The 144,179-nt window shown below is 35.7% G+C and overlaps 6 protein-coding genes across 6 annotated transcripts; 1 reads left to right on the top strand and 5 right to left on the bottom strand.

Moving 5' to 3' along the window:
- Nucleotides 1-42,053: 42,053 nt before the first annotated feature.
- Nucleotides 42,054-42,608, bottom strand: LOC127103202 (uncharacterized). The gene has a single exon (XM_051040474.1). It carries the CDS (start codon nucleotides 42,606-42,608, stop codon nucleotides 42,054-42,056), a length of 555 nt encoding a protein of 184 aa, XP_050896431.1.
- An 8,414-nt stretch (nucleotides 42,609-51,022) lies between these two features.
- LOC127103201 (uncharacterized) lies at nucleotides 51,023-51,538 on the bottom strand. Its single transcript, XM_051040473.1, has one exon. The coding sequence runs from the start codon at nucleotides 51,536-51,538 to the stop codon at nucleotides 51,023-51,025; it is 516 nt and encodes a 171-aa protein (XP_050896430.1).
- Nucleotides 51,539-72,523: 20,985 nt separating this feature from the next.
- LOC127105330 (electron transfer flavoprotein subunit alpha, mitochondrial) lies at nucleotides 72,524-76,279 on the bottom strand. The gene is made up of 8 exons (XM_051042505.1): nucleotides 76,033-76,279; nucleotides 75,746-75,931; nucleotides 75,373-75,584; nucleotides 73,888-74,051; nucleotides 73,477-73,632; nucleotides 73,206-73,258; nucleotides 72,856-72,996; nucleotides 72,524-72,740 (listed from the first exon to the last, which is right to left on the bottom strand). The coding sequence occupies exons 1-8, from the start codon at nucleotides 76,123-76,125 to the stop codon at nucleotides 72,663-72,665; spliced, it is 1,083 nt and encodes a 360-aa protein (XP_050898462.1). The 5' UTR covers nucleotides 76,126-76,279; the 3' UTR covers nucleotides 72,524-72,662.
- Nucleotides 76,280-101,487: 25,208 nt separating this feature from the next.
- LOC127103200 (uncharacterized) lies at nucleotides 101,488-102,360 on the bottom strand. Its single transcript, XM_051040472.1, has one exon. The coding sequence runs from the start codon at nucleotides 102,358-102,360 to the stop codon at nucleotides 101,488-101,490; it is 873 nt and encodes a 290-aa protein (XP_050896429.1).
- Nucleotides 102,361-113,184: 10,824 nt separating this feature from the next.
- On the top strand, nucleotides 113,185-123,415 carry LOC127101205 (protein disulfide-isomerase 5-4). Its single transcript, XM_051038555.1, has 15 exons — nucleotides 113,185-113,365; nucleotides 113,777-113,867; nucleotides 114,071-114,165; nucleotides 114,873-114,930; nucleotides 115,052-115,236; nucleotides 115,351-115,408; nucleotides 115,841-115,881; nucleotides 115,995-116,069; nucleotides 117,791-117,847; nucleotides 120,498-120,564; nucleotides 120,833-120,976; nucleotides 121,276-121,497; nucleotides 122,727-122,879; nucleotides 122,969-123,046; nucleotides 123,140-123,415. The coding sequence occupies exons 1-15, from the start codon at nucleotides 113,325-113,327 to the stop codon at nucleotides 123,215-123,217; spliced, it is 1,443 nt and encodes a 480-aa protein (XP_050894512.1). The 5' UTR covers nucleotides 113,185-113,324; the 3' UTR covers nucleotides 123,218-123,415.
- Nucleotides 123,416-128,709: 5,294 nt separating this feature from the next.
- LOC127102177 (early nodulin-like protein 1) lies at nucleotides 128,710-129,744 on the bottom strand. Its single transcript, XM_051039581.1, has 2 exons — nucleotides 129,480-129,744; nucleotides 128,710-129,386 (listed from the first exon to the last, which is right to left on the bottom strand). Exons 1-2 carry the CDS (start codon nucleotides 129,676-129,678, stop codon nucleotides 128,944-128,946), a joined length of 642 nt encoding a protein of 213 aa, XP_050895538.1. The 5' UTR covers nucleotides 129,679-129,744; the 3' UTR covers nucleotides 128,710-128,943.
- Between the last annotated feature and the right edge of the window lie 14,435 nt (nucleotides 129,745-144,179).

The following is a 144,179-nucleotide window of genomic DNA, read 5'->3' as shown; positions in this document are numbered from 1 at the left end:
AAGGATTGTATGTGTATTCATATCAATTCTATTGATAGAAATGTATGGAACACCATCAAAGATGGTCCATTTGAAATTACGATGACCAATGTGAATAGTATTCTTGTACCTAAATCGGAAGCACAATGGAATTTCAATGATGAGAAAAAGTATTCTTGTGATTGGAAAGTAAGGAATATTCTAATCTCCGCTTTAGGAGTTAATGAATATTACCGTGTTTCTCATTGTGAAACTGCTAAAGCTATGTGGGACTCATTACAAGTTGCCCATGAGGGTACAAATGAGGTCAAAAAAAGCTAGAACCAATACTTTAAATCAAGAGTTTGAACTGTTTCATATGAATCATGGTGAAACCATTATTGATATGCAAAAGAGGTTCACTCATCTTATAAATCGTTTGAATACACTTGGTAAGTCTGTTTCTAATGAAATTGCTACTAAAAAAATTTTAAGATGTCTTGATAGGGAATGGAAACCTAAGGTCACCGCCATCAAGGAAGCTAACAACCTATTGACATTCGAAATTACTATTTTGTTTGGTAAGCTTGAAGAACATGAGAAAGAGCTCATTTGTTTAGAGAAGCATGAGAAGAAGAATAAGAAAGAAAAGAACAAAGATCAGGAGGTTGAAAAGAAGTCAATTTCTCTTGTGGCTTCTATTTCTAAGTCCTCAACAAAAGAGCATGATGAAAGTGGAACTAGTGATAAGGAGAAGTCAGATGGTGAAGAAATGGGGTTGTTTGTTAAACGGTACCATAAATACATTAAGAGAAATGGAGTAAAGCACTCCGACAAAAATCTCATTAACTTTAGAAGACAAGTTAACTCCTCAACGAAAGATGAGAAAAAGAATGGAAATTCCAAAGGTTTATGTTTTATTTGTGGTAAAGTTGGACATTACAAGCTGTATTTTTCACAACTTAAGAAGGATAAAAGTAAGGGCCAATATAAGAAGTCTAGCAAGCCTAGAAGAGATTACAAAGCTTGGGAAAGTGATAATGAATCCTCAAGTGAAGGCATCTCTAGTGAAAGTGATAAAGTGGAAAACTTTTATCTCATGGCCCATCATCATAAGAAGAAAAATGTAAGTCATTCAAAATATTAACCTATTGATGATATGTATTCTGAATTGCAAACCACTTTTGAAAATCTATATGGTGAAGTCGTAGATGCTTTTAAAAGATTGGCTTCAAATAAAAGGATTTTTTCATACCTTGAAGAAAAAGTTTTAGAAACGGTAAAAAAAATGGAAAATATTAAGCAAACCATGTTAGATGCTTCAAAAGTTGATGTTGAGGAAGATAAATCTTCTTGTTTTGGTTGTGAGACTTGCATGTTTGGAAAAAAGAGGTTATAACTCTAAAAGCCAAATTAAATAAGGCCTTAGAAACAAAGATCACCTTCGCTATTAACCCTTCAAAATATAAGAGATATTTAAATGTGTCGTACAAGAAGTACAATTTTTTGGTAAGAGAATCTAATAGCGAAAGTCATTTGCATCATCATTTGACTTGTCATTATTGTTGCAAGAAGGGTCATACCATTGCAAAATGAAAGTTTAGGAGGTTTTTGGTCCCTAAAGGTGTTTTTCAATGGTTTCCTAAATGAAATGATTTTTCCACTCGCCCTCAAGGACCCAATGGAAATTGGGTACCTAGTATTATTGATTAACTTTGTAGGGAAAATGTCTTGACTCCTTGAAGATAGTATGGGATCTTAACAAGGGAAAGCTCAAGGCATATAAAATGTAACATCTCCTTATTCATTGATTTTGTGGCAAAGAAGAAGGATGTTGTTACCTATGAATTTAACAACTATAAGTGTTAAATCGTGAAATGGGTAGTGTAGGTAAATCCCTCTTTCACTACTATCTTTGATATTATAATTGCTTGAGAATACTTACTATTATTAAGGTTGAATACATGACTTGTGATGTATTGCATTTGAGAGACGTCAAGAAATGTTTTTCTTTTTCATGACGCAGATGAATCTTTAGAAGACATACTCAAAGTCACCAAAGATGGATTGATCACCCGAAAACGATAGAACTCGAGGAGGAGAAAACATGACCATCAAGTCTAGAGAAGACAGGTCTTCTACAATATCTTGGAAACTTGACCAAAAGCGTGACTATGCATTTTTAGATAAGTATTTTCAGTTATCTCTTAAATTGTGTTTCAATTCTTATCTTAAATCACTAAGTTGTCCTCTTTGATGAGCATTGGCCTAAGAGCGTGTTATTTGAGTTAAAATGATTGTATGGGACTTTGTCCTACATTTGCGAGATCATAAATATATAAGTACGAAGTGTATTTGTGAAAATGAATTGGACAAAATCAAATTGATAACAAAGGGATTTCATCATTAGCTATATTAGTAAAAGAAGTGTATGTGATTACTTCCTCCGTCTTTCGTTCGTGAGGTAATATTGTTTCACTTATTTCTTTGTGCGTAAGTTTATTTTAAACTACATGTACTACTTGTATGCCATGTCTTATGTTATTGCTTGTCGTGCTCTAAATTGTTACATATATTTTGATGTATGATGCATTTCATGGTTGTTCACTTCTAAAAAAAAATATTGATTACCCTTGAGTGTTTTCAACTTATATGTTTATAGTGACATCATGTTTGATTTCTTCATCATATGCATTTCATGTCATTAATTCCTTACATTTGAAGTATGTTAATGATATTTGTGATTGAGCATGTTGTTTACTTATTTTTACATGATAGATGTCATTTATGCATAAATTCTACCAAGTCCACAATTAATGCCTTGACTAAGTTCATCTTAGGTCTAGAAATTTTCTTCATTTTTTAAAGATTTTTGCTTTTGTCCATTATGTATCGATACTAAGGAGTTTAGAGTCAATACATTTATGGTTTGTATCGACTCCAAGATAGATGAGTTGATACATTGCTTAAATTTCAAAAGTTTTTGTTTTCTATGTTCAATATGTATCGACTTCAATTTTTTATGAGTCAATATATTCACGTTTTATTCATTTTTCGCTTCAGTATGTATCGACTCCAATATTGGATGAGTCGATAAATTTGTTGCTTTGTATTTCTTTTGGGCTGCTGAAGTCGACTCCAAGGCCCACGGGTCTACCCATTAACATCCAAAAGTCATTTTTCCTCTCTCTTTCCACGCGTTAGACTTCATTACTCTTCTTAATCACTCATTTTCTTATTTTCCAACTCCTCTTCTTTTCCCAAGCCAACCTAGGTCAAAATTTCCCTTTCCTAGAAAATCTTCATAAAATCTCTTCTATCATATTTTCAAAAATTAATCATCTTTATCTGTTATTTTCTGCTTTGTGTGATTAGGAATTAATTTTCTTAAGTTGGGTAGTTTGGGTTATTTAAATCTCATTTCAAATCAAGCAATTTTCATTCAAACTTTTTCTTAAACACCTTTTGTTCATCCTTCAAATCCAAAAATCATGGCTCCCAAAATGAAGAAAGGCAAAAATGTTGCATGAATTTCATCCTTGGCACCTGTCAGTGTTTTATCTCCTCTACCTCCCTCTTGTCTTGAAGACTTTGAGAAATATTTCTGGAATAGACTTGTTGTGAAGCAACATGTTTATGATCCTACTGTTTCCAATATGTTACACATTCATGAGATCATTGAGCCTATGGAACATCAAGAGATTAACAATCTCTTGGAGGTTTCCAATGACTATAATGAAGACTTAATACAAATCTTTTATGATGGGCTACAATCACAGAAAGGATGTACATTTCTTTTTAAGATGGAAAAAGATACCTATTATGTCACGAATGACACGTGGAGGGAATTTTTTGGTTATTTTTGTACTCTCTTGGCGTTCCATTTTATCTGATCATTGTTATCATCGTGAATTTGATCTGAAGAGTTACCTCAATTTGTGTCTAAAAGCTCCACGGCCAGATCACTCCATAGATATCTTGTCAGTGGGCTCCTTGAAGAGAATTCCTCGTATCCTTCACTGGTTTGTAAGTCATATGTTGTGTCCAAGGAAAGGAGGTCATTCTTGTCTTGACCAAACTGAGTTACATATTATGTATCTTCTTCAAAATAAATTGTTTATAAGTTGGACAAACTACTTTGTGGCATGAATGTTTGTTGTTAGGGAATGTAACTGGGGATCATCCTTATGTTATGCTTCAATGATTGCAAAGTTTCTTCGACACTTTGGTGTTGGTGTGCCAAACCTTCAGAATATATCTCCTGGTCAAGCTCAAGAATTCAACATGAGCACAATGAAACACATGGGATATCATTGGGATGATGATCTCAAGGTTTACTTTTATAAGATGAGGGATCTGGTAAGATCATCTATAACTATGATGATTCGACTGAGTTTGGTATTGATGAACGAAGGTAGAAGAAGAAGTTTCTAATATGGATGCAGACATGGGTGACACTCATCTTGATAATGATAATGCTTGGCAAGGTGGTGCAGCTGAATATGAAGAGCCGCGGGGATGGGTCCAGTGGCAGTAAAACTCATGGAATCAACATGGCACTACATATGGAAACTACTCGGGTGGCTCAACTAGTGATGAATCATTTATTCTTACCTTGCTCGAGAACATGCGTGTTGAGAAGATGTTATGAATTTCATCTGGTTTTTTTCTGTTTGGTTGTATATTTATGTATATGCTTTGGTTTACTTAGACGTAATTCTATATGAGTGCACGTTTTTGTTGGATCTTTTACTCTTTACAATACCTCGAAGTGATTTATATGTTGATGTGTATTTCCACTGATGCTCACGTTTTTTTGTCTTTGTTTCTTTTTAATGTTGTCAAATGGGGAGAAGTACAAGGTTTTATGATGCACATATTCAGGGGGAGCTTTGATAAAGACACCAAGTGCTTCGTAAGTTTTGTCACCATCAAAAAGGGGGGTATGTGAGTGCACTATTCTCTTATACATGTTTTAAATGATATCAAAACTAGGTCACTTGGTACTTTGTGTGTATTGGATCTTATCGTCTATGTCTAGATGTGCATCATCATAATAAGACATTTAAAATCAGATTAAATAGGCCATTATAAGTTAAAATATTTATTTTTCATGAAAAATTGAGTCAATAGGTCGATACAAAAAGGCTATATATCAATACATATTAAATTTGTTTTAAAACAAATGATTCTGATGTGAATGTGTCGATACAAAGCATGAATGGGTCGATACAAAATACGAAGGAGTCGACTCATTTGTATTTGGAGTCAACTCCATCTTAAGGGTTTTTTCAAACAAACATCCCTGCCTTTAGTGTATCGGTACATTGATGGTATGGGTTGATACATCACAAGAATGATTTGAATCCTCTGTGCTCGGAGTCAACTCCTACTAAAGCTTTATTTTACACAATATTCTCTACCCTTGATGTATCGACTCCTTATGGATATGTATCGACTCCTTAGATTTATGTATTGACTCATTCGAATTTAAAGTCAATACATTCAGTTCATTGTACAAAACTTGTAATTTTCACTAAAAATTTATTTTATTTGTTATTCTTTCTACACACACACATATGAATATGAATTCATGCATCATTTCTCAAAATGGAAAACAATAATACACTTAGAATTTTCTCTTCATCTTTAATGTTTTTCTTCATACATTCAATAATTACAAATAATCATTTTTGTTGATTGTTCATCTAGATTAGATTAATAAGGTCCAATTTAGGATTGTTGTAATCATAATTGGGTTGAGTATTCTTTGCGGGTTTCGTTGATAAACCCGTTTAGGTTTTTTCCTCCAAGATCAACGTTTATTTGGGGGGTTTTGCATAAGTCTTTGCATTTGGATTCAGTTGAGTGAAAGCTTTGAAGAACGTGGGTTTTGTCAAAGGAGTAACGGTAATCAGAGGATCATTTTAAAGGCTAGGGACAATATTTTTCAACGAGGATTCAACCGAGTGAAAACTTTGAAGAAAAGATTTTATGTCAAAGGAGTAGCGGTAACCATAGGGTCGAATTTGAAGTCTTGTGTGACTTGATCTTGCTTAAGATCAAGGGAAGAGAAAAAGTTAGGATCAACATCAAACATAGAGTTTGGGGTTTGGATTTCTACTTTTTCTCTTGTAAACTACACTTGCAAAGGTTAATTTTAACATTTCAATTCTATTAAGAATTAAGGGCAGACGTACCTATTGTGAGGACAATTGGGGAACTGCCTAAACACATCTTGGTGTTTGTTAGAACAAGATTTGGTTCTACATCTATACCTTAAGTTTTGATGATAATAATGTTGTATTTGTGTGAGAACAATTTTGGTACCCTAATGGTTTGTTATTGTGTAGCCTTAACAACTAGTTCTGATTCTGAGTATATGACGTGCAACATCGTCAAGTTTTGAATAATTGTGTTCTAAATTACGCTTCTGCACTAATCAAGAGAAGTTCTAAAAGATGTTCAAAGTTATTGCTGCAATGATCTTTATGCTTCTATGCAGATTCACTCCTGAGAAGCTTCTGAGGAGACGTTATGTTGTTGCTGCAACATTCTCTCAACTTATGCTTCTGGACGTGATTCTGATCGATAAGCTTCTGAAGAATGGCAAGCTTCTGAAGTTGTGTTACTTAGCTTAAGATTCTGAAGATCTCAAGCCAGACGTTGAGGTTATCAAGGTTCTGACTATAGACTCTGAAGGCTCTGAAGATTCTGAAGATCTCAAGCCAAACTACGGAAGTTGTCAAGGTTCAGACCGAAGATTCTCAAGTTTCTGAATCCAGCTTTATATTTATTCATTTTATGCTTCATCAACTTTCATCAAAAGCCAATGAACTTGAAGATAAGATCAAATAGGTACGTGATCAAATAGTACATAGTACAAATCAAATATTCTTTCCACTACTTGATTTCGTGGGCAAGGACAGTACTATACATCACACTTGTCACTAAATTTTTGGGCAAAGGACAATATACAATATCACTCCTTTCACCATCCAATTGTGAACAACCTCTCTATTTGGTTTCCCCATTTTCCCTACAATGGTCTTCTCCTTATGCTATATAAGTGGGACTTAGAGACTTGAAGAAAAACAAGAATATTAAAATGTTGCAAAACTTGACAAAGTTTCTTTGTGAAAAGCTATCATTTTTATACATAGTTTTTCTTTAAATATTTGTTTATCATTTGTGTAAAATCTGCTTGTGTAGAAGTAATATGTAACACACAAAATATTATTCAAACTATTTGTTTGATTTCTTAAGGAGACTATGGTATAGTCAGATTCTTAAGAAGTAAAAGAGAGTTGTTCTTTGTGAGTCCTTAAGGAGACTAGGGTATAGTCGGATACTTGAGAAGACAAAGAAGCTTATTCTTTGTGATTATTGTAATCAGTTGATTATAGTGGATTAATTCCTTATGTATAAGGCAAAATCACCTTGGCGGGTGGACTGGAGTAGCTTTAAGTTTCAAGCGAATCAGGACGAAAAATACTTGTGCTTTTATCTCTTTATTATTAACATATAAGTGGTGTTCTTGAGTTGGTAAAAAGCTTTTATTTTTAAAACCCAATTCAAACCCCCTCCCTTTTCTTGTGTTTTTCACACCTTCAATTGGAAGCAAAGCTCCAGTTCTTATTATGATAAAAGATTTATCAACAATTCACCGTGTTCAGTACCAATCCAGTTTTATGTGAGAAATAATGGAAGGTGCTAAAGACGCGGAAGCAGCTCATCCGGAAGTTGTCGTTGGTCCAACTCATCAGAAGAAGAGTAGACCAAGAACTTCTCATTCTGAAGAATTGATTCTGGAAGATAAAGACATACCAGTTAGAACTAGATCATCATTCACACCTTCTGAAGAGACTCTTCTAGGTTTGATATCTCTGATAGAACGGAAATCTATTGATGAAACTCTTCTAGATAATGAATGGATTATGGATATGCAAGAGGAATTAAATCAATTCACCAGAAATGATGTATGGGATTTTGTTCAGAAACCAAAGGTTTCCATGTTATTGGAACCAGATGGGTGTTCAGAAACAAGCTCAATAAGAAGGGTGAAGTTATCAAAAACAAGGATCGACTGGTAGCACAAGGTTATAGTCAACAAGAAGGTATAAACTATACATAAACCTTTGCTCCAATTTCTAGGTTAAAGTTTATTCGTCTTTTAATTTCTTTTGCATCAATCATAACATCATCCTTTATTAGATGGATGTTAAAAGTGCATTCTTAAATAGATACATTTCTGAAGAGGTATATGTGCACCAACCTCCTGGTTTTGAAATTTCTCAAAATCCTGACTTTGTTTTTAAACTAAAAAAGTCGTTATATGGTCTGAAACAAGCTCCCAGAGCTTGGTATGATAGACTAAGTAACTTCCTTTTAGGAAATGATTTTACTAGAGGGAAAGTGGACACAACTCTCTTTTGCAAAACCTTTAAGAATGATATTATGGTTGTGAAAATTTATGTTGTTGATATTATTTTTGGTTTTGCTAATGCTTCCTTATGCAAAAAATTTGCTAAGTTAATGCAAGTAGAGTTTGAAATGAGTCTGATGGGAGAACTTAAGTTCTTTCTAGGAATCCAGATTGATAAATGTTCAAAAGGAATGTACATTCATCATAGCAAATATAAAAGGGAACTTTCTAAGAAGTTTAACTTGTCAGAATGCAAGAAAGAAAAGACCAAAATGCATCCTACATGCATTCTGGAGAAAGAAGAGGTAAGTAGTAAGGTAAATCAGAAGCTTTTAAGAGGTATGATAAACTCTCTCCTTTATCTAAAATTTTTTAGGCCTAATATTTTATTCGGTGTCTACTTATATGCTCGCTTCCAATCAGATCCTAGGGAGACTCACTTAACTGTTGTTAAGAGAATCTTTAGGTATCTGAAAGGTACTACTAACCTTGGTTTGTTTTATAGAAAATCAAGTGAATATAACTTAGTAGGCTATTGTGATACTTATTATGTTGGAGACAAAATAGAAAGGAAAAGTGCTTCTAGAAGTTGTTAATTTCTGGGAGACAATTTGATCTCATGGTCCAGCAAGAGACAATCAACAATTGTGCTTTCAACAGCCAAAGCTGAGTATATCACAGCTTCTGGATGCAAGACTCAGACACTCTGGATGAAGAGTCAGCTGGAAGTTTATCATATATTTGAGAGTAAAATTCCTATTCTATGTGATAATACTTCTGCTATTTGTTTGTCTAAGAATCATATCTTGCATTCTAGGGCTAAGCATATTGAAATTAAACATCACTTTTCATGTGACTATGTTCAAAAGGGTATTTTTCACCTAAAATTTGTTGATACGGACCACCAGTAGGCTAGGCTGATATCTTTATAAAACCCCTTGCTGAAGATAAATTCATTTTCATTCTAAAAAAATTGTATATGGATTTAGGTCTAGAATGAAAAGATGAATTTTAGAATGTTTAAGTCTTCAGAACTCTAGATTAGATCCTAAAAATTTACTTGTTGATTATGAGACTTGAGATTTCTGAAGTGAGAAAGTTTCATGAATCAGAAAGGTTATGATCGGAAGCAATCTTATCAATTTGTCTTCCTGATTCTGAACAGTTATTGCATTAAATATGTGTCATGTCGTTTGGTATCATGTGGTTCTAAGTGGTGACATTTGTCCCACTTTCTGAGCATGTGTGATGATAGCGTGACACATTGGAGTTCATATTTCTTGGAATTATGTTAAAATATTTTACGCTTCCCCCCATGTCTGCATAATTTTAACTTGTCATCATTGTAATTGTTTTCTATATAAAACCATTTCACTCACAATTTCACACTACACGCACTATACTCCCACGCTTTCGTCTTTCAAACCTTCAAACACCCTTTCTTTTTCTACAACTATTCGTCCTCTTCTTCAAACTTTAACAATAGATGCTCCTCAAGAACAGATTCAATAACAACAACAATCTCTCAGTCGCTCCATGTTTGAGGAAAATCATCCTATTATGGAAGGGATTCCTTAACTAACTCTCAACATCCCTGTTAATGAACTTGTGGTTCTTTGTGAGACCATCGTGGATTTCAAAAATCTGAAGGACAATGGCTTCGATTTCTATGAGACCTTGGAATTCCAAGAATGAAAGGTATTTATTGAAATATTAACTAGTCATGTTTATCTAGTGCTTGTGAAGCAGTTCTGGATACACATTGTTGCTATCAAAGACACGGTATCTTCCTTCATTATGAACAGGAAGATTGTTTTCACTGAAAAATTGATCGTTGACCTAATTTCTCATAACGGCTGTGGAAAAAGGGTTTACAACTTAAAAACTGATTCAAAAAGAGAAGTGATGGTAGCATATGTTGTTTTCAAGGAAGGAACAAAGTTGGATGAAGGCAAAAGTCCAACGGCTAATGACTTATCTTATAAGTTAAGGGTGTGCTTCAAGATAAATCTGGGATGTATTCATCATCGACCCAGTACAAAATGGCACTTCCAGCAATATTGTTCAAGTTTCTCAGGGACTCTATTAAAGAAACTAGAACCGGAAGCACATCCAAGAAGGGAAGGTACATTCCAAATGGAAGGCTAATTTCTGACATTCTGGTTGAAAATGGTCTTGTGGATGACCTTTTGATCAGCGGTCTAACTGAGGAACTAGTGAAAGATGCTGGAAATATCTTTGGGGGAAGAATCTTAAGAGCATGGGTCTCATATCCAAGGTAGTCAGGCCATATATCATTCCTACAAAGGATGATATCTGTGGAATGAGAACTCCAGTGGAAAACTTCTCAATCTTCACCAAGATTGATCCTCCGGAAGTTCTACAATATTACCTTGAGAGATGTGTTAAGGATGGAATTGACCCAATGGTTGACCCATTTAACTTACCATACACTTACCTAGATAAAACATATGGGAAAAGGAAGAAAGAGTCTCGTGAAGAAGGATCTTCAAGACCTCATAAGAAGAAGAAGAAGAAGAAGAAGAAGGTTGCTACCTTTCTGGATGAAGATGAGGTGCCTCTCAGTGAGCTCCAGAAAGCGATATTTCTGATAGCACGAATGGTGTTGTCTAACAATCTTCCAGAGCTTTTGACACTCCTACTTATGGTAAGCTTCATGAGGCCATAAATCTTTTTGTTTATGATTCTGCTAATTCTAAAAGGATCTTATGAATTCAACCACCTCTCATTTCACAACCAATTTCATCTCCTTCTCAAACCATTCCCATTTCACAACCACTTCCCACATAAACACCTGTTTTAGAACCTGTTACATAAACTCCTACTATTTCTAAAACTCAATTACAACAACAACATCAGATGCCACCAACACCACCTTCTTCATAGTTACCTTCATCACCCATTCCACCTCCATCTCCGATTGTTTCTGCTCCCCACATTGAAAATCCAAATATAACAACACCCAGAAAATTTCCCTTGAAAGATTCTGGTAACCAAGTGTCTGAGGGTACTCCTGAAGGTATGTTTAGTTTTGAACCTAAACCTGAAGTATCTGATTTAGAAATACCTAAGGTCATTCCCCCTTATCTTACAACTATTTATGGTCTAAATCCTCATCCAACCATAACATATCTTTCTATCAGAATCCCCAGCTAACCTAAACCTAGTCCCAATATTGGTAAGATTCTGAATAAGTTTGAGTCAGACAAACAAGACACACCTCGGCCAGAATTTGCAATTTGATCCACCAAGCCCCCAAACAATTTTTTATGACCCTATTTAACCCCCAAACATATTGCAAAACACCTCAGAACAAGAATGGAAGTCAACTTTGGGTTGGGAACCTCTCACATTTGAAAACTCAATGCCATGTGATTTTTCAGAATTTTCCCAAAATGGTCAAAGTTCAAATGCATAACATGTCACTTCATTGCCTTTGTTTGTTCCTAATTGATGCTAAGAACCAAAACCAAGTCGTTGGTGAAGGAAACTAGCTTAGAATATACCGTTACATGTCTCCTCAAAGCCGGTTTCGAGCATGCTCCAAGTCACATGGGATTTCTGACTAAATCACTTCATTCTCCTCCCAAAACCATTCCATCACCTTCCCTATAAATAGGGGAAGGTGTCTCACTTAAGAACCAAGCTTCAAAATCCAAATACACCCTGCTGAAAACCCAAGCTGAACCATTGAAAATAGAGTTACCATTTTTTAGATTCAAAGCATTTCAGTTCCAAATAACCACCTGGAATCCATCCGTGAACATCACTCAAACTTTCCCAAGTCCTAAATCACCTTCCCAACACCTCACCTAAGTTTCACCAAGTCATTTGATCACCACTCTGAAACTGATTTCAATCAGGTAGTTCCATTCACCCCCTTCACTCAAATGAGTTACCATTCAACTCAAAATCAATCATTGATCATTAACCCCTTGCTTTTAGTTTTTATTAACCAATATCTATCATTTAATTTTTAATTTAGGTCAACTTGTTTCTTCTGGTTCTGGACAAAATACTCCACACTCAGACGACTCCATGTTTAAATATGGTGAAAACCACATTTTTATAGGTTTTGATTCTCGAAGGTTGGAGGTTGAAGATGACTATGAGTTTATTGCCTCACGTTTGTTTTCAAATTCAAATGTTAATGATGTCGTGTCCTGATTGGTCCTTTAGCGTGCCCCCTCTATTTTAACTCTTATTTTATTATTTTATTTATTAAGTGCGCTTCTTGGTCACAAGTGGGTGCTTGGTCTAGTGGGAAAGAAGGTTGATCCCCATGACCCCAAGGTCAGGGGTTCAACCCCCAGCGCATGCATTCTATTTTATTTTTATCTCTTTCACTTCTATTTTATTTATTTTTCCCCATATTTATTTCCAATTTCATTTTATTTTTTACCTCACTTATTTTTATTATTCTGAAAATATTTCCAACATGGACCCTTGTTATTTTTGTCTCTATTATTTATTTATGCTTTATTTCATGTCATTTGAACAATTTTCGATGGACTTATGAGGTCTTGAACCTAGTGGCTAATGAAGTCTATGTTTGTCATGATATTGGATTGTTTAGGATTGCTTGAACCTACCATATTTCAAACCTACTAATGAAAGATCAATAGTTCATTCATGGTACTTTGAAGCATGGATAGGTTGACCCTACCTCAACCAACTTGGATCATTTGACATGTAGATGAAGCCTTATTTATGCGCATACTAACTTGTTGGTTTCATCTGATTCATGTTATTTCTTTTGCTTATACTAACCCACTAACTTTTATGTTAACTTGTCCATATTATACACTAACCATTACTATCTTGTTCATATTGTACATTGATCTTTATACCTTGTCTAACTTAATTACTTAATCAAAATATTAACTTTCAACCCTTGAGTTGGTATAGTCTTCCTTTTGTCAAGCTATTGATATATGGACTTTGGATTTGCATAACATTCATTGTTACAAATCTATTGTGAGTTGATCATTTAATCATTTTCAATACTTTTCATCAGTGATAAGTTATCCCTTGATGTTCCATTGTCATACCCCAAAAATTACCCATCATTTTTCCTAAAAAAAAAAAAAAAAAAAAAAAAAAAAAAAAAAAAAAAAGAGAAAAAATTTTTTTTAATTAATTAATTAATTAATTAATTAATTAAATAATTAAAATAAATAAATAAATAAAATATAACAAATTATTTTGGACTTGGGTCTCCCTCATTCCAAGCCCATTACCCACGAAATTAGTCTATAAATACTGAAGTTTCAGTAGGGGGAGTTAGACTTGGAGTTTACACTGGGAGATTCACTGGAGAAAGAAGGAAGAGAAGCAAAACACTCTGAGGTTTCCTTGGAACAAAACCTTGAGGAAAAAGAAAGAAAGAGAACAGAGAAGGACGGATAGAAACTTTGGCATAGGAACCCTGCCTACCCGGAGAATTCAGAGTAAAGAAACCCTGAAGGCAGCCCATCTGCACCGAAGCCATCGCCGTCCAATTCCCGCTGCCTAACTTATTCCGATACTACAAGTGGTCAATCCCTTCAACCTTGAATTGGCAAACAGGTTTGCGTATCTCTATTGTTTATACTTTCAATTGGCCATATCTACATATATAATGCATCATGATTAAATGTTGATATATAATTTGCTTTCGTATGGGAATTTAAATATGCCTGAATACCCTGAATGTTTGACCATGTTATTCCTGTGATAAAATGCCATAAAATTCAAAGTTCCTAACATGGGGCTGTTTTCAAATTCAAAATCCGTGGCCTTCGCTAGGCGAGGCAGAGGCGAACGAGACAGTAGCTGACTTTTCTATTCTTTTTTTTTATGTTTTATCATAGCCATGCATTATTCATCCTATCCTATTTATTGTTGTGATATTTCTCCGGTGTAATCTTCGATTGCACCCTGATTTGGTGTTCTGACATGTTTCTTTTTTTTGAGTTTCGTAAAGGTTCACATATCCCAGGAAAAGGTTATTGGCTAGGTATTCCACTTTATTTGTGGGATACCCTTGTGGAGTTTCACCCTAAATTAATTTTTAATGTATTAATTTCTAATGTATTAATTTTTTAATATATTATTTTTAATAATTTTAATGTGGAGTTTCATCCTAATTATATAATTAATTGTAAAACTTTGCCTTTGAATAAGTGATCTTGGACCTCTCTTTGTTGCCTTACGATTACGATATTACGGTCATGTCCCGCGAACGTGGGGATACCCTTAGCAAAGACCCTTCGGTTAAATCATCATAAAATAAATTATAGTCCCTCGGATGTTGCCTTCGAATATACAACTTTGTCCCTCGATGACCCTCCGATGTTGCCTACGGTTAAAAGATGATAGTCCCTTCGAATGCTAAGATATCCTCGTAACTGTTGCCTTCAATGACCTATCGATGACCCTACGATGACCCTTTTACATCCAAAGGATAAAACTACTTATTTCTCAATAATAAGGACAGTTTTACCCTCATAAGGATAGGAAATGCCCGTAAAGACCTTGGGTCGGTATAACTCTTAATTGCTGGCTCACAACTTAAAACATTTTTTTGCACCTCACACCTTTCAAAATGCCTTTAGAAAATCACCACTTGGTATACATTCATACTAGAATCATTACCGAGTTATATTTTTCTAAACAATTTTCAAAACTAAAACGGGATAACCACTTTGTATACATTCATACAAGAATCATTACAAAGTTAAATTCTCTTTTCAAAACAATTTTCCAAACAATTCACAAACACTTTTTTAGACAAAAATAATATAAGTGATCGAGCAATTAAGAGCCCATGGATAACCATGGATACAAAGGGTGCTAACACCTTCCCTTTGTATAATGTACCTCCCGAACCCAAAATCTAAATTAAGGTCTTTCCTGTTCTTTTCCACCTTTCCTTATTGGATAAAAGAAAAGTCGGTGGCGACTCTTGCTAACCGCGACATTGCGATAAAAAACACAAAAAGTCCAGTTCACCGTATGACAGAACTGGCGACTCTGCTGGGGACCCTAAATATTTAAAAAGAGAGGTTACCTTAAAAACAAGATCACTTATTCAATTTGTCTGATTTATTTTTAAGGGATTGCTTGGGTATGTTATGCTTGAGTGAAAGATCCTACACCCGGATCTAGTGTACCTTAGGTAAGTAGCAAGAGATCATCGCGACTGTCCGGCGTATACTGGAATGGTCAAAATGATGGCTACGGTTAATGTGGCACTTTGGATGTCCTGATGTTCCTCATGTTAGTTGAGGAAATATTTGGCATTCGCGTGGTGTCATAAAAGCATTAACCAGACCTTTAGAACCCTAATTGACTCATCCTGGCCATTAGAAAGTAGTGAGATAACTGGCTTCGGTTCCGACTGGAGTTGGTTGAGACTCGATACTACACTCTTTGAGATTGGACTTTAGGGAAGCTTCGGTCAACCACTTGGTGTTGCACTGAAGTGGACTTAAGGAAAGGTCAATGATTTGAGATCCTTCTAGAACCCGGTTACTATTCTAAGACAGGTTGAACCAACCAAACTTCAGTGGGGAGGGTATTTACCTATGGAACTCACGCAAGCCTTAAAACCTAGGAATGATTGTTGTGTGACTTGCTTGTGCTTGTTATTTATCTAACAACATGACATCATAACAACATAACATCATAACATCATGGCATTGTACTAACCATTTCAAGGATTTAGGGATTTAACTCTGCTAAAAAAAAAACAGAAAAAACAAAAACAAAGCAAAAACAAAAGAAAAAGAAAAAAAAAAGCTCTTTTTGTTAGTTTATGCAAAGTTAAATCCCGAAAGTCCTTGAAAACATTTCATACATTGCATTGCATCGCATAACAGGTATTCTAAAGGATCAGTGTTCTCACGATTTTCCCTATCAAACAGATTCCAGCAGATTCAAACAGATTGAACAATGGCTCTCGAACAAACTGTCAAAGATCTCCAGGCCCAGAATGCTCAATTCCAGGAAATGATGCTGAGCTTATCTAAGGGGCAGGAAGAACTGAAAGCTCTTTTGATGGAGAAGAAGAAGGACCAGAAACCTGTGGGTTACATCAACCCGGGAGAAGGCTTAAGGGACAGGTTACAGGAGTCAAGATTAGAATTCCGAAGGATTCAGAAGAAGAGACTGAGAATGATTCGGAAGATGAGAATCCTAATCTCGTCAATTCTGAGGACGACGATGAAGATTATGAACATGAACAGTACTCTCCGAAGGATGATAAGTACAAGTTGCTGGAAGAACGTATGCTAGCTATGGAGGGGCAGAAAGTGCCCGGTCTGGATTTCGAAAACTTGGGTCTGGTCTCTGATGTGGTCATTCCCCGCAAATTCAAGGTTCCCATTTTCACTAAGTATGATGGTGCCTCTTGTCCTCAGATGCATCTAAGGGCTTATGTGAGAAAGATTCAGCCGCACACTACTGATAAGAAACTGTGGATCCATTTCTTCCAAGAGAGTCTGTCTGGCACACAGTTAGAGTGGTATTATCAGCTTGAGAGCTCTAACATCCGCACATGGACTGATTTAGCAACAGCTTTCTACAAGCACTACCAGTATAATTCTGAGTTAGCGCCTACTCGGCTACAGCTACAAAATATGACTATGGGCTCTAAAGAAAGTTTCAAAGAATATGCTCAAAAGTGGAGAGATTTGGCTGGCAGAGTCAAACCCCCTATGACTGATCGAGAGTTAGTGGACATGTTCATGGGTACACTGACTGGCCCATTCTACAGCCATCTACTGGGAAGTTCATCGTCAGGTTTCACTGAACTTATCTTGACAGGTGAACGGGTTGAAAGCGGCATTCGAAGTGGAAAGATACAAGCAGCTACTTCTGCAAGCACCAAAAAGTCCTATCAGGGAAAGAATGAATCAAATGCTGTGTACAGTGAGAGGAAGCATAACAAGAAGAATCGTGACCATACTGTTGGGGCAGTTACAATTGCCGCACCGCCATCTCAGAACTTCCAACACAGACAAGACAGGTCGAGAAGACAGTTTACCAAGATCAATATGACTTTAACCCAAGCACTGCAGAGTATGTTAAAGGCCAATTTGATTATCCTCAGAGGCCCTCCTGCAAATCCCAACACTACTTCTCCTCGTTATAATCCCAACGCCAGGTGTGCCTATCACTCCGATAGCCCCGGGCATGATACGAATGATTGCTGGTTGTTGAAGAACAAGATTCAGGATATGATCGACGCTGGAGAAATTGAATTTGATCCTCCGGCGACCCCCAATGTCATCACAGCACCTATGCCTAATCATGACCAGAATGTTAATGTTGTGGACGACAATTCTCACGTTACTGACGTTGCTGATTTAGCATCTCCTCTCCTGATCGTTAAGAAGAATTTATTGCAAGCTGGTTTATTTCTAGGTTGTGCTGAAGATTGCGATCTCTGTGTACTCCGACCCAATGATTGTTTGAAGTTGAAGAACGGCATTCAACGGCTGATGGATGATCGTACAATTCTATTTGAAAGGGTTCCTAAGGTGGACAACTCTATTGAAGAGGTATCTGTGATTGCTAGGTCCAAAGCTCCAGTGAAGATTACCGCTACTAGAGTGCCTGTGAAGATTACCGCTGAGCCCAAAGTGGCTCCCCTGATTATTACCGCACCTGGCCCCGTGCCATATTCCTCCAGCAAAGCTATTCCGTGGAACTATGGAGGCGACGTTTACATCCATGGCATAAAGCAAGTTGGTAGTTCTGCTAATCCTAATGATATTGTGGGGACTAGTAAAGTTACTCGAAGTGGAAGGATCTACTCCCCAGAAATCTCACCTCCCGCTCCCGAAATTCGAGGAAAAAGACCAGTCAATCCTCCTCAGTCAGAGACATCGGTCGAAGTTACTTCTGAAGATGTTGCCAAACAGGAAATGGAAGAGATGCTGAAAATCATCCGTAAGAGCGATTTTGATGTAGTGGAACAATTGGGGCATACTCCGTCTAAAATCTCAATGTTGTCCTTGTTATTATCCTCTAAATCCCATGCCAATGCATTGATGAAATTCTTGAAGACCGCTCATGTGACTCAAGAAACATCCGTCGATCAATTCGAACATTATGTTGCTAATTTGACTGTTGACAATGGCCTAGGCTTTTCCGATGCTGACCTGACGCCAGCAGGAAAGAATCACAATAAAGCTCTGCATATCTCCATCGAGTGTGAGGGGATCACCTTGGCTCACGTGTTGATCGACAATGGCTCCTCCTTGAACGTACTCCCGAAAGCTGTGCTCGATAAATTTGACTATAAAAGCATTGAACTGAAACCTAGTGATGTTGTGGTGCGTGCTTACGATGGTGCGAAGAGTGTTGTCTATGGTGAAGTGATTCTCCCTATCAAGATAGGACCTCAAGTCTTCAACACTACCTTTCACGTGTTGGACATTCGTCCCGCCTACTCCTGCTTGTTGGGGCGCCCTTGGATCCATGGGGCAGGTGCGGTAGCTTCGTCGCTTCATCAAAAGCTGAAGTATCCAATAGCAGGCATGGTTGTCACTATATGTGGAGAAGAAGAGTATATTGTCAGTAGTGTGCAAGCCCTCAAATACGTCGAGATGGATGGTGAATTCTTTGAGACTCCTTCTCAGTCATTTGAAGTGGTTCCTCCACCCAGTCCTGTCCTTAAGCCAACTCCCCTTGTGCCCAAGGTTGTTCGTGCTCCCCCTGTCATGATCTCTCTGAAAGATGCTCAAGCCGCGATTGAAAATGGTGATCGTGCTGGTTGGGGTCAACTGATCAATGTACCGTACAAGTCTGATAAAGCTGGCCTGGGGTTTAACTCTGGAAAGATAGTCAAAAATCAGATTAATGCTATGGAAGATGTTGATAGTGATTGCGACTTGGATAGCTGGATTTTCCCAACAATTGGTGACGGACTCAACAATTGGAAGACTGAAGACATTATCCCGATTTCCTTTAGTCAGGAGTAATTGTTATTGTTTATTCTAGAATTGCAAATTTTAATTTTCTTTTACAATCAAACTTCTTAAAGCATTGTGTCTATGCCCGAGGCACAATGGCTAATTTGTTAGGGGTTTGTCATTTTCATAAGCATATTCATATTCAATAGATCAATGGACTTTTTGCATTCAAATATTGCGCTCTTTATCTTTCCTGTCATTTTTCAAACAAGCTATGTTTCTTGCACACACTCACGTAACAATTTGCCGATCCATATCCACTCTGGATCCTGTTGGTAATGACTCTGCTACTGTTCATTATGACTTTGAAAATCCGATCTACCAAGCCGAGGATGGAAGCGAGGAAGATTGTGAAGTCCCTGGAGAACTTGCCCGACTACTGCAAGAAGAAAAGACTATACAGCCGCATGAGGAATCAATTGAAATTGTAAATCTGGGTACTGAAATAAACAAAAAAGAAGTCAGAGGTTTCTTGGGGCACTCGAATTACATTGCCCGATTCATTCCACACTTGACTGCTACCTGCAAACCCATCTTCAAATTACTGAGACAAAATCAAGAGATGGTATGGAATGATGAATGCCAAGAAGCTTATGACAAAATCAGGAAATATCGCCAAGAACCTCCAGTTCCGATGCCACCAGTTGAAGGAAGACCTTTAATTACGTATTTGACCGTGTTAGAAAATTCAATGAGGTGTGTTGGGGCAACATGACGAGTCTGGTCGAAAAGAGCATGCCATATACTGCCTTAGCAAAAGGTACCGACTGTGAAACAAGATACTCACAGCCCGAGAAAGCTTGTTGTGCTTTGGCCTGGGCTGCTCGCCGACTAAGACAGTATATGTTGAATCATACCACCTTATTGACTTCTAAGATGGATTCTATCAAATACCTATTTGAGAAACCTGCTGTCTCCTGAAAGAGTTATCACTGACAATGGTACTAATTTGAACAACAAGATGATTACTGAACTCTGCACGCAGTTCAAAATAAAACACCATAACTCTTCTCCGTACCGGCCAAAGATGAACGGCGCCGTGGGGACTGCTAACAATATCAAGAAGGTCATGCAAGAAATGACAGTAACATACAAAGACTGGCATGAGATGTTACCCTTTACTCTTTACGGTTATCGCACTTCAGTGCGCACTACGACAGGGGCAACTCCGTTCTCTTTAGTCTATGGAATGGAAGCCATCTTACTAGTGGAAGTTCAGATTCCCTCTCTAAGAATCATGAAAGAGGCGGGCTTAGATGAAGATGAATGGATTCAGACTCGACTCGATCAGATAAATCTGATGGATGAGAAGAGACTTGCGGCTGTATGTCACGGGCAGATATATCAGAAGCGCATGACCAGGGCATTCAACAAAAAGGTCAAGAGACAAGTGTATCAAATTGGCGACTTGGTAATCAAACGCATCATCCTACCACAAACTGACCCCAGAGGCAAATGGACTCCCACATACGAAGGGCCATTTGTAGTTAAGAAGGTATTCTCAGGTGGAGCCATGATACTCGCTACAATGGATGGTGAAGACTTCCCACATCCCGTGAACGCGGACATAGTTAAAAAATACTACGCATAAAAGAGACCCGCTAGATCGACGTATCTAGGCAAAAGTAAGGGCATCCCGGCGAACCAAAAGGGTTCGGGCAAAAATTAGGGATATATAAAAAAAAATGTACACCCGGCAAGTCGAAAACCTGAAAAGGCGGCTTGGGCAAAAAAGGGTATCCTGGTGGACTGAAAACCTGAAAAGGCGGTCCAGGCAAAAATTAGGGATTAAAGCGTATGACTATGTCCCGTTCTCAGTCAACTTTCATCCAAGTTCGAGGGACTGACCAAGCCAATCACTTCTATCCGACAGCAAGGGATGAGATGCTCGAAGACATAATGACAGTAGTAGGCTTAAAATCAATAGGACTTCTTCCACATAGCTTTCTCTTTGTTTTCGACAATTTCCTCTTACTAGGATTTCTGTCTCCTTGTACACAAATTGCCTGTTTATAGGCCTCCTTTCAAAATCAATACAACCCTCTTTCAAAAAAAAGATGCTTTTGTTTTTACTTTTCTGTTTTGGTTGCGTAAACGTCCATTGATTTAATTTGAATTAATATGTGCATTTGAATATGATAAATGTTTACCAAAATATATGCGTAGAATAGCAATAGCAATTACTACCCGACTTCAGGATCGAGGAGAAGGTCTAACCATGCTTCCAATGAATCCGCTACCAATTCTATTCCCCCAGCAAGTCTGTTATTCCTCAGAAGAAATTAGCAGTATTCCTCGGCACAGCCAGTTACTCCCCAACAGAGGTCGGCATCATCAGACAGATTGATCATCTCATCCATCCTCAGCCAAGATCTGTGGAATATTTCTACCATCAGACAGAATCAAGAACCCCCTGCCGAGAAAGGGTCATCGTTACAAATATCTCCAATCAGTAGATGGGGATTTATTTTCCCCAGTAGAGTCCCCAAGCAGAACTTCTCATACGCATAACTCATTCATTACATCATTTCACAGCATACGCATGCATACAACATTCGCATTTATTTTAGCATAACACGAAACATCTCATACATCATGACATAGCATGAAGCTAACTTTTCTTTGCAGGTTATTTATCCTCCTGATATAGTCAAAATAAAAGGTTCATTCAGACAGACACCTTTATCAATCACATTCAAGATTCAGATACATATTTCAAATACAGTTCATGGGAACATTCATTCTGACAACACTTCGATATCCTCCTAACGATGGCATCTTTAAGCCCATCCCAGACATTTATTGCAAGTACAACATATACAGGTTATCAGATACAGCCTAACGTACGGTTCATTCTGATTCAGCCCAACATATGACTTCTTCAGCAACTCCAATGCGGTCTAACGTACGACCCATTTGGACCTTCAAATCCTCAGATGCTGCCTAGCGTACGGTACATTCAGGGGTGTAGTCTAGCGTACGACTACTTTCTTTTTCAGATGCAGCCTAACGGACGGCTCATTCTACAACTCGGATACGATCTAACGTACGATCCATTCTGAACTTCAACAACCCCAACGCGGTCTAACGTACGACCCGTTTGGATCTTACAACCCTCAGATGCTACCTAACGTACGGTACATTTCTGAAGTGTAGTCTGGCGTACGACTACCGCTTTCATCATCAGATGCGGCCTAACAGACGACTCATTCTGCGACGGTCTAACGTACGACCCGTTCGGATGTCCATCCCCTCAGATGCTACCTAACATACGGTACATTTCTGAAGTGTAGTCTAACGTACGACTACCCCTTTCGTCATCAGATTCAGCCTAACGTACGGCTCATTCTGCAACTCAGATACGATCTAGCGTATGGTCCATTCTGATCCTTTATCCCCAACAGCATATGACACACTCCGACTCCCCAGCGAAGTCGGCAGCCTAATGGATGACTCATTATACGGTCTAACGTACGACCCAGTGTGGCACCCATGTCTTCAAATTGGCCTAATATACGGCGCGATCTGAAGCTTTCGTCATCAAACCTCCCGGATGGCATCTTTAAGCCCATCTCCATCAAGACCAACTGTCGATTCTCAAGTGCAAATTTTTGGGGCATTCTAGTGTTCAATAATCTTCCACCTCCAGACCACGAATGGCATACACGCCATCCTAACTCTCTCGGTTCAAGAATATTGAACAGGGGCAGCTGTCATACCCCAAAAATTACCCATCATTTTTCCTAAAAAAAAAAAAAAAAAAAAAAAAAAAAAAAAAAAAGAGAAATTTTTTTTTTAATTAATTAATTAATTAATTAATTAATTAATTAAATAATTAAAATAAATAAAATATAACAAATTATTTTGGACTTGGGTCTCCCTCATTCCAAGCCCATTACCCACGAAATTAGTCTATAAATACTGAAGTTTCAGTAGGGGGAGTTAGACTTGGAGTTTACACTGGGAGATTCACTGGAGAAAGAAGGAAGAGAAGCAAAACACTCTGAGGTTTCCTTGGAACAAAACCTTGAGGAAAAAGAAAGAAAGAGAACAGAGAAGGACGGATAGAAACTTTGGCATAGGAACCCTGCCTACCCGGAGAATTCAGAGTAAAGAAACCCTGAAGGCAGCCCATCTGCACCGAAGCCATCGCCGTCCAATTCCCGCTGCCTAACTTATTCCGATACTACAAGTGGTCAATCCCTTCAACCTTGAATTGGCAAACAGGTTTGCGTATCTCTATTGTTTATACTTTCAATTGGCCATATCTACATATATAATGCATCATGATTAAATGTTGATATATAATTTGCTTTCGTATGGGAATTTAAATATGCCTGAATACCCTGAATGTTTGACCATGTTATTCCTGTGATAAAATGCCATAAAATTCAAAGTTCCTAACATGGGGCTGTTTTCAAATTCAAAATCCGTGGCCTTCGCTAGGCGAGGCAGAGGCGAACGAGACAGTAGCTGACTTTTCTATTCTTTTTTTTTATGTTTTATCATAGCCATGCATTATTCATCCTATCCTATTTATTGTTGTGATATTTCTCCGGTGTAATCTTCGATTGCACCCTGATTTGGTGTTCTGACATGTTTCTTTTTTTTGAGTTTCGTAAAGGTTCACATATCCCAGGAAAAGGTTATTGGCTAGGTATTCCACTTTATTTGTGGGATACCCTTGTGGAGTTTCACCCTAAATTAATTTTTAATGTATTAATTTCTAATGTATTAATTTTTTAATATATTATTTTTAATAATTTTAATGTGGAGTTTCATCCTAATTATATAATTAATTGTAAAACTTTGCCTTTGAATAAGTGATCTTGGACCTCTCTTTGTTGCCTTACGATTACGATATTACGGTCATGTCCCGCGAACGTGGGGATACCCTTAGCAAAGACCCTTCGGTTAAATCATCATAAAATAAATTATAGTCCCTCGGATGTTGCCTTCGAATATACAACTTTGTCCCTCGATGACCCTCCGATGTTGCCTACGATTAAAAGATGATAGTCCCTTCGAATGCTAAGATATCCTCGTAACTGTTGCCTTCAATGACCTATCGATGACCCTACGATGACCCTTTTACATCCAAAGGATAAAACTACTTATTTCTCAATAATAAGGACAGTTTTACCCTCATAAGGATAGGAAATGCCCGTAAAGACCTTGGGTCGGTATAACTCTTAATTGCTGGCTCACAACTTAAAACATTTTTTTTGCACCTCACACCTTTCAAAATGCCTTTAGAAAATCACCACTTGGTATACATTCATACTAGAATCATTACCGAGTTATATTTTTCTAAACAATTTTCAAAACTAAAACGGGATAACCACTTTGTATACATTCATACAAGAATCATTACAAAGTTAAATTCTCTTTTCAAAACAATTTTCCAAACAATTCACAAACACTTTTTTAGACAAAAATAATATAAGTGATCGAGCAATTAAGAGCCCATGGATAACCATGGATACAAAGGGTGCTAACACCTTCCCTTTGTATAATGTACCTCCCGAACCCAAAATCTAAAATTAAGGTCTTTCCTGTTCTTTTCCACCTTTCCTTATTGGATAAAAGAAAAGTCGGTGGCGACTCTTGCTAACCGCGACATTGCGATAAAAAACACAAAAAGTCCAGTTCACCGTATGACATCCATATTTTGAATCTTTTGACCTAAGGATAGATAATCCTCAAGTGTTAGAGTTGTACATAATACTAACTTAACTTAACTTCACTATCTTTGATTACCACTAACCATTGTTATTATCATTGTTACTTTGTTATCTACTTTTATGTTGTTACTTTCTATTTATATTCAAGTACTCATCATTATCATATTCACTGTATAAACTCATCATGCATGTTTATTAATGTCATTTATCTTTATTGTCATCATATGATTAAAAACAACAAAAATATGATAAGATGATAAGACCAAAAATATTTCATTCCACTTAATCAACTTGGACTTAGAGGATCTCATGTAGGACCTTTCCTTGGAGGATCTTTTACTTATCTTTGTGATACTTGGTTTCAACTTTGGATTTCATCTGTAACTTACATATTGGTTGTAAGAATGGCATCATTGCACCACCCTAGGGGGACATGTTTGTAAGACCATTATCCTTTGTTTAGCTTAGGTCACTTTTGCGTACACAAGGTTTTCTCTTGGGCTACCTTACAATGAGACCCTTTATTTTCTTGTTGGTCGCTTTGTATATCTATCATATTAGCCAATTTAATAATCAATAAATAAACCCTTGATTCAATGTTAAGCGGCATTTTCATTATGCACCACGAGCCTTAAGTGGTGGAGAATGAGTAAGAATGGAGCATTCCTACCCTTAATTTGATTATTTTGGATGCAAGACACTTGACTTGTTATCTAGAATTTTCACCTCCGCCCATAGACTTTAGTGCAATCTAATCATAAATATTCTTTTCATAAACCCTTATTCAAGGTAAAAACAACACAACCCATCAAACCTTATATTTATGCCTTTTGGCATCACTCCGAAAACCCTTTTCTTAAAGGTAAAATCAACCAATACACAAATATTTTCTACATCGAACTACGAGCTCTGATTCCTCATCACCCGATGAGTGATACGTAGGCACAGGGGCCACAATCCTTGGCGAGCACAATAACAAAAAAACTAGAGTCCTTTCATTTTTTACACTCTTTTGAAAATAAAACAATAAACAAGATAAATACCTATATACACAGACAACCCAAATGGTTCCCATGGAGTACCATGGACGTGAAGGTTGTTAATACCTTCCCCTTGTGTAACCGACTTCCGAACCCAAATATCGGTCGTGAGATCAATTCTTTATCCTTGAACTTCCTGTGTGCACCTTTTCATTCTTTCGAGGGTTTTATCGACTATTTCTCCTCTCCTCTCCCATAGAGGTGATTTAAATAAAATTAGGTGGCGACTCTTCCGATTTTGCCTCCTTTTGGAAATTCTTTAGTTCAGTCCCAGACTCCTCGTTATCGTGAAATCCTGGTGGAGACAGTTGGCGACTCTGCTGGGGAAGGTTTTCCCTAATCAAGTCTATCATAGTTTGGGTTATTTTTCTTTTTTACGTATATAGGGGTTTATCCGCTTACTTATTTTTTTTGTCTATATATTTCCTTTTGTTGCTAACCTGTGTACATATTTCTTTGTTGGTCTGAAACCTTGGCTCTGTGGCGAAGGAAAAAGGTTGCAATGATGATTGCAATTAAAACCTTGTGTGAAAAACTCTCCACCCGAGTCTGAGAGCTTACTTGAGATAGAAGAGGTTGAGTAGTATGGGTCCCCAGGGAGCTTTCCTCGTGTATGGTCGTACGAGAACCTCACATAGTGGTAGACTCTCATAGAGGTATTGATGAATATCGTGCTTTCGGCATAAGCATCCTTATCTTCATTAGAATCTGTGACCCTAAGACCCTCTTTTTAGATCATTTAACCTTGGTCGGCCTAGACCGATGATCGCGTAGCATGGGTCCCCGAGGAGCTTTCCTCGTGAGGGTCGATACAGAGATCTCACTTAGAGTATATTCCCTTGATGGACCAGTCGCCTGGCAAGTAAATTGACATAAGTGGCGGACATTCAAGGGAGTCCATGACTCTAAGGGAAGTGTCTTACACCCAATTGTTTGAAAGCCCTCGATCATACAAAGTGAGAACAATGGTTTGGAAAGGATTTATTATTAAACGTCACACTTTTCATGATGGTCCCAGACTTTGAACCCTGTGCCTAAAAGTTCCGTGGAAACTAATGAAATAAAAACCATTCATACATCATAAATTAATAAGAAAAGCTCTTAAGCACTTATTTTGTTTAAATGCAAAATTACATGACTTTTTACTTACATAATCATGGATCCCTCGACAAGGAAAAGCACTTCCATATTCAGATACAATAGTCCAGACTTAACACTTTGAAGGTAATAAGAAAAGCTTTTAAGAACTTATTTTGTTTAAATGCAAAATTATATGACTTTTTACTAACATAATCACGGATCCCTCGACAAGGAAAAACACTTCCATATTCAGATACAAGAGTCCAGACTTCAACACTTTGAAGGTCCTTTACTCAAGAGTAACATCCCTAAAAGACAAAAAAGTTCAGAGCTACCTTTGGTAACATCATAGATCTCATAACCGAAAAGGTTAACTATGGTGCAATCACTACATTGGCTCAATATTGTGACGTCCATATGAGATGCCTCACCTTCCCAGACTTCCAAATTTCCCCAACTCTGGAAGACATTGAGAGACTTCTCAACCGACCAATAAAGGAATTTAATGCATTCCACAAGTTGGAAGAAGGATTTTTCTTGACCGAACTTTCTATTGTCTTGGGTATCAACACCAATGAACTAGTGGCTAATTGGGGATCTACAGGTACCGTCAAGGGTTTAACTCATAAATTACTCTAAGTCTGTGCTTGGGAGATGATTAAGGAAGAAAGACCAGATTTCTGTAGCGCAACATTAGCACTTTTGATTCATGGAATTGTTTTATTCCCTAACATAGACAAATTCATGGATCATTTGGCAGTGGGAGTCTTCCTCGCCAAGAACCCGGTGCCATTTCTACTCACCGAATTCTATCATACCTTACATACAAGACACGTAAAGAAAGGATGGACCTTTCTCTATTGTGCTCCCCCGTTGCACTTATGGATGAGGGCTCGTATGCTTCAACGTGGACTATTTTCTAATAGAAACCTGTCATGGCCCCAAAAGTTCGCATCTCTCTCTACCAGTTCAATTCTTTGGTATAAGAGAGAATGGGAAACAAAGGACGACATTGCAAGATATGGAGGGTTCCTGAATGTCCCCTTAATAGGACACATGGTTGTATCAACTACAACCCTGTTTTACTCAAGAGACAGTTGGGATACACCATATCGAGTCCTCTCGGGAGAGAGATCTCATACCTTTCATCGTCAATACCGTGGATCCAGTCAATTCAAACGTAAAGAGAGTGCGAAGAGCTTGGACAAGCATAATCTGGATTAACCAAGAGTGGGGTAAGAAGAATATCCTAGCCAAGGAACCCTACTTTGTGTGGGTAAAAGAGAGGGCTAGGGTTGTCAAGATGCCTTTCCTTTTTGACCTTTCATCATTTCAGTTGGTGCCTGAACCCGAGCCCATATTACAAGAATACATGGACAAGCTTACCGATAAAATACAAGAGATTGAGTTGGAAAACACTCAATTACAAGTCTAACTCAACCGTGCTAAGGAACGTAACCACTCCATAGAAGATAAGGGTAAGCAAGTATATGAGAAGTTCATAGTCAACAAGAAGAGACTCAGGGAAGTCAAAGGCCAAAGAGTTTGGGTTGGTGGTGCTCTACTAGGAACCAATTCTGAGCTAGATGCTCGTAATGTCAAGTTGGATCAAGTGTACCAAACTATTAGGGACCTTGAGAATACCGTTGAGAGGTCTAATTCTATGAAGAAAGAGGCTAGGGAGGATTACGAAGGCCAACCCCTCGAGCTTAGGACTACTCTAAAAGAGTGCAAGTATCTCTTGGCTAAGGAACAGATAGAGAGGGAGAAAGTTCACCAAAGCTTTTTGTGCAAGTAGTTTAATATTGGAAGAGCTTACGAGCAAATCAAGAATCTGAAGATGGGAATCTATGATCAAGCGTATGTAGAATTGCAAAATGAGTGCAGATATTGGGAGGAGAGATGCCATGGAGTCAAAGCTTCAATTGCTCAAAGGGATGAAATCATCCATAACCTCCAAACCCTCTATAACGAGTGGAGGGACAAATATGCTAACATGGCAGTGCTGACTAATTATGCCCTCCAAGAATTTCCCGATAAGTTGAAGGAGGCTTATTTAATCATGTACCCTGAAAACACCCCCGAAGAGGTCTACCATTTCGTCAAGTTCTGGAAGAAGACAATGGTCGAACTCATCACCGACATTGAGGCTCTCCACAAGTATCTAGGGGTCACTTTTAGGGTTGACATTTAGTTTTCTTATTTGTCTCAACCACTTGTACTCTGCAATTCCTATGTATTTGTAATTTATATGATTCCCTTCAAAGGATGAATGAAGCTTTTGTGATTCACTTTGTGTGATTTCCTTTATCCTTGATTGCAAACATAAATTGTTAACTATTTCTTACAATAAAATAACATGAATAACAAAAGAGCTTTTCATTAAAAAAAACATTCATGCATCATTTGCATTTTCAAAAAAAAACTCATCATTCACCCTTTCTTGCTCAGAAAATGATGCTACAAACTGACTTCCCAACACCATTACAACACACGCCGATATCAACAGACAGTAATGGACTAGATAGAATAGAATCAAGTCGTGCTCCGCTAAGAGGTGTCCTAAGTAAGGTCTCAAATGGGGAAGTTGATGGAAACAATCCAAGCAGTCGCTCGAGGTTAGGAAATAATGGCCAAAATGCAAGAGTAGATGAATTAGCATGCTCACGTTTCCAATCCCATTCTTGCTGCTCATCGTCCTGTCGTAGAGAATTCAATGCCTCCTCCTCAAAGCAACCCTCCAGTTCATATTCCAGTATGTTCACCCGACGGTGTCCCTTCGGCTATTCTTAATCTCCTGTTATTGAAATAGATGACCAACAAGATGCTTTCTTCATCCCAAGGGTTGCCTCCATATATGAAGCTTTTGGCCCTCCTACCAATAAGGTGGAGAAGAAAGTTAAAGCCATCGAAGAGAAGCTCAGAGCGATGGAAAGTACTGACACTTAAGGCCTCAATGCGGCTGAGATGTGTTTAGTTCCCAGTGTGGTTATCCCTGCTAAATTTAAGGTCCCTAACTTTGAAAAATACAAAGGAGTCAGTGATCCAAGAACTCGCATTCGAGCCTACTATCGTAAATGGCCGCCTATTCTGATGACGACCGACTCCTCATGCATTTCTTTCAAGATTCATTGAGTGGAGCATCGTTGGAATGGTACATACAACTAGAAGGTACCCACATTCGTACATGGAGGGAGATGGTTGAAGCATCCCTGAATCATTATTAGTATAATATAGATATGGCACCCAATCGCATGCAGTTGCAAAACTTGATGCAAAAGTTCAAAGAGACTTTCACGGAATACGCTTAAAGGTGGAGAGAGCTAGCAACTAGAGTACGACATCATTTGCTAGAATACGAGTTGGTGGATATGTTCATGGGAAATCTGCAAGGCCCATACTTAAATAGGATGGTAGGGAGTACATCCTCAGTCTTTTTTGACTTGGTGTTGGCCGACGAAAGAATTGAAAGTATGATAAAGATGGGAAAGATCCATAATTCTGCAAGCACCTTCAATGTTGTGAAGAAACTCTTGTCACATATGGAAATAAAAGGGAAGGAGAAATGAATGCAACTACAGTAGTCAGAGCAAGAGCTCTAATATACTGTGTCTCGTATCAGCAAGTGGCTGTCGTAGCGCCAGTCCAACAATAATAATAACCTTTCACAATTCCAATTCAACAACAACAACAATGTTACCAACCTCAACCACAACAACAACAACAAGCTATCAACCTCAACAACAACAACAACCATGTTATTAGTAGCAACAACAACAAAGACAAAGATGTCCAGAGAGAAGTTTCGATCTGATTCTAAAGCCATACAATCATATCCTACCATACTTGTTACGAGGATCACTAGTACATTTAAGGGAGTTAGGGCCACTCCCAACGGTTCTTCCTCCCGGTTACGATGTTAATGCCTGATACGAGCTCCACTCAGGTGCTCCCGGCCATTCCATAGAGAATTGTAAGCCACTAAAGTATAAGGTGCAAGATTTAATCGATTATAAGGCAATTACATTTGCGCCTAACAACTAGGCATGGCAACGGGGCAGGTCGGGGACGGTTTTTTCCACCCCCAAACCCAAACCCGAATCCCAAAATAATCCTTGTTCCCCGCCCCAAACCCGTCCCAAACGGGTTCGGGTATCCCCTCCCCGCCACCATTCATTTAGTGAAATCAATTTTTTTAATAGAAATATTTATTTGTTCCAAAATAAAATTACATTACAAATAATAAAATAAAACAATCTACAAAAATTTCATACATACATTTTAAATAATAAATTCAAATTAAAATATCAAAACATTTACCACATATTTAATATTCTAAATTATCAAATAAACAGGGCGAGTTCGGGGGCAGGTACTAGTGTCCCCATTACCTGACCCATCCATATATTTTATAATCGGGGAAAACTCAAACCCACTCAAAGCGGGTTTTCCCCGTCAACTTCGGGGTGGGTTCGGGTGGGTACCCGCGGGTATGGGTTATGTTGTAATGATTACTAACAACCCAAATGTAAACAATAACCCAATGCCTCCTCATAACAAGTTGAACGTGAACATGGTAGAGATGGACAATGGAAGGATATTGTTGACCTATTTGGATGAGCTGAAAACTCCACTCATGGGTATAAAGAACGTGTTGATGAAAAATAATGCATTTCCTGTTTGTAGTACAACTTGTGAACAATGTTTGATTAACCCATAATGTTTAAGGTTTACCATACAAAAACTAATGGACCAAGGGATCTTGTTGATAGATCTTCCATCCATAATTGAAGAAGTGGCCACTCTTGAGGTCTTGTATAATGAAGTTCTACCATCATAGATATCATATTATCTCTCTCAGATGACCCTCCTTATAACCCCTATTACTCCTATGGTGATAACAGTCCCAATGACGTTTCCCTTTAAGAACACGAAGGCAGTTCTGTGGGTGTACGACTCCGCAATCTATATCCATGGAAAAGGAATACAAGAGAAGCATATGACGTCTGACGAACCAATAGTGAGTATATCCGGTAATGGTGGGGTCACCCTAAGCGAAATAATCTTTTCACCCACATCTCCCCCAGTTGACAACAGTGTCCTTTTAACTCAGGAAAAAGGCAAACATATCAAAACTCCCAGCAAAGGCAAGATTCTCTACCTGCCAATGAGGTAGACGAATTCTTGTGCATCATTAGAAGAAGTGACTATAGGTTGGTTGACCAAGTCAACCAAAATCTGTCCAAAATATCTATGTTGTCTTTGCTCATGTGCTCTGAAGCACATCGTGACGCCTTGGTCAAATTCTTGGAAGCTACCCACGTGCTGTAAGAGCTTTTCGTGTGCCAATTTGAGGGAGTCGTTAATAACATAGCTACCAGCATGAGCATGGGTTTTAGTAATGAAGAGCTCCCCGTCGAGGGAAGGAACCATAATAAGTCCTAGCACATCTTCATTGAATGTGTAGACATTATACGGTCAAGGGTCTTAGTGGACATCGACTCATCTCTCAACGTGTTGCCTAAGAGTTCTCTTTCAAAGCTGACTATTGAGGGACTTGTGATGAATCCAAGTGAGATAGTGGTATGGGTGTTTGTGGGTCAAGGCGAACAATAATTAGTGAAGTGGATCTTTCCAATGATTGTCCCCCATACTTTCTTCATCACTTTCTTTGTGATGGACATATACCCAGCCTACAGTTGTTTGCTTAGACGACGGTGGATACATTCGGCCGGATCTTTTAGTTCAACACTCTATCAAAGGCTAAAAATGTTGGTTAGCAACAAGCTAGTAGTTGTGGAAGGCGAAGAAGATATCATGGTTATCCACTTGGCTTCATTCCGATATGTGGAAGGAGGGTGGGTGGTGAAGGAAAACCCATTTCAATCCTTTGAGATTGTAAATGTTGAAATAGTTGGTCATTTAGGGGAAGTAAAAAATATTGAATTTCTAATGGCCTCCCTAAAGGATGCTTAGACTATCATCAAGAGTGGACACCCTTAAGGATGGGGAAGGATGCTAGAACTGTCGGTCAACAAGGATCGCTCTGGATTGGGATACAACTCCCAAGACTTGAAGAAGCAAATGTCGGTGGTTGCAGAGGGGAAAGTGTTCCCCTTATCATATTTCTTCTCAAGTGTCGAGCACCTTGTAAATGGTCATATTTATGCTCTAGAAAAGGATGGTGAAGTTGAAGAGGAAGGATTGATCTATAAGAAGATTGAAGGAAGAGGAGCAACCAACTGGATTATGTTGGAATTACCCGAAGTAACAATGTTGGAGAAGTAATTTCCCTGTTTTGTGTTTTTCCCTTAAAAAATCAAAGAACCCATGCCATGTCCAAGGCATGGGGAATCATTTGTAGGGCCTCCGTCAAATTTCCCTTTTTTATCAATTAATGAAAATCACCGTGTTTCGCATTCAAATTTGTGATCCTTGTCTTTCATTTATTTTATATTTTCACTTAATCAAAAAATGGCAATGCTTTTCTTTTTCTTTAAGTTTTTCAAATCATTTTTTATTCATAACATACAAATAAAGGCATGAACCCTAAATCGTGCAGATTACCCTTGGTTACCACCAATAACGACTCTACTATGGTACCATATGACTTCGATAATTAGATTAATCACATTGACGAGGACTGTGATGAAGATTATGAGCTCCATGAAGAGTTAGCACGACTACTCAAGCAAGAATCGAAGGTCATACAACCGCACGGGGAATCATTAAAAGAGGTCAACCTTGGAATGGAAGAGGAAGCTAAAGAGTTTAGAGTAGGCTCAGCTCTATAAGAAGAAGTAAAGGAAAAGTTGGTCAAACTCTTACAAAACTACATGGATGTGTTTGTATGGTCTTACCAAGACATGCCAGGCCTTGATACTGATCTCGTGGTCCATCGTCTACCCCTTAAAGAATATTTCCCTCATTCCGCTATTGGATGTTTCATTCAGATAACGAGGAACCGAGACTTGAACTAAAGGATGCCTCCTAAATCGAAGAGACAAGGTAAAATAGAAGAGTCACCACCGAATTTATTGGATTACCTTAATGGGAGAAGAGAGGGGAAATAGTTGAGAAAACCCTCGAAGAAGAAAAGGTGCACACGGGTAGTACGAGGATAAATAATCGGTATCACAACCGAGACTTGGGTTCGGAAGTCAGTTACGCAAGGGGAATATATTATCACCCCTCACGTCCATCGTACTCCATGGAAACCATTTGGGTTGTTTACGTATGCGGGTATTTATCTATTTTACTATTTTATTTTTCAAAAGAGTGTAAGAAGAGTGATGGGACTCTGGGTTTTTTGTTATTGTGCTCGCCAAGGATTATGGCCCTTGTGCTCCATAGTTTGGAGTAGAAAATGTTTGTGTGTTGGTTGATTTTATCTTTGAGAAAAGGGTTTTCAGAGTGATGCCCTAAGGCACAAAAATGAGTTTGATGGGCTGTGTTGTTTTTACCTTGAATAAGGGTTTATGAAAAGAATGTTTGTGATTAGATTGCACTAAAGTCTTTGGGTGGAGGTGAAAATTCTAGACAATAACCCAAGCGTCTTGCATCCAAAATAATCAGAGTAAGGGTAGGAATTCTCCATTCTTAATCACTCTCCACCACTTAAGGCTTGTGACGCACAATACTAGTCGTAGTTTTATTGTGTTTTAAATTTGATTAGGAAAAAAGTCGTTTGACATTGAATCAAGGGTTTATTTATTTGATTATGAAATTGGGTAAATGACAATAAGAAACTTGCATGATGAGTTTATACAATGAATATGATGATGATGAGTACTTAAATATAAATTACAAAGTAACAACATAAAAGTAAATAACAAAATAAGAATAATAATAACAATGGTTAGTGGTAATCAAAGTTAGTAAAGTTAAGTGAGATTAATATTATGAACAAGACCAACACTTAAGGATTATCTATCCTTAGGTCAAAAGATTCAAAATACGGCGCATAATGGGATAACTTACCATTGATGCAAAGTATTGAAGATGATCAAATGATCAACTTATAATAGATTTGTAACAATGAAAGTTATAAGACACCAAGTACATCTATCAATAGCTTGACAAGACGAAGACTATACCAACTCAATGTTGAAAGTTAATGTTTTGATTAGGAGATTAGGTTAAGCAAGTTATAAAGGTCAAGGTACAATATGAATAAAATAGTAAAGGTTGGTGTACAATATAGACATGTTATCAATAAGGGTTAGTGGGTTAGTATAAGCACGAGAAATAACATGAATCAGATGAAACCAACAAGTTAGTATATGCATATACAAGGCTCCATCTACATGTCAAATGAGCCAAGTTGGTTGATGTAAGGGTAATCTATCCATGCTTCAAAGTACCATGAATTAACTCTTGATCATTCATTAGTAGATTTGAAACAAGGAAGGTTCAAGCAACCCTAAACAATCCAATATCTTGACAAAAATAGACTTCATTAGCCATTAGGTTCAAGACCTCATAAGTCAATGGAAAATTGTTTAAATGACATGAAACAAAGCATAATTAAATAGTAGAGAAAAAAATAACAATGGTCCATGTTGGAAATATTTTCAGAATAATAAAAATAAGTGGTGTAAAAAATAAAAGGAAATTGGAAATAAATGGGATGAAAAATAAAATAAAATATAAGTGAAATAAATAAAAATGGGACAGAATGCACATGTTAGGGGTCGAACCCCTGACCTTGAGGTTATGGCGGGATCAGCCCCCTCTCCCACTGGGCCAAGCGCACGCTTGTGTCAAAGAAGCTCACTGAACAAATAAAATAGTAAAACAATAATAAAAAATGAAAGCACGCGCTGAAGCACCAATCAGAACGTGACAACATAAATATTTGAATTCGAAAATGAGCGCCAACATTCATCTTTAACATTGGAACCTCAGAATCCAAACTCAAAAACAAATGTTTTTCATGGGATTTAAATATGGAATCATTGGCCAATCATGAAAATGAACACCCTCCACACTCATGAGCCATTGATTGGATCTGAGTGTGGAATATTTTGTCAAGAACCAAAAGAACAACTTTGGCCTAGATTAAAAAATAAATGTTGGATAAAGGTTAATCAAATCTCCAAGTATGGGGTTAATGATCAGTGAAGACTTTCGAGTTGAATGGTAACTCGTTTGAGTGAATGAGGGTGAGTGGAATTACCTGATTGGAATCAGTTTCAGAGTGGTACTTCGGTGACTTGGCACAACTCAGGTGAGGTGCAGGGAAGGTGAGTTAGGACTCGGGAAAGTTTAAATGAAGTTCAAGGATGGTTTCTGGATGGTTATTTGGATCTGAAGTACTTTGAAACTTAAAACTCGAAACTCTGTTTTGGATGGTTCAACTCGGGTTTGCAGTAGGGTATATTTGGATTTTGAAGCTTTATTTTTTGATGGAACACCTTCCCTTATTTATAGGGAAGGTGATGGAAGTGTTTGGAGGAAAGAATATGATGGTTTGATCAGAAAAGGGGTGAAGCCCGAAACATGTTCAAGGTTGAAACTTGTTGGACAAGTGTGGTTTTGTTATAACCTTGCTTGTACTACATACCATTTGTTTTTGGTTCTTAGCATCAATTAGGAACAACAAAGGGCTTTGACCTGACCTGCTAGGGATTTGTCTTTTTGCCATTTTGAGAAAAACTTCACTTTTTGACTTTGGCTCGAAATGCTCCGATGTGCTCTTGTTGCCACCAATTTTACTTGTAATATTGGCTTGGAATGTTATGTAATGTATCTTGGGCCAAAAGGGATCAGAACACATGATTTTGGTGGCTTGGTGCATGATTATGCAAATTCTGGCTGAGGCATGCCTGATTTGTGCATCATGGTAAGTCAGCAACTTTGAACCAAGGCCAAATGAAATTGGCTCGTTCATTTTGCCTAAAACTTGTGCCAAATGTTCCTTGCCATGCCCTAGATTAGATGCAAAAATAACCAGGTCAAAAGGAGTTGTGGTTTGGAAATGGCAATGTGGTAAAGTAATGGTCTTGGTCATGTTTTAGGGCATGGTAGGTATGTTGGATCAGTTTGGCCAATGCAAAAATTGAGGTCCTTGCTCAATGAATGAGGTATTAGACCTTGAGTCAAAGTTGGAGAGGGACCCAATTAGGACATTTTTCTTGAAGTGGAACTTATAAATCTTGTTAAATGAGAGAGTTATGGTCTTTGGAACTTGCCATAGGCTATTCTTGCCAAAATGTGACCAACCAACATGACCTAAAAATGTGATTTTATGATTTCTTGATTTTCAAGACACAATGGTGGATGTTTTAAGTTCATATGACCATATCATGATGGGAAATGAGACTTGAAGCTTTTTGGGATGATTTTAGGTCATGTCCATGGGTGAATCAAGTGCCTTGAAAGTTCAAAAACCATGATCAAACCAAGTACTTGTAACATGAATTGAATGAGTGTTTGAATGGTGGATTATGGTTGTAAATGTCATGAATTGATGTTGAATAAGTGGTGGTATGATAAGGTAATAAAAATGAAGCAAGTTCAATGATCAAAGGATGCCCAAATTAGGGTTTCTTGAACCACAAGTTTCATCAAGAGCCATGGTCAGAGAAATTAGGGTTTAGTGACGCAAGGGACATATTGAGATGTTTAAAAGGTTTGGGGCATGAACAAACTTTGGACTTTAGGGGTCCTCAATGACATGGTCAAGATCCATGGTGAGCCATGACTTTTATAAGCCAATGAAGGTCAAGAGCTAGGGTTATGGCCCGTGTGTGACCAAATGAATCTTGATGTGTTTTCAATGGGGTATCAGCATCCAAATTGGGTTTGGAAAGTGAGTGAGGTAACTTGAATGATCCTCCAAGATTTGTTGGATGCTTGAGCATAGAGATTGGGGTTAAGGTGGCTTGGGTATACCTCAGCATGGCCATAGGATCTTAAGGCTTCACAAATGAATCACATGCCTTGAGTTTGTGGATTATTATGGATCATTAAGTATATATGCATATGAGATGACATGCATGGGATGTATACTCATGAATTAGGTTTCAAGAAGGTGATGCGGGGGTAAGGTAAATTTGAGGGCATGACAGCTGCCCCTATTTAATCTTCTCAGACCCGAATGTATGGATAACAACTGCTTCCCATGCGTTCAAGGTAGGAGAGGATTAAATACTAAAAGGAGTAACTAGAAATTTTCCGCATTGGGGGATGAGAGTGTTATGAGTTACTATGGATTATATATGAGAAAGTATTTATGGGATGGAAAATGATCTTAATACGAGACCAAATGCTAGGGAATATCAATATGGTTATGATGATTATGCATGCAATGCGATGTATGCAACATAAGTATCTTCTCAAAGAGGGAAGTTCAACGTCAAGACCCCAAGAGAAAGGGTAGGGAAGAAACTTCATTGGGGATTGAGAAAATTGGCAAAAGAAAGGGGTGACTTCCCTTAGCAACGGCTGGGGAGAAAAATCATGGTAATTCCTAGCAATGGCTGGAACACCTAACTCTGATGAGAAAATATAGATTAAACGACGATTCTCAACAACGGCTGGAATACCTGACATCTACTGGAGATCAACCAAGTGAATCCAGCGACAACTCTTAGCAACGGCTACAATACCTGACTCAATGGGGATAATCTATGGGTTTAGTGATGATTCCTACCAACAGATGGAATACCTGACTCAGTTGGAGAGAATGACAAGGTACAGGGACGATTCTTAGCGACAACTAGAATACCCGACTCTATGAGTAAATGAAGTCGTTCAGCAATGATTCCTTGCAAAGGCTGGAATACCTGACTCGAATGGGGATATAAACCCAAATAGTTCAGCGATGATTCCTAACAACGGCTAGAAATTCCTAACTCTGTTTGGAGATAAAATTCTCTATAAGGTACAGTGACGATTCTTAGTAACGAAAAGAATACCTAACTCTGCTGAGGAAATATAGAAGTTCAGTGATGATTCCTAGTAAAAGGCTGGAATACCTGACATTTGTTGGGGGGATCAAACAGTTTAGTGATGATTCCTCATAAAGGTCGGAATACCTAACTCTGTTTGAGGCGGATTAAAAGTTCATTGACGATTCCTAGCAGCGGATGGAATACCTGACTCTAGCTGGGGAAGTAAGAAAATCAGTGATGATTCCTTATAAATATTGGAATACCTGACTTATGCTGGGAAAAGAAGTTTAAAGATGATTCTTTCGCAGCGACTGTGAATATCTGACTCGGCTGGGGAACAAGCTTAAAGACGCCTCTTGTCCGGAAAAAAAGAAAGTTCAGTGACGATTCTTAACAAAGGCTAAGAATACCTTACTCTGGTAGGGGATAAACGAAAATGTAGTGATGATTCTCAGCAAAGGTTGGAATATCTGACTTTGCAGGGGAGAGAAGAAGTTCAACGACGATTCTTTAGTAACGGCTAGAATACCTAACTCTTATGGGAAAAGTTGAGGGGAAGCAAAGCAGTTCAGTGACGATTCCTAGCAACGGATGGAATACCTGACTCTACTTGGGGAGAAATCTTGGGAATGAAAGTCGACTTTACTAGGGAAAATGCCTAACAATGGTTGGGAGGTTCCGATATCTGATGAATCAATCTTGAGTACAAATTGAGGAGTGAATAGAAGATAATTATGATGTAATGTTATGTACGCAATATGTCGATGCATGTTCGGCCTTTTGCAGGGGAATGTGCGAATGCAAGGTATGCAAGTTATGTCAAGTGTGATTGGGCTTAGAATTTGTTTGGGGAAGAGTGAACTGACTTCCCAACATTTAGAAAACTGAATTTTCTGATGTCTAAGCAAGCAATATGTGCAATATCTGAGGGTTTCTGCTGAGGAGAAACTCTTATTAGGCCAAATCTTAAGGACTTGGTGGAATTGAGGTATATCGAACGGGTTTTGGTAACTTTTAGATACTTTTGAAAGAGAAGTAATTCATGTTTCCCTATAAAAAATTTAGCAAAAGTTGTTTACCAAAAAATTTCCAATGTGATGTCAATTTAAGAAAAGCCACATTTCACACACAAAGCAGAAAAAAGTAAAAAGCATTGAGCACATATGAGGGAATTAATTTTATTAATAAAATAGTCCCAAATGTGGGTGATTTGTACAAAGGAGCAACTCCTAAAAGAGATGATTGCGAAAAGAAATTGAAAAAACTATAATGGCAATGGAATAGCTCGGATTCCCACCAAGTTTTAATTTTGCTATAGTCCTTATGTCCATGATTGTCCTTAGATCTTGCTTCAAAAGGAGAGTGACTGGATTGACTCGCTGGGGAGTGAAGGAAGATTCTTTGCGGGATGCAGCCTCTCGCTTTTATGAATCCCTAATTTTTTCCTAGACCGCCCTTTCAAGTTTTCAGTCTACCAGGATACCCATGTTTTCATAAGTCGTCCGTTTGGGTTTTCAAATTATCGGACTCTTTTTTTTTCTAAGCGTAGTATTTTTGTACTGCATCTGCGTTTATGGGGGATGAAAGATCTTCACCATCCATAGTTGTTAGGATTAAGGCTCCTTTAAAGAAGACCTTTCTTACAACATATGAGACTTTATAGTTTGGCGTCCATTTTCCCCTTGGGTCAGTATCAATTGGCAGAATCTTCTTCAACACCGGGTCTTCGGCCTTGAGGTTATGAGGAAAGACCTTATTGTCGTGTGCCTTCTTGATGCTCTTGTTTCTTCTTGATGCTCTTTTGGTAAATATATCATTACAGATGGTTGCCAAGCACTTCTCATCGATGAGGTTTAGCTGATCATATCGGGCTTACACCCACTCGGCTTCGTCAAGCTTGACATCAGTCAAAATCCTTAAGGAAGGAATCTCTACTTCAACAGGCAGAACTGCATCCATGTCATACACTAGAGAGAATGGAGTTGCCCCAGTGGAGGAACGTATTGAGGTACGGTAGCCATAGAATGCGAATGGGAGCATTTTGTACCAATATTTTGAGGTTTCCACCATTTTCTACACGATCTTCTTAATATTATTGTTAGCTGCCTCGACAGCGCCATTCATCTTGGGCCTATAAGGCGATGAGTTATGGTGTTCGATTTTGAAGCTTTGGCATAGCCCTTTCATCATTTTATTATTGAGGTTAGATCCATTATCAGTAATGATCTTGTTGGGGACCCCATAGCGACAAATGATTTATTTTCTTATAAATCGAGCCACTACTTGTCTTGTGACGTTGGCCTATGAGACTACTTCCACCCATTTGGTGAAATAGTCTATGGCTACTAGAATAAAGCGATGTTCATTCGAGGAGTTGGCTTAATGCGTCTGATCACATCAATGTCCCACATGGCAAAAGACCAAGGTGATGTTAGGACATTGAGTGGCATTGGTGGCACATGGATCTTGTTGGCGTAGATTTGGCATTTATGGCATGTTTGGACATGGCAGTAACAGTCAACCTCCATGGTTATCCAATAATAATCGACCCTCAATGATTTCTTCACCATGGTGTATCCACTGGCATGTGTCCCAAAGGATATCTCATGGATTTCCATTATGATTTGGTTTTCTTCTTGCTTATTCATACATCTAAGCAAAACCGAATCATAATTTCTTTTATATAATACCCCTCCGCTTAAGAAGCACTTGGATGACAGTTTCTGAAGATACTTCTTGTCGGTGATGGATGCGTTCTCGGGGTACTCTTGTCTTTCCAAGAACTTCATGATGTCATAGAACCAAGGATAACTGTCAGCATCATCTTCTGTTGCCAAACAATGGGAAGGCTCATCCGAGTAGTCGAGGTGGAAAGTTGGTGCTTCATTTTTCCATTTGACTTTAAACATGGATGACAAAGTTTCCAGGGCATCAGACATCTAATTTTCCTCTCTAGGGATGTGGTTGAATGTAATCTCGTCAAAGTATTAGATCAGTTTCAGGACATGCTCCTTGTAAGGGATGAGCTTGTGATCTCGAGCTTCCCAATCTCCTTTGACTTGGCTGATGACCAAGATTGAATCTCCGTAGAATTCAAGAATTTTGATCCTAAGATCAATCGCAGCTTCAATGTCGAAGATACATGCCTCGTATTCTACCATATTATTAGTACATTTGAAACACAACCTTGCAGTGAAGGGTAAGTAAGAACATGTTAGGGAGGTGATGATTTCCCCAATGCCATTGCCATGAGTGTTAGAAGCTCCATCAAATACCAGAGTCCACCGGGCTCCAGGTTCTAGTCCTTCCTCAGGTTCAGGTATGTTGTAGTCTCTTATCAGCATGATGTCCTCGTCGGGGAACTCGAAGCGCGTAGACCAGTAGTCCTCCAAAGGTTGATGTGCCAGATAGTCGGACGATACAGTCTTTTTGATAGATTTTTCAGTGACATGTTGGATGTCATACTCAATTAAAGCCATTTTCCAACGGGCTACTCTACTGGTTAGAGCAGGCTTCTCGAAGATGTACTTGATTGGGTCCATCTTGGAGATTAATAGAGTTATATGGGTGAGCATATATTGTCTTAGGAGTTTTGCAACCCAAGCGAGTGCACAACAGGTTTTCTCAAGCATTGGATATCTACTCTCCTAATCGGTAAACTTCTTGCTTAAGTAGTATATGGCATGTTCTTTCCTACCATTCTCGTCTCGTTGGCCGAGGACACATCCCATGGATCCTTCAAGGACAATAAGGTACATGATAAAAGGTCTTCCAGGCACATGAGGCATCGGGATAAGATGTTCTTGTAAATACTCCTTTATCTTCTCAAAAGCGTTTTGGCAGTCGTCGTTCCAAATGACAGCTTGATCCTTGTGAAGAAGTTTGAATATTGGATCACAAGTGGCCGTAAGGTGAGATATGAATCTAGCTATATAGTTAAATCTACCTAGAAATCCTCGGACTTCCTTCTCAGTTTTCGGTGCAGGCATAGCTTGTATGGCCTTTACCTTTTCAGGATCCACCTCAATACCATGTTGGCTGACGATAAAACCTATTAGTTTCCCAGATCATACCCCAAACGTGCACTTGTTGGGATTAAGCCTCAACTTGAATTTCCTTAGCCGTTCAACTTGATTTTCCAGATTGATAAGATGCTCCTCTTTGGTTTGGGATTTGGCGATCATATCATCAATGTAGACCTCGATCTCTCTATGAATCATATCATGAAAGAGTGTGACTATGGCTCGTTGGTAAGTTGCGCCAACACTCTTTAGTCCTAAAGGCATAACCTTATAACAGAAGGTAACCCATGGGGTTATGAAAGTAGTCTTCTCCATATCCTCCGGAGCCATTCTGATTTGGTTGTAACCGGAGAAGCCATCCATGAAAGAGAAAACAAATAATTGAGGAGTGTTATCCACTAGCACATCAATGTGGGGTAGTGGAAAGTCATTATTCGGACTTTCTCTATTCAAATATTTTTAGTCTATGCACATTTGTACTTTTCCGTCCTTTTTGGGCACGAGCACAATATTGGCAATCCACTGAGGGTAATTAGAAATTACTATGAAACCTGCACTGAGTTGTTTTTGCACTTCCTCCTTGATCTTCATAGCCATGTCAGGAAAATTCCTTATTATCTTTTGCTTCACATGAGGGGAATCCTCTTTGAGGGTTAGGTGGTGGACCACGATATCAGTATCGAGGCCTGACATGTCTTGGTAAGACCATGCAAATACATCCATCTAGTCTTGTAAGAGTTTGACCAACTTTTCCTTTATATCTTCTTGTAGAGCCGAGCCTACTCTGACCTCTTTAACTTCCTCATTTGTTCCAAGGTTGACCACTTCCACTGATTCCTCATGCGGTTGTATGACCTTTAACTCTTGCTTGAGTAGTCATGCTAGCTCGCAATCTTCATCACAGTCTTTGTCAGATTGTCGAAGTCATATGGGACCATAGCAGAGTCATTATTGGTGATAATCGAAGGTAATCTACACAATTTAGGTTCATGTCTTTATTTGTATGAACGGAAGAAAAAATTATTTGAAAAACTTAAAGAAAAATCATTACCATTTTTTTATTAAGTGAAAAGATAAATGATAGACAAGGATGACAAATTTGAAAGAAAAACATGGTGATTTTCATTAATTGATACAAAGGGAAATTTAATGGAGTCCCTACAAATGATTCCCCCATGCCTTGTGCACAACATGAGTTCTTTGATTTTTTTTTAAGGGAAAAACAAAAAACAGGGAAATTACTTCTCCAACATTGTTAATTCAAGTAGTTCCAACACGGTCCAGTTGTTTGATCCTCTTCCTTTAATATTATTCTAGATCAATACTTCCTCTTCAACTTCATCCTCCTCCTCTAGGGAACAAATATGGCCATCTACAAGGTGCCCAGTGCGTGAGAAGAAATCTGATAAGGGGGGCACTTGCCCATTTACAGCCATCGGTGTTGTCTTCTTCAAGTCTTGGGAATTGTATCCTAATCCATAGTTATCCTTGTTGATTGGAAGTTCCAGCATCCTTTCCCATCCTAAAGGGTGCCCACTCTTGATGATAGTCTGAGCATCTCTTAGGGAGGCCATTGGAAATTCAGCATTTTTCACCTCCCCTATAGGGTCAGCCATTTCAACATTGACGATCTCAAAAGATTGAAACGATATTTCCTTCACCTCCCCTTCTCCTTCCACATATCAGAATAATGTCAAGTAGCTCACCATGATATCTTCTTCACCCTCCACAACTACCAACTTGTTGCTGACCAAATATTTTAGCCTTTGATAGAGTGTTGAAGTAACAACTCCGGCTGAATGTATCCACGGTCTTCCTAGCAGACAACTGTAAGTTGGGTTTATGTCCATAACGGAGAAAGTGATAAAGAAAGTATGGGGGGCGATTTTAATGGGAAGATCTACTTTACAAATTACTATTCGTCTTGACCCATCAAACTCCCTTACCATTAGCTCGCTTGGCTTCATCATAAGTCCCTCAATAGTTAACTTTGAAAGAGAACTCTTAGGCATTACATTGAGAGATGAACCAGTATCCACTAAGACCCTTGACAACACAGTGTCCACACATTCAATGGAGATGTACAAGGCCTTATTATGGTTCCTTCCCTCGGCGAGGAGCTCTTCATCACTGAAACCTAGGCTCAGGCTGGTAGTTATGTTATTGACCACTCCCTCAAATTAGCATATAGATATCTCTTGCAGAACATGGGCAGCTTTCAAAATTTTGACCAATGCATCACGATGTGCTTCGGAGCGCATAAGCAAAGACAACATGGAGATTTTGGATGGAATTTGGTTGAGTTGATCAACCAATTTATAGTCACTACTTCTTATGATGCGCAAGAATTCGTCTACCTCATTGGAAGGTAGAGAATCTTGCCTTTGTTGGGCGTTCTTGATCTGTTTGCCTTTATCTTAGGTTGAAGGTCCGTTATTGTCAATTGGGGGATATGTGGGAGCAAAGATTCTTCCGCTTTGGGTGACCCCACCTGTACCGACTATACTCACTATTGGTTCTCCAGACGTCATGGGATTTTCTTGCATTTTTTGGCCATGGATATAGACTTCTGAGTCATACACCCACAAAACTTCCTTCGTGTTGTCAAAGGGAAACAACGTTGGGACTATTATCACCATAGGAGTAATGGGAGTTACAGAGAAGGTCATATGAGAGAGATCGTATAGTATCTACAAAGGTAAAACTTCATTATACGGTATCTCAAGAGTGGACACTTCCTCAATTATGGATGGACGATCTATCAACAATATCCCTTGGTCCATTAGTTTCTATATGATGGATTTCAAAATTCCACATTGTTGTGGGTTAATCAAACATTGTTCACAAGTTGTACTATAAACAGAAAATGCATTACTTTTCATCAACACGTTCTTTATCTCGATGAATGGAGTTTTCAGCTCATCCACAGAAGTCAGTAGTCTCCTTCTATTGTTCATCTCTACCTTGTTCACATTTGGTTTGTTGTGAGCAAGCATTGGGTTATTGTTTACCTTTGGACCATTAGGCACAAATGTAATTTCCTTAGAATCGATTAAATCTTGCACCTTGTACTTTAGGGCCTTATAGTTTTCTATGGAATGGTCGAGAGCGCCTGAGTGGAACTTGCATCGGGCGTTAACATCGTAGCCAGGAGGAAGAACCATTGCGGGTGGCCCCAACTCACTTAATTATACTAGTGATCCTCACAACAAATATGGTAGGATGTGACTGTATGACATCGGAACCGGATCGAACCTTCTCTCGGGTCGTCTTTGTCTTTGTTGTTGTTGTTGTTGATAACGTGGTTATTGTTGTTGTTGTTGTTGGTAAAGTTGTTGATATTGTGGAGGTTGTTGTTGGTAACATTGTTGTTTTTGTTATTGTTGAATTGGAATTGTGAAAGGTTGTTGTTGTTGTTGGACTGGGGCTACGGTGGCCACTTGCTGATACGAGACACATTATGTCAAGGCTCTAACTTTGATTACTGAAGTTGCATTTGTAACGCCCCAGACTGCTTTCAGGATTATCGACTGACCCCATAAACCAACACGGGTCTTTTTAGCATGATTTGTTCTCACTTACATGCTTTCCTAGAAACTTCCTAGAAGGTCACCCATCCAAATACTACTCCAAGTCAAGCATGCTTAGCTATGGATTTCTTATCTGTTAGGATACCAAAAAAAGATGCATCATGTAGGTATAAGTAGTACCAATTAATCCTTATAAGTCTTTCTTATACCATGTAGTCTCATACCTGCACAGACTCAAGATCCCTCTCATTCTGATGTCTCAGGATCCCTCTCATTCTGATTAGAATTCGGTTTTTCCCCTAGAGGCTTCTAAGAGTGTCTCATTTCCATGCCTCATGCACCGACAACTACTCCCTCGCCCTCGGGTGTTACATGTAACCACTTTCCATCCTCTTCGGCCTCCAGTGTTACATGTCCACCAGTCTTCGCTTGGTTTGTCCCCGAACCTCATCGTACTAGGAGAGGTATGAATCTGATACCATTTTTAACGCCTCATACTGCTTTCGGAATTATCGACTGACCACACAAACCAACACGAGTCTTTTCAACATGTTTTGTCCTCACTCATACACTTTTCGGGAAACTTCCCAGAAGGTCACACATCCAAATACTACTCCAAGTCAAGCACACTTAACTATGGAGTTCTTATTTGTTAGGCTCCTGAAAAGAATATGCATCTTGTTGGTATAGGTAGTACCAATTAATCCTTATAAGTCTTCCTTCAATCATGCAATCCCATGCATGTACAACCTTAGGATCCCTATCATTCCAATGCGAATTCGGTTTTTTCCTAGAAGTTGCTAGGAGTGTCTCATTATCATGCCTCGTGAACCGACAACCACTCCCCCGCCCTCAGGTGTTACATGTAACTATTATCCGCCCTTTCCGACCTCGAGTGTTACATGTCCACCAGCTTCCGCTTTGTTTGTCCCCGAACCACATCATACTGGGAGAGGTCTGCTCTGATACCATCTGTAATGCCCCAGGCTGCTTTCAGGATTACCGACTGACCCCACAGACCAACACGGGTCTTTTCAGTATGATTTATCCTCACTCACATGCTTTTCGGGATACTTCTCAAAAGGTCACTCATCCAAATGCTACTCCAAGTCAAGCACGTTTAACTATGGAATTCTTATCTGTTAGGATACCGAAAAGAAGATGTGTCTTATTACTATAGGTAGTACCATTTAATCCTTATAAGCCTTCCTTCAACCATGTAGTCTCATACCTGCACAGCCTCAGGATCCCTCCCATTTCGATGTGAATTCCGTTTTTCCCTAGAAGTTGGTAGGAGTGTCTCATTGTCATGCCTCGTGCATCAACAACCACCCCCTAGCCCTCGGGTGTTACATGTAACCACTCTTCACCCTATTTGACCTCGAGTGTTACAGTTTCCATCAATGTAACATTAGCATGTTCCTCATCAGAATCTTCTTCTTCTGATTCTGAGTCGTCCCATGCAGCCATAAGCCCCTTCTTGCCTTTAGAAAACTTTTTCTTAGGCCTTTTGTCCTTCTTTAGCTTATGACACTCATTCTTGTAGTGGACTGGCTCCTTGCACTCATAATAGACAACTTCTTTACCAGAACCTTGCTTCTTTGGTCCAGAAGAAAAATCAGAGCGACCAGTAGTCCTTCTAGCTCCTCTGAACTTTCCTTGTCCATTCTGGATGTGCCTCCAGAGTCTGTTGACCCTCTTAGAAATCAAAGATAGCTCATCATCATCTTCTGAGTCTTCATCAGAATCTTTTGATTCTTCCTCAGCTTGATAAGCCATTGTCTTCTCAGGCTTGGACTTCAAGGCAATATATTTACCGCGCTTCTAAGGTTCATCTTCCTCGAGTTCTATATCATGGCTTCTAAAGAACTAACAAGTTCTTCATGACTTATATTGTTCAGTTCATTTGCCAACTTCAAGGCAATTACCATAGGTATCCAATTTTTGGGGAGACTTCTGATGATTTTCTTGACATGGTCAGTCGTAGAATACCTATTGTCTAGAACCTTGAGTCCTACGACAAGCATCTGAAACTTTGAGAACATAGTCTCAATAGTTTCATCGTCTTCCATTCTGAATGCCTCATATTTCTAGATTAAGGTCAAAGCCTTTGTTTCCTTAACTTGAGTATTCCCTTCATAAGTCATCCTCAGATAATCAAAGATAGACTTAGAAGAATATCTATTTATTATCTTCTCATACTCAGTATAAGAGATATCATTAAGCAATATCGTCCTAGTCGTATGATGATTCTTGAAATCCTTCTTTTGTTGATTTGTCATAACACTTCTTGCTATATTCTTTCCTTTAGCATTTAGTGGGTGAACATAGCCATCGGCTACAAGATCCCATAGATCAACATCATATCCTAGAAAGAAACTTTTGATTTTGTCTTTCCAGTAATCAAACTTTTCACCATCAAAGACTGGTGATTTAGCTTTGTAGTGATCTTTCTCGTTGTTGTTAGCAGCGGCCATTGTTTCTCACACAAACTGGATTAGTACTGAACACGGTGAAGTGTTGATAAAACTTTATCACAATCAGAACTAGAGCTCTGATGCCAATTAAAGGTGTGAAAAACACAAGAAATGGGGGGTTTGAATTAGGTTTTAAAAACAAAAGCTTTTTACCAACTCAAAAACTCCATACGCGCTTTTTACCAAAAGACCAGATCTCCACTAACGGATTAGTGACAGGTATGATGAATAGTATTGTCCTTCGCCCATCTTTTCAGGAGTGGAAGGAATATTTTTCATTTGAACTATGTACTATTTGATCATGTATCCACTTTGATCTTATCTTTAAATTCATTGGCTTCTGGTGAAAAGTTTATGAAGCATGAAGAGAAGAAACACAAAGCTGAAATCAAAATATTCAGTCAGAATCTTGACCATGTCAGCATCTGGCTTGAGATCTTCAGAGTCTTCAGCTAGGTGACAAAACTTCAGAATCTTCAGAATCTTCAGTCAGAACCTTGACAATGTCAGTGTCTGGCTTGAGATCTTCAAAGTCTTCAACTAAGTAATAAAACTTCAGAAGCTTGTCATTCTTTAGAAGCTTATAATTAGAGTGACATTCAGAAGCATAAGCGGAGAGATCATTGCAGCAACAATATATCGTCTTTCCAGAACTCCTCAGGAGTGAATCAGCGCATAAGCATAAAAAAGATTGTAGCAGCAACATAACATCTTTCAGAACTTCTTAAGAGTGCTTCAGAACAGAAGCGAAAAGAACATTACAACAACAACATAGTGTCTTTCAAAACTTCTCGAGAGTGATTCAAAGCAGAAGCAAATTTAAGAACAAATATCATAAACTAATGACATTACACTTCACAAACTCAGAATCAGAACTGGCTGTTAAAGCTACACAATAACAAACCATACGAGTACCAAAATTATTCTCACACAAGTACTACATTGTTATCATCAAAACTCAAATGTATAGATGCAGAACCAAATATTGTTCTAACATGATTTTCTCCGTAAGGTAGGAGATGGTGGATTTCATATTTAATATCTTTGAGGGAGGTGAACTCGGTGAGCTTAAACATTCGCCTGGGTGTAGAGCTGGAGAAGGGGACATTTGCGACATACCAGTTAATGTTTATTTGTGACATTTGAGACATTTTTAGTTTGTGTGAAATATAATATAAGAGAACCTTAATTTATAGAATTTATGGATCAATATGGACCACCCAATAACTAGCATGCTGATTCTGGAGATATATCTTTGGTTTTGTGCCCTATTATCTTGTTCCAGAGATACATCTCTGGAACCTCTCTTGAACCATTTCCAAAACATAACTTTTTTTTACAAAAGAATAAATATTGTTACAAGGAAGATCAAAAATGCATTAAGACATAATATGAACAAATGTTGAATATATTACACTTTATTTATATTGAGACAGAATTACATACACTTATTTGTTCGGCTAAATAAGAAATTAAAACAAATTGAAACATATGTCGTCGGTTATATCTATGGGTAGTACCTCCTTGGAATTTTGTGCATTTGATTCTCTTTCAATGTTTCTCAATTTCTCGAACTCTTGCATCCTTTCCATAAAATGATCCGGCCAAGTCTCGACTTTTGTTGTTGAATGAGTCGTCCATTCCAGTGATGTAAGTTGTATAGGGCATCCCAGTTTCAAGTAAACTTGAACAAGATGACTTGATTTTGAAAGTCATTCAATACACATAAGACAATCATTTGGATTTTGAGGTGGGCGGTGCACAGTGGAAAAAAGATTTCTGAAAAATCGTATTGTATCATATCGACATACACTCTATCATACGCACATGATGTTAGGTGACCCATGTTAGGGAAGCACGTTCATTTTGCCTCCGGTGCCAGATCTATAAAGCAAGAAACAAGAGACTCATAAACTTCGTCAACTTTTTATTTCTTTTTGTACAACCATGTGTATGATTCTTTATGTGTCCTTAATTCTTGGATAAGTTGATGGAGGATACGTGTATAATTATCTTCTCCTTTACTGAGTAAAGTTGAAACTACTCGATAACCGCAATTTCCATCCCCCACAACATTGACGATCCGCTCGATGTATTTATGCATAAAAACGGGAATCTCGTCGATGAATGGAATTTTGGGTGGAGGCGGCGTATGAGGTGGTTTGCTAATGCGAGCTTCTTTGACAACATTTTTTTGAGATTTTGGAGTTTGTGAGTCGGGAAACACTTTGTCCACGTGTTCAAAATCTGAAGGAGGCAGTGTAGTCGAATTTTCATTCGATGTAGGCTTCATTTTCTTTGGAGCACCTTTTGTTTTTACCGGTTGAGATTGTGGTTTCATGTCGGTGGTTTCCGGATAGGAAATCTTCCTCAATTGTTCTTTGATGTGGAGTTTTATGTTGTCATCAGCTTTCAAAAAAATATCTCTTGTATCAGTTCTCATTCGGTTAAAATAGAGATATTTGATTTACTGTCATTCATGACACCATCATCATCAAACCTAAGTCTCTTCCAATGAGTGCAAACCTCATCCATTCTTATTGGGATACCAAGTTTTACCATTTTTGCAATAACAAAAGTACATGGGAGGCCATATATTTTCACAATTGTGCATCCATATTTTATGCTATTTGAGCCTACATTATCAGCTCGTTTAGCCTCGTGAAAAATATAATTCAAACCCGCCATAGAAATGTTACCTACCAACTGAGAATAAAGAGTGTTGTCTTTAAATCTGTGTTCCAAAATTGTGATGCTCCGGCCAAATAATGTTTGTATCTCATTATGCTGGTTTTGAATCATGTGGTTCATGAAGTCCCAATCTCTATACAAATCTCCCTTACTAATTCCCTACCAATATTTCAAAGTACCATGGGCAGAGTCAACTTTGTTTGTTGTTGTATTTCCAAGGTGTCTAACATTATCAGTCCATGCACAAACAATTTTCTCCTTCACTTGGTCAAGAATTGTACTTTCGACATATTACAACAAATTTGGATACTTTTCACACACTTTCCTAAAATGCATAACAGAATCAACATATAGTTCTTTTATGAAAGAAATTATTATACGATTTCATGCATCCATTATTTTTTCCATAACCATACCCGCGTTCACCATTTTTTCATCTTCGGACTCTATATGTTTCGTCCCTACTGCGGGTTTAACTCGACTTCTCACATTCTTTTTTATATGATACATACAAAGTAATGCATTAGAAGAAGGAAATACTTTAGGCATCTCAGCTTGGTCCTTCAATATTGTCCAGCACGCGTCTAAGGCCCAAGTAAAATTGTCATATTTTTCACACTCAAGAAATGCAAACCCAACAGAATATGTCTTCTCAGTTGAGGTAACACCAACCATCTTCAATAATGGAAGCCTATACTTGTTGGTCTTGTAGGTTGAGTCAAGTATGAGCACAGTAGGAAACGTGTTAAGCAACTTTATGGAATTAGGATGTGTCCAAAATATATCTCTAACAGTGACTCCATCCTCGCACATTCGATACCTAGTCACGTAATTGTTATCATCGAACAGTTTTAAGAGTTGTTGCATTTTAGTTATATCCCCCTTAAGGGCCTTGAGTTTGGTACTGAATATTTACACTTGCTTGATATTTGATATATTTTATGGTCTTTTCCGTTTCAATGTTGCAAGTATATTTTTCGGTTGAACCAAATTCAATTTCATGTCAGCAACGCATTCCTTCTCTTCCAACATGAGCCGACACACACTAGGATAGCCAACTAATTTTTCACACAAATCATGGTTATGCAAACCACATATGACATTAAATCTATTTTTTTTTGCCAACATGTAAGTATGCACCTTAAATGGACACTTTCTTGAACTTGTGTCGTCTCTTTTAAAATTCCGGAGAGAAGTTCTATATTTGTCTCTTCTTTTACATGTCATTGTCACAAAAGTGCATCTTCTATCTGAACCATTATCACATCTTCCAATAACCGCACCAAATCCAAGTTTAGAGGCCTCCATATGAATCCATTGAAGCATTTAATCACGAGATTTAAACTCTTGCTCATTTTTAAAATGGTTGCCAATATCTACCACCTTCACAACAACACCTTGAAAATTCGGAGAAGCAACTCGTTTTGGGAAAACATTGGGGTGTGTCATATCTAATGAAAACAATTACAACATAACAGTATAGTCACTGCTGAAAATAGAGTTGGAAAATGAACACAAACTAGTTCTGGAGATGCATCTCCAGAAAAATTCATACTCGTTTTAGAGATACAATTTCGGACACAACACTCTTTTTTTTAGACAAAGTGCATGATTAATGTGAGCAATGCAGTGTGAAATAAAGGATTTTTACCTGAAAATCTATCTTCTTTTGCTCCCCTCGATGTGATGAACCACGAGACTGGAGATTTGGAGTGAAAAAATGGATTGAGAATGGTGGGGAGTTTTGGTGAGGGTTTTGTGTTGGAAAACAACAATGACAATAACAGTTGTGTGATCATGCAGCTTTGTCTTTTATCATATTATTCTTGAGATGCATCTCCGAAAATATATGACATGCAAAAGTGACAGAACATTTCGAAATCCCGCCCAAACTTCCGAAGATACATCTCCAGAATTTTCACTAAGTTAATCAATTATGAATATTTTCTTGAAATATCCTGGAGATGCATCTCCAGAATAAGATAAACCCAACTTATATGACATCACTCATAATGACATACGTTCGGAGATGTATCTCCAAAAACTTAAGAGTATTTTAGTATTTTCACGTGGTGCCTAAGAAATATATAGAATGCATTAAGAAATCCTCTAAACATATGCCTTAGTCAATGGTAGGCCCAACTCTGACTTTAAAGTTTGAAGAGGTCTCCGCCAAGAGGAATCCCTATCTTTTTTCTTGTTACACGATTAACTTTTTATTAATTTCTTCCATTGCATTGTTTAATCCTTTAAATTTTAATTTAAATTCTTATAATATTCTAATTTAATTAATTTTTGTAGCTAAACATATTATTTTTAGTGGTGTTGTTATCCTTAAATGAATATTGTTGATATGTTGTCATTCTTAAAGTTATATTAATTTATTGATTATGCCAGCCATAATTTTCATTAACGAATAGAGATAAATAATTTTCAAGTGTTCGTCGGTTTCAAAATAGGGCCAAGAAACAATATTAACGAAAACTATGAAGATAACAATTTGACATTAAAGATGGAAAAAAATGGATCAATCCATCTCATTTCTACTTGATCTTTCATTAATCCATCTAGAAAATTATTAAGTCACCTCCCACTTTGACCTGACATCTCCATGAAGATTGTAATTACACTTATGTCTTTATTTTAAAAGTTGGATCTTTCAAAAGTATATACAATTATAGGATTTTTTTTTGTTAAAGTACTGGATTTTTTTCCATTTTTTTCGTTCGAATGAAGAAATGTCGTATTTTAAAAAAAAAACAAATATTTTGCAAAATTACAAAGAATTACTGGACAATTCTGAAATTATCGGTAAAAAATTATGGGATTCTGCAAAATTGTTGAAGAAATACCATATATTTAAAAAATTTGGTGCATATATGCTTGATATTTTGAAAAATCTTGAGCATTTATACCGGACATTTTGAAAAATCCGGTACAAACCAAATTTTTCAGAAATTTTGAAAAACTAGATAGGCAGAAGTGAATTTAAAAAACATAATTGTTTGACATTTTTAACAAACTATACCTAATAAAATATATACATATAATGCAAAAAATGCTACAATATCAATACAAAACAAATTATGTTAACTTCTTAGTTTCTTCTTCCTAGTGCCTAACACGTCCCACATAAGCAGATTCTCATGCTCTTGCACGTTCACTACAATTTTGTATTCATCGGTATGTGATAGGAGGTAAAGGACAATTGGGTTTCAACTTCACTTAAACCAAATGATTGTTCTTATACAAAACCACTACAATAATTTTGTGTCTACTTGAAGTCATGCATGGAGTTATCACTAATGGGAATAATGTGATGTTAAGGTTCCTGGACAATGATTATAATATGACATTGTATCTAGAAGCAATAGGGTAATCCATATCAGAAATCATCATCCACTTTACGCGACTTTGCACACCCAAGCTACCTACCCGCAACGCACTCCTAACTTATGGTAATGTGTCATAGAACAACTTGAAATACAATTGATGGTGTTGATAAACTTCACCATCTAATTGCATTCGAACCAAAGGCTAAGCACGGAAACCAGAATTGCAATCTTTACCCACATCAAAAATGTCATCAATGTACTGATGTAAAAAAACGAAAACAAAGACAAGTAAATAAGTCTTGAAGTATGGCTAACTGGTTGACTTTCAATTGGTTATGTAAATGATCTCTTTGTAGTCTGACTTCCATGTGAGCCCTCAACATACTCCCATTGTGAAGGATCATGATGTACTTCACTCTCTTCACCCTTTTTACTCTTCTTATTTCCCCTTTTTGGCTTGAATTTCATTGGTGGTAGACACATGAAAGATGTGGATGCATGTGTTAGTTCCCAAACTTTTTTCTTCATCACCCACCCTCAAACCTACAATATACAGTGTACTAAAATACCTCTTCAATTATTCACACTCTTCTTCCAAATTCAATTGTGACCCATTATCTTCATGAGTGATCTCATGCTCTTCAATGTATAATTTCTTCCAAAACACATGAATCGATTCTATGAGTGACCTCATGCTCTTCAATGTATAATTTCTTCCAAAACACATGAGTCAATTCTCGTGGAATTGGCTCAACCTTATATTTTAAGACTTGCAAGTTCACACATGCAGCTTTGTCTGAACCAACGAACTTTACCCTTTTCCAGTTCCTTTCCAATATGTTGTATACACTGTCTTGAAATGAATCCGTGCAATCTGGAGTAAAGTAGAGTGTTATACCGATGCTCAATGCTGGAAATACTTTTCTGAAATGATACTCTAATTGAACTTAATTGCAACTTCAACATGGTCTTCACAGCTTCCTAACTTCTACATAAATCTCCCCTGCTAGTTGTCAATGTGTTTTTTAGTCTCCAGTGAGCAGACTCAACCCTAAAAACATAAATAGAAAAAGGATGGCATTATTTGATAATTAGTAATGCACGCATATTCAAAGTTACACCAACGTACATGTTTGTTGTCGTGTTCCCTAAATGAGTGACTCTATTAGTCCAAGCAACAACAAATCTATCTTTATAGGGTGTCAACCAAGTTTCGTGCACGTATTGGAAAAGTTTAGGAGTATCAGCGCATACAACCTCAAAATGCTTCTGGGGTACCAAAAACTCAAACTTTGTATTCGAATATATGATATTGTTCCATGGATCCATAACATGATCATGCCTATTTGATTCGACATACTCCTTACACCTCATACTAACATTTTTTGAAATATGGAATAGACACAACAAATGAGTTGAGTTTGGAAACACAACTTCTAGAGCATTCATCAACGTTGGTTCACAGTCCGTAACCAAAATCTTCGGTAGCAACTTTTCAGAAGTGAACAACTCTTTTAGCTTCTCTAGTTCCCATGTGATGTTTTTCTCCCTTTCATGTTTCATATAGGAAAATCCAACATAAAATGTCAATTTCGTGGAGATAACACCAACAATCTCAAGTAGTGGTAGCTGATACCTGTTTGTTTTGTATGTACAATAAAAAATCAGCAGCTTTCAACCCAGAATCAAATAAATGAAACTAGAAGAAATTGGAGTATGTAATATCTATTTATTTTTTATGTACAATCAAAAATCAACACCAAATAAAACATGTTCAACAACTTCATTGAATCAGGACACGTCCAAAAGATATCAGGAACAACATTTGAAGCGTCCCTGTTTATGGTTTAATACATGTATTTCTCTTCATAAATAAGACTCATTAAATGTTACATTTCAGTCAACGAACCTATCTTGCTCGTCTCGTATGTATATGTTGCCTTATACACTTGTGTAACACTCGTCAGGTGTTCTGGATCTCTATCTTTCAAAGCAGCAATTATGTATCTGGGAGCCACATTGTATCTGATCATATCATTCACAAACTTTCTTTGATTATCTTTTAAACGAACTAATACATCATGTCAAGTCCTTAGCTAGTATACGATTGTGAAAATCACACCTAACTGTAACCTTCCAACCGCTTCCACTTGACACAGATTCAGCATAAATTGATATTTCACTTTCATACTATAACTACCTTCATACACATTCTTTCTTTTGTTGTTTCCTTCCTTCTCACAACTCATGATTAATTTATCTTTTCTCCCTCTAATTTCATTTGCGGTATCATAACAAATAGAAACAACAATAATACCATGTTATTTACCGACGGGTTATGCCCATGCCAAAACGTCAGCTCGGGAGGGAATAACTATCATTTACAACATATACAAAATAAATTATCCATGTCTGAGATATTATAAGCCTATTATATTTTGAACAAGTTAAAAATTAAACATGTAAGTCAAACATACAACGTCATTGGTGAAAAATTGTGTAAAATCTGCAAGGGATGCATCAGGATCTATACTGCACAAATGAAGCATACTGAACTACCAGATTTTTTAGTTTAATACCGAATTTTTCAAAAAACCTGATATTTTTCAATGATTTTCGGATATTTTGAAATATCTGGTAGAAATGTACCGAACATTTTAAAACCTGCGGCACAAACACAGACCCTTACTCATAAAATACCGAATTTTTACCAAAAAAAAAAACAACCAGTAAATCTGCAACAAATTTCTGGATTTTTCAAAAAAAAATCTGGTAAAAATGCAAGAAATTATCGAATTTTTTAAAATATACGATAAATACTCATATCAGATTTTTAAAATTCCGGCAAAAATGCATAAAATTTTCCTCTTGCGAAAATTTTCGTATTGAATATTTCGATATAACTACTGAATTTTTTGTTTTTATCAGTTTTTAGAGAGTGAAAACTTTTTACATAATGTGGATTTTTGAAAGGTAAATAACGTGAATGATATTTTTGTCATTATGAAAAATGGAGGGATGTCAGGTAAAGATGGGGTGCTAAGATAAAATCTCAAAAGCGGTTAGTGGATAAGGCAATTAAAGATGTTTGGTTGAAAATTTCATTTCATCAAATTTGTGACAGATAATCGGGTTGACAGTGGACCTCATTAATGTTTTTTTTTTACAAACATAATGTAAAAATTATAAAAATAAACAAATAAACATAAACACATTTTAAAGAGACTAAAATATGACTAAAATATGTGAGTAATAAATCTTTTAAAAATATGAAAGTTATCATTCATATATCTAAAAATCTATTATGAATCAACAACTAATATAAAAAATTCATAAAAATCTATTATGAGTCAACAATTAATATAAAAAATTCATGAGTTCATAAATTAACAAATTATGAGAAACTTGAAGCTAAAGAAACTAAAGGTATTACATTAGTTGACTTTTCAATCTACTAATTAGAAGAGAGAAAAAAAAGTTTAAAAAGGTTTTTTTTCTTTAATTTTATTGTAACCCAACAAGTCAACCTATTCCACCCTATCATAACTCTATTTATTTATCGGATTATGTGGGACGACCTAACTAGCAGTAGAAGGTTGAAAATCTCGATTCTCCTTGTAAATAACACATGTATCCACAAAAATATTTTATTATGTTTAGTGAAAAAATTCAAAATTATCCTTTTACTACTTCTTTCTAAATCCCAATTTTCATCCCTAGTTAATAAGAGTGTAAGCCTATTAGAAAAATTTGATTATTGACTTAACTGGAAAAAAAATGATTATTTTTAGTTTGATTTAAAAATCAAATCAAATTAATGAAAATTGAGATGGTTTAGTTCAATTTTTAATTTTTATTTTTAGAAATCGTCAAACCGATGAACCAAATAGATTACTATATTTATCCACTTAATCTTTTATTCAACTTATTATTAACCTCAAATTTTGTATCGGTTCAATCCTTCTCCATTTTGCTCACGTTTTCTTCCTTTTACCGAACAAAACTTCAAACATAAAAAAAATAGAAATCATATATCACAAAAAATTACTCTCATCGAACAGTTGCTCTCGCTAGTCGCCATTACCGTTAATCTTTCCACAATCGTTCTGATATATTCTTATCACCTTCTTCGCGTTCAAGTTCTCTTCGTTATTTTTCATCTATTTTTTTTTATCTTTTTTGTTTCTTCTTTTTTAACGAAACTCTTTCTAGTCTTGTTACAAAATAGTTTTGATATATGTTTGAGTTGTGAAACATGTTAATTTATGTGAACCGAAACATTTTGTTGTTATTATTGTGTTTTATTTATTAGCTTTCAAATCTTTTTTCAATCTTGTGATATCAAGTATCAACTTTTGTATTTGATATAAAATTTATTTCATAATGCAACGAAAAATAGAGCATAAAATAAATTATATTAAATATATTATTTAAAAATAATAATAGCATAAAATACACACATAAAATAAGATAATGAAAAATATACAAATAAATATAATATTTAAAAATAAAATAAGGTAAATTGATTAACCATATAAATCAAATCAAACTAATTAATTTGGTTCAATTCCATATTTAAAAGAAAAAACGATTAAGTCATTTTTTTTTAATCAAAAATCAGTTAAAATCAAATTGATTACTATCCTTCCCATTAGTCTAGCTAATAGTCAGCATGTATCCACACTCTGTAATTGAATCACAAATCACCCTCATGCATAAGACATTTCCCAACTACTCCATTTGAATTCAATTATAAACAAACATACATACTTTCACTTATTAAAAATGATAGTGAAAACAACAAATTTTCAACATTAGATAAAAAAGTTAAACATAACATTTTCCAATACACCATTGCTATACTTGTTTCCTTGACCAATATTTTAAGGTCGTTCATTTCCATTACCCGCTAAGCAGGTAAGTAGGTGAGATCACAGCTTATGGAGGCACTTCAAACCAAGCATGCGTGAGGTAGGAAAATTGGAATGTGACATATTAAAGGAAATTGTCCAAACTACTCTAGTTATGCATATGTAACTAACTTTTTTAAGGTGTATAATTAGCTATTTTCAAAATGATTAGAAACTTTTGATGGGGAGGGTTTGGCATTATATGCCTTTAGATTCCCTATTGCTAATTAATTAAGTCGATAGAGAGACCAAACAAAGCATGATATGCCCCTATTAAAATAAAATACCGAACCCTAATGATTGTTTTTTAGGAATGACTTTTTCTAAGAATATTGATGACTTTGTGATTGAAATTTCATTGTTTTTCTTAAACAACATAATTGTACTATAATTAATTAAGAAGAATATAAAAGCATCCACAATATAAGAAAATACTATACAAATACTAAATGGCTAAGCTAATGTCTCCCAGCTAGCTAGAGAGACAATTTAATGGCCTGACGCATAAATATGAGTTTGTAGAAATCCTATAAAAAATAAAGGTGATTGTTTTTTTTTATAAATATATAATACCACATGCAATGCAATGTAAGCGAGATTCGCTTTAGCTCAGGTAAAAGTTTTTTTTTATTCTCCCATCGTAATACAAAGATTCTTTCTGTAAGATTCCGTGGGCACTATTTCAGTCCAGATTCTCTTATTTTTTCAACGTGGCATAAAAGCTTATTTCAGGTGGATTAAATTTGCATTGTATTGGCATGACGTGGAATTTCATCTTTGTCTTTAAATGGCACATTGCATTTCTGCAAGGGTTTCGAAGGATCTGAAATTCCCCTCTTTCTTCATCCCTACCGTTTGCATTTCTGCTAGGGTTCCATATGTTCATCTTCTATTCTATTCTGCCGCGCTAGATTCCATAGCTTCATCTTGCATACAAGTTCCCAGTTCATCGATAATCATCTTCCACAATTTTGAAAACATGGGTGGAAGCAAAACATCATCTATTGGTAACTCAAGTAGGCTTAGTCTCTTGCATGACAAAGCATTATGCCCAAACTTGTCACATTTGGTGCACTTATAAGCTACAGCAAGTCTTCTCCTCATAGCATCATCCTCACCAAATTCCCTTATCCTAATCTTCCTTGGTCTTTCAGGTCCATTTTTATCTACAGGAGGTAGTAATTCATCAGTTTTGACCTCTGGCCACATCTTTTACCCGTTAATAGGACTCACAGAAAATCCATAACAAAATGCATACTTCTCTCTTGTATTATAGTTATTAACAAAATCATCAGGGGTTAACCCTTCTTAACTCAGCAGCATACCTCCATAGATTTGCATATTGCTTATCAGCATCCCCTTCAATAATTTTCTTTGTTATCAACTTTGGCCTCCATGCTCTAGCAACACTAATACCTACAGAGAAATTTTGTCTGCTATCTTGCATAATATCACGAATTCTCATTGTTTCATATGTTTGCATTCTCTTGACTACAACCTTGGCCGCCCACTTTTAGCTTGCAGATCTATTATTCAAAACCCTAGCACATGTGTGTGTATCCATCAATGTTTTAATAGCATATGTATGCTTGTGGTCCACTTTAGAGCATAAGACTAAAAAACCACATTTAACCTTGCATTCTACCCTTACCCTATAACTCTCATTTTTTACAAATGTAATTTCCCTACCATTTAAAACCGACCACTCACGAATTGCATCTCTAAAGTCAACAAGAGAATTAAATTTCATACCTCACTTAAATTTATAGTCCTTATTGAGCTCCTCTTTCCTAAACCTTTCAAACTTTGGTCCTTCTTCATCACCAGATTCATCTGGATCCGAATTGTCCAATTCATCACTATAATATTCATCCTCGTCATTTTTCTTGTTGGGCCTACATAGTAATCATGCAACTATCTCCCCTTGATTTATAGGTACAGTTACATCAACTTCAACAAATCCATCTACAAGAGCAATGGCTCTATCATCCTCACTATTATATAACCCCTCAACCACCTCATCATCTAATCCTTCCACATCTTTCACCCCATTAACACACTTAGGAACCCTTACTCTCAGTTCCACGTTATCGACATCATGTTCCACAAATATATCTCCATCAACTTGAGATGCACAAGCATATGCAGCAAAATCATATGCATCATCATCCTTCGATATCTGAAATAAATTCTCACTTATTTCCAGAATTTCCGTCCACAGCCTATAAGTTCCTTCTTTATAACCCCACCTATTCACCAACTTACAAATGCTTCTTATTGTATATTTGTCTATGTGTTATCCAGAAACATGCGTATCAACACCCCCTCTGTAAATGATGTCATTCTGCATGACAAATATAAACTCACTGCCATGGTGAAAACTCACATTAAAATGTTATATATCCTGTGAAATGGATTCGAAACAACATTTAAAGCTTAGTGTCGTCTTCAACCAACAGAATATCAGACATTGGAAGAGAAGAAAAATCGAAAAACTTACCTCATACATGATAAGCTTCAATGTCGTCTTCAATAGTCCACAAACAATGTTCTTCTTTGTCTTCAACCGTCCAACTTCGTCTTCGTCTTCGCCTTGAACCAACCTTCGTATTCGTCGTCGTCTTCAACCAACACGAGTTTCCTGATTTGGGATTGTTTGAAACCTTAACGTTTACAGGGGGATTAAATAACACACTTTCAAAATCTGAAGAAAAAAAAATTTAATCCACCTGGCTAATGCGATTCCACGTGCGCAAATAAAATGAAAATTTAATCTACCTGGAATTAACATATATGCCACGCTAGAAAGATAAGGGAATCTGGGCTGAAATAGTGTGTACGGAGGCCTTATAGGGAGCATCTTTGTATTACGAGGGGGGATAAAAAAAATCTTTTACATGGGCTAAAGCGAATCTTGCTTACATTGTAGGAGGTGTTGTATATTTAACCCCTGTTTTTTCAATCTTATATGTTTTTTATCCACCACAGTGAAAATTTAATAGTGCTTTTAAATTTCGAATTTTAATATTCGTATGCAACAAAAATATTTAAAAAAACACACTAAATAGAAGATGTAAATGTTGAAGAAAGTTGGAGATTGGAATTCGGATCCCCTCACACCACACCACAGCCATATCTCAAAGTCAGACCAAAACAACACTAAAATAACCTAGATTACAAACTCTAGAATTTTTACCAAGATTAATCTCTAGACATGTTTGATTTATATACTCACATTAGACCTTTTTTTCCTTCTTCATTTTAGAAAGTTATTCAGAACCCAAAACATAGCTCGTGAGCAAACTTCATTTCTATCTTTTTTAAAGCTTTCTCACTACTTTTATTGCATTGCATTCTATTGTAGGACATCACTTAACCTCTACTCCACTCCATTCAATAGAGGTTTCTCATTTTTTAAGGTTTCTCACAATTTAGTAAGTTTCTTATTACCTTACTTTTTTATTTGTGATAATGCATTACCTAAATAGGTTGTTTATGGTACATTAGATTGTAGTTAAAAGCATAATAGATTAATTTGTGATGCATGAATGATTTGTTTCTCATTTACATATTTTCAAGTTTATAGTTTAGGGTAATGCTTTGTTTTTGTCTATTCGTTTATGCTTCTCTAGTTTCGTCCGGAGATTGGAATCCAGATCCTGAGTCTGGATAATAAAATCTAGATTTTCCTGTTAATCATCATTTGTTTGATGTTTCCTATTTTGTCCTATGGGTTTGTCTTCTTTGATCATGATATGATTTTTTTGGTGTAATTATAGGTAAAATGTCTAACAACCAAGAAATATTAAGGCTTGATACAGTGTCCTAATATGCTTCCGTTCAGAGGGGAAAAGCTAGACCCTCGCGTCCAGGCGTTGGTATCACTTCATTTGACACATAAGCATCATCTTTATGAGTTCACGTGGCTCCGACATGGTCTTCTCGAAGACATGAGTCCCTTAATGCTACCCCATAAACCCCAGAAGTCCATGTTGTTGAACCTCTTGTTCTCATTCCTGATGTTTTCCGAAGATGCCCCTCAGACTCTTCACTAGTTTATATGTATTTAGAACATGCTGATAGGCACGTGTGGGATGGAGAAGTGACATAAATTTGTAATTACAATTTAAAACATATATATTTTAAGATTTGAACTTTTTCATAATGATGTTTTTATTTTATTCAATATTGTGATACTGTAAGACCCTAATTTTGACCCTAAGATCCCTTATGGCATCATAGCATTGCATTCACATTGCCTCAAGGATCATAAGCATCTTAGCTCCTTACCTTTGGGTTGGGATCTCTTGTGAGTTGGTTTGAGATCACCAAGCATGCTTGAATTGTATATCATAACTTTTCTCATTTTTACTCACTAACCAAAAGCACAAAAATATGTCACTAACATTTCTTGTTTGTAGCTTGAGCAGTCACAAAGTATAAAGCTTCTAGGAGATCCTATGTGCATTGATATGGCCAAGAGAAGATGAAGGCAAGCATGGTTATGGTTCCCAAATCTCTCATCCATCAAATATGCCTCCCAAGTATCTCAATTCATCATTTTTATCAAAGAAAATCAAAGGGTTTGAGGCTTGTTTCCCAAGGAAACCCTAATTCATTTGTTCATCAACTGTGCCTTGCTCATGAAGCAACCTCAGCCCATGGTCAAATACAATCAAGGGAAGTTATTTAATTCATCATTTCATGTATATTTGAACTTATTTGAGTGTCCTCAATCATCAATTAATCAAGATATGAGGTTTGGACTTGAGAAGTTGATCAGTCAATTCATCTGACTATTTTGAAATACACTGAGACCTAACTTTTTATGTGTTTGTCAAATGGAGATGACCCCAAGAGAAACAATGTTCTTAAGGACAATATGAACAAATTTAATGTTCATAAAAAATTGATTTGAAGCTTGGAAGGTCATCACCCATTCTAAGACATTATAGGTCATTTTGACTGAAACCCTAATTTTAGGTCAACTTTCCAAGGACATAACTCTTTCATTTTTCATGATTTTGAGGTGATATCAAATGCATTATAAAGCTTAAGATGTCTAATTCAAACGTTATGTTGAGTAAAATTTCAAAATATCAAAAGAAATACATGTGATAATGCAAAACATTATAGGTCACTTTGGACCAAATGCATTGAAATGTGAAAAAGTCCAACTTCAAGTGCCCATAACTTCTTCATAAAAACTCCAAATGATTCAAAACTTAAGTACAAATTGATTATCTTGAAAATATATACAACTTTTATGCTGAAGATTTTGTCATTTGGAGCTTGTATCATTGAGACAAAAGGGCTTGAACTTTGGCCAATTTTGAAAAACTCACATATGCATGTTTTGCACCCTACACTTCAAGTCCAATTTTCATTAATTTCCAAGGCCCAAATGGAGTTTTTATCAACATAACATTTGTTCCTTATGCAATAATCTTTCCAACCATTACTCATGAGGTGGTGTTCCTATTTTTAACATGGCACTTTCGAAGACTTGAATGTTATAGTGCATTTTTGGAAAATCATTTCAATTGCCATGCATGAGCTAATACAGACCAATTTGCACGTCCATTCTCATTCCCTTTGGCATAAGCTTGCAATTCCAAGTGGAATTGGGCCCTCCATGCGCCTGTACAGGCCCATGCATGGAGGCCCTTTCCATCCATGCACATGATTTGTTCATGCAACTCAGCCTTGCTCAGCTATAAATACAATGCCATGGCCTCTCATTTTAGCAACCTTAAGGCGCCCCAATTGCTGCTGAACTGAAATCCTAGCCATCACTAAAGGAACTAATCCATTTTTCTTCAAATTTTTCAGATCTGAATTTTGATTTCATTGATCAATCTTCAGATCTCAAAGTTCCTAAACCTTCTCTCCTTGATCCATAGTGTCTACTGTAAGCAAAAGCATCCAAAGATTGTGACTCATAGCCTTGCAATTCAAAGGTTTATTTCAACTGTTAATTGCTTCGAATCAGCTTGTATAGTGCTCTATTTTCATTGTTGTTGTGTGATCTGAAGTCCTCTGCATAGAGGCAACATTGCTATGCTTTTAATTTTTGAGAATCATGAAGTTCATATGAACACCACAGAATTTCCACTTCTGATTTCTCTCAATATAGAGATCTAGAATGGAATTGAGTGGTACAGGGGTGATGTACATCACCCCAGCTCTCGATTGATGTTTGGATCGTGCATTTTGGTTGCCATTTTAATTTCTGCAATTTTTGATGTGGCCGGAGAAGACGGTGGCACTGGCCACCGTCTGGTCTCCAGATTCAATCAGGAGCGTCCATTGTGTTTTCCAGATGCAATCACACACGTCCATTGTTATGACTCTTTTAAAGGCTTGGTGTGTTTCAATTGACCAAGGTGTATGGTGAACGCGCGCTTCTAGGCCGTGTGATGATCCACGTCAATTAATGAGAGATCATCCAATGGCTCACGCTTTCTCTCTTTTTCTATTTTCTGATTTTATTTTCCATTTTATTATTTTAATTCCATTTCACTTTAAAAATTCATATCTCTCTCATTATTGGTCCAAAAATTATGGGACCAATTTCATTCTTCTCCTTTTAATTTCTATTTTCTAAAAATGATTTTTAATATTTTTTATTTTGTCATTTAATATTTTTTAGTAATTTTCTATTTTTTGGTTATTTTTAATTCATTTAAAATAGTTTTTGATATCCAAAAAATACAAAAATATTTTTCTAACCTCTTTGAATGATGATAGATCTATGAAAAATATTCTCATCAATTTATTAATTGATTTGAGATTTATTTGAGATTTTAGTTCAATTAGGTCATTTTTATACATTTTTAATTGATTTAAAATAGTTTCTGACTTCAAAAAATGCTGAATTTTTTTGTCAAACTTTGTTTGACCTTGTTGAACTTGTGATAATTTACTTGGACTTTTCAAAGTTGATTTGAAGTAAGTTTGAAGTTTGACCTTTCTTTATTATTTTAATTCAAGTTTTATTTTAATATTAAAAAATGTCAAAAATATTTTATTTGTTTCTTGACTTCTAATCTTCATTTTGCTTCTGTTTTCTATTGTTTGACCTTGATCTCCTCTATCTTTGGTCAATGCTTGTTGATTATCTCATTCCATTTCTATTAATGCACTTTAATTCTTCATGTTCTTCTTCTTCTTCTTCTTCTTTTCTTTTCTTTTTTATCAATGAGTTAAAGATTGGTGGTTAGCATTGATACATGGAGGTTTAATCTTCCTTGGTTCAAATCTAATTCATCTTGATCATGGATCAAGTGAATGGCTTTGCATTAAGGATAGGTTGCTTCCTAAATCATGCAAAGAACCTAAGTTAATACAAGATCATTTCTCATCTTCTTTTTGGCATGGCAAGTTGTTGGAGTTTGATTCACTAATCAAGACCTCTAACTTGTGTTGTTGCCTACATTATTATTGACCGGCCTCAGATAGTTGTGACTTCTACATAAGTCCAATTACGATTGCTTAACATAGCGCTAAATTTGCCTTATGGCACACTAACTTTAACACTAACCATTAACCATTAACATTTACTTCTTGCACTTTACATTTATGCAATTTACTATTCTTGTACATATTATTCATTTGCTTTTTCCTTTGCTCATTTGAGCACATGTTTATGATAATGCAATTTGCCTTTTACTCACTTGAGCACATAATTGTGTATATATTATTGTGCTTGTGTTTTGTTTTGATTGATGTGGACCAAATGCAAAGATACGCTGCAGATACGCTGCAGATACGCTGAAATGTATCAACCAGGGTAGGAAGATTGCAAAGTTGTTACAGCCTGATGAACAATGATTTCAGGATGTCATGCATGCATCTGGAATGCAAGATTTATGTAGGTTTGGGTATGGTTGTATTAACCATGGTTTGTTGTCTGCTTTCATGGAGAGATGACATGTAGAGATGCCATCCTGCATCTTTCGGCCACAGAAAGATTACTAAACTACTCTAGATGTAGTAGACATAAGGCAAACGACATGATGATGGACTATTTGGGTACTGATCCAGGTGATGCCTAAAAGGAGATAGACGACACCAGACCAGAGGATGTCATGACAGATTTTCATTCCTGGAAATGATGTATAGAGACCACCTAGTTGTGGTAGTGGAGGTCGATAGTGATTATGCATAGGTTGTGTATCATAGAGGGTGTGCATTGAAGGCATGCCTCATTTTTTGTTTTGCACGTTCACATTTATAGACAAAAGTGCAACCTATGTCATCTTAACTATCTTAAATACTTCTTTAACTTTGAGAGTATTCATGGGTACAACTGAGATCCTCTTGGTTTACCTATACTATAAGTTAGGTGAAGCTTGTTTATGAAAGATTAGATAAATGACTAAAAATAACTATTTATTTACGATAATATTTTTCACCTTTATTTTTACTAATATTCCATAATAATTGTGTTAACCTGTTACTAATATTTTATTTGAACCATTTTTGGATCAGCCAACATTTTCCACATCTCTCAAGCTGAGCATGTGCACAAGACTACTCTAAGGATTTGCCAAGTCCTTGCTCCATTATTCCACTTAACGTGAATCAGGTCATCAAGTCATTATGAGTTTATTTTGACCGCATCGTGGCAAATGATATATGCTTCATGCATGTGTCAATCACTGTTAAACACGCTCATTGGATGTGATAGCCTTTCTACTCCGATTGGATGGATTATGGGTCACGACTTATAAATTCACATTTACCTAAGTGAATCATATGTTGGGTATATGCAGGGTATTCCTAGAGCCTCAAATGTGTCTACTCCTCCCATTATCCTCCATAGAGATGATGATCAGATATTTGAGGCATTTTATAATCATCTAGTCCTCACGCATGTATGCAGTGTGATAGCTCCTCAGCAATGGAGTGAGATATACAGTTACATCCAATGATTTTATAGAGTGTCACATTCTTGCATGACACCAGATGCAGAAGGAGAACAATCTAAGTCAGCTCATCAAGAGGTATTAGAAGAAGAGCGGGCTAGGGAGGACCATGTTGTTAATGTGTTGTCAATTTTCTGCATATTATGGTCATTGGGAAAGCGAGCATAAAGAGAGGAGAGTTTGAGGAAGGAACTTCTGGGATAAACATTATACAGGTCATGATAGCTGAGGCACGACATTTCTTGAAGTACATGAGACGGAGAAGGAACCGGGGGATCCAATATACCCTATAGTTGAATTTTTCTTTGTATTTTGATCATAACATTTTGATAATTTTTATTATAGTTTGTACTTTGTGAACAATGATATTTATTTATTTGATAACACATGATGTATGGTGGTAACATCATTACCGCCATTTTGACTTAATGTATTGTATTTTAAATGAATGGAAAAAATTTGTATCCTTTCTGTATAGTTTGACTTAGTTATTATTTAAACATTCATTTTTTTTATTTAGTGATGTTAACGGAAAAACAACAGATATAATCAATAAGCAACACAGAGTAAATAAATAAATACGCAAAAATATTAAGATATACCAAACATATTAAAACCTTATTCTTTCACAGTAAAAAGCAAGGCAATGGTATTTATCCATCGAAGAAGATTTTTCTCATCCAAAGAAACTATGTAACCTTTGATTCTCCTAAACTATTCTATGTCAACATCTTTTAAATTCTTAAGCATGAGACAGGGGTTTCCTATGCATCATCCCTTAAAATAGTCACATGATCCACAATGGTACTTAAAGCACATTTTACACAAGGCACTAATGATTCACATTGTCTCATGGGAAGCTTTGGTAACATAGGAGATCACTACAAACCGCCAACAAAAACCAGAAAGAGGATGCGCTAAAGACTAATAATATGGTCCTTCCAAGAAACATTATTATGACATAGAAGAAAAGAAATTGTCTTAATACAACTATTATCAAACATATGACATGAATCCATATAGTTTATCAAGGATTCAAGACATAAATGCAACATTTGATAAAATGTTTCTTAAAAAATAAGTATGTGAATACATATTGATTGTTGGTTCACTAATTATAAAAGATGTTTTTTAAACTCATTTGAATTTTATTAAATTATTTAACATTTTTCGACTGTTTTGGTGATGATTTCACTTATAAAACCAGCAAATAATTTATATTGTTGCATGAGTTTGTTGGTGTCACTTCTACTTCTACTGAGATTAGATGTTTATTTTCATTTTCTTATATGATGTTTGAGAAAAAAATGTTATTTGAGCTTTAGAGAGGTATTAAGATTTGTTGAATTCTCCATAAACATATCCCAAAATAATCAGGAATGACCATAAAATACTTTGATGAATGTTGTTGACAAAGTTCTCCCTAGTCTATTACTCTAATTTGGCAATATCACAGTTCTAAAAATGTGAGAGTAAGATGTCACTTGGATGTTAAAGTGAAACATTTAAAATTTAAGGATGAAAAAAAAATCAACCCAACCGAAATAAGAAAAAATATAATGGATGCATAGAATGTTGGGAAATAAGTGTGAGTTGTGTTCAGAAACAAATGTAAGTTTTAAGTCTCACATTATTTAGAAAAATGGAGGTTGAGCATTTTATAAGTGAGATGACTCATACATCTAACACCTAAAGGTTTTGGGTGAATATATGATGTGTCTCTCACTTATTTTGGAGAGTCTTTGACTTTTAGATGAATGTTTGATCTAGTGTGTATACTTCTCCCTCATGATGATTCATCATTGGTATCAGAGTCGTGGTTCGAGTAAGGAACCGACTCCTTGTATCGAAAGTCTTCATCTCATAATGGTTAGGTGGCGTGTCTCGTTGTAGTGCCCATGACGAGTAAGGGTGTCTGTCAACGGCGGTACAAGCATGTGGATGAAAGAGTTTCCGTTTGAGGGGGAGTATAGTGGATGGACTCACACTTGAGAGTGAGATTGTTAGGAAATAAGTGTGAGTTGTGTTGAGAAACAAATGTGAGTTCTAAGTCTCAAATTGTTTAGAAAAGTGGAGATTGAGTACTTTATAAGTGAGATGATTCATACACATATTATCTTAAAGTTTTTGGTAAATATGTGGTGTGTCTCTCACTTGTTTGAATGAGTCTTTGATTTTTAGGTGAATATTTGACTCGGTGTATATACTTCCCCTCATGATGACCCATCATAAAAAAACTATAGTGGACTCGTAGAAAACATATTCGATCAATTCATTTGTTTAAAATTATATGTGTAAAATTTTCTTAATTTTGTAGAATACGTGGAAGGTATAGTATTGAGATGGGCTCGGACTGATCGTGTCAAGAATATTGAAAATAAAACAACAAATGTGATGGAATTTGCTCACTGTAGATTAAAGAAATCGAACAAATAGTCTGAGTGATATAGGTAAAATTTGGGAATCAATTAAGAGGATGATACACCTACATCATACTGAGATACAAGTTTCATTTCAAAAAATATCATTTAATAAAAATGGTGTTATGGTCTCAATTGCTTGGAGACATTTCTAGAAACGCTATGCGTTTAATGGTGAACAAGAAATGTCGAATAGAAGGATGTGGTACGGATAAATTCAAACGTGATTGCTTAATAAGGCCAACATACAGAATGTCGTGTGCATGTTTAGTTGCGAAGAAGTTTGTTGTACAAAAAACTCATTCATTTTGATGAAATTCACTTATTAGAAGAGATTATGATTTGATAATGGCGATTAAGACTTAGAGAAAAGTCATCCAAATATATCTGTTTTTCTAAAATGTAAAGTTATTCGGATGGGTGTTGGGTTTGAGGTATATAAAATAGTTTTTTCTGTTCTATTCTGTTCAGAATTACACCAATAACATATTTAATATTTGATCCTCTCAATTTTCCTTGCTTTTCAATCATCAATGAAATGATATCCTGATTAAATGTTGTATATTTCAAAATAAGTCTTCAAAACTAAAAGGTGATATAGGAATTTGTAGGATTTGATCAACTTCAAATGATAGAAAAATGTTCTAATGAGTCTTTCAACGTTTTCCAATGTTGAATTAGGAGGTTTTATGGACAACTTTCAAGCCATTCTGCTTTGGCAGCCAGTTATCATGCCAAATGTTAATATTGGTACCATTTCCAACAGCCAAACAATCTATAATACATGGTAAATACTAAATACCTCTCCATATGAAATTAGGTCTTTTTCCCAATTGAGCTTTTAGAAAGTGATAATTGGAAAAATATTTGGCTTTTGAGACATGGAATCACCAAAGCATCTGGATTAGTTATAAGCCTCCAACCTTAGCCAATTGAAAATTTTTGATGAGTGCTCTTTATTTGTTAAAGAAAATTGCAATCACCTCTCCTCAAAGCTATTTAAATGACTTACACAACAAAATAGAGAGGAGGTAAGGTATTTGAAGTGAGGTCTATGTCACTTAGATATATCTCAAAAATTAGGTAAATGCAATTTACTAATGTTTTTTACTCACTGTACTAATGCAAAATGAGCCTTATGGTATTATAATGTTCTATTTATTAACTTAATTTTCTTCTACTTTTTCAGGTAAACAAATGCTATTGTGAATTTTTAATTCCAAGGAAGATACATTCAACAACTGAGGATGATACACTATAAACATATGCACACCATGCATTTTACTTTTTCTCGGGAAGCTTCTTCAACAACTCTGGTATCACCTCAAATAAATCTCCTACCAGTCCATAATCGGCAACCTGCAATTCAGCATATCACATAAGGCAAAACTGTTTAAGAATTGCTTGTGGCAAATAAAGTAGAAGCTACACTTGAATAAATAGCTTTATTTTGCTTAACCAAAGAAGCCATAACCTGAAATATAGGAGCATCAGCATCATTGTTCACAGCAACAATGACTTTAGAATCCCTCATCCCAGCCAAATGTTGAATAGCTCCAGATACACCAAAAGCCAGATAGAGTTCAGGAGCAACAATCTTTCCCGTTTGTCCAATCTTCATATCCAATTTGAAAATAGGAAACACGGACATGAGAGTAAAACTAGGCCATGAACTAAATGGAATAAGTGGCCATTGAGACTCAATGCAAACCCAATTAAAAATGCATATTCAAATCCCTCAAATGATACTGCCATTGCATGACCTTCCAGTATCAAGTCAGGAAAGCCAGAAAATATATTTTGTTTTGAAAGGAAGTAAAGTACCTGGAGATCATTAGCAACAAATCCTGCATCAACAGCAGCACGAGTGGCACCAACTGGACAAAGGAGAGAATGAAGTTAGCAGATTTTACTCGATTCACAAAACAAACAATATGATATGGAAGAAATGAAGCGCACTATCATGCAAATATATATTAAAGAAATGACCTGGAATTTAAATCGGGGAGCCTATTTTGAATCCAACAAAAAAAAGAAATAACATATCTCTGGCTATATAAATAAGCATCATAATGGGATAAATTAACAGTTTTACCAGCAGCACCAAGTTTCTTGGCTAGATCTTCTATCAACTTAAATTTCTCAGCACTCTTTAGTGCACGACCACCAGTAACTACAACTCGTGCACTCCCAAGATCTGGTCCTTCGTCATCCCGAGAAGTTTGAGATACAAACCTAGACTTGTCCAGATCTGCCAAAACAGTGAAGACTTTAATTTTGTTTTGCCTTTTGCAACTGTTCAATTATCCAAGCCTAAAAGGAAAGTAATTGATCAAATCAATGTAAATTACTAAGTATAATTCCCCGATACAGATGATCCATTGATCTTTGTAGCATCTAACCAGGATCTATAGTTAATAGATAAATAAGGACAAGCAGTTCCTACTTACCTTTTCAATTTTCCCAACAGTAAAATTTTAAATGCATAAGAAAAAGATAAACAGACCTTCGTTAAAGGTTGAAAGATCAACCTGAGATATGGAAGCCTTATCAGATTTTGAGTCAACAGACTTCTGTGAAACGGGAAAAGATGTGGATCTAATTGTTAATATACAAGGACTGGCACCAGTATATCGCACCGTACTAAGTGCATTTCCAGCATATATTGGCCTGTATGAAATTAAAATATTATTCAGAGCCCAACATTTATATTTCATAATCAGGTTCATAATGTATAACTCAAATACAAGAAGCAGAGTATGCTGCACCAGTCAGCTGTAAAAGCCATAAAATCTAAAAACCAAACATGCATCCCTACTTTGTAAGCCATCCTTGCAACTCTATAAATCTGTCTACGTGCAAACTTATTCCTTTTAGTACTATGCCATTATCTATGTAGGTGAATTTTAGCGGCAGCACAGATAAACTCATTTCAAGAATACCTGCTCTTTAAAGCTTAAGCGGTTATCAGTACATTATATTTTGAAATTTTCACTCTTTCTAAACTTTATTTATTGTGTCTTAAGTGTGGACTGCAGAGATCGTCTGCTATATACATGAACCAAAATTTACGGTGTATCATTTTTAGTCCTCGTCTAAGAATCACGACACAACATTAGTTAAAAACCTGTCCTGATGTCTTGTATCGATAATAACTAGAAGCTAGCTATGCTAAATACACCCCAATAGAAACACCTACCCAGTGTTTGAAGGATAGGTCCTCAAATAGTCCAGGTTTACAGATTTTTCATTTGTCTACACATCAGAATCCAGCTTACCCCTGGAGCTAAGTGTCACACTTCATTTAAAATAGCTATTGTATATGTTTAAAAAAGTTACTAACATTATTGACTATTGAGCTAAACAAAAGCTTGTCATACTAAAACTGGGGGCGAGTGGAACATGCCTGGGTTTATAGCTGCGCTGCTGTATTTTTATTATTTTTATGCAAATAATCTTGTCAGGTCTTCATATTACATGACAGCAATGAAGATTAAGAAAACAATGCATCGCTACATTTTTAGCACCAAGACTCTCAAAATGATAAAGTCAGAATTTTGATTACATAGATTAACTAGAGTTCTAAATAATAAAATGGTTTCTTTTCTTGCCAAACATGATCCACAGGGAGTGAGATCTCCCACGAATCTATAACATGAACATGACAGTTACAAAGCAGGAGAAGGATGGAATAGTAGTACCATGTCTCTTTCATAACAATAGCTTAATCGCTAAAAAGTTACTATTTCGGAGTACAACAATACCAAACAGAGGATCTTGTCAAATATGCTAACAAATCAGAGCACAGAACTTACACAGTAACGATAACAATTACATGTCCGAAGAAGGTCAACATTAGTTAGCTGTAAGCATCAATCATGACTATCTAATAAGTGACCTGTGCGGAATAATGCAATACACAGCATGATTCTTTTCTACTAAAACAAAAAGATAACATGGAAATAAGAGTGAGTCAGAAAAGTTAATGCACCTTACAAAAGTATGAGAATCAGAAATTCCTGTCACATCAGTAACTGGAGAAACATCTAAAAGGGCAGCAAGACGCGGCATGACGTTTTTACCAAAGGAACTCGAAGCTGCAATTATATGAGAGTAATCACCTCTTTGTTGAACCAAATGGACTAGTTTAGCCCAAGGTTCTGCCAGTGGATTTTTGAAGGCTTCTGAATCTGCCACCAGCACCTATACCACAAGCAGCGTACCCACACACCAACTATCAAAACTCACAAGTCAAGTTCGTAGTCAATTATTGGTTAATAAATGGAGTAACTAAAGCTAATTGCATGGATTACCCTAAATAACATATTAATTTCAAGCCAAATTTGATAAGAGGGATAAATTACCTGAGAGATGGAAGGGTGGGAGGAAGCAGCATGTGAAGCGGCTTCATGAAGAGAAGGACCAGAGCCAGCCAAGAGAAGAGAAACGGAAGAGTCTTTGTCAGGAAGAGACGCGGCGGCGAGGAGTGCGGAGAGAGAAGCGGATTTGATGGTGCCGTTTTCGTGCTCCGCTACAACCAGAGTACTACCCTACACCACATCGATCGAATTCAACCCAAAAAAAAAAAGAACTGCGCAGTGGATGTAAAGAAATGAATAGAAAAGGTTTGAGAGAGGGAGGGAATTGTTACATTTCGAGAAGATGAAATGGAGGAACGGAGGAATGGAGGGAACAAAACGGTGCGTTTGGTGATTGCTCCTCTGAGGAAGATGCGAGTGGCCATTGTGTGTTGTGTTGAGCGGGGTGGTGGTGACGAGGGGGGTTCAGTGTTGGGAAGGATTATGAGAGTTATTAAATGATGATGAGTTGATTGTTATTTTTATGACAATGATGATAGGGACAGTGACGTGACGTGTAATTGATTATAATTAGGTAGCTGCCATGCGCCCATGCGATGTGACCCCGTGTGCACAAGTGAATCGTGTCTATCATCTTGTTCCGCCTCCCTCTTTTACAACTTACTAATATCGAAATCTCAATCTTGATGAATATATAATTTTTGGTGTTAAGATGTGCATAATTCCATTCGATCTCAATAGATTTGAATCTACATGTATGTCGAAGGTAAGTAATTTCATTATAAATATAAAGAGTTTTTGTAATCGTAAAACAACTCAATTCAATTCAATGTAGTTTTTTTCTCCTCTTCCAAAACATAAGTTTTCTCTCTTTTCTCTAAAATTATCTCATTTCTTCAAATCTTTGTGCGAGGAAATCGTTTTACAATTAATGTATGATTGAATCACTTGAGTGAAGATTGAAGAACGAGGATCTGGGATCAATCAAGAAAGTGATAGAGTCTTGTTCCATCAAGATCGATTTCAATATCTGGTATCTAGAGCATTAGTTGCGATTCTTGGGAAGCATAGAGCAATGACTTATCATCCAAACAGACATTTTTCAGGAACTCTTATCATCTTGAATAACAAGAATTATGATAATTAGTGTAAGCAAATGAAGGTTTCCAATTACTATCAAGACGTTTGCGATTTTGTTAAAAATGAGTGACACCAATTGGCGACAATACCACAGATGAACAAAATGGTGCACATAAAGATTTGAAGAAGAAAGATTATAAAACTCTCTTTCTTATTCAGCAATGCATTAATTTAGACAACTTTGAGAAAGTTGGTGATGTAGACTCGTCGAAGGAAGCATCGAACATCCTGGAGATATCTTTTGGAGGTACTGAGATGGTGAAAGAAGTAAGGTTACAAACTTATAAAAGAACGTATGAGTTGCTCCATATGGAAGAAAGTGAAAGTGTGGTTGATTTCTTCACTATGGTAACAAGATGTGTGGAAAAGTGTTGATATCAAGATAGATAGTTTCAAAGATCTTGAGATCATTGCTTCCAAAATTTGATCATGTGGTTGTAGCCATTGAAGAATCGAAGGACCTGTCAAGCATGACAAAATAAGATCTTCAAGGGGCGCTTGAATCTCATAAACAAAGAATTGGTGAAAGATCTGCAAGCAAGACGAAAGGTGATGTAGCTCTGTAGGCACAATCAACAACAAAAAAGAAAGGCAAAGAAGATAAAACGACAAAAAAAAGGTAAAGAAGGTTACAGCAATTCAAATGGTAGGAGTCACCAACAAAAAGGAAACTCGTCAAATCAGAGACAACCCACAAACCAAAGCAATCACATGGGTGGTGGTGCATGTAGAGGAATAGATAGTGAAAGGAAACCTAATAAAAGACATATTTGGTGTTTTAATTGTCAGAAACATGGTCATTATGCTAACTATTATCCTAAAAACAAAAGAAATAATCGAGAATGTGATGCAAGATTTGCAAAACATGAAGAAGCAGAAGTGTCGTTGATGGTTACAACAAAAGATGAAGAAAGATTCAAGTATCAATGATACTTGGACTCGATCTGCTCATGACTGGAAGGATAAATTGGTTCGTCAACATCAGTCCCTCTATGAAGAACAAGGTGAAATTTGCAAATGACAATACCCAAGTTGTTGAAGGTATTGGTGATGTTTCGATCATGAGGAAAGATGGCCAAAGGTTAGTGATTTCCAAAGTATATGGCAACTGATTGAGAAGAATTACAAAGTGTTGATAGAAGATAAAATGATGAGAGTACTCAACTCAAGTGGCAAGTTAATCTTAAAGGCGCCTATGTCTCAAAACAGAACCTTCAAGATTGAATTCGATGTGATGGAACGCAAGTGTATGACAATTGCAACTAGTATGAATGAATGGTTATGGCACTACATACTTAGCCATCTCAACTTCAAAGACATCAGCAATATGAAGAGAAGAAACATAGTTTTAGGTCTACCAGAAATCCAAATTCCAAAATAAGTGTGTGAAAAATGTGTCCATAAAAATAACACAAAAACAGCTTCAGCAAAGATGCAAGAAGTAATTTGAAATCCACTATTTAGATCATATACTCAGATGTGTGTGGTCATCTTCAAGTAGATTCGATTGGAGGTAAAAATTACTTAGTTACATTCATATATGATTTCATTCAAAAATTATGGGCATGCCTAATCAAGAATAAAAGTGATATGCTTAAGGTGTTCACAAAGTTCAAAGTTATGGTGGAGAGACAAAGTGGCCACAAGATCAAGACTTTGAGGACTGATAGTGGTGGAGAATATGTGTCGAGAGATTTCAATACATTATGTGAAAGAGAATAGAACATGCATGAGGTGGTGCCACCATGCACTCCTAAAAAATGGTATTAGTGAAAGGAAGAACAAGGCCCTCATGAATATAGTAAGAAGTGTGTTAAAGGGAAAGCATCTACCAAACTATTTATGGGGGGAGTTGTGTCAATTGCAACATGCATCTTGAATAGATGTCCAACCAAGAAGCTAAAATGAATCACACCAGAAGAATGGTGGTCTAGTGTCAAGTGTAAATTAAGTCATATGACTATGTTTGAATCCATAACGCATACACATGTGTTTGACCAATTGAGAAGTGAACTTGATGACAAGTTCAGCCAGATGATCTTGATTAGATATCACTCGATTGGTGGAGATAAATTATTTGATCCCTTGTACAAGTAAGTTGTGACCAGCAGAAATATGAGATAAATGAGTGGGATTAGAATTGCAATGTCAAAAAGGATTCAGTGGGAGTCATATGTGATGAACCAGCTAGTGAAGCTAACAGTGGAATTCGACCAAAATGAGACATAATTCAAGCAGGCACAAGCAGTCCTCAAAGGACATGAAACATGCATGCAAGGCTGCAGGAATGTGTGATCAAATCAGATGATGTGGTAAATGATGAAGGTGGGATGGTACATTATGTTTTCTATGTAGATATTGAGCAAAACAATGTAACTGAGGCATTGAAGGACTCGAGTTGGATGCAAGCCATGATAGAGGAACTAAAGTCCATATAAGTCAACAAAACCTGGTCACTAGTCTAATTGACACATGGTAAGAAGGCAATTGATGTGAATTGGGTGTATGATCGGTAAATTAGCAAGTGTACTAATCTTACAAAATGGGGAAATCCCAAGTATCGATCTCAAGGATTGTTTGACGATACAGAGTTCGGGTTTTAATTTAGTCAAACAAAAGACTTTGGGGTTTTGAATTGGTGTTTGAATAATTGAGAATAAAATGCAATAGAAGGTAAAGAAAGTTGTTGAATAGTTTAAAATATATTATGAGAGAACATATTGTGGAAGTTATATGATTAGATTCATCAACAATAGTAAATTAACCTTGTAACAACTTAATTCAATAACATTGACTACCGATTCTTAAGGTGTTTACTCCTAAATCCTTAGTGAGAAAATCTTTAATCATTCAAATTAATCCTTATGTCCATAGTGAATTGCAGATGAAATTAAGCATTATTTTAATCAAGAACATTTCAGTTTCCACATGGTATCTCTAGGCCTAGGTGATATCTACTATGAATTACTCACAATTAAGTGTTAACAATGGTGGTTCAGTCTAAATATTAACCAGAGATCAGTCTCAATTTGTATGAGAGAGAAGGCATAAAGCACAAATTATAAATAAGTCAAATATCATAAAACTAAAGTTATTACAAAGTAGAAATTTAGAATTGTATCATAAATCTGAATCAAGGACACCATCTAACATTAGGGGGTTTAGCTACTCATAACAATGAAGAAAACATGAAAGAAAGTATATACATTACAAATTAATGGAAGAAAATAGGTCTTCAATCACAAAATTTCATGAAATCCTTGATCCACCATGAAATATTCACTACTACAGTCTTCAAAACGCGTTCTCTGTACTCAAATATCGTCCAACCCTTGGAAGTTTGCGTTTTCGGCTAAATAGACAAATTATGGGATTTTCATACCTAGGTCATGCCATACGTGTATGGACTTCACCTATATGCATATGGATACTTTTTTCACTGTGTCATATGCGTCTGGACCAATTGGATCCATATGCATAAGGCTTATGGCTGCGCATATAGAGCGCGGTTGGCTGGCCTCATATGCGTATGGGCTTTCCCATACTTGTATGGGCAGAAACTTGAATTTGCCATCCCTCATGGTGTTACGTGTATGTTGGGATGAGCTGTTGAGTGGCCATACACATATGAAAGCCCTCATACGCGTATGGGCAGGAAAAGTACATTTTTCTCTTCTTTTTTTCTCCTGCTCATGCAGTGTTATCCGGTTCCTTCTCTGATTCAGCTCCTCTTTACTCTTCAGCCATGTAAATACATGAAACACTACCTCAAACGCGTAAAATAGATTTGAATCAATAAAACCTTAACATATCAACTTATTGTAAAAATCTACCAAAATAAACTTACACTACTGCCCAAACTCACAACAATTCACATGTTTTGGCATTCAAATGACCTTAAAACTACATAAATGGTGATTGATCACAACCCCAAACTTATTTTTTGCTTGCCCTCAAGCAACTTTTAGCACAAAAAACATCATGTCACCAATCATCAATAAAATACAGTTGTAAACACATACCTCTGTGATCTTTCATGGTTCTTTTTCATTCCTACCTTCAGTTTAGCCTGATCATCCGGATCGAATAATTTGTCACACCGATACTTGATCATATTATTTATCCTCTTAGCCATATTCACACTCTCACCATTTCTCTCGGGTTTTAATGCAAATACTCTTAAAATTCACAGTATGCATTATCATACCATGGGCTTGCATAAGCTCTCTTTCAATTACCATATGCACACTACACACACTTTTTGAGATCTTTTAAGGATGTAATTGGGCTAAGGCTATGGTGGCACAATACATAGATGGTAGGCTAATGGTTCAGAGTATTGAAATCATTCTTTTCATAATATTCATTCCAAAGTATCACTGCTAGAATCTCTTAAACATTGTTGTTATTTGGTTAGCTGGTTTGGACACCTCAGTTTTTCAACCGAGTTCTCCTTTTGGTGAGTGCTCCTGTGTATTTTTTTTTTCATTTAAGCTCTTTTTCACTTTTCTCTCTATTTTTTCAGGTGAACTCGCCTTTAGTACTGTTGCACAACTATCTCAAAGTTAAAGGTTGTTATTCCAACAACAACCCCAAACCTAGAATGAAACACATATTCAAAAACAAAAGACAACACTCGGAACATGGTAGGGAAGTATTTGGGACATGGGCTCATGATGTGGTGAAATAATAACAAACAATGGAGATATAGGCTCAAAGTGGGTTAATAAAGGATACATTAATATATGGGATGGCTAGAAAGGCTCAGGGCTTAAACAAACAACGTGTCTCCGTGTGTGTAAGCATACAAAGGATATCATAAAATAGAAAATGTAAGTTCTAGACGATAAAAACATATCTTAATTCTCTTTCATAGGATGAAAATTGTGTTTGGCTTTTTCTATTCTCACCATGTTGGTAAGAGCTAACAATGTCCACAGTGCCTCTCGTATGATGCAATTCACAAGCTTTCCAAAATGACCATGCACCCCTTTTAGTAAAAATTTCAAAAAAATTACATCAAATCATTTCAGAGATATTATGATTGATTGGTATAGTAATGAATAAGGCATACAAACTTTATTTGGGTGCTCAGAGTCAGCCTCTCATGCTAGTCATCGTCACTTAAATAACATAAACGTAAAAATGAATTAACTGAAAATAATTGCAATATTATTAAACTTAAGGTTTTGGGCAGTACATAAAAATAACCAAAAACGGGAGTACATCAAAATCAACAAACACAAAAATAAAGCTAAAAATATAAAGAAAAATAAAATTAGTCATCCTTTGTGCCTCTGTCTATGTCTAGCATCTGAGTGTCATAGTTGATCATGGTATTCGGGTCACCATAATACACAAAGTCTGAGATAGGGGACATATGTCCTTGTTGGTCTCTCTGTTGCGGACTCCTAAAGGGACTCTAGTGTTGCTGAGGAGTGGGCCGAGAGAATGGAGACTGATGGTGATGGTGTTACTGGACTGGCCCTCCGAGCTGGATCGTCGGCGTATCCATCCTAATATACCGATAACATCCATAGAATGGTGATGGAGGGTCACCTGAAAATCGGTATCTGAAGTGTTGAGCAGTTGCCCATGTATCCACTTAATGGGTGAGATAACGACTTGGAAGTCCAGTGTGTGCATAGAAATCCTGCATGAAACAAAACATGGACATCCGATCTCTATGTCTCTGAGAGTCCTTATCAGCAAGAGGTACTCCCTCAGGAACATGTTAGGGTTGGGGTTTGCTAGGTTTAGTAGGATCTTCTTGAGGCTCCTTTGTATTTCTTGCCTCCTTAGCATGTGTTGTCCTCCTAGGGTGCTCCGCAATACACCCAACATCCAATGCTCGTGTCGAATTCATAATGCATCCATTTGTTGGCATGTGAGTACATCTTTTTGTTTAGATATGTTTTGAATGATGTCAAAACTAGGAAATATCGTTTATGTACATTAAACGGTGTCATTCGAGTCTAGATGTGTATTTCATCGTTCTTTCATTAGGAAGCATATCAATGTTATTGGAAATGGTAAAATATTTGTGAATCGAAATATTGTGTTGAGCATGAAAATTTTAGTTTTAAGTGAAAAATCCTCATTATAGATCGACACATACGACTATAGGTCGACCTACAAATGACTTTTTTAAACTCCAGGTCGACACATAAATGGTACAGATCTACATATTACGTTGATGATTCACCACTGGTGTTTGAGCATCTGAGGGGCCAGGAACATCACAACCAACTACAGGAGACGGCATGTTGAGATAGTCAGACAAATAGACATAGTCTTCAGTATGCATCGAAGGTGTACCGCCATAGCTGAGTTCATGACCCATGCCAGAGTAGTTGGATTGTGTTTGACTCATTGGTGGGCGACCGGGACGGTTGAAGGGAGACATGGGTGTGAATGATGCGTCGAGGAAAGGTTGGAAAGATTGTTGGGGTGTTTGGTAGAGATATGGTTGTTGGAGGTTTTGGTTTTGTGAGGTTTGGGCTTCTTGGCTATGGCAGGAGGAGGGACGGTTGGTGTTGAATGATCGTTGAGTGTTCTGGCTAAGACGACTTTGGTAGGGTGATGTGTTGGGTGCAAAGTGATGTTGGGTCTCTGGTTGATGATTAACTTGTTGGTGGTGGGTATTCTCTTGGTATTGGGGTTGAGTGTATGGCATGTTTGGGTTGTATGTTTGTGTGTTTGTGGAACAGAAAGTTTGACATACAGGGGGTTGTATGTATCTGGTCTGACAATGTTGTTGGGGATTAGATGTTGAGGTGTTTGGTGTGTAAGTTTGTTGGCGTGGGTCGTACAGGTACATATCATCGGCGATGAATTGAAAACCAACCGATCTGTACCAAGCCATATAAGTACGACTTAGTTTTTCTTCATTTGGCATCACTGCGTCAGTTAAGACATGGTCATGACGGTGCTTTCATTTGCGACACTCAGATCTTGCAAAGCTTTGCCATGGATTGAAGTTCCATTGGTCGTTAACTTTGTGCAAATGTCATTCTCCTAGGCTTGTTGGGGGATCTAGGATGTTTTGAAGTATGCCGAACTGCAACTTCACACGATCACTATTTTTTATCTCCACAATTTTGAATCTTATTATCGGTGTGCATGCAGTCCATACGGCTGCATCTTCTGTGTTGACTTCATGGTCATGATCCAAATTTAGGCATGGACGCCAAATGAATTGATATGTGAAAGTAACTTGGATTATAAACCTGGTAGAAGAAGTTAACAAATTATAACGAAATAATGAGGTTATTATCCTTACCTCTGTCGGTCGAAGGTGATCCAACAAATTGCGATACTGGGTAATACAGTGTCTAGGACATATATTATAACTCATACCACGTGCCGACCATCTACACCAAAAAAGTAAAAATATTAGTTAGAGATGATAATCATTAAAGAAGTAAGTAAATATATAGCAATTTAAACAACTTACTTTTGTGCATACGAGAATGTGAAAGGATTGTTGTTGACGGGTGCTAGGGACGGTAGTCTTGACCAACCCCATGCTTGGAGCAAAATAGCACATTTAGAAAAGGTAGATGTGTCTTTGTGTGAGTTTTTACACAAAGAGCTATAAAGATAGGCCAGACAAGCGGATCCCCAACTGTAACTTCATATTCTATCTACATGTCTTAGTAAAGGTAAATACATAATATGCATATTAGAACCACTACCTTCGGGAAATAAAAAAGAACCAATTAAAAGCATAATGTAACACCTAGTTTTTATTATTCGAGCATCTTCGGTAGAATGCTCATCTAAATGTAAATTATTATAATATGACTTAAGGCGTGAAAGGAGTATACCTTGACCTCTTGAGTTATCATCTAACAAATCAGTATCCAAGAGGTCCATACAAATTGAATTCGCATAGTTGGTTTTACCATTTACAGCTTTACCTTTAATAGGCAGTCCCAAAAGCATGTAGATATCTTATAACGTCACGGTACACTCACCGGTTGGGAACCAGAATTTGTGTGTCTCGGGACGCCATCTTTCGCATAAAGCAAGAATGAATTTATTATCCACCGACCTAGACATAATTTTGCTTATATGTCCAAAATCGGCGAGTTCAACATAAAGTTGAATCATCGGGTCCATGTGGACATATTCGTGGACCCGAGTACGGAACCTTGAAACATCCTATAAAAGAAAAAATAAAATACTTTACTAAGTTTATATGTTATTAAAAGGTACTTTATTAAAACAAATAACAAAACAATAAAACGCTTATATAAGTTGCTATGTTTGCAACTGTTCCTCTGAGCGATTCGCCCATTGTGAGGACATACATCTTGTCGGAGGTGAAAGCGGTTGGTACAGATGAAAGAGGTTGTTGCAGATGAAAGATTTAATGTTGTAGAAGAAGTAATGAGTGATGGTGTGGAAGAAGTGTTGACAGTGTGGATGAATTTATAGGCAAAAGTTTGGAGCATAGAAAAATGTGTTTGCATGTGGTAGCCAAATGAATTGGCGCCCATGTGTATTTTGTACATGGTGCAAATCCAATTGACGCCTCCTTTGTAAAAATACACATGGGCGCCAATTAGATTGGTTGCACCATGTGCCCTAGCCAATCCAATTGGTGCCTCCACTCTATTTTTAAGAGGAATCGCCAATTGGATTGACGTCTCCTCCTAAAAGTGGGGTACTTTTGGATTTTTTTTGAAAATAGGGTTATTTTGGGAATTTTCTTGAAAAATTGGGTTATTTTGGTAAAAAATTCAGTGAACGGAGTTGAACAGAACAAATATTTTGTTTTGTTTATTTTTTAAAGTTTTAAATTACACAATATCATCTTGTTATATATATTATTTGCAAATTATACAATATCATGTCAATTTAAATGGAGATTTGAATTAAAAGCAAATCATATTTTTTATTGGAGACTTTTGTGGAGCAAATCAAATCCAATTGCATCAGCTATAATTTTGGACGGAATCAAATCAAATATCCAAAAGAGAAAAAACCCATAATTGCTTTGTTATTTAAGGAGATCTCACGCCATCATTGTGTGTGTGCGCGTTAGAATTCAATATCTTTGTGCTAGGGTTTATTTGAGTCTTTTGTTTGTGTTTTTTGTACACCACGTTATTGCTTCATTCATATCATAAGGCATAGTAGTTGGTTTGTAATTTAATAATGATCATCCTGATTATTGTTGTTGATCACTAGGGTTAGTGGTTGAGAAAAGTGAGAGTGTGTTCTCATATTTAAGGGGAGTCCTAAATAGAAATATATTGTGGGTATAATTAAGAAGATGGACATTGGACAAGGGGCTTGTTCATCTTAGAAACTTTATACTAATTTGATTAAAGTGTAGATTTCCTTTCTTAGGTAAATTTCCCCCAAACGTAGGTATTGTTTGCACTAAATTGGGTTAATAATCCTTTTGTGTTCTCTACTATTTTTTCTTTGATTCATTATTGTTGTCCTAGTGTGTTAATTTTGGTTTAATAAGTTGGACAAGTTTTCCTAGACATTTGGTCCAACATTTGTCCCCCGAGGAATAAAATTTCAATTAGCATTAGAGTAAACACCCTATTATGCTTTGGGTAAGCTCTTTTCAATAGACCACATATTTTGGATGACACCAATTATGATTATTGGGAGGCCAAGATGATGACTTTTCTTAAATCCATGGATAATAAAACATGAAAGGTTATGGTAAAAGGTTGGAAACACCCTATTACTATTTCTCATAATGGTAAATCAAGCTTAAAGCCAGAAGTAGAGTGGATCGCTACTGAAGATAATGAAGCTATTGGAAACTCCAGGGATTTGAATATCACTTCTAACGATGTTGACATAAACATGTTTAAATTGATCAATACATGTATTGAAGCCAAAGATACTTGGGAGATTCTGAAAACTGCTCATAAAGGAACATCCAAGGTTAGGATGTCAAAGCTGCAACTCCTCACCATTAAGTTTGAGAATCTGAGAATGAGTGAAGATGAATCTATTTCTGACTTCAACACCAAACTTCGTGACATTTCCAATACTTTGTTTGCATTAGGTGAGAAGATGTCTAAAGAAAAGTTGGCCAGAAAAATCCTAAGATATCTTCCAAAGAAGTTTGAAATAAAGGTCATAACTATTAAATTAGCTCAAGACCTAAGAAACATCAAAGTTTATGAACTCATTAGTTCCCTATAAACCTCTGAGATGACTTTGAATGACAAATCTGAAAAGAAGAGCACAAGTATAAATGTTGTGTCTAACACTGAAGAGGATGAAGATCAAGGTGGAAAAAGCTAATCAGCGGCTATAGCCCTTATTAGGAGAAAGCTTAAAAACTCCTTAAAGAAACTGGATAAAAAGTGGAGGACTAATGTTCCAGACAAAGTGTCAAACATCAATCCCCTAAACAAGAGCAACGATGTTTTCAAACCTAACAAAGGAAGATGAGTTTAATGTTATGAATGTGAAAGGTTTGGTCACACTAAATCTGAATGCCCTACTTTTCTAAAGAAATAGAAAGGGATTGTCAGCCACTTAGTCTGATTATGATGATGAAAGTGAAGGAGAAATATCTAATAAGGTGGTGACTTTTACTGGGAAATATGACTCTTGTAGTGAGTCTAATGATAAAAATATCTCAGCAGAAGAGTTAGCTGAAACTTATAGGGAGTTGCTCATCGAGTGGAAGGAATCTAGTATGAGAAAAGAGAAACAAAAGAAGACCATAAGTGCTATACTCATGGAAAAGGAGAAGCTTGGCTCAACCATTGCATATTTGGAAGAGGAAGTCACATTGTTAAAGTCTAAACTTGACAACATAATAAAATATGTCCGTATGTTGAACAATGGTTTTGATATGTTATATGAGATATTGGAGATTGGATGAGCAAAAGGCTATAGGATTTGACTACAACTCCATGAACAAAAAGGTCAAATCTCCTACTAAGAAATTTGTTGCTGGAAAGAAAATTGAGTTTCTGATGAAAGACAACATGTCACACCATCCTACTCAACATGTGTAACCTCACAACACAGGAAACAAGAAATCATCTTGGAAGTGTTACCACTGTGGTATATATGGTCATATAAGACTTTGCTCCTATAAACTGTATGGTTATCCTCAGTCTCATAGTTAACCAAGACTCGACAGAAGGAAAGGGAATAAAGCTCAAGCTATGAAAGTGTGGAAACCCAATGACACTGTCTCTTATCTCATTACTCGTACTTCTCTTAGAGTTTCATCTAGAAAAGATTGGTAGTTCGATAGTGGATGCTCAAAGCACATGACTGGTGAAAAGAATTATCTTAAAGAGTTGAAGACCTACTCTAACAATTATGTCACATTTAATGATGGAGATAGAGGAATAATCAAGGGCATATGAAAGCTAGTTAGTCCATGTTTTTCTTGTCTTGATGATGTGCTGTTGGTAAAAGGATTAACTGCTGATTTGATTAACATAAGTCAACCATGTGATCAAGGTATGCATGTTAGATACAACAAGTCTGAATGCATTATCTCTAGAAAAGATCAAGAGGTGTTAATGAAAGGTTCAAGATCCAAAGACAATGGTTATATGTGGATCTCTCAACCTTCACCCAAGGTTAATAACATGGAGGAGATTACATATGAAGATGCTATCAAATGAGTGCCAAAACTCATGATTGAAGAAGGAAACATCTATTGAGTGTGCCAAATAGGCAAGATGTCCCATAAGATGCTCCAACTTCCTACCTCCATTAAAAGTCTGGAGTTACTTCCTACGAGTCTAATGGAATGAACTTAAGTGAAAGGCTTGGGTGGAAGAAATGACACTCATTGTGTTAAGAATAGAGGAAAATTCCTTTATGACTTTGGGTTTTGTATATCATATAATATATTGGAATAGCATGTTCAACATTTGCAGTTTAAAAATATGATGAGTCTTAAATGGAGTTTCACCTACTTTCTTTACCTACAAGTAAAACTTCTAATAGATATTTATACCAAGGCCTTAGAAAATATTCAGTGTGAATTACTAAGGGGTGTAATTAGTATTTGCATATGTGAAATATAGTGGAAATTAATTCAAGGGAGGCATGCAAGTCTAAAAGGGAAGTTTCTCTCTCATGTGATTATTACAGCGCGTAAAATAAGAAAAATCTCTTCAAATTCAAATTTATCTCACAATCATTCCTTTCTCACATAAAAGAGTATCCTAACTCCCATTCTCTATTATGCTAGCACATTTATTCCCCTCATCTCTCTCACACCAGTTTCAAAATGAGCCAAAAGACAACTGATGCTAAATTTGCTAAACCCAGGTCTGTTACTAATTCTTATGGTGTCAAAATGCTAGGAGTAAAAATGGATGATAAAGGAACTTCAAAGAAAACTAGGGTTTTCGAACTCATCGACATTGATGTTCAACCTATTATGTTTTTAGACCTAAAACCTCTGAAGATGGTTGTTCCAGTTAACATTTCAACAAATAAACCAAAGAGTGTTAACATCAAGAAGAAGAAGAAAGCATCTAAAAAGGTTATTACCTTGGAAAAGGAAACCTTTATGCATGAATATAGGAATATTGCTAAGGAACTTGATTCTAATCCCATTGGGATCAACATTTTTCGTGCTGAAACCAATGTTAAGGAACCTCGTATGGAACCATATATTGAATCACATGAGGGTTCACATGTTGAATCAAATGTTGAAACATATACCCCAACATCTAGTGAACCACTGGTTGAACCCCCTATTGGTCCAACTATGAATATTCCTGAGAATGAGATATTGGTAGAAATTAATGATCCTTCTAAGGATTTGAGGAATGAGAATCCTCAAAACGAAGAGACTGACATTCATAATAAAAGGAATGAAGAAAACAATGATGATGATGATGATCCCATTTCCAATATCATGAAAAAGATTATTGAAGAAAATGATGCTCAAGAACCAACTTTAACAGCTTTAAAAAGCTTAACTACGTCTATGACCGACAAAGCTAAAGATAAAGAGCAGAACATTGATTCTTCAAGATCTGGTATGAAGAATGTGAAGCAGAAAACTCCTAAAACAAGTTCTTTGAAAAAGAAAAAGAGAGTGGAAGAAAAGGCTATTGAGAGGAACTATCTTAAGAGGAAACTTGTCCCACCAAGTGGCTCATAAACAAATGATGAAGCTGATGTCCTAGACATAGTTCCTTCTTTTAGAAGAAAGATTGGAGGAAAAAGAGTTCCAATCTATATTCCAACTGTCTCCCTCGATAATGTGTCATTCCACTATGAAGAAAGTGTGCAAAAGTGGAAGTATGTTTGTCAAATAAGAGTTGGTCCTGAAAGAGAGTTGAGCAAAGATGTCCTTGAATAGAAAAAGATCATTCATCTACTGAAGGATGCTAGATTGATGAAGACTGTTTAAGATATTGGACCTTGCTATGAAAATATGATTAAATGGTTTATTGTGAACCCATATCCTGATTACAATGTTGAAGGAAGTCAAAAGTATATGAAGGTATATGTTAGAGGGAAATGTGTAAAGTTTTCACCCTCCACTATTGATGCATAATATGGGAAGAAACAAATCAGTTGAGTTTGAAAAAGTTCTCTCCATGGATAATATTGCCAAGGAAATCACTGTCGGACAAGTGAAACAATGGGCCAACAAAGGGTTGCTTTCTTATGGAAAATTGAGTGTGAAGTTGTTTACCAGTGATTTCTAATAAACAACCGCTAGTCTTCCAATATTATAGATTTTTGGTAACTTACAGGATCGACTAGATTGATCCTAGGACATGTGTCTCAAGAACTATTATTATGGTGATTTAACTCATGGTTAAGTTTGTTTCTGGTTTATGAACAACGAAAAGTGTTTTGACAATAATTCTAAACGAAATTTATGACTTTATGAATAAAGAGTAAATGACGATAACTTTGTAGGAAAGGGTTCTTAAAGATAACGAAAGTACTTGGAAAAGGTGAAGATAAGTGACTTGAAGTAAATGTTTTAAATTTTGAGAAAGTACTGGAAATGGAAACTTGGCGAAATGTAAATGCAAAGGTAAAAATGATGATAAAATACTGAAAACAAGGGCAATTCGACAGAAGAAAAGACAGTGAATAATTTTAATTTAAATAACTTGCATGAAATAGATAACATGAACGAAATTATGGTGTTCTTCATACATACATTTTCAGCATAAAACTCTTTTCTCTCACTCTGGTACTTTGAGTAATTTTGTGAATTTCTGTATATCTGTTTGAACACTTCTGAAATCTAAAACTAAGACCCCTATTTATAACAATTCGACCCTAACGGCCTCTACACAAATGACTGCCACGTTCGACATTTTCAAGCGTTGCATGTCTCAGATGTTTCCACGTGTTGGCCTGACGAAACTGCTTCGTTTAAATTTCAAATCTTTCCCGCTTGAAGCTTCGACTCTGTCAAAATGCCTACGTCGAAGAGAGCTTTGTGGAGATCTAAAAATCTTCTAAGTCTCAGGCTTCGACAATAAAGATTTGTTCACCCAAGAAAAGAATTCAACAAATAGCTTCGACACAGCCATTTTTATTTATTCTCCAAAACGTAACACTTCCAAAGAACTTCAACTATTTGTCGAAATCTCCAGTTAACAAATTGCCCCCAATAAATGTCTATTTTGAATCAATGTAGAAATGGGCATTTTTTTTGTAATCACCAGATTTCGACCAGAGACCTTTCATAGACCTAAAAGTCCATATTTGTCAGTTAATCATGATTTACTTTTTCAAAACGTCTCATCAAGACGTGTGCGCAGTTATTTGTCATCATGAATTTCAACTTCCAAGAATAATGAACAGTAATCCCTGTACCCTTTTCTCAGAAAAACCACCACGTGGCCCACTACCCTGGCAAGGTGTAACCAATCAGCTTCGTAGGTTAATACTATAAAAGCTCGCTTGTCACTTCTTTCTTCCTTTTTACGAAAATCTTCATTTTCAACCTAAGTTCAACTTCTAAAACTTCTCTGAAAACGTTTCTTCTTCCCTAAAACCCTAATCCTTCAAAATCTCCAAAAAACCCATAACAATGTCTTCTGATAAACAGCAAAAGCAATCAAAGAACATCAAAGGTGCTGGATCCTCAAAAAGTTCTGCTTCTCAGAACATTCCAACTAGCACAACCATAACTGTTGGGGATCGGGAGTACATCACTGTTCCAAAACTTATGAAAGAACGTAAAGCAATTTTTGCTTCTCAGGTAATGGTTCCTTCCTTACTTTCTGGAAATGTTTTAGGGTTTTTAGGCCCATTAGTCTCTGAAGATCATTTAGAGAAATGTGTGAAGTTTTTTCCCTGTTATCATACTACCAAACCCATAGCCAGCAAAATCGTTTCCTCTAGAAATAATGAGGATTCAGTCCAAAGAGAGGCTTTTCAACTGGATTTTATCATTGATAGTTTCAGACCCTTTCGGTCTTGTCCAACTCTAGACAAATCCTATCTAGCTTGGTTAACGAAAGTTGAGAAGAAGAAAGCTTCATTTTGGAAAGAATTGGGTATTTTTGACCTGATTCAGATGTCGAAGTTGGGGTTTAGTTACTGCCAGCCTTTATTATTATCCAACCTATATTTCTGGGATAACACATATAACACCTTTCATCTCCCTTGTGGAATGATGACTCCTACGCTTTTCGACGTAACTTCCATTTCTGGACTTCCTCCGACAGGAGAAACCTTCGACCCATACCAAGACTGCGAAAACTTGATTGACTTCAACGTCAAGAATGCTTCGTTCAGTACTTATATCAATCTGTATCACGCTGATGGGGAAGAAGTTTCTGACATAGAACATATAGCATTCTTAGGTCTATGGTTGTCCAAGTTCTTCTTTTGCTGTAAATCTATGCAAGTTGCAAAGATATTTTTAACACTCGCTGACCAATTGCATGATGGTTGAAGAGTGTGTTTAAGTGAACTCTTATCGGCTAGTTTGTATGAAAGTCTAGGATCGGCTAGTGCTAAGTTAAAGGAGTATGAAGCTGGTACCAACTTATTACTATCTGGGCCTTATTGGCTTCTTCAATTGTGGCTCAATGCCACTTTCGAATCCTTTTTGCCAACACAAGGAAACGTTTATGAAAGTGCCCCAGAGATAATAAATCGAAGCATTGAGGGCACTAGACTCCTTCAACTGACTCCAACGGATGATATTGACAACTTACAAACTTCCCTCACCAAATATACCTTGATGTTCTCGAAGCGTCACCATTTCTTTCCTTTGATGGCTCCTTTTTCCAGTCGAACCCATGGTCCTTCCTGGTTTACTGCTTCGCTCGAAGATGCTGTGAAGAACGCCAACACAGAGATCGAAGATATATGGCGTGCCTTTCTCTTCCCAAGGCTGCTTGTTTCTAGGATCCTGCCAGTAAAGAGCCATGTGTGTCTGTTGGCTTATCAACCTAATTTTGTCTCTCGACAATTTAGGTTGTGTCAACTTATTCCTGTTTCTTTATTCAATCGAAAGCGCGATATCTGTTGTGCAGGGACTGAATGGAGCGCTCGAGACATTGCAATCCACGAAGAATTCCATGCAAACTTTGCTGAATTCCAATTAATAGCCTACCAACCGTCGTTCTACTCCACCAATGGTTTTGCCACATGGTGGACAAATTTCTATTCCAAGAATATGTTTTCTACTGCTGAAATCAAAGAACATCTAACGAAGGCCTTTTCATCTTTGCAGGAAAATGTCCACAAGGGTAAGCTTACTCACTCTGAAGAAATCCAAGCATTCCAAAAGTACTTCAAAACTGTCCATGACCCAACGGACCTTGTTCGAACCGTTTGTGACGCAGCGCCAATTTTAAAAGAGAAATTTGAAAAGCAAATTGCCAAAAGAAAATCTCTCAAAGCTGTAAAACCTGAATTTAAATATGATTTGGCCTTTGAGTGCAAACCACCTAAATTTCCAAATTTACCCAGTGCAGATTTTGCTTTGTCATTTTTCCCCCTTCCCAAACTGGTTCATATGTGGGGACATTTTTAACATACTAAAAAATGACCAACAAAAACATGCTAAAAGAGTAGTTCCAACCAAACATACTTTAGACAGTTTCAAAGGCTTTCTTCACTTTGACTTAGCTGCAGTGAGAATTACTTCTCCGACATGTGAAGGTGTGGAATGTTTGGATTTCTTGGTTTTACAACTCCCTTTCGTCTTTTTGCCAATCTTTTAAACATTTGCATGTTTCGACTAACTCACATTCTTCTTTAGCCGTCGAAAGGAAGGTGGCGAAGAAAGAGAAGCATGTGGCGAAAGCTAGTTCGAATACTGCTTCTAAGCCATCTACCTCTTCAAGCCAAGGAGTGTCTTCTGGTGCTGCTCTAGAAAAAACAAAGAAGAGTTCAAAGGTATTACATCAAATAACTTCTTTATCTCTTTCGTATTTTTCTAACTATTTATAATTTTCTTTTTCAGGGTAGTGACAAGCCTCCTTTGACGCCCAAGAAAAGAAAAGTCTTCACTGCTAATGTAATTCTTGTCAAAGATGATGAAGAAGATACTCCTCCAACTCCATTTAAGAAAAAGCAGAAAAAGAATAAGGCACCAGTTGCCCCTTACCAAACAAATAAATAACAAGGTGTCGAAACCAACATTCTCCCTCCTCCTCCAAAGGAAACTCCATCCCAGCCCTCTGGTGGCGCGCGCTGGAGCACATTGGGAGCAATGCTTCCGACCCTGAGGCTCAACAGGTAGACTTCGACCTTGAGTGTTTTATCTTTCGACAAACTCATACTTTATTCTAACTTTTTGTTTTCAGGACAAACCTACCACTCCCCTCATTTTTACCGCCAATCAGAGTGATCCTTCGAGCGGCATGAATCCATCTCCTCCTCCGACAATCAGCGGTGCTGTCCAAAACAAAGGATCTTCGATTGGGGCCCAAAATCTCGAAGCAGATAACGCCCAGAACGAACAAGAAACCTCTTCTCCTGGTGAAGATGGTAAAAGAGATTCGAAGCACGTTGACGAGAAGGACTTAGCAGAGAAAGAAGATTCTGAGGATACTCCCAGTAATTCTCTTGCAAGAGTTGTGTTCCCTTCAAATGATGCTGATGAGGATGATCAGGATTCTGATGAGATTGAGGGGTACTTTCAGGAAGATGAAGACATGAATGTGGGAGAAGCTGATCCTGAAGGAAATCAAACTGAAACTAGTGAGCCAACGTCGACACGGTCCCAAATCCAATTAAAGTTCGACCATCCATCATCCAGACTTCGCCTATATCACTTACTGAGGAGAAGAAAAAAGCTTTAAAACAAAATGATCCCCTTAAGTATGTAAGGTTAATGATGGCTCAAAGAGAATCTTCTTCAGAGCAAAGCATTTCTGGAGCTTCGACCCATTCTGGTGCTAGTGCAAACGAAGTATCACATGACGAACTCCTTCAGCAGGTGAAGAATGCAGTTTTTGATGTAGATCTCTTTGAAGAATTAAGGAATGATGTGGGAGCGAGCTTTGGCATAAAGAAGCTGATAAGCAAGATTAACATCACTGTTTGCCCCACTGATATAGGTGAAACCCTTATCGACATTCAGAACCTCATTGACCAAGTCTGTGATGAATACCGTAGGGAGGTGGATGCCAAAGCAAAGCTTCTATCAACTGAAAAAGCTCAAGCCACTGAGTTTGATAATGCCCTTCGAACTTCACAAGCTTCTGAAGAGTTAGCCGCTTCCAGAAAGTCAGCCCAAGCAGAATTCGACACTTATGCTACTTCAATACGACTCTAGGAATCTCACATTGCAGAATTGCAGAAGAAGATTTCTGATGCTAAGGCGAAGAAGGCTGCTATCCAAGGCTTGGATAATAGTGAAGCTGATGATTTGGTGAAGCAAAGCGTAGATCATGTCGAAAAGGCTACTGCTATGAATGAAGATATTGCACGCCTCATAGGGGTTCAAGCTGCTGTTCAGTACAAGATTGGTTTGGCGAAGAAAAAGTATGATCGGATGAGGGCCACTAATCCTTTTTGATTTCCACCTGTATTTGTTCTATTCGACTCTTGTTCATTTGTAATTTGATTAAGACGAAAGCCATTTTGGCAAAGTTTGGAGTTTAAATATCTTCACCATTTTGGCCATGATAGTTCTTTTCTTATTATGTTGTTATGATTTTAACTTCATGCACAAATGGTTTATACTTTTTTAAGTATTTCCCATTTACTTTTAGGATTCTTCAATCCTCTGTTAATTCTTCTATTTCGTATGCATTATTTGAAAAGGCTTTTAAAATTCAAAAAGGTCCTTCCCAATGTGGAGACCATTTTTCTAATGCTTTATTCTTTCGATCCATAGGTAATATAACTTTCCAAACTAAATCATTCGTAATGAAGGTTTTACCTTTGACCCTCTTATTGTATGCCCTTGCTACCCTCTCCTTCTGTCTTCTTAATACTTCTAACGCATGCAACCTTTCTTCGTCCAAATCCACCAGCTCATTTATCATCATTTCCCAGTATAAGTCAGATGGAATTTCTCCTTGTCTTTGGATTCTCACTGATTGCAAGTAGATTTCGACAGGTAATACTGCATCATGTCCAAATGTAAGCTGGAAAGGTGTAGTGTTAGTAGCTTCTTTAGGGGAGGTTCGACAAGCCCAAAGCGCTTGTTCTAAAGTTTTGTGCCAATTTTTTGGCTTCTTCCCTACATGTTTTTTGATTAAACCAATTATTACTTTATTGGCTGCTTCGACTTGCCCATTGGCTTGAGCATAATAGGGTGTAGATGTTAATAATTTGAAACCCATCTCCTTTGCAAACTCTTGCATCTTTCGACTAGTAAAAACTGATCCTTGATCTGTTGTTATACTTTCTGGGACTCCAAATCTATATAATATTTGCCTTTGAATGAATTCGATAACAGTTTCTTGATCCACATTTACTAAAGGTACTGCTTCGACCCATTTAGTGAAATAGTCAATTCCTACAAGTATGTACCTTTGACCTTTGGATGAATTGGGTTGAATTTCCCCAATTAGATCTAATGCCCACCCTCTAAAAGGCCAAGGCTTAATAATTGTATGAAGCTCACTTGCAGGAGCATGTTGAATTCCTGTATGTATTTGACATTCTTGGCAACCCTTAGCAAACTCTATACAATCTTTTAACATGGTGGGCCGATACATTCCATATCTGTAAAGCAACCATTTCATCTTATGGCCTGCCTGGTGTGCTCCACAGGCTCCACTATGTACACTAGATAATGCCAAGTAAGCTTCGTTTTCTCCTAAACATTTCAACAGGATCCTTTCAGGGGTTTTCTTGAATAATTCATTCCCCATCAAAACATAAGATAAAGCCCTGTACTTGGTTTTTCTTTCTGTATCTGCCGAAGGGTCCTTAAGATAATTAATAATTGGATTCCTCCAATCTGTATCTATTAAGGTATCAATGGCCAGTACTTCAAACTCCTCTTTGTTAGCATATCCTAACCGAGTGCTTTCCAAATCTGTCGGAGACAATCTGGCATCCATTGCCTTTCCTCTTACTTCGACAAGTTCTTCTAGCTTCCCTTTTGAAACTCTATACCCTGACGCTATTTGTGCTAAGTCATTAGCTTCTTGGTTTTTTATTCTAGGGACCTGTTTTATGTCGATATATTCGAATTTTTTGAGTAACCTATTTGCAATGATGAAGTACATAATCAAATTTTCTTTTATACATTTGTACTCCTTCGTCAGTTGCTTGATTACTAATTTTGAGTCTCCTTTAATTTCGACCCTAGTTGCCCTCAATTCCAACAAAGCCTCAAGTCCCGCAATAAGGGCTTCATATTCTGCTTCGTTGTTAGAACAAAGGGGACCTTCAATTCTATATTTGAGTTTTGTTGGAATTCCGTCAGGAGAAATTAACATGATCCCAACCCCACTTCCATCCTTATGAGTGGAACCGTCGAAGAATAATCTCCAAGGTTTCAACTCAACTTGAAGTTGAGGATTTTCGACCACTGCATGGTCTACAATAAAATCTGATACTATTTGTTCCTTCATTGCCCTTAAGGGCATAAAGGTTAAAGAGTATTCAGTGAGTGCTAAAGCCCATTTGCCAATTCGACTGTGCATTATTGGCTTAGATAACATATACTTGATGACATCAAAATGTGAAGACACGTATAAATCAATAGGTTTTATATAATACTTGAGTTTAGTACAAGAGAAATGCAAACAAAGACACAACTTTTCTATTGAAGTGTATCTAGTTTCTGCATCATTTAAAACCCTACTAAGATAATAAATGGCTCTTTCGACGCCATCTTCATTCTCTTGTGCCAACATGCTACCTATGGTAGCGTCGGAAGCTGATATATACAGTCTCATAGGCTTCTTTCCACATGGTGGTGCCAAGATAGGAGGATTCGTCGATAATATTTGATCTTGTCGAATGCCTTTTGATGTTCGTCATTCCATTCGAACTTCCTTTGTTTCAGGCGTAGGAGGGGAGAGAAGGCTTGAATTCAGCCACTTAAGTTTGAGATGAATCTTCTTAGGAAGTTTACCTTTCCTAATAATGATTGCAATTCTTTCTTGGTTGATGGTGCTTTGGTCTTCATAATAGCCTTCGTCTTATTCTGATTGATTTCTATCCCCTTTTTATGGACCACAAAGCTCAAAAAATCTCCAGCCTACACAAAGAATGCACACTTAATAGGATTCATTTTTAAGCCATGTTTTCTCATTCTTTCGAATGATTGGCTTAGATGGGTTAAATGATCTTCGTCTGACGTAGATTTTATCACAATATCATCTATGTACACTTGCATAAATGTCTTTATATAATCATGGAATATAGAATTCATTGCTCGCTAGTATGTTGCCCCGGCGTTTTTTAGACCAAAGGGCATAACTATCCACTCACAAGTGCCTATTGCCCCTGGACATCGAAAGGCTGTTTTAGAAACATCCTCTTCTGCAATGAAAATCTGGTTATAGCCAGAATATCCATCAAGCATGATGAGATATTCATAGCCTGCAGCTGAGTCAACCAGCATCTCTACCACAGGCATTGGATACTCGTCTTTAGAAGTTGTTGCATTTAGATCACAAAAATCTATACACACTCGCAAAGAGCCATTTTTCTTGATAACAGGAACTATATTTGCAATCCAATCGACATACCTTGTGGTCCTAATCTAATTGCATCGAAGAAGTCTTTCGACCTCTTTTTTTATCTTTGAAAGGATCTCTGGGGCGAATCTCCTTGGAGTCTGCTTGATGGGCTTCTTGCCATCCTTGATAGGCAACTTTAATTCGACCAAGTCCCTCTTCAAACCAGGCATCTCGTCATAGTCCCAAGCGAAGCAATCTTTGTTTTCTCTTAGCAATTCGATTACTCTTACTTTCAACTTGGGGTCCAGTTTAGTGCTGATGTAGGTGATTCTTTTTGTACTCCCATTTCCGAGATCAATTTCTTCAAGAGGATCTTGCGCCAACATCTTCGCACTTGACGTTACTGGATCTTTTTCGAATCCCAGAGGCTCTTCGTCATAGATGGCATCTAACCTTTGTTCTGTTAGTTTCACATGCACCTGTTCGTCAGGGGGTTTTGGTTTAGAGTACTCCCCAGGTCCTGTATTATAGATTTCACCATATGCGGCTTTGTCAGCCATGTTTGTTATCTCGGCTTCGAGAGCCGCTTGTCTTTTGTTCTCAGCCATGTAGGCCAAAATCTTTTCGAAAAAAGAAGACTTAGTCATAATACAGGTCTTCATCCCAGCCTGTTGGCCGTATTTCAGATGATTCCCCTTCTTCTAGGTCTCCCATAATTTCCCTATCCCACTGAAAGCCATTGGGATGAAGAGTCAAGAAGTACAAAGCATTTTTATTTGGGGCGTAGCCCTCTTCAGCTGGGTGGCATGGTCCTATATGAGCCAAGTTCCTGTCGAAGTTCTTCTTGTCTACATGGTTTACTTCTGCCATGAAGTAACTTTGGTCAGCTTCAACATTTTCTACCACGCCATCTTCTCTCCAGATGGATATCCTCTGATGCATGGTCGAAGGAACTGCCCATATTCCATGTATCCGTTCTCTTCCTAGTAGTAAGTTGTAATTTGCCTTCGCGGGTATTACCATGAACATTGTTGGTCTTGTGATTGATCCAACAGTCAGATCCACTTGTATGACACCCAGAGTCTGTCCTATCTTACCCTTATAATTTGACAATACCATATTGTGAGGTTTGACATCAGTGTCGAACATACCTATCTTCTTTAACATGAATTGGGGCATCAAATTGACTGTTGCTCCTCCGTCCACCAGAACTTTATTCACCCTCACATGTCCAACTTTGGCCCTAATGTATAGGGGCTTGAGGTGACTCTGCATCCCTTGGTGAGGCCTTTCAAAAAGAGTGTTATGTTCTTCGACAACGCCGTTGTTGAGAACATAGTAACACACTAGTCTATGCTTCGCCATCTCCATAGCATCCGCTTCCTCATTATCTTCAACCTCCGTCTCCTGGTTATATTCGTATGGCAGGACTGAGACTACATTGCAATTCATACTAACAGAAGACACTCCGTCGGACTCGAAGTCGTCAGTGAGCATTTCCTCCTCTCTTACTTGTTCCTTCTGAACGTTCTGACTTTTGTTTTCATCTGGAAACAACTTCCTTCCTACAGGTGGTTTGGTCGAATTCATGACATTTGGAGGAACCTTGACGCTGCTGGATTCTCCAGTCTCTTTTGGATTCATCTCTCTTTCAGCCTTCCTCAACCTCTGATGTCTTCTCCACTGGGATCTTAACATATGATTCTTTCCTTTGTAGTTCTCTAGCCTGATAGCCTCTCTCTTAGATGCCTGGAACTGTTTTCTATAAGTCAAAGAGGTTCTTCCCCCATCCTTAAAACTTCTCCACTTTCCTTTCTTCGACCCCACCTGAGTCCATTTATCCTCAGGGACTTCTGCTGGCAGTTTAAACATAACTCTTTTCGCCCTTGGGTGAGGGTTGTCTGGCCTCCTAGTTGCTCCCCTCTTGTCGAAGATATACATATTTGGGTTACCTCCATGTCCGTCCCAACCTTGGTTAGATGGGATTCTTTCGAACGCTTCAACTAATTCTCCGTTGTACACTGCCCCACACCTGAGACACATCAAGCATTCTGTTTCGTACTTGTAGTAACGCACAATAAAACCAAGAAGGCTTTCTCCTGGCGTGGGATACACCTTATGTAATTGGCTTTCCTTCCCCCAGTTTCTCTCAGTCTTTGTTCGTTGCCATCTTTCATAATCCTTAACCACCCTTCGACATATCCTGATGTTGCACCTTGGGCACAACAACATGTCAGAATTTCTTTTGTGACATCTCCAAAGGTATTCACGTAGGCTTTCGCTGGCTTTGGGATAGCCAAACTGCATCCCCTCTTGCTCCATCTTCAGACATTTCTCCACTTCCTCCATTTCGGGGGGGGGGGGGGGGTGTTTCAGATCCACCATGTTGACACCTAGACTGGCGCCACCAGTGATTGAAATTTCCTCGAATTTCTTCCTTAGGCCCTCAGTAGCCTCAGTTGCTTTCCCCTTGAGACCTTCAGTTCCTGTTGCTTTTACAACCTCCACTTCCCCTACGTCAATCATGTTGATTTCGACAGGTTCAACATAATTTGTATCAGCAATGTTGAGGGGGTCAACTTCAACCTTCATCTAGTTTTTTCCTTTGTCAGCGAACTTGAGACGACCATCCCTAATTGCATTCTGAATAAGATCCCTGAAAAGAAAGCATTGTGAGGTTTTATGGCCTAAAAAATTATGATATTTACAGAAGCCTCTTTTCTTTCGTTGTTCTAACGGAGGAATTTTAGTATTATAAGGCACTATCATTTGGCCATCTTTTACTAATAAATCGAAGATCTCGTCACATTTGGTAACATCAAATGTGTAAGTCTTTTTTGGAAATTTATCATTCTTTTCGGTTTCGATAGGGTTCCTGCCATTCGAAGGTGTAAGTAATTTGCAGGCATAAGGTGGTGCTTCTTTTAATTCAGCCAAATCTACTTCGAATTCCTCAAGACCATAAGGGTCATCAGAGATTTCAGACTCTCCGTCTTCGAATTCGACATAAGCAACCCTCTCTTTCTTATAATTCTTATTTGCTCTGGCCTTTTCAGATTTTAAGCATTCGACCTGTCGAACCCTGTCTGCTAATTGGGCCATATCTCTTAGATGTTGGGTATCTAACTTTTTCCTGATGGAATAGTCTAAACCTCCAGCGGCCATTTCGACCAACTCGTGTTCAAGCACTATTGTAAAACATCTAGATTTCAACAAACGGAACCTATTCAGATAATCATCTATAGGTTCGGTGAATTTTCTTTTGATATTGGCTAATTCCTTAAGACTTATCTTAGTTTGGCCCATGTAGAATTGTTCATGAAACAATCTTTCCAAATTAGGCCAAACATCTATGGAATTTGGTGGCAAAGTTGTAAACCACGTGAAGGCGTTCTTTGTTAAAGAACTGGGGAAATATTTCATTCTTAGGTTCTCACTGTTCGCCAAATCCCATGCCTCAGTCATGTATTTGGCTATGTGTTCTACAGTGGATTCACTAGTGTCCCCTGAGAATTTGGTGAACTTAGGGATTTTACAACCCCTTGGTAATTCTGTTTGTAGGACATATTCAGACCATTCTGGGCCATGATTCTCTCTATCATACTAGTTAAGTCATTTTCCACCATGTTTTCCCGCCTGACCCTATGAATTACTTTGTCTGCATCCTGGTCTCTATTAACCATTATCACTCTTCTAGGTTGTTCTTCAGGGACTTCCCGTCGAATTGGCTGTTGTTCCAATCTCGCCCCCATGACCCTTTCGTCAAGCGCTTGCCTTGGTGGCCGAACCTGATCTATAGTTGGTTCTTCTCCTTGGATTATAACCTGGTTTGGCCTGCGTCGAACAGAAGACTGTGGGGCGCCTAGGAAATCTGCTATGCGTCCCATCTGCGCTGACAGTTGTTGGTATGTTTGGGCATTGTCAATGTTAGTTCTATTCACATTCTGTATCAGGGGAGAAAAAATGGTATTCATCTCTCTGGCCAGAACTCCTACCATATCATGGTTATTGGCATCCATTTGTTGTCTAAAGGATGCCTGGTTATTCGTTCTAAGGGTAGGTAATAGGGTAGGGACTCCTTGTGATTGGGTATTTCGACCTACATGGTTCATGCCAGAGCCAGAATTTTGAATTGGCGAAATAACCGTATTATGTGGTTGAGTATATATGGAAGAATTGTGTTGAAGTCCCGCCATGGCAGTAGATGGCGTTCCATATGGGTATTCTCTCAAAGGCCTAAAGTTCTCGAATCCTGGTGGCCTAGGGGTTGAAATTGCAGAAGTGTCTGCTACGCCTGACATAATAGGCATTGTTGTCGAATTATGCAAGGCCATGGATCCAGATGTTGGTATGGTCTGTGCATTAGGGATCTCAGTGGATACATCAATCAAATTTGCTCCGATTGTGCCTGTTCCCCGGGGAGGGAATTGTTCCCCTTGACTGGTTGTATTAACCATCTTTTTTGCGTTTTTTCTGTTGGTTATAGGTTGCGAATTGTTGGCTATCCTACCACTTCTAAGGATCATACAACACTAATTTTTAAACCAAAAGAATAACAACAATTTTGTATTGTAAAAGTAAAGCAAACTATTGTAATTAACAATTCTTTTGACACTATCCCACCGGGTGTGCCAATTTGTTTACCAGTGATTTCTGATAAACAACCGCTAGTCTTCCAATATTATAGATTTTTGGTAACTTACAGGATCGACTAGATTGATCCTAGGACATGTGTCTCAAGAACTATTATTACGGTGATTTGACTCATGGTTAAGTTTTTTTCTGGTTTATGAACAGCGAAAAGTGTTTTGACAATAATTCTAAACGAAATTTATGACTTTATGAATAAAGAGTAAATGAGGATAACTTTATAGGAAAGGGTTCTTAAAGATAACGAAAGTACTTGGAAAAGGTGAAGATAAGTGACTTGAAGTAAATGTTTTAAATTTTGAGAAAGTACTGGAAATGGAAACTTGGCGAAATGTAAATGCAAAGGTAAAAATGATGATAAAATACTGAAAATAAGGGCAATTTGACAGAAGAAAAGACAGTGAATAATTTTAATTTAAATAACTTGCATGAAATAGATAACATGAACGAAACTATGGTGTTCTTCATACATACATTTTCAGCATAAAACTCTTTTCTCTCGCTCTGGTACTTTGAGTAATTTTGTGAATTTTTGTATATCTATTTGAACACTTCTGAAATCTAAAACTAAGACCCCTATTTATAACAATTCGACCCTAACGGCCTCTACACAGATGACTGCCATGTTCGACATTTTCAAGCGTTGCATGTCTCAGATGTTTCCACGTGTTGGCTTGATGAAACTGCTTCGTTTAAATTTCAAATCTTTCCCGCTTGAAGCTTCGACTCTGTCAAAACACCTACGTCGAAGAGAGCTTTGTGGAGATCGAAAAATCTTCTAAGTCTCAGGCTTCGATAATAAAGATTTGTTCACCCAAGAAAAGAATTCAACAAATAGCTTCAACACAACCATTTTTATTTATTCTCCAAAACGTAACACTTCCAAAGAACTTCAACTATTTGTCGAAATCTCCAGGTAACAGAAGTATGATGTTTTGAACAAGATAGGTGCAACAAATTGGGCACCCACTAATCACAACTCAAACATCACTCATACCCTGATGAAGTTGATTTATAAAATTGGAACCAAGTCTAAACTGGACTTTCGAGAATATGTTTTTAATCAGACCATGAAACATGATGACTCATATGATGTCGAGCTTCCAATATCTTTCCCTTGATTAATTACTGGAATCGTCTTGAAGCAACATCCCAATATAGTGCATGCTGAATAAATGAAGAATAAGAAACCTTTGCCACTGGTTCTTGATAAAAAGTTGTTTATGGGGACACATGTCCCAAACATTGTGGTTAAGCATCATGGTCAAACTGCTGGTGGAAGCTTTTCATTTGTATCCAAAGCCACTAGAAAAGATGTGTTATATGAGCTGATGGAAGTTTTAAAGGCTTTACAATAGACTATTACCTCAAGTACCATAAAAAAGGAGTGTGGATGGCTTGATCAAAATGCTAACCAATGAGAATGATGTTGAGGATGAAGACAAAGTTAACAGTGAAGAAGAATAGGAAGAACAATCAGCTAGTGATGAAGAAGTTGACAACTCAAAATCCTCAAGTGCAGAAGAAGAATTAAGCTCTGAAGACTGATGTCATCAAGCTGAAGTTGTTTTGATGTTTTAACCTTTTTCTGTTTTAGGCTTATATTTGTGGTTATATTGACTATTTTTTTCTGGGTCACACCTTTACCAAATTATGAAAAAATGGGGAATAATGGTGTATAGTGAAGTGGTGTGACTAGTGACTTTGTGGTGTATAAGTTATGATAATCTGATATATGTTATCGACTATGTGCTTAGTACTAACTAGTTGAGATCTGAATGTTGTGTGCTCACATGCTAAAACATTTGGCATGACATCTGACCCTTGTATGAGCTAATCTATTTGTCTTAGTAGTATTTGTTGATTCTAACTTGACTACTAACTGTGTGTGCATGCATGGCTAACTGATCATGAACGGTTGCATGTCTTAACTGTTTATGGGAGCATCATTGTATGGTTGACTGACTCTTGTGTAACATCCAACAGCTTGACATCTGATTATGCTATTGATTTCCACTACTCTGATTTATGCAGCTGCTACTCTAATTTTTGGTGTTGTTGATGTTTTGTTTTGAGTACGAGGTGCTTATAATACTTAGTTGTGTTATGTCTTGAAGAGTTATTTTTCCAAAATTTGACAAAAGGGGGAGATTGTTTTCCTTTTGGATTGATTGCATTATGCAAAACAACATGATTGGTTCAAGATGATTTTTTTTTTGAAGTAATGACACATGTGGGAACAAATGTCCCAACATATGGCCCTTATCTACAAGACAAGGCTGTTGTTGTTTTGGCGCATATTTTTGCAGCATCGTGCAACAAGATTTGTTGTTATCTTTTAGTAACATGTGATGTGATTTGTTTAACAGTTGTTTGAAGATCAAATAAATTTAAATGGAGATTTAAATTTACATTTGAATTAAAAATAAATCATATCTTTTGTTGGAGACTTTTGTGGAGCAAATCAAATACAACTGCATCAACTATAATTCTGGACAAAATCAAATCAAATATCCAAAGGAGAAAAAGTCTAAAATTACTTTGCTATTTAAGAGGGCTCCCACCTCATCATTGTGTGTGCATGTTAGGATTGAATATCTTTGTGTTAAGGGTTATTTAAGTCTTTTGTTTGTGTTTTTTGTACACCACGCTATTGCTTCATTCATATCATAAGTCATATTAGTTGGTTTGTTTAGTTGAGTTGTAATTCAACATTGATCATCTTGATTATTATTGTTAATCACTAGAGTTAGTGATTGAGAGAAAATGAGAAGATGTTCTCATATTTAGGGGGAATCTTAAATAGAAATACACTGATGGTAGAATCATGTACATGGGCATCGAATAAGGGGCTTGTTCATCTAAAACACTTTATATTAATTTTATTAAAGAATGATTTTCCTTTCTTAGATAGAGTGTCCCGTAGAGGTAGGTTTTGCTTGCACTAAACTGAGTTAACAATCATTTTGTATTCTCTATTATTTTTGCTTTGATTCATTACTATTGTCATAATGTTTTATATCAAGTTTAATAAGTTAGACTACTTGTCCCAAATATTTAATTCAACATCTATCTTTAAAAGGATAAAATTTCACGAAACCTATGAATATAAAGTTGCAGTGGAAAAAAAACACAAAAATCACAACAACTAATCCTAAGATTTAATGTAAAAAATAAAGATAATATTAGTGTGAAGAAAAAACCAATACAGTAAAGAAGATGACACAAACAAATTTATATTAAAAAAACTTCAAACGTAAATAAAAAAAGGAAGAGAAATTAAAATAAAACTTAAACTTTTAATGAGAATTAAAAATTTTAATATAATAAAATATGAATAATTTTATTAATATAATAAAATATATTTTAATGTGACTCCTTTTATCTCCTCCTACAAATTCTTTAATTTGAAAGAAAAGAAGAAAAAAGCTTTAGAAAGTAAGATATCTACCATATATAATATTAAAAGAAATACCCATCATTCTTACATTTATGTCCTTTAGAAAATTGCATCTCTCGGTTTCTTTTATGCTTTTATTCATCAATTCGCCTACACCCTTTCATTCTAGCATTCCTATTTATTTTAATCTACAATTTTATGTTCCCAATACCATTTATTATAATTTCTATAGTTCACTGTATTTTTAGTCTTCCAATCCACTTGAAGTAGGGGTGTTCAAAACCAAACCAACTCAATAGAAAACCGTAAACCAAACCAAACCAATCCGAAACCGCAAAAAATCACATTTGGTTCGGATGCGTTTGAATCATTTTTTAACAAAACCACACGGTTTGGTTTGGTTTGCGGTTTGTATTTTACAAACCGAACTAAACCAAACCAAACCGCATTATGTTACCATCTAAACTTTATTTATCCCACATCCAATCCAAAACTCAAACCTAGTATGTCTTAACCTTACAATTACAAACTATTTTCTCTTACTCATACTTAGGGTTTCAATTTCAACCTTCTTAAATCTCTCCTAGTAGTACCACACATTCTTTTCGTCTTTTTTGCCATGTACATTTCACATTTTCTATTCGAATATGTCCTCTCTTATATTCTTTCTTTTTCATATTTCATATTATTGTTTTATCTTCTAATTACATTTTTATCATACATTTCTTCTAAATCTCGCATCTCTTATGTTTTTTTCATCTTCTCTAATCTCTCTTCTCATATGTTTTTTATGTTTTATTATAATATTTTTGATATTATTTTATGCTACTATTTTATATATATTTTTTATTCCATTCTTTCTAATCTAATTTTTTGTATATTGAATGAGAAGTTTTTCTCTAAATATGATGAGTTTTGATGTTATTTACTAATGTATGAATGACTAAACACAAAGTTACATTGTTCTCTATAGGTGTATGTATGGCTAAATAAAAATATTGTAAAAAACTGAACCAACCGAACCAATCCAAACCGCATTGATTTGGTTTGGTTTTATTTCTAAAAGCCAACCGAACCAAACCGAACCACATGTTTTTTTCTCTTGCGGTTCAGATGATTTTTATCGTCAAAACCGTCCAAACCGCACCGCGAACACCCCTAACTTGAAGGAAACCTGGCGGCTTGCAATTCCGATTGTTAATGTTTGGAATGTTGATATAAACAAGGGCATCAAACACCTTGAAATGGTTAAATGGATTCAAGGTATTATTTGTTTTGCACACATTATGTTCACAAAACATACACTAATGTTGTGTTAGCATTCTATAAATTTTATTATAATTTTTTTAGGGTGCTATGATTCAGGTTTTGGTACACCACTGTCCATTGCCGCATATGTATTAAGTTTTCAAAACTCATGATAATATTAATTTTTTCTTTCAAATATGGTTATAATGTTAAAAAAAAATTATTTATTTAGGGTGATAGAATTTTATCATCTTTTATAATCTTGAACCATATATCAACTTATGTTAACAGTTGACTTCTATTAGATATATTAAAATGTTTGATATTGAGTTACTTAATGTAATATAGATTTTGTGGATTGGTTAAATAAATGTTGAGTTACTTAGATATGGTAAAATGTTTGATGTTCAATTACTCCATCCGTTCCTAAGTATCATTTTTTATTTTTTTTCAAATACTAATAAAACTAATTATTATTGTTACTTTTTAATCCATGATTCTTCTTTTACCAATACTTTTCAAACCATAATTCTTCTTTTACATATACTTTTCAAATCATAATTCTTCTTTTACTTATAATACCCTTAATTATTTTCTACATTTATTTTCCTTTTTTTATATATAATAATTACCTAAAAGTGCAATTAATAATATCTACTTTCTAAGTGATAATTAAAAAGGAATAATTTTTTTTTAAAAAATGACACTTGAAAAAGAAACGAGGAAATTCTATGGTGTATGAGAGTTTTGTTATAAGTTTTACTAATAAATGAAAGTAGTTAAAGTGGATCGGACATATGAGAAATATATGCAGGACAAGAAGGAAGAAAGGAATTATACAATTTATAGGATAACATGCTCAATTAATGCATCTCACAAGACAAATTTGTTTGACAATTTGATAATTTGTGAAGTTGTGTTATTGTTTCATACGAGACTTATGAGACACACATGAAGGTCTTGCTATTTCAGTGATAAACTTTTAGGTAAATATTTTTCATATAATTTTTTATGAAACTTGAAAAAACATCACAAATTATTTTGTGATGCTGCCACTAACTAGTTTCTCTAAGTTGCGTGCTAGTTGGGGATGAAAAAATCCATACAATTCAATATTAAACCTGATTTGAGTTAGGTTATGAATTTTTTTAGTATTAATTAGATTTTTTTAGTGTGGTCTTATAAGTTTTGTCATCTTAAGAACCTGAACGTTGAACCACATTACTCAACTAAAAATTATTGATTTTGATTTTGTATGTTGAAAGATCTCTGTTTATGTTTAACTTTATTTTATTTTATTTTTGGATAAAGTCTTTAAATAAACTAGGATAAATTATCATTCTCATTCTTAATAAAGGTTATCATACTTTATTTTATTTACTTCCTAGAGAATTGGTTTTTGGTGTAGACATCCAGATGAAGTTTTGGGATATGGAACGTTCTCATACTTAATTTCCCTATACATAATGATATTTTTGAAAACAAAACACATTAATTATGAGTTATCCCAAACAAATTTGATTTTTTTAATCATATTATAAGATTATATTTATAAAATGTAATAAATTTCCGTATATTATATTAAGTTCTAAAATATTATACAATTCAATTCATTAATTTTACTTTCTATAATTAATATATTTTTATCATTATACCAATATATTAAATTTTATATTCACTGTTTAAATGCAATTGATTGCATTTATGACAACGATAATTCTTTTAATAAATTGATATTTTAATTTTTGTATCAATTAGTATTTATTAAGATGAAGTTGTAATGCATCAAATAAATATATAAATACATCTATAATTAGAATTCTGTATCCACTTGACAAAAGTAAAAAGAAATACATTTTTTTAAATATTAAAAATATAAGTAAAAAATATTTATATTTTTTAAAAATGTGAATACAAAGTTACAAGTACATGTTTTATTAAAAATAAAGTTTCTCAATATTTTTAAAAAACAATTTACAGATAAGAATTTTTTTTATTGATCAATTATTAAAAAATTTATCTTTATTAACTATATTTATATAGTAGAGTTTATTTCAATTTTTAAAAGGCATTTATTTGTAATTATTGTTTCTATATTGCATATATAAATAATTAAATAAATAATAAATATATTTTTAATTATCTTATGAGTATTAAATATGTAATAATTTATAATTAAAAAATATTATTTTTTAAATGAAAATCAAGTTATATTTGTAAATAAAAATAAGAAATAAATCAATCTAAATGCATATTTATGAACAAAAACAAACGATTGTGATACTAATTAATGTATAAATAAAAAAGATGAAAATATTTCAGATAGTACTTTTTAAAAATAATAGATATCAAATTAAGAAATTAAAATTTAGTATAAAATAAATATTCTATGCAATAGAAAAATAATAGTAATATAAAAATAAAATTATTATACAATTGTTAGATAGGATTTATAAAAATTATTTTTTATAAACAAAAAAAAAATATTATTAATACAAATATTTTTATAAATGAGAAAAGTCTATTGTTGATACAAATATTTTATAAATAGGAAAAGTCTATTATCGTCTATTCAAATATTTTCATGCCCTCGACCGTAATTTCTCTTTTACATTCATCATCATTAATACTATCAAAAAAAATATATTTTTTTAATTTTAAAAATAAATCAATTATTATTACCTCTGCATTTATTCACAATAGAAAACCTCACATTAATACTCACATATATTTTAAAAACAAATTTTTATTAATTTGTCAAAAAATTTAAATTATTTTATGAGTTTTTATATTTTAAATTTTGAATGTGTTATTTGTAAAAATTTGTTTTGGTTAACTATATTTGTAACAATCAAATTAATTAGAATAATTAAATTTTATTTTTTCCTAATAAAACAAGATCATTGAACCTCTTACCATTCAATTACTAATAAACAAATATCAATAATTCATTAAGCATTAATACTCACGTATATATTTAAAATAAATTTATTAATTTGTAAACAAAATTAAATTATTTTAACAAGTTTCTATATTTTAAATTTTGAATGTGTTAATTATAAAAATTTGTTTTGGTTAAAACTTTTTGTAACAGTCAAATATATTAGAATAGTTCAATTTGTGTTATTATATAAATGAGTTTTGGATTTATAAATGAGTTTTATTTTTATATGATTGGGGCAATAAATAAGCTGTAGACCATAAACCACTTTAATAAAGTATATTAAATTCAGAGATTAATTACTATATATACTTTCAGTGTAAAAGTTTTACACTGTCGATTCATCAACATTATCCGTTTGTATTATTTTATAGATTTTTAAAATAAAAATCAATTTTTTTTAATATCTGACGTCTATGATTAACTGACGGTATAAAATTTTTTTACAGTGTATTTCAATTAAACTCTTAAATTTAATATCTAACACTAATTTAATATGATTAATTAATTCAAACAATAATAATCAAATTAACCATAAAATCATTTTAATACTATAACATTGAAGGGTAAGTATGAGAATGAATTGAATATTAGTGGATATCTTAATTGGATTTCAAGGACTATATTATTTTCTATTTATTTACATGCACTTTTTACACTATATTACATTGATATTTTTAATGATATACATTAATTTGATACTAGACGTCCACCCATGCGATTCATTTTAATTTATTTTTATTTCAAATAAATATTTATTTTATTTTTAATCTAAATGATCTTAAAATAAATTAAAAATTTAAAATTTTAGTATTTAAACAATTACTACAATTTGATAAAAATTACCTCTAATATTATTTTAATTGGTTGGCCTATCTAATTTTTTTTTAATTTATACCATTCATTTGCATTTCATGAATAATTTATTTAATACAATATTAAGTTGTTTTTATTTTTATATTTTATTATTGATTAGCATTGCCTAAATTTATTTAATATATTTATGAGAAAGAAGAATTAATCAGGATGAGAGAATCTAATATTTGATGTTTATATTTTAATTTAATTAGTAATATGAAAATTATATTAAAAGTGGTACATATTAATATATAAATGATATTTTAAAAAAAATAAATCTATTAAATTTATTAAATTTTTTATTTAAAATATATAAAAAAGATTACGAGTGATTATAATAAAAGAGGGGGTATAAATGACAATAAGGGGGCAAAATACTATGATCACTTTTAGATGAAATTTAATTCAATTAACATAATTTTTATTAGCTTCTAAATTAAACTAATATTTATATGAGATTAATTAATATACACAATACCGTGAATTTATCACCATCATCCGTTTGTATTACTTTATAGATTTTTAAAATAAAAGTCAAATTCCTTTTAATATCCGATGTTTATGATTAACTGACAGTATAAATTTCTTTTATACTGCTAATGTATTTCAATTAAACTCTATTTATATTACAATCATAATTTAAAACATTTTATTTTATTTAATTTATATATCTTTTATATATATTTGTTAACATAATTATATTATATTTATTTATTATTTATATTGACTTTGTGTCATCCATACGAGTTCCCAGGAGTCGCTTACTCGCTATAATCCCTTGTCCCCTTCTCACTCCCTTCCTATATAAAAAATTAAATCAGATTTTAAACATTCCTTCTCTCCCTTCCTAAAAACCTCAACAAAAAAACCCTAAAAGAAAAAGCACCCCTCTAAGAACAAAAATTAAATAAGTATGACCATCTTTATTAAATTGTAAATAACCCTATTGACTTTGCTTTATATAAACCCAATAAGATCTTTTACAAATGTTTTACTTCTTTTCTGATAAAAACTGTTGAAAATACTAAATAATATACTTTTAAGAATTATAATTGTAAATATAATAACAATCATAATTATTCTAAAAACAAAATCTACATTTTTTACTGAAAAGATTTTTTTTTATAGTAGAAACAAAAAACATATTAATCCATAATAAATATTTTAAACATTTAAAAAGAAAAAAATATTTAAATAATTTTCCTCTGAGAGAGAGAGGGAGAGGTAACAGTAATAAGCTACAGCTGAAGAAGAAGAGGTAGCTACTTGAGATCTATAATCTCAATCCCCGATAGTTTCCTCTTCTCTTTCATTTCCCCCCTTTCCGCAGCCATGTTTTCCGCTAGCAAAATCAAAGCGGTTGATTTTTACAGGTCACAATTTTCATCTCCGAATTCGCATATTCGTGTCTCGAATAACTTCGATTTTTCTGCATTTTATTTGTTTTTTGATTTGATTTTGGTTTAATTTTATCGTTCTTTTTCTTCTTCTTTTGACCTCTTTTGAAAGAGATTCGGATCGAAAATGCAGTGTTAGAGTTCAACCATTACCGGTGTTATAATTAGCGAATTAGTATGAGATACTGAAAATAATCGACTCTCGTATTTTGATTTGATTTGGCGTTTTGAAATTATTAGTCGTGAATTGTTGATAATTTTGTGAATTTTAACAACACCGACATTGGGAATGCATGTATATGTGCTTTTTTGTTTTGATTTTCTTTTTTGTAATGGTATTGACATGTGCATGTTGTTCTTGTCGTTGTTGTTGACTTTTGTCAACAGAAAAATCCCTAGAGATTTGACTGAGGCGTCGTTGTCAGGAGCGGGGTTATCCATCGTGGCAGCTCTCTCCATGATGTTTTTGTTTGGAATGGTCAGTTGCTGAGTTGCTGGCTTGTTCTGTTTATCACTAGTAGAATTTTGGACACAATGTGTGTATTAGATTGATATTGGATGCTTTCATGCAGATGCATCCAATTCAATTATGAACATCTTCTATTTTGTTTTGTCAAGATTCGGTATTTGGATTGGTTTTTAATTTTCATTTTTGATATTTGTCTTGCAATTTTGTTTCAGGAACTTAATAATTATTTTGCTGTCACCACCACTACATCTGTGATTGTTGACACGAGTTCTGATGGTGACTTTTTACGTATAGATTTCAATATGAGGTAATAACACAAATAGGTATTTTTTGTCTTCGGTTAAGTATGTTGTTTCTGGAAGGGCGTTAAAGTTTACATCTTAACTATTATTAAGTAGTAATATATCTAAATTGTTGGTGGGTTTATGATTTTCCTGAGTTTTGACTCATAACAGAAAATGCAAACTTCTGTCTGTGTTTATTTACAAGTTGATACTATTTTCTTAAGATTACTGAGTTGTCCAAAAAGGAATTGTGCAGACCAGCTTGTTAGGAGATTGATTAGTTGCTTGCTAGAGCATTGGCTAATTCATTAAACAAAACATTTTGTTATTTGGCGTTTTAGAGGCTTGAAATACTCTTGTAGAAAGAAGAGTGGTTAGGAGTTGTTACACCTTTCAAGGGCATTTTCAAACTGGGTATGGGTAGGCCTTTTGATGAAATTGTGCCAGTTTGTTATCGGATTATTGGTGAAATAATCATTAAAAGGCCGTGGTTCAATTTTGATACTTGGCGTGTTGTGATGGTTTATCAAATTGACATGAAGTCCAAGCATTGGCAAAGCGATGCCTTCATCTATCACACTTTATCAGTTTTTCCCAAAGTTTCATTCCATTTGTAGCTAATCCTAGTAATATTATCAGTATGTTAATTTAATTTTAAACCTCTTTATGAGCTTTATATTCCTCTATCTCTTTTTTTTCTTCTGGCTGATAGCTTCCACTTATTTTGCAGTTTTCCTGCACTCTCGTGTGAGTTTGCATCGGTCGATGTGAATGACGTGCTGGGAACAGTAAGTTGCTCCTCTCTATTACTTTGTTTTCTTATTCATTTTCTACTCATGGTATGACATCTTATCTCTTGTCCCGTGACATTTTCGCGGTAGTCCTTAATTATTTACCTCTTATTTACAGAACAGGCTCAATATAACAAAAACAGTTCGTAAGTTTTCTATTGATTCAAATTTAAGACCCACTGGCTCTGAGTTTCATTCGGGAACAATTGCAAATGCTGTTAAGCATGATGATGAAGTAGATGAAGAATTTGTTGAAGGTGCTTTGCCACTCACGACACATAGCTTTGATAGATTTATTCAGCAGTAAGTTGACCAGCATTGGTATTGATTCGTTTGATTTTTTAGTAACGCAAGAGCTCATTTCTTATATATTTTTTTTATCGATCATTTACACCATTTTTAATGATCCTTTTGCAGGTTTCCAATTACAGTTGTAAATTTTTATGCACCTTGGTGTTCCTGGTGCCAACGCTTGGTAATTATTTTATCCTATTTCTTTAACTTTTCTTTAATTCAGGAAATACGGGTGCCACCTGATGTATTTGTTGTTTCCTACACTGATTTCTGTTTCTTCTTCAACAATGTCTTACGCTTCCTCAAAACGTTTTACAAACAATCCTGGTAACAGTGGCAAAGTCTAATTTAATTGTTTAGTGCATCCTCATCATAAGATACACTTCAGTAGTGACTGACTAATGCTAAGTCATAATGCAGAAGATTAACTGATATATTGATTGTCATGCAAAGGGTGCTAATACCTGCATATAATTGGTCCATATAAGATTATTGGCAGTTCCTTTCATACAATGGATTACTTTTGTTAAAGTTATTTTCTTTAATGAATGATGGTGTGATTGATAGATTCTGAATGTGTTACATGGATTTATCATCTATTCTTTTGCTTCAGAAACCTTCATGGGAGAAGGCAGCTAAAATAATGAGGGAGAGGTACTTTATTATTCAGTCATTGTTTCCCACACTTCTTGAAAATTCATTGTTGAAGGTCTACTCTCACTTTGCTGATTCAATGTCCCACATTCATATCATTACACTTTATTTAGATATGATCCAGAAATGGATGGACGTATTCTTTTGGCAAAGGTAGATTGCACTAAAGAAGCTGATTTATGCAGGAGGTACTATTGCTATTTTATTTACTGTTTTTTTACTAGTGCTTTACATAGTTTTCTACTTGTTTTTTCTATTTTATTGTTCAATGAAATTTGTAGCCTTTCATTTTAAATTTTGGAATGATACATATAGAGACAATGTTGCAAAGTTAAGCCTTGAAAGTAAGTGCTTAGATACTGATGAAAGGCCAAACTGCTGATGAAATTGGAATGGAGAGAGAAAAGAGTGGCGATAGACTTTAGTTATCTTAGTAGTAAAAGAAGGGAGTATAAAGTTGTGGAAAGTGAAAAAGGGGGATAGTTGCCATTTGAAAGAGATAATATTGGAGAGAACTCAAAAAAATATGTGCAAGTGGGTGTCATTCTGGTTCTTTCCAGATTTAGCCAGTGCAGCAGAATGATGTGTCATGTATTAAGAAGTGGATTTGTCAGTTCCGCCCTTATAATAACTTGAATCTTTCATCAAGTTGTCTTGCTCATCACTTATTAGGTATTTCTAGATATTATGGTAACAACTGTCAAAATGCATATAGATGCTAGTAACATGAGTAATCCAACACTCTGAAGCCTGGAAATAAGTTATACTCTGCATATACCTCAACACATGTCGACCATAAGTTGACAATATGAATACGGTGAATGAGAATAAAGAGAGTTTTATTGATTGCATGTCATATGTATGAGAAGTAGGAATTTACAATTTGGATACATCACTGAATATTGATTTTTATACTTTATCTCCACTTAAGAAGATTTCGATTTTTGTGAAACTAAGGTTAGACATTATTATTATTTTTTCTTATTTTCTCATTTGTTTTCTACGTAAAAGGGGGATTTGATTCCTCAAATTTTCATTCTGGAAAAAATATTCTCTCCACTTCAACCTCTTTCAAACAAAGGTTTTGCCTGTTTTTGTTTTCTGTTTGTGGTGCTTCAAAACCTCTGTTGGGTGCATGCAGAAGGAGAACAAAAAAAAACATCATGATATTCTCGCAAAAGATAAATGTTAGTATTTAGTGACAATTTTTGCACACTCTTTGTAAATCATTCTCTATTATTGGTTCACTTTGATGTGGGTTCTAGTGTCCTACTAAATAATCAGAGCACTCTCAATTTAGTGGAACTCACGTAAAAGTATCCAATAATAAGGAGTTTGTTGATAAGAGTGTATCAAAGAGTGTGTTGCTAGTATTTCTCTTCACTCAAATATAATGTCTTTCAAAAGAAATCCATCAATTGGAACAGTTGAGAGTAACTCTTTGGCTTTTATATCAGAAATTGGATGTACTAAAAATGCATGTTGTTGATTCATTTAGATTCAAGGTTTATTTATGTTGTGTGTGCTATGTCTTCCGTCCTTCCAGATGGGAAACACAGGATCTTGTAATCATGTTAAGAATCTGAAATGTTCTAAAAGATTTCAAATTGAACCTGAAACTCTCTTCATTATACTCCCTCAGTTTTTTTTATTATAAGTCGCTTTTTAAAATTTATCTTCCCCATACCATTAATGAAAGACAATTTTGTAAAACCATGGATAATTTCTCTTTTTCCTACAACATTATTACATTTCTTAATACATGTGAAAAGTTCAAAACGACTTATGATAAAAAACGGAGGGAGTAATTTGTTACTTTCTTTGTGTCTTGTTTTGTTTGCATTTCCACTTTCTCTTGCTATTTTCCATCTATGCTTCTTTTGCCATTGTTTTCATTTTGATTGTCCAGGCATCACATACAAGGGTATCCGTCTATTCGCATCTTTCGAAAAGGAAGTGATGTCAGGTAATAACTTCATTAAGTAAAATCATTTTCATTTGTCCGATATTTGATAAAAAATCCTATTTATGTTGAATATTTGAACTAACAATCACGTGTTTGTGTTTATATCATGTATGTTTAGTAATTTATTGTTATTATGCAATTTATACTGCAATAACATCATTGAAGTTATCCTTGTGCAAACATCTTAATGAATAAGTACTTGTCTGCTTATCTTTTTTCTGGATATTTATATACATATTCAGTTATTTGATCGTATTAAATTTTTGAAATGTATAGCGCCATAGGTGTTTTTCCTTTTACAAAATATGGGAGTGGGCCTAAAACTCATATCTAGAATGTGTGTAATGGTAGAGGCCAAACTTAAAATCTTGTTAGGATCAAAGAATCCAATTTACATATTTTATTATACAGATTAGAATCATAAATTAGGATTTGAATTAGTAAATCATATCAACTAGCATTTATTGTATTTATTCTACATGCTACTTAAAATAGAGGTGAGTGTGATCTGAGTTTTAGATACAGAAATCACACATTCAACGTAGTATTAGAGCTATGTGACAATTGGGGTTCGTTGTAGCTGTTGCCAACAACGACCTCCCACCAGAAAAGTTTTCCGGCAAGATTTCATATTGTTCCCGTGCTCTGCAACTCTCTTCCTTTAGCCTCCTAAGCAACTTGTCATCAGTTTCTGTCTCTTACAGTCACTGTCGTTGCCACAACCACTTTGGCTGTTACAGGCCAATATGGAAACAATGCTCCCGCAAGATTTTCAACGAGGACCCCGCCATCAGGAGAACATTCCCCTGATCTATGAAACCCTGAAGTTTAACGCGATGTGCTCTAATTAAAAAGAACTAAGAGACGAGTATAGTGTACCGTTGATGTAATCGCTAAGGAAATATAAACTTCTGGTGAAAATTCTAGAAGGAATAGTACACGGGACAATGATGGAATCAGAAGAAGGCAGGATTAGAAGAATCAGAGGGGAAAATCAGTTCATACATTTACATACCCACTTACCCCTTTTTTTCTCTTTTCTTATACTTCCACAATTATACAAATTCTGAGATTGGAGTTGGTTAGCCTGATCCTTGTGCCATGCCTCATTCATGAGCTCTCCGGATCTTCAATGAACTTTGCTACATTTCTGTTAAGAAATGTGGTTGGGCCTAACTCAACCCTACAAAACCGGCTTGTAGGGTGAGGATGGCCGCCACTTATAAAGACATGTTCAAATTATATATTATCTGATGTGAGACTCTTAACACACCCCTCACACCTAGGACTGAATATCTGGAGCGTGGAAATAAATGATGGGTGACCCGATAGCGGAAACCTAATAGTAGGTGGCCCACCGAATCTTAAACGAAGCTCTTGATACCATGTTAAGAAATGTGGTTGGACCTAACTCAACCCTACAAAACCGGCTTGTAGGGTGAGGATTACCATCACTTATAAAGACATGTTCAGACCATATATTATTCGATGTGGGACTCTTAACAATTTCTTCTGCCCGTGACTCTGCTGCAACTACTGACTCAGCCTCTCTCTGGTTCATTACATTGAAATCATAATTGTGCACTCCCACGTGCTTCTACTAATTCTGGCAATTTCACTTTCGGCTTCTGCCCTCATCCGTGTGCATGAGTGGGTCTGTTGGGGTTTCTGGTGCTGTTTTCACTCGTGCATGTTGCCTTCACAGTCTGGTTCGAGATCCATCCTTAATTTCTTGTTTCTGAGTGCAGTGACACATTTTCTTGTGTAAATAGTCCTTTTTTGGCGCATTTTCTCTCTACTAGGATATGTCCTCATTTGGCTGTATTGTGACCTCTTATTAGCTCTTCTCAGCCGGTTGATGTTTCCGTCCAGCTGCATGCATTCACTGTGCTTCATCTAGTGCTTCTCTTTCTCGTTGTTGTGTTTCTCTCTACATCCAAATGTGATTCAACCAGCCCCGTATTTTCATTGAAAACAAATTCTGAAAACCACCATAGCCAGCTTCGTAGCCAAGGCTACAGCCCTGTTGTTTCTATTTTCTCTATGATAGATCTTCCCGTTGTAGCAAAGCATAAACTTAGTAAGCTTTAGCTCGAGGGGGAGTGTTAGAATCAAAGAATCCAATCCACATAGTTTACTATAAGGATTAGAATCATAAATTATGATTTGAATTAGTAAAACATACCAATTAGTATTTTATAGTTTTTATTGTATTTGTTCTACATGCGATTATAAATTGATGTGGGTGTGTTCCTAGATAAAGTTGGTGTGCAAACTATTTTTGTATTATGGTACTGCTTTGTTTCCTGTTGATCAGCTGAGTAAAGGGAAATAATATTGATGACTAATGTGCTGACAAGTAAAACAAAATTGGCGAAGTTATTAGGATTTCACTGCTATGAACTTCTAAGTTACCACTTTGAGCGTCTCAATGAATCAATTACTAGTAGGCAATGTCTATTCTTTTATAATGATTGGTTCTCTTCTATGTATTTAGAGCTTTTTCAATTCCTATTCAACCATATCTGTTTGATATTTCATGCGTGAGTGAGTACTTCGTGAATACTGCGCCATGTTGGAGGTGACTGGATTTCTGTATTTTTGCATTTTCTAAATAAAGCTAATTTGTTGAATGCCTTTCCTATTTCAGAAGTGACCATGGACATCATGAACATGAGTCCTATTATGGAGATCGTGATACAGAAACCCTAGTCAAGGTTCACAACATTTAACTTTGAGTTAAAATACTTTGAATTAAATTTAGTATGTGTTTGGATTAATGTTAGAAAAGCAAATCACGGTGGAAAACCACATTCAAATGCAATAAAACATAAAAATAATGAAGCAACTATTAGAAGCTTTTGAATTGATGAGGTTTTTCAACGCAATTTTGATCAAATTGATGGTCATCCAAACATACACTAACTTAACAGCAGACTGCTTAGTGGGATTTCATGTAACTAAACCTCATTTCTCCGTTTGCAGACAATGGAGAATTTAGTGGCATCTCTTCCAACCGGATCTCAACATCTAGCTTTGGAGGATAAATCCAATGGAACAGACAATGTAAAAAGACCCGCACCATCAACCGGTGGATGTAGAATTGAGGGATATGTACGTGTGAAAAAGGTAGACTCAGGATTGAAAGTTAAAGTTTTCTAATTTGACCATGAATTAAGTGGTCTTACATTTCTCTGGAAATAACTGATATAGTTACTCCTTGATTGATTTTTTTACTTTTGCTTCTAAGTGAAACTTTAGTTGTTCCATTCAAAAAATAGAAATTTCATTGATTAATACAAAAATCACTTGCTCATCAAAAAAAAAAATCACTGAAAAAGTAAGGAAAGTGACATTTCTAGGTTTTTCCCCCCAGGATTTTTAATATAATATGTTGAAAGAAATATAAAATGTTTAGGACATTGCAGGTTCCAGGAAGCTTGGTTGTCTCAGCTAGATCAGATGCACATTCATTTGATGCTTCTCAAATGAACATGTCACATGTCGTAGACCATCTGACTTTTGGGAAAAAAGTGATGCCTAGAGCCTTGAGTGACGTGAAGCATTGGATACCATACATAGGAAGAAACCATGACAGGCTTAATGGGCGGTCATTTATCAACACTCGTGATTTGGAAGGAAATGTTACTGTAAGTATAATATTTTATATAAAAAATTCTTAAAACTCAGTGCAAGATTAAGATGCTACCTATAGCATAGATGTCCAGGGCCTGAAGTTTTTTCTTCTCTTTTTTTCTCCTTTCTTTTATTCTATAATGCCTTACTGTTCTTGTACCACTCAAACCATCATAAATAGGTTGGGCCTTTTCTGCCTCTCTTTAAGTTTGTCTAGGCAGAGAACAATATGAACCTGTTTGTTTAAGATTATTAACAAAATCATTTTTATCTTTTAATTATGTTTCTGTGTATGCTTATTTTAAAAACTATTTTGTTAAAAAAATGATTTTTATGCTGAAAATGAAAAGTTATTTTGATTGCTTTTGAAGAAAATCATTTTTAATAGTAGAGAAAGAAATACAAACTCACTTTTAATAATTTCAAACAAACACCGAATATCACACTTTTCTTAAAATTCTCTATAAATTATCTCTAGATTATTTATATCATTTTTTTTATTCACAAAAATATAACTAAAACATCAAGAACAAATTTTTAATAATCTTAAATAGCCATCTCATCTGGAAAATCAGTTGTGTGCAGATTACAATGTGGAATGCTTACAGATGTTAACACTAAATCAGCACAGAAATGACTTATTCTCTGTGCGTGTTGAAGTTTTCCCAAGTCTTCAAGTTTCTCAACTGCAAAGTTCACTCTTTCACGTTGCAAAGCTTAAATACGGGAGATAGATACAATAATATGGGAGGATTGTTTAAATGTCGCATTAAAATTCTAAAAGCTTTGACATGGACATATCTACTACTCCCGACTTAAAAATAAGAACAAAGTAGTACAAGTATAATATATTTAATCCAAATGCTTACATGAAGTCTAGAGTGAGTATTTTCTTGAAGTATCTCTGCTAATATCACTCTATAAGATGTCTAATGTTTTTTGTCCTAATCTCTGAAGCACCCACGAAGGAGACAGCTTAACTAAATAAAGCAATATATGCAGTGGAGACGATAAAACTTGGTTCCCCCCTCATTTGTTACTAATTACTGTGTTAGTCTCCACTGAGATGATATAAGACAACTTCTCTTTGATACATTCTGTTATGATTTGATGATTTCAATAATGCTTATTTCTATCTGCGTGGATGTTGCTAACTACAGAAACACGAGTCTCTGATATTTGAGGTTTACTACTGTGACCGGAATGTTATACATTAATCTGAAATCTGTGTCTGTGTCTGCAGATAGATCATTATATTCAGGTAGTTAAAACAGAGGTAATAACCAGAAAAGGTTATAAATTAATTGAGGAGTACGAGTACACAGCGCACAGCAATGTGGCACACAGCATAAACATCCCTGTTGCAAGGTTCCATCTTGAGCTCTCCCCCATGCAGGTCAGCACATAGAAGTTATGGTTCAAGTATAAATGGGCACTGAATTTTTTTAAGGAAAATTATTTTAGTTTACAATGTTTTGTTTTCAGGTCTTAATAACAGAGAACCAGAAGTCTTTTTCACATTTTATTACAAATATCTGTGCTATTATTGGGGGTGTTTTCACGGTTTGTATTTTCTACTTATTTATTCTAGATACTTCAGTTTTAAGCTGTATTGTTAATTATATTATTGTTGACAAATCTTTTTTGTGATTTCAGGTAGCTGGAATTCTTGACTCGATTCTGCACAACACTATGAGGGCAATGAAAAAGGTTGAGCTTGGCAAGAATTTTTGATAGATAGGCAAAAGTTTTGTATAGCGCGACGCTTCTAATTTTGTTATAACTAGCTTTCTTAGCACTTTGTTTTATTTAGGTATGTTATAAATCAGACAAATGTAATGTTCTAGTCGTCACTTCAGTGAAAAGATCATGTTACAATTCCCAATATACATGGATAAGGATTTCAAGGTGCATTATGCACCAGACTGGTTACGGTATGAGAGCAGTTTCTCTACTGTGCGAATCCCTCCAGGGCAATCCTATTCTTTGAAAAGGTTGGTAAAATATATAAATATCAGATGGACTGGTTTTAATGAATGTCATTAAAACTGGATGGAAAACCAGTGAAAGGTATACTACTGTCCAAAAAAAATCTGTGCCAACTCATATTTTCCCATGCACGGTTGGATATAGAATATTGGGCGGTGTTCACTACATCCCATTAAGTATTCACTACACCTCATGTAGCGTTCACTACCTCTTTGTCAGAAAGACACCTTCATCCAAGTGAAAAATGAATTTGGATTTTAATCTTCGGCCTATCTTCTAGAACAGTAAACGCCAGGATAATATTATGAACTCAACTCCAACCCATTTACAGCAACTAGAAGGATATTTTTATATCATTGGATAGCACATGCATTATTTATTCAATAAATCACTAAATTTTCATATCTCATTCGTAATAAACCATAGTTATTCATAAAATTCAAATAATCATTAAATTGTCACAAAATACAAATAAAAGTACAACTATTGTGTTATATCTAATGTCCATGTTCGTCCTCTATGTATATACTACAATGCATGTTGTGCCTTTATTAAGATTGCCTAGAGAGTGACCCTCTCAGGATTGCCTTCCTGAAACTCTCATTTAGTTATTGCTTCTCTCCCAATAACAATAATACAATGATATATTGACAATAAATCCACGATATGATCCACTATCGCATGTTCCTCTTCTAGTAACTTCTGATGAGCTGATCTAGGGAGATCTTCTTTTGTTTATGGTATCACGTAAGGATGAGACATTCTATAAAATTATCAAATGTAACCGTATATCACAGTCCATGGACAAGGAATTGACACATTACATATATCCTATAACACAAAATGTTCATGGTAGTATGCAAATATCACATTAACATCTCTGCAGAGGGAAGTGGCAAGAGCAGCAATTGTGGGGTCCTTGGGTATACCATGCAAATACTCGAATTATCGCAGTACTCGCTGAGGTAGATGCGAGTACATAAGTCGAGACCTATAATTCATCCATCAAGAGTGCCACAATATCACATCCAACTATCATGTTTAACGGTGCTCAATGTATGGTGTGAAACATATATCATCTGCCAAGATGTGGTCAAAAGCAAGCATATACGACTCAGTCGCTAGATTACCCCCAAGTAGGACAATCGATCACGCACACAACAAATACTCAGAGTATTCTTCAGCACATTCACATTTAGCGATACCTGGAAAATGATGGAGGATCCATGTTTGCAAATGGTTCAGATGAAATATCAGTAAGTGTGTATAAAAAATATTGTGAAATTAATATCAATAATGGTGTAAATAAATTAACTAAAATAGATAGTTGATTCTTGTCATATGTCTCGTCTTTCATAAACTATCTTAAGCTAATTTGGAGTATAGATAAATCAAACAAGATACCCTTCAAATGTACTTGTGAATTCTCTCCAAGTCTGTGAAGCATTTAATGTAGACAACTTCGACATATCCCACACTTTTGTCCAAGAATATGATCGTGCCAACAAATATCATAAAGTACGTCCTCAATGCATATACTCTAGATAAGTAACTCGTGCCTCAACCGCATTCACGTGGTTAATATAATTTTTCTGATAGGAACACAAATCTAGCACGACATCCCCTAATGTCTTGTATCTCCCCTTGGACTTTACCCGAATCAACCCCTAATTGTGTCACCATCAAGCCGAGGGCCTCATGTCTACTAAATCTAGAGTGATCCAACAATCTTATTAATGATCGAAAGATGTATGAGACGTGATACATCATCAAGGGTGATAGTCATCTCACCGATCGAAAGATGAAATATCGACGTCTCTAGATGCCATCTCTCAACAAATGCAGACAATAAACCATGATCAATATAATCATATCCAGTCCTACTAAAGCTCTTCAGTCAAAATAACTCCAAGACTTCTTGAAACCATAGTTCATCAAGCTCCAATGTCTTTGATATCTTTCTACCATGGTTTATATATTTTAACGTGTCACAGTACGATAAAAATAAATACATCAACATCAAACAATTCAATTAGTATAAGCAAATGCTTAAAAGAGTAATTAAACATTTACGATACCTCTCAATCCAACACATATATTGCATCATGGTGTGCATATAGAGGAAATAATGAAATGTCTTCAGGACCTCCCGAAAAAGTAGCAGCCGTGACAACATTAGGTCCGTATGCAGGATATGGATCATGCACATGTACATCAACATGAACCGGAGAAGCATGTGAGTCATCATGAGTTGCAAATACACGACCCCAAGAATATGTTCCTTCAACAATATGCGGTGATTCTCCAACTACGGGTCGCGAGTGTCTAGCTTTCTTCCTGCACACTAAAGCATGTTGAGCCACTCAACCATGCTTATATCTATATTGTTTGTCAGCCATTTTTTCCTATAATCAAATAAGAAAAGACATATCATAATAAGACAAGAAAAACAATGATTACATGTGGTTTACATTCAGATTCCAAAATCACGATTTGGGGGTATTTCATAAATTTTCACTAGGTTGAGTGAGTAAGGTGTAGTGAACAATCCCCTAGAATATTTTACTATTTTATTCACAATCAAAAGTAAGACATAAATAAATCAAAAGTAAGACAAGTATAAAGATAGATCCCGTATTGTGCGGTGTCTGGACTTTGATGCTTAAACATAAATAATTATTTGGTCAATATACATCTTTCCCCATATATAATCTACCTCTTCCACGATCATCATTTCATTTTATCATCCATTCTCCATAATCCCTCAATCTTTTGTCACAATTGTGTGTTAGAACAAAAACTCTGGGTGATTTTAAGTGTTTAGATGTGGAATTATTGTTAAATTGAGTATAAAATTGTTATTGAGTAAAATTGGAGTTCAATACATTTTTGAATGAGTTAACCTGTGAGATTGGTTAAAACCGAGTGAGTTAACTTATGGCAATACGAGTTAAAATGAGGTGAAGTTTCCTCTTTTGATTTGTGAGTTTACTTGGCTTAATTTTACATCAGATTCATTTGATAAATAATCCATTTCTTCTTATTTTTGTGTGTGTGTGTGAGAGATATATATTCATATTTAAGAATGAACCTAATTTGTATCATCTTCTTTTTGTGGATGACATTCTTATTTCTAAAAGGAAAATAAGTATAAAATAAGAGCTATACCCTCTTGGAAAAATTTAGCCATGCATCGGATATCAAGATTAATCTTCCAAAGTCTCCTTGTTTTAACTCATCTGGAATCCCTCAGACTAAAGTCAATCAACTAACTACAGTCTCCGACACATGAATGACTACTTCTTTGGATAAATATCTTGATTTTTCTATTCTCAAAGTTAGTGACAAAAGATCTGATTTTAACTTCATCATATAAAAGTGCAAACCCATATGGTTTCCTAGAAAAATAAGCTTCTTGACAAGTCTGGTAAATTTTACTTGCTACTTTGATTCTCACTTCCATCTCTTCTTACTACATGCAAACCACTTGGCTTCTTCAAAATATTTATGCCACAATTGATCATATGACCCCAAATTTTATTTGAAAAGATACTACCGCCACTAGTATTCATTTGGTCGGATGAAAAAAAGTTACATGCTCAACAAAGTTGGGAGGCTTGCTTGGGGATTCGATAAACTAGAGATACCAACACAGTTCTCCTCGACAAAATTGTTTGGGACATGTTTCAAAATATCAATAAACTTTGGATACATCTTCTCTCTCATAAATATTTGTCTAATGTCCATTACTCTCCCTTTTTTTCACTACATGTTCTTCCATCTAGAATTCTATTATTAGAGAGAAGAATGTATAAAAAAAGGTTGATTTGATCTCCGAGGCCTGAATTATACTTATATTCTTTCTGGTACGTTCATTGGACTTCTCTTGATCACATGGTCGCTTTTGTTGAGTATGTTCACACCCACGACCTTAATATAACATTTAAAAATTTCTACTATATAACACCACTCCACATCCACCACTTGTATACTCAGAAAAAAATACTCTACAACACCTTCCCATGCCTTATAGAAAAGATAAAGTTCATCTTTTGACTTGCTTGTTACAACTCTTTTCCTACTTTTTCTCTGCTTCACCATCACAACATGGCCCCATCAACTATGTGCTCGAGATGTATCCTAGAAGAAGAGACATTCCTCCTTCACCGTGTTCGTGACCGTATGAATTCTATAAACTCGTGGTTGTACCTTATGTTTAATCATTTAAATTTTTGCTTCACGAGATTCATAGTACGTCATAACCACTTTGTTGGGAATTTGGTGGGCTCTGAGAAACTCTAACTCTACATGTATATATCATGAAACCATCTAAGAGTATAAACTCTAATTGAATGTTCATTCCATGTCGCACTATGATTTGCTTTAGTAGCTCTTAAAAGGGCGCATAGATAATCATTTTATCAATTGGAATTTCCAAAATGTAGATGGAAGTTGCAATGGCATACCAACTTGTATTGGCCTTGACAATACCTTTCACACCTTATTTGGGACATGTCAATATAGTTTCGCTAGATTCATGCCTAACTTTTCAGATATCCTTTATGCATAACTTTGTGTCATTTACAAAGGGCTCTTGCTAGCCAAAAATATGGACATTAACATGCTACTTAGACTCATCCATATGTATCAGCTTCATTGAGATCCCCTTAAATAAGTACCATAACCATGCTGTGTTGATTCAAAATATACAAAATATCCTTCTTAAAAACACAATGGTTAGAGTTATTCACATCCTCCACGAAGACAATCAAAATTCCGATTTCATGACAAAGTTTAGCGCATCGGGTAATGTTGATCTCTTGATTCACACCCCACCGATTGAGTAACATCCTTGCACTGCAGGGATTATAATTTTAAGAATTTGGTTTTCTTTTATTTTAGCTTTATAAATAAAAATAAAATCATCTCTTATGTTTTATTTTGTCTCTGAATAGGAAGGAATCATGGTTTGAAGAACAATCAAGATAAAGTCATAAACCAAACAAAAAGGAAGATATTTTCTATAAAGTATAAGAGTCTTGTTTAAGATCCATTGGATGACCCAACATTTAGAATGTGTGGTTGAGTCTAACTCAACCCTACAAAACTATTAGTAAGGTGGAGATTATACTCACTTATAAATACATGTTCAGACCATAAATTATTCGATATGGAATTCTTAACCAATAACAATCAAGATAAAGTCATAAATCAAACAAAAAGGAAGACATTTTCCATTAAAAAAATAGGTTAAATTCATTTCATTTAACATTACAATATTTTTACATTATTGAGCAAGAAGCACACGAAAGTGTATATAAACTATTGCCAACTTATTTCTCAATCTTCACAAACAAATATCAAACAACATCTCAATGAACCAAAGCCATAATTGAAACTGAACTCAAAAAATGGGAAATCAAACCGAAAACAAAATAAAAAAATAAATCATTCAATCAATACTCAACCACCTAAACATACTTAGATAAAATTAGAACCGAAGCCATGAATGTTCCCACAGAACCAGCAAAGCTGACAAAGACTGAAGAAGCGGCATTACGAATAGGATGACAATGATCACTAGATGGAGATGGAGATTGACCATCTGGCTTAGAAGGAGCTGGTGATGATGATGATTGTGGTGAAGGTGGAGAAGCATTGTTTGTTTGGTTAGTGTTTGATGAACCACCACTGTTGCTTTTGCTTCTGTCAGACAAAACAATGATTTTTATTTTCTCATTTTTGACACAGTTGTCTTTGTTTCCACTGATGAAGAAATGAGGGCCTGATTGGTTGAGTTTGAAAACTGTGTGACCACCAGAGAATTCTGCATAAGGTGAAGCAGTGTTGCAACTTGCATAGTCTTCACTCTTTACATAAAACACTGAGTCTTGGCCAGTTTGGTAGTTGAACACTGCAGTAACCATGCACAAAAATTGTAATTTTCTAGCAAATATTTCAATAGTGTAACAATATGTATATGGTTAGATTGAAGTATAAGTCTTACCTAGGGAGTCTCCTACTTGAAAACGGCTCTTTTCAGCCCATTGATTGAAAGGATTGAAACTGGTGTCACCTTGAACACTCCAACCTTTTTGGCCACCAACTATGAACTCATAGGCAGCACCCTTATGAATCATTAGCATGAGACAAAACCAGGTCAAGGCATGGACCATTTTGTTAGACCAGAAAATGAAGGTGGCCATGGAAAGATGATGACAAATAAATTGAGAAATATACTGGAAATGTTGAAGGTAGAGGGATGATTAGAATAGAGTCAACATTAGAGTATTTGTATGGAATTTTTGCAAAATGTGGCAAGGAAGCTGTTACAACTTTTTATTATTCTCCCTTCTGTATTGGTTTACTTTGATTCTATTGCAAAGTATAAGGTCACTTTCATTCACTTAGAGTATTTGTGATAAATAATATTGCCGACTGCACAAAATAAAATTCCGATCTAACTCTGAATACAACTTTTATCCTTAAATTTACATTCTAGTACACTGAATTTTTTACTAAAACATGTTTGTATCTTATTGTGATCTAGTTCTTTGCTTTTTAATCCGCGCAAAAATCATCCTTATTATCTTTTAACTATTTCTTCAATCTACAATGAGCAAATTCAAATCAGTTGGTGTTGGCAAAATATCTAACCTAATCTATGCACAGCCATAAACTATTTTCTTTTTTAGCTAGTCTAATATTGTAGTTTGAACATATTTAAAAAAAAAAAATTGAATATTCGCACACACGTATCTAAATCTCATGACAAAATCAATACACGACTCATTCGTAAAAGAATTGGTTATAGCATTCCACGCATCCATTACAGATTCCAATATTAGTGTAGGTTTGACCATTTTTCCGTCTTCACCATTCATTTGTTATTTTCCCAAGGTTTCTTTAATTTTAGATTTCACTTTTTTGTTATGTGATACCAAGACACTAAAACGTATGATGTAAAAAATATTTTTGCAACATAATTCATTAGTGAAGTATTGTGATTAGTGACAATCACATTAAATATATTTTCTAAGTCTTTCAACATATTACGATACATTTCTAGAGTACAAGTAATATTATCCACTTTTTCACTTTCTAAAAAAGTAAAACCATATGAATATGTCATATCTATAGAAGTAGCAATACTAATTTCAAGCCGAGGTAACATGTATTTATTGGTCTTATATGTTGAATTAATTATCAATAATGTGGAAAATGTGTTAAAAACCTTGATGGATTTAAGATGCGTCCAAAATATATATCGAACAAAATTTCCATCCTCACCCACTGTATATTTAGAAACACAATGATGTTCATTCAAAAGTTCTAACCATTATTGCATTTCAGATCTTGGACCCATTATTGTCTTATTGTTTTGGTGTCGAACATTATAATCTTTCTTGATTTGAGGCACTTTTGGATCTTTTTCGTTTCAACGTTGCAAGTAGGTTTTTGGACCGAACCATGTTCATTGTCATCTTAACAATTTTTCTCTCTCATCAGATCTATGAGTGACAATAGGATGAATGACTAACTTGTGTTATAATCCATGATATGTACACCACACAACATATTAAATTTTCAATTTCAAACAACTTTCTTTTCGTGATTCCAACGCAACTTAAAAGGACGCCCACATCTCATTATTCTGGTGTCATCACGTTTCAACTTCCAGATAAATTCTTTATACTTGTCAATTCTTTCATAATCTTTTAGTAATAAATTCTGGTATTCTATCAAAACTAGAATTTGATCTCCTTATTATTATACCAAAATCTAATTTAGCGGCTTCCGCATAAAACTATTTAAACATATGATCATGTAAGGTAAACTCTTATTCAGTGTCAAATTCTTTTCTAACATCAATATACACAACATCAGATTGAGGACTCCCGATACACCATCCTCTAATGCATTAGGTGAATTGACAACATCAAGGGACACCATACCTACAATTATTGAAAAATGAATAAAATTCAAACAACCATTTCACCGCTCTAAAATTAACATCCAAAGAAAGTTTAAAAGGTTCCTGATGATATTTATGGGACAAATTTCTCAATGCGTAAAAAAATATATTGTGAATCAATAAGAAAAGATATAGATGTATATTATCTATAATTTAAGATTGTTACGAGGTTTATCATATCAAAATTTAGTTTAATTATGTTACTAAATACAATAACGAAATAAATAGGATTTTGTAAGAGGTCTTAAGGAAATATGACATAGAACTATGAATGAGAGAGTTTAAGAAAGAAATCATGAAAAGAGTTATGATCTGAAAGATATCATTTATACATTACTTAGTGTATGAATGTTACCTTTTATTAATTTCTTAATTTCTTGCACCTTTTGCATTCCAACACCAACAAAGCGAGTTAACTGTGTATTGTGGTTAATTCAGTTTACTTTAAGGATATATCTAAGCAGGTATATATCAGTTTTTGTTAGACCTACTATTTTAAGCATATAACTAGAAAGATATATTATTTTAAGGATATACCTGGTTGTGTATATCATACTGTTTTAGACAATTTGTTTTAAATTTAATTTCGATGGCTAGTGTGTCTATAAATACCACCTCTCATTGTAATTGAAATAAAAATATATTTTAATAAACACTTTTCTCTCAATCACTCTCTAATTTTCTCTCAATTTATCATTGTTTGTCAAGTAACTTGTGATACAAGTTATCCAATAAATTGCTATCAGAGGCACCAATTCAGTTCTCAACCTTCAGTCATGGTGAATGAAAACACAATCTTCAATCAATTCCCAGCCAATCTACCAGTTTTCAAGGGAGGAAATTATGATAGACGATATGCACAAACGAAAGTCATATGCAAGTTTTAAGATGTGCTTGAAATTGTGAATGATGGTTTTTTGGCATTAGAGGCAAGTGCCAGTGAGGTACAATGAGTTACTCATCATGGATTGAGCAAGAAGGATGTGAAATAATTATTCTTGATTCACTAGTGTGTGGATTCAAACATCTTTGAGAAGATTATTGAGTAATAAAATGTCAAAGAGACTTGGGATACTCTCAAGAAGCTATATGGTGGAGATGAAAAGTTAAAAAGTGAAGCTGCAATCTTTGAGGAATCAATATGAAAACTTGCAGATGAAAGATGATGAAACTATTGCCGAGTTCTTCTCAAATATGATGGCTTTGAAAAATCATATGGATTCATGCAGAGAAAAGACCTCTGAATTGCAAAAGGTGGAAAAGGTATTGAGGGCTATTCCAGTCAAGTTTGATCACATTGTGGTGGAAATTGAAGAATCTAAAGACTTGTCGGAGATGAAGCTTGAAGAATTGTGAGCATCTCTTGAGGCACATGAGATGAGGCTGAAGCAAAGAGATTCAGAAAAGGTATCTAAACAAACATTACAAGCAAAGTTATTCAAGAAGATGAAAGAAAATTTCTCAAGCAATAACAAAGTGAAAGAAAAATGGAATAAGAAGTTGAATGACAATGGTGATGATGGTAAGGCTATAAATGGACAAGGTGAAACTAGAAAGAATGGTGCTAATCAGAACTAGAAGACCAAGAAGAAGGTTGTCATGAAGAAGGTTCAATATATTTCTATAAGAAGCTTGGCATTATGCTAGAGACTGCTTCTACAACAAGAACAATGATGGTGACAAGGGAATGGTTCAATTTGATCATGATGGTAGCAATGAATTTGAAGTTGTTATCTTGATAGATGAAACATATTTGGCCTCAGAGAAAGCAAATGTCTGGTACCTTGATACATGTTACAACAATCATATGATAGGCAACAACAACTGGTTTGTCAAGTTGGATGAATCAGTTAGAAGGTCATTTTGCAGACAACAACATGGTGACATCAGAAGGAATTGGAAACATCGGAGGTGAAAAAGAAGGATAGAAATGAAGCTATCATCAATGATGTCTTGTATGTTCCTTCAAAGGAAAGTACTTTGATCATCTTAGGTTAATTACTTGACAATAATTACACAATGAGGCTGGAAAGAAAAGAACTCAAGGTGTTTAATGAAATGTCTAGGCCAATTACGAGGGAACCTTTGTCAACCAACAAGACATTCAAGGTCATGATCAATATGTTTGATCATTAATGTCTTTCATCAACCATAATTGAAGATAAAAAATGGGTTTGGCATCAAAGAATTGGCCATCTTAATTTCAGGAGTTTTAGCCTGATGCATATGAAAAAGACAGTGTATAAACTTCCAAAGAAGATTTGTAAGGAATGTTGCAGATCCAAACAAATAAGAAAGTCTTTCAAACATGACTTGTAAATGAAGTTACAATAGAAACTTGAAATTATGCACTCAGATGTATGTGGGCCATTTGAGGTAAAATCAATAGGAGACAGCTGTTCTTTTTCGACCTTCATAGTTGAATTCACTAGACATGTGTGGATTTACTTGTTGGAAAAGAAAAGTGAAGTCTTCAGTAGTTTCAAAAGATTCAAGTTGTTGGTTGAGAAACAAGTTGGACACACCATCAAGAGATTGAGAACTAATGGTGGTGGTGAGTACACCGCAACTGAGTTTGCTCAGTTTTGTGACATGTAGGGGATTGAGCATGAAGTGATAACAACCTACACACCCCAACACAATGGCATTGCTGAAAGGAAAAATAAAAGCATCTTGAATATGACTAGGAGTATGCTTAAAGCAAAGCAGATGCCAAAGCACTTTTAGGGAGAAGCCACTTCAAGTCCAGTGTACACTATAACACCCCATTTTTCATATTTAATTAATTATGCTATTTTAATTAAATTTGTGATGTGTTAGTGAATTATTTTATGTTATGTGTTTGGGGGTAGATGTCCTAAGATGAGAGAACACGCCATTTAGAAATAAAATGAGATATATATTTAGTGTTAATTAATTTAATTATTTAATTTGAGAAAATAGAGTGTGAGGGTAGAAATTAAAAGTTTAATAGAGTTTTTGGGTGTGAGAGTAATTAACAAGAGATGAGGGTATCATGAGTAATATGAAAAACAAAGAATTAGATTTTATTTGGATTTATTTAAATAGAGAATTGAGAAGAAAATAGGGTTAGTTTGCAATACGTGAAATTAGGCAGGAGTTTGAGATAGGGCTTGGAAGAAGGAGAGCTAGGAGGAGACACCATTGAAAAAGCTTAAGAGATTCTGCAATTCTAAGGTAAGGGGGGAGAACATCTCATGTGTGGGTGCTTAGGTAAAGAGGGTAGAGAGGGTTCCTTACCCTCCTTCTTTGTTTTTTTTTCCTTTTCACCATGGTTGAATGATTTAGAGCTTGAGATGGGTTTTCACCAAAACTCTTTCAAGAATTGTATATTTGATGTTAATTTTTGTACTGATTACATGTCGAATTTGTGTGAACTTATCTGGTGAAATTCTAAAATTTATTGTTTATGTTGGTTGTTTTGAAAGTGTTGAAGATGATGATGAATGTTAATTAAATAGATGTAATATATGTTAAACTGTGCCTATTTGAATGTTGTTATTACCGTTATAACATGTATGATTGAATTTCGTATGATTGGGGTCGAAAGCGGAGCTTTGACGAGGCTCAAATGGTGGAAAATTGCACTTTTGACGTTGTTGTTCTAGGCTATCGCACTTAGTGTAACACATTAAACCCTGGAACTTATGTATTAACGACAAACCTCTAAAATCATTCAACGATTAATAAACATGTAGCGGAATATACTAACGTCATACAATACCTATCATCGCACACTCACCTTCATTTAGGATATCATTGCAGCGATATAGTTCCTAATCGTATAAATAAACATAAACTCAACATTTAGTCTTTAAAACTCATTTAAATAAAACTTCTTCAAAAACAAGAGTTATTAAACTCAACTCATAAACACTTCAACACAAGCTAATAAACTATTAAAGTTCAGCAAAGTAATTAAATAAAACGTTCTCGGCACCGATGTTATAAGATCAGAGCAAGCCTTCTAAAACAACGAAACTAAAAAAGTACTTCCTTGAGCTAACTTCATTTACTACAACAATTACTCCTGAGTATCTGCAAGATATCCATGGAGGACAACATTCAAGCAAAAGGGGTGAAAATACATTCAAATATTAAATGATACATAAATAATCAGAGTAGATTAAATACAATACAATTCAAACATAATCCACCATACACCACAACACATATGTTCAAGTTTCACCCACTTCACAACAATACACAATCAATATGCAACGTGACTCTCAATAACATTATAAACTCATATACACGCGGTACCGATCTCAATAATGGTTCTCATTTTGAACCGGGTTCCATCTGCCCAACCCATGAGCTCCACACCGAGCTCCAAGCATCAACATCAAACTTGAGACTATTACCGGTCACCAAAATCGAAACCTATAATCACCTCTTTCATAATAACAATAACTCATGATGCATGAATGACTGTATGCATCATCACAAAAACTCAACAACACAAACAATATCACATCGAACCTCATAATTTCATGTACAACATGAACATGATAGTTTCACATTAAAACCATACATCACAACCCACATGTCATCAAAACAGAACAATCAAATATCCTGCAATTATATTAGCAATTTACCACATCAATTTATCAACAACAAAAACTGAATATTTTGCTAAATGGTTTAATACATCATCATGAAAACCACAACAACAGTACACACATAACCTAGTTTAATCATCCAAACTCTCACTACCATTGTGTAGTTCAGCATGTCAGTTTTCCAACACTTTGAACGACATCTAAATTAGACTTATATAATGAAAGTTATGACCAAAATTGTCAGGATATATCAATTAATTCGAAAGCAGCTTTTTCTCAAAATTTTACTGTGCAATCGATTGAAATCAGGGTGTAATCGATTGTCACTGAAATATTTTCCAAAAATTTACTACAATCAGGGTGCAATCGATTGACACTTAAGGATTTTCTAAAGAAAATATTTTTCTCTGTTACGATTGCAAGACCAATTCCAACCTTATACCAGTCCCAAATTAATCAATCAAAAACTCTCAAAATCACATTCTAACATCACAAATGGATCAAACATAATTAAATCGACACAACTACAATTTTTCTCTCATGATTTCATCACCTAAAATCATGCCCTAAAACACCAATTTTTCTTCAAAACTCAAGAACACACCATACAACAACCACCTATCATTACAATTCAAATCAATGCATGGCAAATATAATCAAGATCAACATATAACCAGATTTATCATTCAATTGTTCATCAAATTCACATCACATATTCATAAATAGTCAAACACTATTTAAGGTTAAGGAAATTCCTCCACTCTTTCATGATTCAGCCCCCTTAGATGAATAGTTTCCCTCTTATCTTAATTTCAAATTGATGAAATAATCCTCAAACTTTTTCTCCTAAGCCATTCTTCTCCTTCCTTTTTCCCCAACCTTTCTTTTCTCTCTTCCAAGTTTTCGCGTAAGATGCAAACTAATTCCTTCTCTATCTCTCTTCTATTTCTAATAACCCTATTCCTCATAATTATGATTTATCTCTATTACTCCCAACTCATCCTCACAAATTAGTAACTTACCCTTGATTCCTCTACACATCCTTATTTTCTTTATTATTTTAATATTCTAATATATACACCTCATTAAATAAATACTCTTATTATTTAGTGACTAAAAGAACTCTAAATAATTCTATTAATTCGTACACTACCTAATTATTTTAATTGACCAAACCCATCAATAATTCAAAGCACACATAATTCACAAATAATTTGATAGAAATGAATAATTGAAAATGAGGTGTTACAACTCTGACTCACTTACATAATTTTTGCCCTAAAAATTCACTTGAGGAAAGCAGAGTCAGGTACAACTCTCTCATCTTCCCCTCATGCTCCCAAGTCATGCTTCTACCAGCTGGTCCTCCACAAACTACCTTTACCAAGAAAATCTCCTTACCACACAATTGTTTCACTTCCCGACCATCTATCTGTACGGGCGATGCCTCAACAGTTAGGTTCCCTCTCACTTATATATCATCCACTTGGATCATATGAGACGGATCCTAAATGTATCTCCTCAATTGGGATACATGAAACACAACATAAGGATTAGCAAGCGATGGTGGAAAGTCAATCCGATATGCCATGTCTCATATCCTCTGTAAGATGTGGTATAGACCACCAAAACACGAAGTGAGCTTCCTAGATTTCAAAGCTCGACTGACCCCAATTACCGGCGTAACTCTTAAGAACAGATGATCACCTTCTTCGAACTCAAACGCTTTTCTTCTCTTATCATGGTAGCTCTTCTGTCGACTCTGAGAAGCTCTCATCTTCTCCTAAATCAATTTAGTCTTTTCAGTCTTCTGTTGAACAATATCTCGTCCGAGCACAACACTCTCTCCCGATTCATACCAACACAAGGGAGTCCTATATCTCCTCCCATACAAATCCTCGAACAGTGACATTCCAATACTGGAATGGAAACTATTATTATGAGTGAACTCAATCAAAGGCAAGTAGATATCCCAAGCGCCTTCTTGTTTTAGCATGTAAGCTCTCAATAAATCCTCTAAAGATTGAACATTCCTCTCTGTTTGACCGTCCATATGTGGATGATAATCAAAACTCAACCTCAACTTGGTACCCAACCCCTTCAGAAAACTCTCCCCAAATTTTAAAGTGAATCTCGGTTCTTTATCCGACACAATACTCGAAGGAATACCATGCAAACTAACAACCTTCTCAATATACAACTCGACCAAATCCTGTAAGGGATAACTGATCTTAATTGGAATAAAATGAGCCAATTTAGTAAGGATATCCACAATTACCCAAATGAAGTCACATCCTTTTGCCGTATTAGGCAGGCTTATCACAAAGTCCATATAAATAATATCCGATTTTTACTCTGGAATGCTCAACAGTTGTATCAGACCCGATGACTTCTGATGTTCAATATTTGATTTCTAACATGTCAAACAGACATAGACACACTCGACTACTTCTTTCTTCATACCAGACCGCCAAAAAAATTCTTCAAGTCTTGATACATCTTAGTAGCAACGGGATGAATACTTAACCCACTCATATGAACTTCTTCAATAATACTCTTATTAAGTTCTTGTACATCCAGAATGCAAACTCTCTTTCCGAATCTGATCACACCGTTCTCGTCGACTCTGAAGTCACCACCCTCACCTCGGTTAATCAACACTAACTAGTCAATCAATCCTAAGTCGGTCTTCTGGCCTTCTTTGATTTCTTCCAGAATGCCACTAGTCAACTTCAACATACCCAACTTAACACTATTAGGAGTTCCTTCAAACACCAAACTCATATCTCTGAATTGCTCGATCAACTATAAATTTCGTACCATAAGCATCGACATGTGTAAGGACTTACTGCTTAACACATCAAATACCATATTCTCTTTACCCGAATGGTAATTTAGACTGAAATGATAATCTTCCAGAAACTCGAGCCATCTCCTTTGCCTCATATTAAGTTCTTTCTGATCGAATAAATATGTCAAACTCTTGTAATCGCTGAACACTTCAAATCTGGAACTAAAAAGGTAATGTCTCCAAATTTAAAGTACAAACACAACAACTTCTAACTCTAAGTTATGTGTAGGATAATTCCTCTCATGAAACTTTCAATTGTATAGAAGCGTAAGCAACCACCTATCCGTTCTACATCAGTAAACCTCATGGACCCATCTTCGAAGCATCACAATATACTACAAAAGGTTCAATCGAATTCAGCAGGATCAAAACTCGAGCAGTCGTCAACTTATTCTTGAGCTCTACAAAACTCTCTTCACAAGAAACATCCCACACATAAGCTTGACCCTTTCGAGTCAAATGAGTCAAAGGCATTTCCAACTTCAAAAAAACTTCTATGAACCTACGATAATAACCAGCTAACTCAAGGAAACTTCTAATCACAGTAACAGACTTCAGAGTCTCCCACTGCAACACAACATTAACCTTTGACGAATCAACAACAATACCACCACTAGAAATTATGAGCCCGAGAAAACTCACTTTCTCCAACCAGAATTCACACTTGGATAACTTGGCATATAACTTGTTATCTTTTAACGTCTGCATCACCACCTTCAAATATTCCTTATGCTCTTCATCAGATTTTGAATATATAAGGATATCATCGATAAACACCACATCAATCTTATCTAAGTACGGATGGAAAATTTTGTTTGTGTACTCCATGAAAACTCCAGGCGCATTAGACACTCCAAACGGTTCTACAGAATATTCATAGTGACCATATCTCATTCTAAACACAATCTTCAAAATATCTTCTGGTTTCACTCAAATCTGATGGTATCCCAACCGCAAATCAGTTTTATTATAAACACGAGCATCGGCTAATTGATCCATCAAATCATCGATTCTCGGAAGATGATATTTATTCTTAATCGTCACCTTATTCAACAGCCAATAGTCAACATACAACCTTATACTACAATCCTTCTTCTTCACTAACAATACCGACGCACTCCAAGGAGAAACACTTGGTCGAACAAATTTCTTCTCAAGTAACTCTTCTAACTATTTCTTCAGCTCGCTCAACTCCGAAGCAAACATTCTATACAAAGCCATTGAAATAGGACTAGTACCAGGTACTAAGTCAATAGCAAACTTAATCTCTCGCTCTGGTGGCAAATCATTGATAACATCTGGGAATATTTCTGGAAATTCACATAAACTATTACAAAAGTGCTTTACGTCGGATGCGAAATGCATTTTACCTCAGGTGCAGTACCTAGGTAACGAAGGGCGTCATGAAAAGTAACGGTTTATCACCTCAATATTTTAAACACCGAGGGGTAAATTAATTTTCACATGGGTTAGAACCCTAACATTTGCATTTTTATTATTTACAAAACTAGTGCCTCATACATCTCGGTTTATAATAAAACCGAGGGGTAAGATATATTGTTTATTTTAATTGAAATTCGTTACATTATTTACACAGAAAATAAATAAAAATAATTTGTTTACAAACTATAATATTTACCCAGAATATTACATTGCTTACACAGAATATTAAAATAAAAATAAATTTATCCCTGAAGATCATATGTTGGATCTTCGACTCCTTGATGTTTGTGCAAGATCAAATACTTCACCTTACAGTTATTTGTTTCTTATATAAAAAAATGGTTAGAAAAATATATGATTTTCTGCTCAAATGAATATTTAAAAACACAAACCTTGAATCCAGATAATTTTCTGCTCTTGCAATCCATCATAGAGAATTCTTAATGGCAAATGTTAAAGTGGATGACATAGATAGCTTCAAGTGCTTCATGACGTTTCTTTATCAATTATAGATATCAGAAGGCATTTATAATGATTTTTTTAGGTTTCACGCGGATCACTAATGGTAGTGTCTTGAGCATTGATAATCATGAAATGAACGACACTGATTTGTTTAAGGACAGTGATCAATATCTAAAATTACCACGCTAAGTTATCCCCTTGGTTTTTTTAAAAATCGAGGTGAACATGATTTTTTAAATAAAAAATTATATTATTTATACAGAATATTGAAAAACAATAATACAACAAAAGAAGAATTTTGGTGTAAAAAGTTATGTGTTCCAAATATTGTACGCAACCAATTTCTAGGAGTTATCTGCTCCTACCATTGAATGCATCCAACTACTAAAGAAATTATCTATTCCAACATTGAAAAATTGTTTTTCTGCACTTGAAATCCATCATAGAGAACTTTTTCAAGCTTCTAAATACAACAACAACAACAACATCAACAACATCAACAACATCAACACCATTTTGTGAGATGGATCCCAAAATAATTTTACGTTCGAGTTTGGAGGGGCTACATATAAGTTAGGATTAAGGTAAAATTTGTTTAACGAGTACTTTTATAGTAAAATGCTAAGTCAATCTAGTCCTATGTCAATGACTCTCCTATCATAATTACTCAGTCACTTATTGCTAAGACAATAAACTATGAAAAGAAAGGTTATTATGTTGAACATTATCGATTCAACAAAGTCTACTCAGATCACCTTTGTGTAATTTATGCCAACTACGATAATCTCATCACTCTTCCTACTCTAGTACCAATTGGAAAAGTTTTCTATCAGCTTCTAGTGTCAAATCTCTGTCCAAGAGAGAAACAACTGAAAACATTTACTTGGAATGACAAACATCTCTTGTTATTCCTTACCAAGAACATCAGAGTTAATCTTCCTCTTACCATTTTTATCTTCTTAAAGAAAATGATAATCATCTCCAGGGAGGAAATGAATTTCCACATACCATATGGAAGAGTTCTTTCTGAACTTTTCTCTCAGTTAGAGATAGTTAATAGTGATACTATTGAAGTTGAGTGGAGTCAGAATTTTGAATATGTGAAATAATCATTTGTTGTCCTGTTTTTAATTAATGAAATATTTCCTTTCATATTATTGCCTATTCATTTTTATTGCTAACAATTCTTTTGAGAATTACTAATTAACAAGAAAAAAATAAAAAAAAAATTAACTAAGAAAAAAAGGGAAAATTGTAAGGCGCCAAGTGAGAAATCATTGAAAAAAATCGTTAAATGCAATTATAGGAATTCAAAGTGTGTTCCCTTATAGCTATATTTCCCTGGTTTTCAAAAACACTGAGGTAATAGGTTTATTATTTTTATGGAGAAAATATGACACTCACTTATAGCTATATTACCATAGTTTTTTTAAAACCGAGGAAAAATGTTATTTTGTTTATAAAAAACATCAAACATGTCGCTCCCAGAAACTATACGCTCGGTTTTTGGCATGTTTGAGGTGAAAGCTTCGCCATAAAAGTATTATTTGTCGTAGTGATACCATCAGTATCTCATTAATCACCGCCCCGATTTCTGCACTCGTAGATGCCAACGTCATGAACACCCGTGTCCCATCATTCACAACCTCATTCACTTGCTTAGCCGACACAAACACTCTATCATCTTTATTGATTTCAAGGAACGACACAAATTTGTTGTAATAATTGATATGTACATGTTTGAACCCTAACCCATTCATCCCAAGGAAAACATCAAGTTTATTCAGAGGTAGACAGACTAAATCCATCCCAAAATTCTTACCATAGATAGTTAATGAACAATTCAAACAAACTAGAGAATTGGTCACTGGACCCAAAGCCGGAGTGTCAACAATCATACTCCCGATCATGAATGATAACTCTAAACCCAACTGCTTAAGACAATCAAAATAAATGAAAGAATGTGTTGCACCAGTGTCAGTAATAGAAATTAGAGGAATACTATTAATATAACACGTACCTCGAATCAACCTATATGTACTAGTAGTCTCAGTAACAGACAATGCAAAGACCTTTCCTCTTGACTCATTCTTCTTAGGCTTTTGACAATTGTTACTGATGTGACCTTGCTCTCCACAGTTATAGTAAGTAACAACATTACTCATGTAGTCTGCAACTCGATGTCCTGGCTTCCCACACTTGAAGCAGTTCACAATGGTACTCTTGCACTCAGAGATGTGATTCTCAGACTCACCATATTTATAACACCTCACAAAATTAGGAGCTCCTCCCTCACTTGGATTTTTCTCATCAAAAGTCCTATACTTCCCTTTAATAGATTGAGCACCATATGACTTTCCACAATTCAAGGTGCCATTTCTATTGTCACTAACACTCATGTAATGGGAGGATCTAGCATGATTGTTTTCATCATAAATATGACACTTGTTAAACAATATAGAGAACCGACAAATTTCTTGATACCCAATAAATTACTTAATCTCTGAGTGTATTCCATTATCAAACTTGATACACTTAGACATCTCAACCTCTGCTCCATTATAGTGTGGGCATAACCTAGACAATTCTTCAAATTTGGTGGTATAATCTGCACCAGTTATATTTCCTTGCTTAAGTTCAAGGAATTCTACCTCTTTCCTGCCACACAAATTAGCCGGGAAATATTTTTCCAAGAATTCCCCCTTGAAAATAACCCAAGTAATCACTGTACCAATAACCTCAAACCTCTGTCTAGCATTATCCTACCAATACTCTGCTTCTTCAGACATTATATAAGAACCATAACGAATCTTCTGAGCATCTACACATGCCATCACTCAGAAGATTTTCTCGATCTCCTCTAACCAAACTTGTGCACCCTCTGGATCATGCCTTCCTTTGAAGGTTGGTGGTTTGTTCCTCAGAAACCTATCCAGTCCATGGGATTTAACATCTTCAACCTGTGGATTTTGCTGAGCTTGCACCACTTGAGCCAAGGCTATTAAGGCATCAACAATATCATAATCATTTCTCCCAGCCATTCCTCTGAATATCAGCAAACAACCGTTAGAACAAACATTATGTCGAAAACATTCAGACACATGTCATACACCATGAATAATTAAAATCACAAAATTTTGGTCGGACGAACCGACATGCTCTGATACCACAATGCAAAACCATATACCTCGAAACTTATGTATTAAAAATTATACAAAAATTTAAGGTATCACCAACGATAAACCTCTAAAATCATTCAACGATTAATAAACATACAACGAAATATACTAATGGCATACAACACCTGTCGGCGCACACTCACCTTGACTTAGAGTATCATTGTGGTGGTATCGTTCCTAATTGGATAAATAAACATAAACTGAACATTTAGTC

Source organism: Lathyrus oleraceus, chromosome 7 (assembly GCF_024323335.1).
Source record: "Lathyrus oleraceus cultivar Zhongwan6 chromosome 7, CAAS_Psat_ZW6_1.0, whole genome shotgun sequence".
NCBI lineage: Eukaryota > Viridiplantae > Streptophyta > Magnoliopsida > Fabales > Fabaceae > Lathyrus > Lathyrus oleraceus.
This window is presented reverse-complemented; position numbering and strand designations above follow the sequence as displayed.

Bases quoted from the DNA above. Each gene is read 5' to 3' on its own strand.
- LOC127103202 (XM_051040474.1), bottom strand. From the start codon at position 42,608: ATGGACCCAATCAAGTACATCTTCGAGAAGCCTGCTCTAACCAGTAGA.
- LOC127103201 (XM_051040473.1), bottom strand. From the start codon at position 51,538: ATGAGAACTGATACAAGAGATATTTTTTTGAAAGCTGATGACAACATA.
- LOC127105330 (XM_051042505.1), bottom strand. From the start codon at position 76,125: ATGGCCACTCGCATCTTCCTCAGAGGAGCAATCACCAAACGCACCGTT. The intron at 73,259-73,476 runs GTAAAACTGTTA...TCCTTTGTCCAG, and splicing joins CAAGAAACTTGGTGCTGCTG to TTGGTGCCACTCGTGCTGCT. The intron at 72,741-72,855 runs GTTATGGCTTCT...GCTGAATTGCAG, and splicing joins CTGATGCTCCTATATTTCAG to GTTGCCGATTATGGACTGGT.
- LOC127102177 (XM_051039581.1), bottom strand. From the start codon at position 129,678: ATGGCCACCTTCATTTTCTGGTCTAACAAAATGGTCCATGCCTTGACC. The intron at 129,387-129,479 runs GTAAGACTTATA...TGGTTACTGCAG, and splicing joins TCAAGTAGGAGACTCCCTAG to TGTTCAACTACCAAACTGGC.
- LOC127103200 (XM_051040472.1), bottom strand. From the start codon at position 102,360: ATGACTGAGGCATGGGATTTGGCGAACAGTGAGAACCTAAGAATGAAA.
- LOC127101205 (XM_051038555.1), top strand. From the start codon at position 113,325: ATGTTTTCCGCTAGCAAAATCAAAGCGGTTGATTTTTACAG. The intron at 113,366-113,776 runs GTCACAATTTTC...TTTTGTCAACAG, and splicing joins AAAGCGGTTGATTTTTACAG to AAAAATCCCTAGAGATTTGA. The intron at 114,166-114,872 runs GTAATAACACAA...CTTATTTTGCAG, and splicing joins CGTATAGATTTCAATATGAG to TTTTCCTGCACTCTCGTGTG.